This window comes from Danio aesculapii, chromosome 8 (genome assembly GCF_903798145.1).
Source record: "Danio aesculapii chromosome 8, fDanAes4.1, whole genome shotgun sequence".
NCBI classification, from domain to species: Eukaryota; Metazoa; Chordata; class Actinopteri; order Cypriniformes; family Danionidae; genus Danio; species Danio aesculapii.
This window is the reverse complement of record NC_079442.1, coordinates 45,180,006-45,324,184: the sequence shown is the minus strand read 5'-3', so window position 1 is coordinate 45,324,184 and position 144,179 is coordinate 45,180,006. Positions and strand designations below refer to the sequence as shown.

Below are 144,179 nucleotides of genomic sequence, written 5' to 3'. Positions count from 1 at the left end.
CGAAAGTATGAGATAAAAAGTCTAAATTATGACTTGGCAAGTCGAAAGTATGAGATAAAAAGTCTAAATTATGACTTGGCAAGTTGAAAGTATGAGATAAAAAGTCTAAATTATGACTTGGCAAGTTGAAAGTATGAGATAAAAAGTCTAAATTATGACTTGGCAAGTCGAAAGTATGAGATAAAAAGTCTAAATTATGACTTGGCAAGTCGAAAGTATGAGATAAAAAGTCTAAATTATGACTTAGTAAGTCGAAAGTATGAGATAAAAAGTCTAAATTATGACTTGGCAAGTCGAAAGTATGAGATAAAAAGTCTAAATTATGACTTGGCAAGTTGACATTTAAAGTGACTTAGCAAGTCAAAAGTATGAGATAAAAAGTCTAAATTATGACTTGGCAAGTTGAAAGTATGAGATAAAAAGTCTAAATTATGACTTGGCAAGTCGAAAGTATGAGATAAAAAGTCTAAATTATGACTTAGTAAGTCAAAAGTATGAGATAAAAAGTCTAAATTATGACTTAGCAAGTCGAAAGTATGAGATAAAAAGTCTAAATTATGACTTAGCAAGTCGAAAGTATGAGATAAAAAGTCTAAATTATGACTTGGCAAGTCGAAAGTATGAGATAAAAAGTCTAAATTATGACTTAGTAAGTCGAAAGTATGAGATAAAAAGTCTAAATTATGACTTGGCAAGTCGAAAGTATGAGATAAAAAGTCTAAATTATGACTTGGCAAGTTGACATTTAAAGTGACTTAGCAAGTCAAAAGTATGAGATAAAAAGTCTAAATTATGACTTAGCAAGTCGAAAGTATGAGATAAAAAGTCTAAATTATGACTTGGCAAGTCGAAAGTATGAAATAAAAAGTCTAAATTATGACTTAGTAAGTCGAAAGTATGAGATAAAAAGTCTAAATTATGACTTGGCAAGTCGAAAGTATGAGATAAAAAGTCTAAATTATGACTTGGCAAGTCGAAAGTATGAGATAAAAAGTTTAAATTATGACTTGGCAAGTCGAAAGTATGAGATAAAAAGTCTAAATTATGACTTAGTAAGTCGAAAGTATGAGATAAAAAGTCTAAATTATGACTTGGCAAGTCGAAAGTATGAGATAAAAAGTCTAAATTATGACTTGGCAAGTTGAAAGTATGAGATAAAAAGTCTAAATTATGACTTGGCTAGTTGAAAGTATGAGATAAAAAGTCTAAATTATGACTTAGCAAGTTGAAAGTATGAGATAAAAAGTCTAAATTATGACTTGGCAAGTTGAAAGTATGAGATAAAAAGTCTAAATTATGACTTGGCAAGTCGAAAGTATGAGATAAAAAGTCTAAATTATGACTTGGCAAGTTGAAAGTATGAGATAAAAAGTCTAAATTATGACTTGGCAAGTCGAAAGTATGAGATAAAAAGTCTAAATTATGACTTGGCAAGTCGAAAGTATGAGATAAAAAGTCTAAATTATGACTTAGTAAGTCGAAAGTATGAGATAAAAAGTCTAAATTATGACTTGGCAAGTCGAAAGTATGAGATAAAAAGTCTAAATTATGACTTGGCAAGTTGACATTTAAAGTGACTTAGCAAGTCAAAAGTATGAGATAAAAAGTCTAAATTATGACTTAGCAAGTCGAAAGTATGAGATAAAAAGTCTAAATTATGACTTGGCAAGTCGAAAGTATGAAATAAAAAGTCTAAATTATGACTTAGTAAGTCGAAAGTATGAGATAAAAAGTCTAAATTATGACTTGGCAAGTCGAAAGTATGAGATAAAAAGTCTAAATTATGACTTGGCAAGTCGAAAGTATGAGATAAAAAGTTTAAATTATGACTTGGCAAGTCGAAAGTATGAGATAAAAAGTCTAAATTATGACTTAGTAAGTCGAAAGTATGAGATAAAAAGTCTAAATTATGACTTGGCAAGTCGAAAGTATGAGATAAAAAGTCTAAATTATGACTTGGCAAGTTGAAAGTATGAGATAAAAAGTCTAAATTATGACTTGGCTAGTTGAAAGTATGAGATAAAAAGTCTAAATTATGACTTAGCAAGTTGAAAGTATGAGATAAAAAGTCTAAATTATGACTTGGCAAGTTGAAAGTATGAGATAAAAAGTCTAAATTATGACTTGGCAAGTCGAAAGTATGAGATAAAAAGTCTAAATTATGACTTGGCAAGTTGAAAGTATGAGATAAAAAGTCTAAATTATGACTTGGCAAGTTGAAAGTATGAGATAAAAAGTCTAAATTATGACTTGGCAAGTTGAAAGTATGAGATAAAAAGTCTAAATTATGACTTGGCAAGTCGAAAGTATGAGATAAAAAGTCTAAATTATGACTTGGCAAGTCGAAAGTATGAGATAAAAAGTCTAAATTATGACTTAGTAAGTCGAAAGTATGAGATAAAAAGTCTAAATTATGACTTGGCAAGTCGAAAGTATGAGATAAAAAGTCTAAATTATGACTTGGCAAGTCGAAAGTATGAGATAAAAAGTCTAAATTATGACTTAGTAAGTCAAAAGTATGAGATAAAAAGTCTAAATTATGACTTAGCAAGTCGAAAGTATGAGATAAAAAGTCTAAATTATGACTTGGCAAGTCGAAAGTATGAGATAAAAAGTCTAAATTATGACTTGGCAAGTCGAAAGTATGAGATAAAAAGTCTAAATTATGACTTGGCAAGTCGAAAGTATGAGATAAAAAGTCTAAATTATGACTTAGTAAGTCGAAAGTATGAGATAAAAAGTCTAAATTATGACTTGGCAAGTCGAAAGTATGAGATAAAAAGTCTAAATTATGACTTGGCAAGTTGACATTTAAAGTGACTTAGCAAGTCAAAAGTATGAGATAAAAAGTCTAAATTATGACTTAGCAAGTCGAAAGTATGAGATAAAAAGTCTAAATTATGACTTGGCAAGTCGAAAGTATGAGATAAAAAGTCTAAATTATGACTTGGCAAGTCGAAAGTATGAGATAAAAAGTCTAAATTATGACTTAGCAAGTCGAAAGTATGAGATAAAAAGTCTAAATTATGACTTGGCAAGTCGAAAGTATGAGATAAAAAGTCTAAATTATGACTTGGCAAGTCGAAAGTATGAGATAAAAAGTCTAAATTATGACTTGGCAAGTCGAAAGTATGAGATAAAAAGTCTAAATTATGACTTGGCAAGTCGAAAGTATGAGATAAAAAGTCTAAATTATGACTTGGCAAGTCGAAAGTATGAGATAAAAAGTCTAAATTATGACTTAGTAAGTCGAAAGTATGAGATAAAAAGTCTAAATTATGACTTGGCAAGTCGAAAGTATGAGATAAAAAGTCTAAATTATGACTTGGCAAGTTGACATTTAAAGTGACTTAGCAAGTCAAAAGTATGAGATAAAAAGTCTAAATTATGACTTAGCAAGTCGAAAGTATGAGATAAAAAGTCTAAATTATGACTTGGCAAGTCGAAAGTATGAAATAAAAAGTCTAAATTATGACTTGGCAAGTCGAAAGTATGAGATAAAAAGTCTAAATTATGACTTGGCAAGTCGAAAGTATGAGATAAAAAGTTTAAATTATGACTTGGCAAGTCGAAAGTATGAGATAAAAAGTCTAAATTATGACTTAGCAAGTCGAAAGTATGAGATAAAAAGTCTAAATTATGACTTGGCAAGTCGAAAGTATGAGATAAAAAGTCTAAATTATGACTTGGCAAGTCGAAAGTATGAGATAAAAAGTCTAAATTATGACTTGGCAAGTCGAAAGTATGAGATAAAAAGTCTAAATTATGACTTGGCAAGTCGAAAGTATGAGATAAAAAGTCTAAATTATGACTTGGCAAGTCGAAAGTATGAGATAAAAAGTCTAAATTATGACTTAGTAAGTCGAAAGTATGAGATAAAAAGTCTAAATTATGACTTGGCAAGTCGAAAGTATGAGATAAAAAGTCTAAATTATGACTTGGCAAGTTGACATTTAAAGTGACTTAGCAAGTCAAAAGTATGAGATAAAAAGTCTAAATTATGACTTAGCAAGTCGAAAGTATGAGATAAAAAGTCTAAATTATGACTTGGCAAGTCGAAAGTATGAAATAAAAAGTCTAAATTATGACTTGGCAAGTCGAAAGTATGAGATAAAAAGTCTAAATTATGACTTGGCAAGTCGAAAGTATGAGATAAAAAGTTTAAATTATGACTTGGCAAGTCGAAAGTATGAGATAAAAAGTCTAAATTATGACTTGGCAAGTCGAAAGTATGAGATAAAAAGTCTAAATTATGACTTGGCAAGTCGAAAGTATGAGATAAAAAGTTTAAATTATGACTTGGCAAGTCGAAAGTATGAGATAAAAAGTCTAAATTATGACTTGGCAAGTCGAAAGTATGAGATAAAAAGTCTAAATTATGACTTAGTAAGTCGAAAGTATGAGATAAAAAGTCTAAATTATGACTTGGCAAGTCGAAAGTATGAGATAAAAAGTCTAAATTATGACTTGGCAAGTCGAAAGTATGAGATAAAAAGTCTAAATTATGACTTGGCAAGTTGAAAGTATGAGATAAAAAGTCTAAATTATGACTTGGCAAGTCGAAAGTATGAGATAAAAAGTCTAAATTATGACTTGGCAAGTCGAAAGTATGAGATAAAAAGTCTAAATTATGACTTAGTAAGTCGAAAGTATGAGATAAAAAGTCTAAATTATGACTTGGCAAGTTGACATTTAAAGTGACTTAGCAAGTCAAAAGTATGAGATAAAAAGTCTAAATTATGACTTAGCAAGTCGAAAGTATGAGATAAAAAGTCTAAATTATGACTTGGCAAGTCGAAAGTATGAAATAAAAAGTCTAAATTATGACTTAGTAAGTCGAAAGTATGAGATAAAAAGTCTAAATTATGACTTGGCAAGTCGAAAGTATGAGATAAAAAGTCTAAATTATGACTTGGCAAGTCGAAAGTATGAGATAAAAAGTTTAAATTATGACTTGGCAAGTCGAAAGTATGAGATAAAAAGTCTAAATTATGACTTAGTAAGTCGAAAGTATGAGATAAAAAGTCTAAATTATGACTTGGCAAGTCGAAAGTATGAGATAAAAAGTCTAAATTATGACTTGGCAAGTTGAAAGTATGAGATAAAAAGTCTAAATTATGACTTGGCAAGTTGAAAGTATGAGATAAAAAGTCTAAATTATGACTTGGCAAGTCGAAAGTATGAGATAAAAAGTCTAAATTATGACTTGGCAAGTCGAAAGTATGAGATAAAAAGTCTAAATTATGACTTAGTAAGTCGAAAGTATGAGATAAAAAGTCTAAATTATGACTTGGCAAGTCGAAAGTATGAGATAAAAAGTCTAAATTATGACTTGGCAAGTTGACATTTAAAGTGACTTAGCAAGTCAAAAGTATGAGATAAAAAGTCTAAATTATGACTTGGCAAGTTGAAAGTATGAGATAAAAAGTCTAAATTATGACTTGGCAAGTCGAAAGTATGAGATAAAAAGTCTAAATTATGACTTAGTAAGTCAAAAGTATGAGATAAAAAGTCTAAATTATGACTTAGCAAGTCGAAAGTATGAGATAAAAAGTCTAAATTATGACTTGGCAAGTCGAAAGTATGAGATAAAAAGTCTAAATTATGACTTGGCAAGTCGAAAGTATGAGATAAAAAGTCTAAATTATGACTTAGTAAGTCGAAAGTATGAGATAAAAAGTCTAAATTATGACTTGGCAAGTCGAAAGTATGAGATAAAAAGTCTAAATTATGACTTGGCAAGTTGACATTTAAAGTGACTTAGCAAGTCAAAAGTATGAGATAAAAAGTCTAAATTATGACTTAGCAAGTCGAAAGTATGAGATAAAAAGTCTAAATTATGACTTGGCAAGTCGAAAGTATGAGATAAAAAGTCTAAATTATGACTTAGTAAGTCGAAAGTATGAGATAAAAAGTCTAAATTATGACTTGGCAAGTCGAAAGTATGAGATAAAAAGTCTAAATTATGACTTGGCAAGTCGAAAGTATGAGATAAAAAGTTTAAATTATGACTTGGCAAGTCGAAAGTATGAGATAAAAAGTCTAAATTATGACTTAGTAAGTCGAAAGTATGAGATAAAAAGTCTAAATTATGACTTGGCAAGTCGAAAGTATGAGATAAAAAGTCTAAATTATGACTTGGCAAGTTGAAAGTATGAGATAAAAAGTCTAAATTATGACTTGGCTAGTTGAAAGTATGAGATAAAAAGTCTAAATTATGACTTAGCAAGTTGAAAGTATGAGATAAAAAGTCTAAATTATGACTTGGCAAGTTGAAAGTATGAGATAAAAAGTCTAAATTATGACTTGGCAAGTCGAAAGTATGAGATAAAAAGTCTAAATTATGACTTGGCAAGTTGAAAGTATGAGATAAAAAGTCTAAATTATGACTTGGCAAGTCGAAAGTATGAGATAAAAAGTCTAAATTATGACTTGGCAAGTCGAAAGTATGAGATAAAAAGTCTAAATTATGACTTAGTAAGTCGAAAGTATGAGATAAAAAGTCTAAATTATGACTTGGCAAGTCGAAAGTATGAGATAAAAAGTCTAAATTATGACTTGGCAAGTTGACATTTAAAGTGACTTAGCAAGTCAAAAGTATGAGATAAAAAGTCTAAATTATGACTTAGCAAGTCGAAAGTATGAGATAAAAAGTCTAAATTATGACTTGGCAAGTCGAAAGTATGAAATAAAAAGTCTAAATTATGACTTAGTAAGTCGAAAGTATGAGATAAAAAGTCTAAATTATGACTTGGCAAGTCGAAAGTATGAGATAAAAAGTCTAAATTATGACTTGGCAAGTCGAAAGTATGAGATAAAAAGTTTAAATTATGACTTGGCAAGTCGAAAGTATGAGATAAAAAGTCTAAATTATGACTTAGTAAGTCGAAAGTATGAGATAAAAAGTCTAAATTATGACTTGGCAAGTCGAAAGTATGAGATAAAAAGTCTAAATTATGACTTGGCAAGTTGAAAGTATGAGATAAAAAGTCTAAATTATGACTTGGCTAGTTGAAAGTATGAGATAAAAAGTCTAAATTATGACTTAGCAAGTTGAAAGTATGAGATAAAAAGTCTAAATTATGACTTGGCAAGTTGAAAGTATGAGATAAAAAGTCTAAATTATGACTTGGCAAGTCGAAAGTATGAGATAAAAAGTCTAAATTATGACTTGGCAAGTTGAAAGTATGAGATAAAAAGTCTAAATTATGACTTGGCAAGTTGAAAGTATGAGATAAAAAGTCTAAATTATGACTTGGCAAGTTGAAAGTATGAGATAAAAAGTCTAAATTATGACTTGGCAAGTCGAAAGTATGAGATAAAAAGTCTAAATTATGACTTGGCAAGTCGAAAGTATGAGATAAAAAGTCTAAATTATGACTTAGTAAGTCGAAAGTATGAGATAAAAAGTCTAAATTATGACTTGGCAAGTCGAAAGTATGAGATAAAAAGTCTAAATTATGACTTGGCAAGTCGAAAGTATGAGATAAAAAGTCTAAATTATGACTTAGTAAGTCAAAAGTATGAGATAAAAAGTCTAAATTATGACTTAGCAAGTCGAAAGTATGAGATAAAAAGTCTAAATTATGACTTGGCAAGTCGAAAGTATGAGATAAAAAGTCTAAATTATGACTTGGCAAGTCGAAAGTATGAGATAAAAAGTCTAAATTATGACTTGGCAAGTCGAAAGTATGAGATAAAAAGTCTAAATTATGACTTAGTAAGTCGAAAGTATGAGATAAAAAGTCTAAATTATGACTTGGCAAGTCGAAAGTATGAGATAAAAAGTCTAAATTATGACTTGGCAAGTTGACATTTAAAGTGACTTAGCAAGTCAAAAGTATGAGATAAAAAGTCTAAATTATGACTTAGCAAGTCGAAAGTATGAGATAAAAAGTCTAAATTATGACTTGGCAAGTCGAAAGTATGAGATAAAAAGTCTAAATTATGACTTGGCAAGTCGAAAGTATGAGATAAAAAGTCTAAATTATGACTTAGCAAGTCGAAAGTATGAGATAAAAAGTCTAAATTATGACTTGGCAAGTCGAAAGTATGAGATAAAAAGTCTAAATTATGACTTGGCAAGTCGAAAGTATGAGATAAAAAGTCTAAATTATGACTTGGCAAGTCGAAAGTATGAGATAAAAAGTCTAAATTATGACTTGGCAAGTCGAAAGTATGAGATAAAAAGTCTAAATTATGACTTGGCAAGTCGAAAGTATGAGATAAAAAGTCTAAATTATGACTTAGTAAGTCGAAAGTATGAGATAAAAAGTCTAAATTATGACTTGGCAAGTCGAAAGTATGAGATAAAAAGTCTAAATTATGACTTGGCAAGTTGACATTTAAAGTGACTTAGCAAGTCAAAAGTATGAGATAAAAAGTCTAAATTATGACTTAGCAAGTCGAAAGTATGAGATAAAAAGTCTAAATTATGACTTGGCAAGTCGAAAGTATGAAATAAAAAGTCTAAATTATGACTTGGCAAGTCGAAAGTATGAGATAAAAAGTCTAAATTATGACTTGGCAAGTCGAAAGTATGAGATAAAAAGTTTAAATTATGACTTGGCAAGTCGAAAGTATGAGATAAAAAGTCTAAATTATGACTTAGCAAGTCGAAAGTATGAGATAAAAAGTCTAAATTATGACTTGGCAAGTCGAAAGTATGAGATAAAAAGTCTAAATTATGACTTGGCAAGTCGAAAGTATGAGATAAAAAGTCTAAATTATGACTTGGCAAGTCGAAAGTATGAGATAAAAAGTCTAAATTATGACTTGGCAAGTCGAAAGTATGAGATAAAAAGTCTAAATTATGACTTGGCAAGTCGAAAGTATGAGATAAAAAGTCTAAATTATGACTTAGTAAGTCGAAAGTATGAGATAAAAAGTCTAAATTATGACTTGGCAAGTCGAAAGTATGAGATAAAAAGTCTAAATTATGACTTGGCAAGTTGACATTTAAAGTGACTTAGCAAGTCAAAAGTATGAGATAAAAAGTCTAAATTATGACTTAGCAAGTCGAAAGTATGAGATAAAAAGTCTAAATTATGACTTGGCAAGTCGAAAGTATGAAATAAAAAGTCTAAATTATGACTTGGCAAGTCGAAAGTATGAGATAAAAAGTCTAAATTATGACTTGGCAAGTCGAAAGTATGAGATAAAAAGTTTAAATTATGACTTGGCAAGTCGAAAGTATGAGATAAAAAGTCTAAATTATGACTTGGCAAGTTGAAAGTATGAGATAAAAAGTCTAAATTATGACTTGGCAAGTCGAAAGTATGAGATAAAAAGTCTAAATTATGACTTGGCAAGTTGAAAGTATGAGATAAAAAGTCTAAATTATGACTTGCTAACATCTCATAATAATGAGAAACTTTCTCATAATAGTGACTTATTTTCTAGTAATAATGACTTTGTCAAAATAACAAGACACTTTCTCATTATTTCGACTTACTCTGCCGTTACTCTGTCACCCATATCACTTTGATTAAACGAAATAAAAAAATGGATATTAGTTGTTTGCATATATATGTCACTTTTTGAATACTTTGAGGTTTAACAGCTGCTTTGCTTTGACACTAATCGCCAGCAGTGTTTACAATATTGATAAAAATGTAGGGCACATGCAAAGTAAGGGCAATATATTTACTATGAACGTGATGTTTTCATCAAATGTAATAGTTGGTCATTATTTCAACATTTTAATTTTTATATTACGTCTTCATTTTAGACTTTGGTATCTCGTACTTTCGACATGCTTAAATTATAATTTTGACTTTTAAGGCATGATTTTTGTTTTCTTACCTGGCAGAAATGGGCTTCCATAGTAATGTAGTAGTAATGCTGTAGGATAAGCTATTTTGAATAAGTGACTTTTGGGTTTAGCTTTAAAGTTGCGTATGTTAGCTACCAATGAATCGCAGAACGTCCTCAAGCTCATTGTGAAGAGGTTTTTTCAGACGCTCAGGATATTATTAGCTCAGAACATCCTTCCTGAAGTTCAGCCTGTTAGCAGAGTTGACTTCTCTTGTCCACTGAACACACATACAAAACAGAGCCTGCAGTGTTTCTCAACCCAGCAGCAAAGCTTGATGGTAATATCATCATTCTTTGTCTCTTATATCTACAACAATAATGCCACTGGATTGATTGAGCTGTTTGTTCCACTAGACCAGGGGTTCTCACCCTTTTTACTTCAGCGCCCACTTCTTTTACCGATCAATTTTTGAAGCCCCACCTAAAATGTTTGTATGAAATGCTCATTTAAACATTTATTTATTGACATGCCAAAAGGTGGGCTAATAATTCTGACTTCAACTGTATGTATGCATGTATGTGTGTGTGTATATATATATATATATATATATATATATATATATATATATATATATATATATATATATATATATATATATATATATATATATATATATATGTATATATAGAATAAGAGAGAGAGACTTATTTGTTTTATTTTGGCCAGAATAAAAGCAGTTTTTTATTTATTTTTTAATATTATTAGCCCCTTTTAGCTATTTTTTTTTCGATACAGAATACAGATGCAGAACCATCGTTGTACAATAACTTGCCTAATTACCCTAACCTGCCTAGTTACCCTAATTAACCTAGTTAAGGCTTTAAATGTCACTTTAAAATATCTAGTCAAGTATTATTTACTGTCATCATGGCAAAGATAAAATAAATCAGTTATTAGAAATGAGTTATTAAAGTTATTGTGCTGAAAGAAAAAAAATCTCTCCGTTAAACAAAAATTAGGGGAAAAAATTTATAAAAAATAACCACTGAGCGACCGTGTCACCACCCAACTTATAAAATTACACTGAAATTGTGACTTGATGTAATTTAATAATGTTAATTTTTATGACCAAAACAAGACATTTTTATTTAGTTTTTATTTGGATGTCAGACCAATGTTAAAACAAAACGCGTTACAAGAACAGAGCATTTGGATCTGGAGCTGCTTCACCCTGGATTTGAACCCATTATATCAGCATGCTAGTCAGGAACTCTTACCGCTTCACTAAATAATTGAAACCTCAATTCTATGATGTGGAATTTGTGTTGATGTTTATTTGCTGAAGCTGTTCCAGAGCAATAAATAAAAAATGACCACTAGGAGTCACTGTAGAGACTGGTTTCGACCAAGCGGCAATCTCCCGCTCTCCCTCGGGAAGCCAATATGGATGTAACTGAAACTGCAATTCATCAAAATTCCGCTAGTCCTGGCTCCATAACAGAGCAAATTGCAATTGAGCCCACTGTTAGAATGGCCAACTTTACAGCAGAAAAAAAGGTGTTTACAGCCTGGTACAAAGAACGATTTTGGTTCATATAGCTATTATTACCCTCCATGACAACTGTGAGGGGGGTGAATTTTCCTTTATATAAGGTTATATTAAGTTTGCATAATTAAGGGCGTGGCCACTTGAGTGACAGCTAGGTCTCGCTGGTCGCCGTCACTTCACCTCAGCTGAATCCGGCAGATTAGCCACTGATCTCGGCATATTCATCGTATTTTTGTTTTGTTTTATTTGGCTTTACACAGTTAGCTGCCTTTTGGACTTATTTCTTACAATTATCAGATGATATGGGATGCTGTGTGCACTTAATTGTGCTCACAAACCGTTCACGTGGCCTCCGTTTCCCATGTGAGTAAAGTTATATACTTATATACCATCTCTATAAATGTATTTGTTTTATTTAAGATCATTTATCATTAATATTTTTCTTTAGAGCCGTAAAGCACTCCAGAATGTGACAGATTGATTAGCTGTAGGCTCTAGAACAGTCATCTGAAATGTTGTCATAAAGTGTTATGCCTGGATTTCATCAATAGTCTTGCATTTACTAACACACACTATATCTGAAGTGTTTGGAAGTAATTCGCGTTTTCCTCCTGTAGAAAAACGTCATGAGAACAATGCTTAGTGGCTCAATGTATTACTACAGTGTTTTTAAAAGTCTAAACGCTTTATTGATATAGTGTACAGCCAAGCACATGTGGTCAGAACACAAACGAGTCACAGGTAATAAAGTATCAAGCGTTTCTCTCAAAGTAAAGTCTGTCTGCCAGGTCTAAGCAAAGTGCCAGCAGGTGTCTGGAGCTCCGCTCACTCTCCGCCTCTTTGCCCTTGTTTGGTATCCCGTCGTGGGTGCGATGATGCGCGAACAAAATGGCGACGGTTGGCCGCGCCTACTTGTAGCTTCTTTTGCAGTGTTCAGAAACCTATGGGTGACGTCACGGATACTACGTCCATATATTTTACAGTCTATGGTTTCGACACATTTGCTTCAACTGTTTCAGTGTTGCATGAAGCCTTGCTCTGGTAAACCAAACAGAACTCATTTTCAGATATCAGGATTTTTTGTGCATTAAAGGGTACAATTGCACAAACATGATTTCTAGAAATGAGTAAAACTGGAGCTTTTTATTAATTTTCAGAAAAATTATGTTTTAAATTTAATATTGAAGAGCTCAACTGCAAATCTATGACATCAGACGAGTCAATCAACCCAGATTATTATTACAGTTGTGCACAGACAATGGTAATTGCTTTGGTTATTTAGCTCATGTTAATTATATTGCAGGTCAACTGCTTTTAATTACTTTTTGTTGATGTAATTTGTGCTGCTGCTTCACTACTTTACAGTGTATATTTGATCTGGATTCACAAATGTCCTCCAGAGAGAGCTGGACTATTAATCCACTTCCACTGAAAACAGGCCACCTTCACGTTTGCATGCTGTTGTGTCCTTGAGTTTGCATGAATATACTTTGACCGATAGCTTGTGTGTGTGTGTGTGTGTGGGGCTCTAGTCACTTTATTGTGGGCTGTAAATGTCCCAGTAATGTAATAAATCAGTCATTTTTGATCTTGTGGGGGCATTTCTTTTGGTCCCCATAAGGTAAACCACTCATTAATCATCCAGAATGAAGTGCTGAAAATATAAATGGGGATAATGTGTTGCATTTATGGGTAGAGCTGGGGGGAGAGGACTAAATATGGGTACAAATGAGCAGTAAAAATAAATCCTTACATTTATTTGTACATTTTTGAAGAAAATATATGTGTGTAGTTTGACGTCTGCTGTTTGAGAAAATATAAGGGCTCTCTAAATTGATCAATTCTTTAACTTATGTTTTTTTTTTTACTAAACTGTAACATAAAATGTCCAATGGTGTGATATATAGTTGCAAATATTAAGAAAAGCAACTCTTAATAACACAAATAGCCTGAAAGCAATTCATCTGCATCATTGGACTCATATCTTTATATAGTGCTACTTATTTTATATCAAATTATGAATAATATTTGTTTTCCCTCAATGCTTGTCTGACATTTGCGTGACAATTTTATGGTGGCTCAAAAAAGGTTTAATATGCAGGGCTTGACAATGAGGACTGCCTGATGGCCCGGGGCCAGTGTGCAAGACGCTTGGGACAGTAGACAGGATAGTTACTGCCTTGTTACTAAAGTTTCATTTGGCTGCGACTCTGTTTTTGCATGCAATTGACAGTCTTTCACACAACCTGTCTGATTTGCAGAAGTAGCGCAGTTCATTTGGCATATGTGAATTCCGCAATAGCGCTCGGATCTGTGCCAAATCAATCGGCCTTAGATTGCCTGAATGAGGTGGTCTCGGCTTGATTGAAATGAACTCTAGAGCAGATCGATTGTAGTGAAAAAGCAAAATGAACCAGACTATATATATCAGTGTTTTACGGTTGTGTAATAGCTATATATACGGCTGTATTTCAGCATGCGTTCACTTTCATATTCAACATAAAAGCACACATTTACCAGTAGGAATGACATCCCACCCGACTCATCTTCTCTCTTCATATAGCCGCCTATATGCTGAAATATTCCCGAGAGCTGTTTATCCATTAGGAAAATTGACCAAAATTACCATCTGATCATTTTTCCATATTTGAATCTTATAATATTTTGTGTTAGGCCTATTGTTCTGTTCATTTCTGCACTGACACCTCAAAAGAAAGATCAGCATTGATCTGCTTCATGATCAGACTGCAGTCTCACTTCATCTGTTATTTCTCTATAATTTAAGCCTATAATGCAGAGTTCTAGCCAAGGTTTTTTATTTTTAATAGATTGATTCAATATTGATTTTTACAAAACTTGACAACTGAAATGAGGCTGTATGAGAAAGTCTGACCTCTCTGATTTATATTTGGTGACTATCTGTGGGTGTCAAAATTAAAGTGTGTATATATATATATATATATATATATATATATATATATTTTTTTTTTTTTCAAATTTAGTTTCATCGTAATTTTACGGTTTTTTTAATTGCCTGTTGTGTTTACAGAAAAGTTGTGCTGAGATGCTGAAATAGCTATTAACTCGTTTTTTTTTGTGGGGCGAGTGAACGTTTTGGCAGGGCAAGTAAAAATGTGAACCACTGGCCTGATTGGGCTAGTAGACAAAAACCTTAGCGTTGAACCCTGTGTGTAAAAGATTCTGAGGCAAAAACTTTACATGTGCAGGTCATGGGCTTCAGTCACATGTCTAAGTTGTCTGTGGAATTGCCCATATAAAATGAGCACAGTGTCACACCAGAGGATGCGGATTTTAGTGACAAAATGGAAAGAGTTCCTGTTTTTATAGATATATAAAAAAAAAGATTGCCATTTACTAAAATAGCCACTTTTAAAATTAGGCCTGAGGTATTTATTAATGATTTTCTTTGTGTTTGTAGGTGAGCTGCGACACATCGCTAACCTGAAGCCGTGGGGTTTGTTCGAGGTGCTGCTGGAGAAATACGAGTGGCCTCTGGATCAGGCGGCTCAGTTCAGTGATTTCCTGCTCACCATGCTGGAGTTCATCCCGGAGAAGCGAGCCACGGCCGCCCAGTGTCTGCAACACCCCTGGATCAACTCCTAACAACCTACGGGACATTCAGTATCCTGAGCACACACTTAGCTAGAACCTCAAACCTGTGTCGTTCTTTGTTTTTATATATATATATATATATCTATCTATATATTTAAAGAAGCTCTGACCTCTGGAGATATGATTATGTCTGTAGTCTGTCGCGTTTTCATTGTATGGTCATTTAATGTGTAGAGGGTCACATATTTCTATGTTAAAATAGTGCCTTGACATACTGTCTGCAAAACATGAAGACAGGGAAGAAAAAGAAGGAAAAAAAAGTCCCTCACCTTTTTATATTTGTCTGCGAATTTGTGTGAGGAATGCTTGTTTGTGAACATACAGAAGACTGTATGAATACTTGACTGACTCAATAAAGACTTGAGAGCTTAAAAGAATAAAGGATCACTTTCAAACACAATGATGTGGTGTATTTTTTTTGTATATAATTATTACTTTTTTGTTTCCATATACAGTTCTAGAAAAGACCACTGTATTATCAGTTATGATATATATATATATATATATATATATATATTAGGGATGTAATGAGACCTCAGGCTATGAGTTCTTGCAACACTAAATTGCAACACGATTTCTTATCGAGGTGAAAAGTTGTCTTGTGATAATGAGTGAGAATGAATTTAGCACTGAAGACAGGATTGGATTTGAACCGCACATAAAGTGCAATGCACACCTGACAGGCTGGACTCGGAGTTGCACGTCACTCATTTGCTTTTATCCGAGTCCAAAAGCAGAGGCTGCTACAACTGCAGCCACATACACACGCACACTAACCACGGCTCATAACAAGCGATGGAATAGCACTTTAGATATGTTTAAAGCCATAATCATCATAATCACTAATAAAATTAAGACACAGTCAGTTTTCATATTTCAGTCGCATTATTGAAGTGTAGTCGACATGTAAACAATGTAATCAAACTATTACCGTTGTGTAGGTCTTTAAGCGACAATGACGATGAACGTGAAACTGCTACAAAATTTAAAACCAAAAATTACATTACATACCTTTTTTTTTAAGTTCAATTTGTGTGAAGGAGTCCAATTCTCGGATGCCCCTCCAGCTGCAACCCAGTACTGGGAAACACCCATACACTTTCACATACATACACTACGACCAATTTAGTTTATTCAATTCACCTATACAAGTCTTTGGACTTGTGGAGGAAACCAGAGCACCCGGATGAAACCCACGCCAACATGAGGAGAACATGCAAACTCCACACAGAAATGCCAACTGATCCAGTGGGGCTTGAACCAGCAACTTTCTTGCTGCGAGACGATCGTGCTGCCCAATTTTCCATTCATATATTAGCAAAATATTTAGCAGCGTTTGCATGTCCTTTACTGTATATAATTAAAATAGAAGTTAAATAACATTCATTACAAGTTGATTTTTAAAAAAAAAGCATCTGAAGAGTTTCGCAATTTGTGATTTTTTTCAGTTGAATAAATTGTCCATTCATATATTTCATCATTGAAGATTTCTTTAAAATACTGTAAAATTCTTGTCTCATTGAGTAAGACTACACCCTAATATATATACATATATATATAAATATATATATATTAGGGTGTAGTCTTACTCAATGAGACAAGAATTTTACAGTATTTTAAAGAAATCTTCAATGATGAAATATATGAATGGACAATTTATTCAACTGAAAAAAATCACAAATTGCGAAACTCTTCAGATGCTTTTTTTTTAAATGAACTTGTAATGAATGTTATTTAACTTCTATTTTAATATATATATATATAAATATATATATATATATAAATATATATATATATATATATATATATATATAAATATATATATATATATAAATATATATATATATATAAATATATAAATATATATATATATATATAAATATATATATATATATATAAATATATAAATATATATATAAATATATAAATATATATATATATATATAAATATATATATATATATATAAATATATATATATATATAAATATATATATATATATAAATATATATATATATATATATATAAATATATATATATATAAATATATAAATATATAAATATATATATATATATATATATATATATATATATATATATATATATATATAAATTATTTATTTTATTTATAAACTGAATGATGTCCATATACAGCTCTGGGGGGGAAAATAATAATGCGAGACCCTTATCAGTTCTGGTAGACAATATCTTCTATTGATCTATTATACTAATCTATTCCTACTAATCCTTCATAATTTAATACACAACAAATAAAAACTACTTTCAAAAACTCCAAAAATGTAAGTACTATAAAAACAATATAATATTTCACCATAACATGTGATGAAGTATTTTTATAAACTACTGATAACCTGCTAAAATCTTAAAATAACAATATTGAGTTATGGGGAAACGTTTGAGTGAAACTATTTCAGTTTTCTTCTATTACACTGATGCTATTTCTCCCGTATTTAAAGCATTTTGTTGCATAACGTAAATCAAATGGTGTAATTATTTTAGACAACACAATATCAGTGTTTTAACTTGAGAAAAAAAGCTATATTTCCTGAAATAACCCTGATCTTCAATTGCAACAAATGAAAACAGACAATATTTTTTATTTAAAATGTGAGAGTAACGTACATTTGATTTTTAAGTGGCGATGTTAATCATTTAACAAGCTCTGTAACTGCAGGTTTTTCTCTTAGTGTGCCTGTTAAACAGCATATTCACCACTGCTGCAGTTATGTTATTCTATTGTTCCACAAGGGGGCGACAGAGGAGCAGGCATTAACCTACTGCTTATAAATAAATGCATTCACTGTTCAGATGAAGTCAGAGAAACTGTGATAAATGACTGTATATGACTGTATATGCACCTGAATTTCCCTGGACAACATCCAATCTGTGCTCCAGAGGTAGGACATGGGGTTGACTGAGGAGATCCTACCATTTTATATCAGTGGCTGAAAAAGCAGAAAAGTCCTAAGTAGAAGCGACACAAGCCCTTAGAATGTCTTTAAATGTCATAAATCCTACTAGTGAAAGTTTGGTCACTTTTTTCTGCGCACGACTGTCCATCCGTCATCTTCCTCCTCCTCCTCAGGATGATGATGATCATTCACTGTTGTACTACTGACTGAAGCTCCCGCTGATCCTCCTTCACAATCCATAGCCTGAGGAAAACAAACATTGTGCTTAATCACAGCACAGTAGTGCAGTGTTTCCCAAACCTGTTCCTGAAGGCACACCAACAGTTCACATTTTAAACCTCTCCCTAATCAATCACACCTGAATCAACTCATCAGAACATTAGAAGAGATAAGGGAGACATGCAAAATGTGTACGGTTGGTGTGTCTCCAGGAACAGGGTTGGGAAACACTGCAATAGTGGACTACAGTGATGCCTGGCCAAAGATAAGACATACAGTTCCCTTCATTCAAAAGATATTGATGTAGATGTAGATTTTATATACAAGTGTAGATGTATAAGTGACATGCATATAAATTGAGATATATATATATGTAAACTTTATATTGTCTATAGAATATGTCTAAAAGACTGAAAAATGTATGATTATTTTTTTCTGAACACATATACACTGCACCTCTTCCTCCTCGTCATCATCATCTTCATCCTGAGATGTTTGTGCAGGAGTGGCTTTGGCTCTTCCACTGCTCGTCGTCTTCTGGTTCAGTTGAAGGATCTGCTCTCTGACCTCCGACAATCTGCCCTGTTCACACTGCTGGAACATCCCGCACACCTGCTGTGCCACCTGACACACACAAAGAAACACACACATTAATCATCCATCAGTTTCTATTCAGAGACACTTAAAAATGAGGACGCGATGTAATCAAAGCAACAAAACAAAAATGGATACATAATACGAACATGATCACCTGGGAAATAAAAAAAAACAACATTTCACAGGAGAATTTATAATTGTGTCTTTAACTAGATAGATAACACAATAGATAGAATGAGCTAAATAAAACAAGATAAATAGAGCAAGAGCGATAAAATGAAGACAAATAGAACAATAGATACAATTATATAGATAGAATAATATAGAATGCGATAGACAGAATGAGATAGATGGAATATTTATATATATATTTATATATATATATATATATATATATACACACAAATAGAATGATATTTAGATGGAACGATAGATTAATAGATTTATAGAACAATGGATATATAGATAGAACAATAGATAGATAGATCGATAAAACAATATATATCGAACAATGGATAGATATTTGGATAAAATTATAGATATAACGTTATAGATCTATCAAAAGACAGAATAAAACAAGAGCGATGGAGTGATAGAGCGATAGATAGAACGATAGCTAAAATGATAGATGGATAAATAGATAGATAGAATAATAGCTAGAATGATGGTATATAGATAGAACGACATAGCTACGCAGAGAAAACGATAAGATAGATAAAACAATAATAGAATGAACGACAGATAGAATGATAAATATATAGATAGAACAACAGATAAAAAAGATAGACAGAATGAAAGTGATAGATCAATAAAACGATAGATAGATAGAAAGATAGAAAGATAGATAGATAGATAGATAGATAGATAGATAGATAGATAGATAGATAGATAGATAGATAGATAAATAGATAGATAGATAATGTAGAGAGAATGACAGAACAATAGACAGAATGATAGATATATGGATAGAACAATAGAGAGAATGACATAGATATATAGACAGAATGATAGATAGCTCAATTAAAACAATAAATAAATAAAACAATAGACAGAATGAAAGATATATAGAACAATGGATAGATATATAGACAGAATAATAGATTGTACGATATAAATAGATAAAACAATAGATATAAAAATATGGATATATAGATTGAACGATAGATGTAATGATATAGATTGATCGATAAAGTGATGGACATAATGATGGAACAATACAGTGATGTATAGATAGAACGATAGATGACAGTAATCACACACACAACTCCAGCTAGCTTTCATTCAGATCTCTTATATGAAAACAAAAAGACAACAGACCTGAGGCAGACTGCCATCATCCACCACTGTGTCGAACTCATTGTTCATGAGCTCAGAGATGAAGTCCTCCACCTCGTCCTGCTGGAGATCATCTGTGGTCACAAACAGACCATCGGTCAGCTCTTAAAGAGACAGTTCACTAAAATATGACATTACACACCCTCACCGGCTCACACTCGAGTGGCTTATTTTGAAGAGTCCTGAAAACCATTAACACCCAGAGTACGAAAAAACACTGGGATAGTCAGTGGTTACTGGTTTCAAACATTCTTCAAAATATATTATTTTGTGTTTAGATTAGATTCAACTTTATTGTCATTACACATGTACAAGTACAAGGCAAAGAAATTCAGTTTAGGTCTGACAGGCAGTGCAATAGCAGCAAGTGCTTAATTGTTTGAAGCAATAAAGAAAATCAAACTGATTTTGAACAAGTGAAGGGTGAGAAAATCATGACAGAATGTTCAGTGGTGGGTTTCTGGGCAGTTGCTAAGGTGTTCTGAGTGCAGAGCTCTGACCGTTGTCGGTGAAGTATTGCTGCAGCGCGTCCACCATCCACTCTGCCTTCTGCTGACTGAACGCTCCACCGAAGCCGTTGTCCACCGCTATCTGATAACAAAACACACATTATCCCCTGTATGTATATATGTGTGTGTGTGTGTGTGTGTGTGTGTATATATATATATATATATATATATATATATATATATATATATATATATATATATATATATATATATATATATATACACACACACACACACAACAACAACAACAACAACAACAACAACAACAACAACAACAACAACAACAACAACAACAACAACAACAACATATAGAAGCCCAGTATAATAAATATCCACGACCAACTGAAAGAATTAACGCGACACAGACATGTTTACATTGTGAAGCGCATCCTGACATCAGTCTGCTAGCCGATTCATATCAGACTGAAGCTTACGCAATAGATTTTGCAGTCATGATATCATATGATATGCATTTCCGATCACAAATGCTATTAGTTTACTAACTTGTAGCACCGGCCAAGTTTCCAAAACAGCCCGAACTGCCTCACTGAACACCTCACGTGTGGAAGATGAGAGCGGCGCCATCTTGAAATCCAGCAGAGCAGAAGAGTCGATCGCAGATTTTAGGAGATTCCCTAGGCAAAAGAATCGATGACAGAAACCGCCCCAGCACCTTATTCATTATAAATGATACTTATTTTATCATAAAGTGGTTGTTATATAAGATTATAAACACAGCATTGTGACTCTAAATACATTATATGTCGGTAATGGTTTACTGCTATTGTTTTATGTTGTTCTATTATTTTGCTTATTTCATTGAGATGTTTTAGCCTATTTTTAATTTTTTCTATTGCCTAACCATCAAGAACAATCATACAACACAATATAAAAGATGAAACATAAAAAACCTAATATAGGAATGGTAAAAAAAACCAAAACAAATATAAATAAATAAAAATAAATTAAATACACAAAGCATAGTGTACAGCATTTCTACATCCAATGATTTTAAGAATTGACAGAGGAATCAAAAAAGTGTTATAATATTTGATACTTATCTCAGATTTTTTGCTTTTCAACAATTCCACAGTAGAAATAAAGTTTTAGTTTTTAATAAAATGTTATTTTTAGTTCAGTTTCAATTTCTATGGTCTATGCTAGTGATGTGACGTTGTGCACCGAGGCTTCGAAGCATGTACCAAAAAAATTACACGTCTCAAAGTGAAGCAGTGTACCGAAGCTTTTGTTTAGCCATAGTCACGTGATCAGTGACTATGTGAAGCTTCATTTTCGCCTACACCCACGTGACCGCTTCGAATTTTGATTCAAAGATTTAAACACCCTTGTGGGTTAGTAAAGTGTATAGCGAGACATAAGTCATCGATTGCATACATTTCTACTGTTTAAAAGCACTGCACCGGTCCCACGCACCAGTAATTCAACTAAAATACAATAGTATATTATAGTAAAAAAGGCTTCTGAAGCATAATAAAGTGTGTTAGAGTATTATTTACAACTACTTTTAAAGAAGGCCATTGCATAGAATAGTGTGTAACGGAGGGCAGCTGACGAATACAGTGTTGTACTTTGACGGTCATTGGCTGCTTATATGTTTTACCCATTTATAAATCGTAAATATTTTTTTTCTGAAATTATATTATTGAGCAGAAAGTCTGAATGTGTGAATATAAAACCAACTTTACCTCAATCCTCATCACTACAGCCCCAGAACATACATCAGCCGCCCAGAGGGAAACTGAACTGGACCCGGCTTACAGTCACCCACCAATCGAAGCTTCACCACTGAACTCCACTGAAGAGTGAGAGATATTTGGGCAGGTATTGACCATGGAAAAAGTGACTGAGCTGAGCGAGAGCGTCACCACACCTGACGCAGAGGGTTATTCCTATAGATATGGTGTGGGGGAACAACTCATCACTTTCCAGACAGAGACCAGATGGAAGATGTACAAACAGACAAGTCCATCACCTGCTGAGGGTGTTCTGAGAGTTTTATGTCCTTATAATATATCTATCTATCAATTATTGTTGTTGTTAATTGTTTTAGATTACTATACTACTACTATATTGGAGTAAAGTTGGTTTTATATTCGCACATTCAGACTTTTCCCTTAATGATAGTTTTGGAAAAGCAGTCTCTGCAAACTCTAAATATTGACGCAGCCAACAACTATCAAAGTACAACATTGTTCACAGTCAATTTAATAGCACTAATGATGTTTTTGAAGTCATACTTGCATGCGATTTCACAACCAATATTTAAAGTAGCATTTTAAACAATTAGAGAGCGTGTCACAAGTTGTCACTGAACAAAAGTGCAAATTTAAAACAAAACTTTACCTCAAATACTACTATTACTATATTTTGGCATAGTTTGTATTATTATTACTTACATTTATTAAGAGATAAAGGATTTGGCTGATGCCGTATTTTTTTTCCAATAAAGGCCCTACCACAACCTCTTTACAAACGCAATTACATTACCTCACTTTTTATGGATTTAATTGTACAATGAAAGGGAAACGTGATTTGTCCTTAATACGGTATCTCATAGTAGTTATTTTAGATCTTTATGCATTTATATTAAAGTATATTTTGTATAATTGTTTATTTAAGAATATTTTGGTAGAACAATTTATTTTGCCAGTCTACACCAACACAAACTGATAAAACATACAATTAGCTGGATTTGCCTACAGTGATTGATACTGACTGATCATTTATTTAATGAAAAGTGAGGGCAATTGGAAATGTTTGCAGGAATTTGTCAGAATCACTAACCCAGGATGACTGAGGTTTTATATTCACATATTCAGACTTTCTAATTAATAATGTAATTTCAAAAAAGTATTCTTTGCAAATTATAAATAGTAAAATAATTTTAGCAGCCAGTTAATATCAAAGTCACTGTGCACAGTCAAATAAATAGTGCTTATGTGGTTTTGAAGCCATACTCGCATGTGATTTCATACCGAACATTCAAAGTAGCATGGTAGACAACATAGAGAGCATGTCACTGAGTGAATGTGCGAATATAAAACCAGATTTACCTCAATCAGGATGAAGCTTTTGCATTATTCCCGCTCAGTCATTAATGTAGGCCTTAAAAAGCCAATTTTGAAAAAATATATATCGAACTAACTTTTAAGCGTCATAATGGTGTTTGTGTTAAAACAGCAGCATTACACGTTAGTTGAGCTTTAAAGATTTAAACCAATGACATTTAAAGCTTTCATTTTAAACACAAATCCAGACTCTAACATCAATATTAAACTCTAACAAACTTTCATCATTAATAACACGTATGCATCAATTTAAATCTATGAATTTGCTGTCTAGCGTGTTACAGCGTTAAAAGTCAACTCATTGTCAACGTTTTAATTTAGTTTTATACTGTAGATGGTTTATGTCATAGACAGACTAAACAAACTATACTCAACTCTTATCTGATACACTTCATGCTTTATCCAATTTTAATACTTTGTTTGAAACCCACACTTACTGTATTCGTCGCAGGCTGTTTCTTTAAACCTCGTTTGGGTTGAGATTCCAATGAACCACTGTGTCCAACATCTCTGTGATCACTGGCAAAAGTTTGTAAAAGGGAGCAGTAGGCATTTATGCCTCCCGCGTCGACAGGCCGAAACCAACTCAGAGCAATATCACGGGGGAGGACCGGTGTAGTAAAGCTTAATCGTTACTTGTTTTTATTTACCTCTATTATTGACAATTACTCTTTTATGTTTATTATAGTATCTAAATAAGAATATGTATTAACATTTTCATTTATTTAGTTGTAAATATTCGTTTGTATAAAATGCTCACTTGGATGTTTCTCACCTATGTTGCGTAAATTAATAGTCAGGCTCAGCCTGCTTCGATGTGTTTTTGTTTATGTCTGCAAGTCTACACAAATGTGTTTTAACGTATTTGTAATTGTTTATTATATATAGCGTGTATTATAATATAATACATCAATAAAGTAAATCGTTGTCATTGATCATATTTTTAAAAATAAGCTGTAGCAGGGTGGTGCTGACTTAACAGTGTCGTATAATGCTAGCGTTTCAGTTCTTGCGTTTGCATTTACGACCTATAAGTGATAAACATGTGAGATATCGAGTGAGGATTATCCGGTTGGACAAAACGTGTGTGTGTGTGCAATGAACTGTGTTTGTACACAGCTTATTTGCAATCTTTGAAAAGTCTATGGTAAAATCCCATGGGGAATAGCAGCCGATTGGCCTATGAGGTGACTTCATGGTTTCAGCGCTCCCCATGACAACGAAACTCACAGCAGTGACGTCGCGATGTAAACATTAGATCTGCATTCTTATAAAGCTGGTCAGTTCTCTCTCAGTGTTGTCAGTTGTCGAGGTGTTGCTGTTTGTACTTGACCAAGGTGAGTTCAATACCGACGGTAGGAGTGGAGTCACGCCAATCTCACGAAGTCCGCTTCTTGAAGCTTCACTCGGCCCGTCTGTGCTGTAGTTCTTCACGGTTTGCGTACATAAACGCAATTTCACAAATAATATTACGTGTTTGTTGCTCGAAATGTGCCACAGAGCAACATTCCGGTGAACACCGGCACGGACTGGCGCCCAGCTCGTGCTCTCCCTGGGGCTAGGAGGCTCGTGCACCCTAGGCAGGGAGCAATACGGGCCCCGAGGACCCTCAGGGAAACACGGGAGGCCGGTAGTGGGACCCCGCTGCGAGGGTTATGGTGGGTGGGAGCAGCGTGGCCCACTCATCGTCTATTTTAAATTATAGTTTCAAACTTTAGTTTAATATAGTTTAAAATAGAAACCATGGTTACTGTAATGTTTTAACTGTACGTCTGTCTGTTGTAATGTTTTGCTTTGTTTTTCAGTAAGGCTAGTATCTGCGGTTAAGCCAGCCACGCGTCAGAACACGGTGACGGTGAAGACAATCGCGGGTTAAATTCATGAGCGCGCGCATTATAATGTTTCACTGTTTCCGTGCTGTATTTTCTATAAGTTTGTCTTGTTTAGATAAGTTTGCAGGTCAAACAGAATAAAGTATACTCTTTCTAAACACATGACTCATGTTTTTATGTGTCCTGTACTGTAAAACAATGTCAAAGAAGTTTGTTGAATGCATTTGTATGCAACATGGTTAGACAATTGTTAATAAATAATTTGTTGTTATAAATACACCTTCATTACTCAAAATTTGGTGTAGATAATAAAAGTTACTCAAAGTGTCCTAAAACATAAGGATAATGTTATGGTTGTTATATAACTCTATTCCACTATTATTCTGTAAGTTTAAAATCAGTAGATTATACTATATATTTCACATGTCATGAACGTACTGTTATTCAAGAATCTGCTTAATAAAAAAGATGATATTGTTTACAGTCAATGAAATAATCCTAATGTTGTTCTGAAGTTATTCTTACATGCGATTTCACACTGAATATTCAAAGACACCATGATAAACAATATAGAGACTGCGTCACAAGTTGTCACTGAACGAATGAGCAAATATAAAACCAACTTTAGCTCAATAACTATAGGCTACCTATCCCTGATAGCAAAAGACTCCAGGGCGGATCCGCCCTCAAGCCGCCAGCTCCGCTATGCTGTCAGAATCAGTTTGGCTATTCGCAAACAATATGCCCCGCCTCCGAACGGCGGACTGTCAGTTCGTGGGCTCGCAACAGACCCTGGGCGGATGCGCTGATCTAACGCGCCCATTTCAACGGTCGCGGTCACAGAGTGTAGTCGCCAGAATGAAGTAGCAGGAGCCCGCAGATCGGAAAACGGTAAATATGTTTTATCTGTGCACTCATGTAATCATTATTGCTTTGTTTGATATTTTTTTTATCCTGAAATGATTGATATTTCAAAATTACGCCAAGATAAGCTAAAGTTAGCTGTTCATTTGTATTTAGCATATCGCTACATTTGAGTAACATTAAAAATAGCTTTGGTAAATAACTTTGAGTAACGTTAAAGCTATTAGGGCGGGATTTATTAGTGTGGGGGAGATTGAATTACCTATTTGGTTTTTAATGCAGTAGTGAGCGCCTATTTTATCGTAATTTATCATCCCTTTCCTGCAAAATAGCGAGACAAGGCCTAACGCAGGGCTATTCAATTGGCGGCGCGCGTGCCGAATTTATAACTTACACCAAGGCTAACACGCACACGCACTGGTTTAACTATAATATCTATTATAGTTGCCTCCCTAATTGTTACGCAGTTTAAGACACAACATAAGAATGTGTCTGAATGTAGAATAATCCCACTTATACACTGCTTTTGTTGTGCTTTAAAATAAAATATTTGAATATGTTTGTAAAAAAAGCATATTGTACAATGCACTGATATTATTTAGTTTTAAAATACAACATATTAACATTTTAATGTAGAAAAAGCCAATGTGAGTGTCTTAAGGAGCTGAAATACAGCATATGAGCTCTTATGCTGTTGTTTCATCATTCATATTGCAAGTCATATCTCTCCGGCCCCTAGTTGGGGTGCTTTTCATGAACTGGCCCCCTTGACAAACTATTTGAATAGCCCTGGCCTAACGTTTAGGCCTAAAGTTACTTTTTACACCCACCTCCATTTAGTTTGAGACTAGTTTTGTCTATATTTTGACAAATATATTCTATTAGATAATTATTTCAAATGATAATTTCGTGTTTCTCTCTCTCTCTCTGTATGTGTGCACTGTGCAGCTTACAGTTCATCCAAGTCCCTTGGAGGCCATTTCACCTTTTTCAACCATTTGGGTAATGTAAGATTAAAACAGTTTTGAAAGACAGCTATTTTGTTAAATAATGGCAATGGTATATATTACAACTTTTAACATGTAATAAATGTGCAATTGAAAAAGATTCATTCCAATATTTTGAGTTTAGAAAACCCACTTTTATCACAATACTTTGGATATTGTACAGGATACTAGTTTGAGTTTATTTTGGTTTATGCTTACATTTTTACATTTATGCTTCTCCCCATGTTATGTTTTACATAATTCTTTCTTATACTAAATCATAACAAGATGCTGTGTGTGTTCTGTTGCAGCTTATTTTAGTTTATGCCTATATTTTTACATGTATGCTGCTCCTCCCTATGTTGCGTTCCAGATCATTATTTTATATCATAATAAAGTCATATTAAGATACTCTGTGTGTGTGTGTGTCTGTGTCTGTGTGTGTTTGTGTGTTTTCTGTTGCAGCTTACAGTTCGTTCAAGTGCTGCCAATTTCTTGGAGGCCATTTCACCTTTATCAACCATTTGAGTAATGTAAGTTTTGAAAGACAGCTATTTTGTTAAATAATGGCAATGGTATATACTACAACTTTTAACATGTAATAAATGTGCAATTGAAAAAGATTCATTCCAATATTTTGAGTTTAGAAAACCCACTTTTAATCACAATTCTTTGGTTCTGGTATAGGATACTAGTTTGAGTTTATTTTGGTTTATGCTTACATTTTTACATGCTTCTTAGGCCTGTCACAATAATCAATACTTGACTTATCGCACAACACATGACCTCAATAATCTTTGATGATGCAATATATATCGCCCATACATAAAAACAATTCTAACAACATTTTAGCTGATTGTGCAACATCTCTATCTTTACTCGAGGTTTCAGTGTCAGTATGGTTAAAAACATTATAGTATTTACCATAAATTACTATAGTATATTTTTATGCGGGTGTCTGACAGCTGAAAATAGATCTGCTAGCAGATATCGCAGCCTCTGTTATTTTTTACCTTGCACTTCTTTAACATTTATTATTTATTTGTTTACGATATGTTTTCACATTCTGGTTCCAATGAATCATTATTAAACTGTTAAAATGACTAATTAAATCAAACATTCTAAAGAATAAAATATTCATTGTTTTTTGAAAGAGTGTACTTGCATTATGCATACAATATATGTATGTGTGTGTGTGTGTGTGTGTGTGTGTGTGTGTATTTATGTGTGTGTGTGTGTGTATGTAATTGTTTTGTTATTGTCATATAATAAGTGGCTTAAAATAATCTTCAATTGACAATAAAATAAGTATCGCAATATATTTTGGTGCAATACATCGTACAACAAAAAATAGATATCGTGACAGGCCTAATGCTTCTCCCCATGTTATGTTTTACATCATTATTTTTTATACTAAATCACTGCAAGATGCTGTGTGTGTTCTGTTGCAGCTTATTTCGGTTTAAGCCTAAATTTTTACATATATGCTGCTCCTCCCTATGTAATGTTTCAAATCATTATTTCATATCATACAAAATCATATTAAGATACTGTGTGCATGTATGTTTTCTGTTGCAGCTTACAGTTAATTCAGGTGTTGCCAGTCTGTTGGACCATTTCAGAATTGTTGTTGGAGTCATCTTACTATTTCAACTGCTAGAGTAAAGTAAGTTTTAATAGTTTTAAGTCTAAAGAGACAAGTTTTGGTTCTTTTCCATAACTTACTGGTTGTAATCTGTTTTGTGTTCCTGTAAAATTTCTTTTAGATGAAATGAATAGGAAAACTGCTCTTGTCTCTAGCTCTGCCTTAAGTAGGAGGACACATATAGATGTAGTTAAACGACTTTAACAAATTAGTGATGGCTGCACAAATTTGACTGACTTTCAGATGACAACAGAGAGGGACATTTTAGAATTTTTTACAGTGTTTTACTGTTAAAAGTTTTTTTTTTTGAATGTCAGTCTTAGGAGTGAAAAAACACATACTGTGTTAATAGGGTATATGCAGAGCTAGTGTTTAACTAGTGTTTAATAAACTTCCGGTGAACGGTTTATGTGACTTTTTTCCATTTTATACGGTTCCTTTTACAGCATCGATGTTGCAATGAATTAAAATACAATCAGTTAAATAGACTTTGTCATTCATTTAGTTGCTCAAGCGTAAAATGAGACCAAAAAAAGAAAACAGACGCTGATTAAACGTGCTGATTTTGTAATGGCATACAGTTCACTGGAAGCACTTAGCCCAGGTTACTGACAAATTAAAATCCTTTAGCATACTTCTGCATATACCCTATTGTTAAAATGGTCTTCTAGTCAATCAGAAAGTCACATTGCTATGTCTATAATGAATAACCTGTGCTGTAAATTGAGCAGTTTTAGGTTTACTGTCAAATAAACGCAAATAGCTGTAGCTACAGTATCAAATTAAGGCCCTTAAAAGGTATTTAAAAGTCTTAATCACATTTTTACGAGGTCTAAAATTTTGTTTAAACGTTGTCCAAAGTGTTTGACTCCAAAAAGGCATAAATATACAGTTGAAGTCAGAATTATTCGCCCCCTTAGAATTTTTTTTTCTTGTTTAAATATTTCCCAAATGATGTTTAGCAGAGCAAAGAAATTTTCACGGTATGTCTGATAATATTTGTTCTTCTGGACAAAGTCTTGTTTGTTTTATTTCAGCTAGAATAAAAGCAGTTTTTACTTTTTTAAGACCAATTTAGGGTTAAAATTATTAGCCCCTTTAAGCCATTTTTCCCCCGTCAGTCTACAGAACAAACCATCGTTATACAATAACTTGCCTAATTACCCTAACCTGTCTAGTTAACCTAATTAACCTAGTTAAGCTTTTAAATGTCACTTTAAGCTGTATACTAGTGTCTTGAAAAATATCTAGTCAAATATTATTTACTGTCATCATGGCAAAGATAAAATAAATCAGTTATTAGAAATGAGTTATTAAAACTATTATGTTTACAGATGTGTTAAAAAAATCTGCTTTCCGTTAAACAGAAATTGGGGGGAAAAATGTGTATTTTTGAGACTGTTCTGGCAGAAGCAGGCAACTCGTACCTTTCAGCCAATCAAGTGAGAGCTGTTTTCAATGTCACAGTCCCTTTGCATTGAACTTTGAGTGTCTTACATTCAGAGATGTTGTTTATGTTCACACAGCTACATTACACATCAACTAAAGTTTACAATATCATATCATAGTGGACCACCCCTTTAAAGAATATCTGCTTGTGTGTTACAGGTGCTGTGAGAAAGAACTATGTCTCCCATGCCGCACTGATGATTCATCTATTCATTCATTTTCTTTTCGGCTTAGTCTCTTTATTAATCTGGGGTCGCCACAGCGGAATGAACCACCAACTTATCCAGCATATGTTTTACACAGCGGATGCCCTTCCAGCTACAACCCATCTCTGGGAAACATCCATACACACTCATAAACTACGGACAATTTAGCCTACCCAATTCACCTGTAATGCATGTGTTTGGACTGTGGGGGAAACCAGAGCACCCGGAGCAAACCCACACAAACATGTGGAAAACATGTACCCTCCACACAGAAATGCCAACTGACCCAGCCGGGGCTCGAACCAGCGACTGGTGAGACGACAGCACTACCTACGTCTTGCTGTGAGACGACAGCACTACCTACTGCGTCGCCGCCACTAATGATGTCATTGTTTAACATGTGATACAATGGTTCAACCTGGCAGCAGACAGGGGAAGCTCGAGGAGTTGCCCTACTGTCAGTATCTTGACTCAACAGTGAACTCTTTGAAATGGTCATTTAAAATAGTACCATTCTGTTCAGCAAAGTCTATAATTAATTCTGCTTTTAATCTCCTTTTACTCTTTTTCATGTAGTAAAATGCTTTTATGAAGTAAAACAGTTAACGGTACAATTTTTTCATTGTGTTTTATTTGTTCCGTTCAGTGTATACGTAGTACAACTTTGATAATAGGTCATTACTGACATATTTACCCTATTATCTATTTTTATAGTTTTTTTGTGATTGGCTAAAAGGATTTTAGATTTAGACGTTTTGAGTGATTAGGACAGACATTTTAAATATCAAGTTTTTATTGTCTAATGTTCTATAGATTTTAGATATTTCTTTAGGTAGTTTTGCCCAGATTAGTTTTGAATTAGGAAACTCAAGGTATCAGCACCAAATTATCTACTAATGAACGGGTTTGGATCGGATCCGGATAAGCTACTTCATCAATGAGTCCGGGTCCAGATCGGATCCGGGCCGGATGAGCTAGTCTATCAGCGGGTCTGGATCGGATCCGAGCCGGATGAGCTAGTGTATCAACGGGTCCGGATCGGATCTGAGCCGGATGAGCTACTCTATCAGCGGGTCCGGATCGGATCCGGGCCGGATGAACAGCTTTATTAGCGGATACGGGTAAGGTCTGAAACGGGTCCGGATCGGATCCGGAATTCTTATCCTTTCCGGATCCGTTGCGGTGTGCAAGTGGACTCCATTACGGACCCGTTTTGCGTATCCGTCGCGGATCATGTCACACCTTCGCCGCGGATCCGTTCCGGAGTCATTTTGCTATCTGGGATATCATTATTTGTGTGGTCAGAGTTTTTGAATGGCCTAAATCAAGTAAAATCAGAGAATCAGAATCAGAAAGAGCTTTATTGCCAGGTATGTTCACACATCCGAGGAATTTGTTTTTCGTGACAGAGCTTCTACAGTGCAACAGGATTACAGAGACAGGACAAAAAAACAGATAATAAATATATTTTAACAAAAGAAGTAAGTAGTGAATGTAAATATACACATTGACAAGTGTATGTACATGTTTACTACTATATACAACGTTATATGTGCAGCTGTTATGTGCAAATTGGCATGTAAAGTGTGTTGTTAAATAAGTGTATATGTGTATAAAAGTGTGTAGCAAGTAGTGACGTTTTTTCATAATTATTATCAAGTGTTCATAAGATGGATTGCCTGAGGGAATCGGGCTGTGTCGGGCTGTTTTGGTGCCCAGTGCTCTGTAGCGTCGACCAGAAGGTAACAGTTCAACGAGGCAGTGTGCTGGGTGTGAGGGGTCCAGAGTGATTTTGGCTGCCCTTCTGTTCGCTCTGGATTAGTACAGCTCTTGGAGAGTAGGTAGAGTTGTTCCAGTGTTTCGCTCAGCAGTCCGAACTATTCGACGTTGTCTTCAGAGGTCAGATTTGGTAGCTGAGCTAAACCAGACAGTTATTGATGTGCAGATGACTGATTCAATGATGGAGGTGTAGAACTGTTTCAGCAGCTCCTTTGGGAGGTTGAACGTCCTCAGCTGATAAAGGAAGTACAGCATGTCTCTTACTCAAAAATGTCTCTAACTCAAGTATTTTCAGCAATCAAAAGTCAAATTTAAATATATAAAATATATTTTAACAACAAACTAAAATTTTATCTAGTTCAAATGCCAAATTTAGGTTTAGGGTTTCACAACTTTATTAATCCCACCCGGTGCAATTAAATTAGGGCAGTAGCCTCACGATACAACAATCACTTACAAACACAATCCAGCATGCTTCATAATAACATTATAAACAGTATTAAAACAAACAGCAATAATAAAGGACCCATAAATTAAAAATGTAAGACTTGCTAAAATGTACAATAGTATCTGAATGCAGCCTTTATGATGCAAGCTGAGACTGCATCACTCAGCGATGCAAAGTCAGACACAATGTACTCAAATGGAGCGAGTGACGTCACTGTGAGGGGTAGGGTTAGGGGTGGGGCTAGGTGAGCCCATTAAAAAGCATTGGATGCAGCTCAGATTGCACTGCACCAGATCTGCATCCAGACCCCTCTCCAAATGTAAGGTTGTAGCAAGTCTTAAAGTGTCTAATAACCTCTGAAAATGACTAGCCACAGTGCTTGGTGAGGGAAAAAACCTTCATTTATTAATTTTCAACCGCTTTTCCAGGGCTGGGTCACGGGGGTAGCAGTCTTAGGAGAGAACCCCAGACTTCCCTTTCCCCAGACACTTCCTCCAGGCATTTCCAGGCCAGCCGAGAGACATAATCCCTCCAGGTCTTCCCCGAGGCCTCCTCCCGGTGGGACATGCCTGGAACACCTCCAGGAGGCATCCGAAACAGATGCCCGAGCCACCTTTGCTGACTTCTCTCGATGTGGAGCAGCAGCTGCTCTACTCCGAGCTCCTCCCGGGTGTCAGAGCTCCTCACCCTATCTATAAGCATGTGCACTGCCACCCTGTGAAGGAAACTCATTTCGGCCGCTTGTATCTGAGATCTTGTCCTTTCGATCATGAACTAAAGCTCATGACCATAGGTGAGAGTAGGACCGTAGATTGACCGGTAAATCGAGAGCTTTGCATTTTGGCTCAGCTCCTTCTTTACCACAACGGACATAATTCGGACCTTACGTCGACCGCATTACTGCACAGATCCTCCTGTCAATCTCACGTTCCATCCTTCCCTCACTCATGAACAAAACCCAGAGATACTTGAACTCCTCCACCTGTGGTAAGGTCTTTCCTCCAACCTGGAGATGGCAAACCACGGTGGAGCACTATGGCCTCGGACTCGGAGCTGCTGCTTCTCATCCCAGCAACTTAATTTCAAGCCCATTTAACCACTAGTAAAACTACAATTTTTACAGATTTATTTATTTTTTAAGTAGTATTTAGTATATATCAGCTTATTAATCATTCACTCATTTTCTTTTCAGCTCAGTCCCTTTATTAATCTGGGGTCACCACAGCGGAGTGAACCGCCAACTTTTCCAGCGCGTTTTAGCAGCAGATGTCCTTCCAGCTGCAACCCAGTACTGGGAAAGCTTATCAATCACATGAGCTAAATTATAATTCATCAAAGTACATCCATTTATTGAATTAATGTACATAATTAGAAGTGCCTTAATGTAAAGGTACGAGAATGTAAAGTTATAACGATATAAGTTAACATTTTTAGGGTTTGTTAACATAAGTTAACATTTTTATTTTGTTTAAAATAAATACTTATTAATTCTGAATATGTCAGTCAGGATTGTTTTAGTACATAAACTGGTCAATCTAATGGTAAAAATTTATGATAATCATCATTTTTAAAGAATAAATAAATAATTATCACATTCTAAAGCTGTATTACAGATTTATTGTTGTGATACCTAAAACCACCTTCATAGTCTCTGATCAATCTGCTCATAAGATAGAAAAAGAACAAGACCTAGCACAAATCATTACTCAGAAACGTACATACTTTAATTGAATTATTTATCGTTGATACAATAAATGAACAGAATTCTTGAACATTTTTAAAGATGTGTCTGGGAATACTGGGGTTATAGGATAAGTGTTTTTCTTTCCTAATCATAACAGTAAAACTGGCTCAGTAAGAAACACAAAGCAGGGTATCAGCATTATAACATTCCTTGGAAAAATTAAACACCAACCCATGCGAGGCTTCAGAAATAACTTTGGCATTGACCAATAGCGAAAGCTGAAAGCAGTCAACAAACCAAGCTGCTGTGTTATACATGTGGAGGCGCATTATTTACTTCTCAGAGATCCTGAAATGAGGAAAAAAACTGCAGCGATTTATAGCAAGAAACACCGATCAAGTTTAAAATCCCCTTTCAGATGCAAATGTCACGAAAATATCGTTGATGAATTATGGAGTGATTTATATGATATGAAATGAAATTTGTTTGGTGTTCATCTGTGAGTCTTGTGTTTGTATATATAATTATAAATAGATGACTTCGGTCACGGATAACACTGTTAAAAATATAAATCATTCATCCAACTAAAGCTTTAGGTTTTGTAAAAAAAAGGGGGTCATATTTAATAGTCGAGCCGGTTTGGTGCCGTTTCTCTTGGTTAATTGACTTCATCAAATGAGTTCACAATACAAACCACATTATTTCATTTCTGAAAGGCACATTTTAAAGTTGATCCGAAACCAATTCTTCATGGATTTGCTCATTCAATGCCTGAATACAAAAAACGCAAGCATAAATCTAGTCAATATGAACTCTTTCCCTACCAGCATTTTTGATTATTTTCACACAATTTTAATGGTACGGTGGCTGAGAGAGATTAATGTGCTGCAATTTAAGAAACCACACGCAATTATAAAAACCGCCAGCCAATTAAGAGAAGATCTTCATCCATTTGACAGCACACTTGCTGCAAATCCTAACAAAGCAAACAAATTAATAAAGCGTGCTGCATTTTCTCCCAACGCAAACAATTTAAGAAAACGCGCTGCATTTTCTCACAACACAAACAAATTACATTTCCGTCATGCTATTTGAAAGTGTTGTGAGAAAACGCAGCGCATTTTCGTAAATTGTGTGCGTTGTGAGAAAATACAGCGAGTTGTATTAAGTAGTTTGCGTTGTGGGAAAATGCACCGCGTTTTATTAATTTGTGTGTGTTGTGAGAAAATACAGCGAGTTGTATTAATAAGTTTGCGTAGTGGGAAAATGCAGCGCGTTTTATTAATTAGTTTACGGTGTGAGAAAATGCAGTGCATTTTCGTAAATTGCTTGTGTTGTTAGAAAATGCAGCAAGTTTCATTAATTTGTTTACGTTGTGAGAAAAAGCAGCGTGTTTTTGTAAATTGTTTGCATTGTGGGAAAATGCATCGCGTTTTATTAATTTGTTTACGTTGTGAGAAAATACAGCGTGTTTTTGTAAATTGTTTGCGTTGTGGGAAAATGCAGCGAGTTTTATTTATTTGTTTGCTTTGTTAGAAAATGCAGTAAGCTTTTAAAAATTTGTTTGCGTTGTGAGAAAATGCAGCATGTTTTTGTAAATTGTTTGCGTTGTGACAAAATGCAGCATGTTTTGGTAAATTGTTTGCGTTGTGAGAAACTGTAGCGTGTTTTTGTAAATTGTTTGCGTTGTGAGAAAATGCACCGTATTTTCGTAATTTTTTTGCGTTGTGAGAAACTGCAGCGTGTTTTCATAAATTGTTTGCGTTGTGAGAAACTGCAGCGTGTTTTCGTAAATTGTTTGCGTTGTGAGAAAATGCACCGTATTTTCGTAATTTGTTTGTGTTGTGAGAAACTGCAGCGTGTTTTCATAAATTGTTTGCGTTGTGAGAAAATGCAGCGTATTTTCTTAATTTTTTTGCGTTGTGAAAAACTGCAGCGTGTTTTCGTAAATTGTTTGCATTGTGAGAAAATGCAGCGAGTTTTACTTTTTTGTTTGCGTTGTGAGAAAATGCAGCGCGTTTTTAAAATTTGTTTGCGTCGTGAGAAAATGCAGCATGTTTTTGTAAATTGTTTGCGTTGTGAGAAAATGCAGCGTGTTTTCGAAAACTCTTTGCGTTGTGAGAATGCAACGTTTTATCAATTTGTTTGCGTTGTGACAAAATGCAGCAAGTTTTATTTATGCGTTTGTGTTGTGTGAAAATGCAGCACATTCTTTAAAAATGTGTTTGCGTTGTGAGGGTTTGCAGCACGTTAAGCTCTCTCAGCCAGCGTATAATAGCCTCAAGAACCAAAAATACTGTTTTACTCTAGTTCCATGCATTCATTTCAATGTGTGTGCACCAAAAATAAATGTGAAAATAAGCTGAGAAATTTTAGTTTTTTATCAGATTAATAACAATAATTAAAAAATGCATTGAGGAGGTCTATTTAAACTCTCAAAGCTTGAAGTCATACCTCTTTGGGGAAACGGGATCCACATATGATCCAGTATCTTTCAGTTTTACAAGCGTTTATATGCTGTTGAATGTCTGATGGTCAGTTGTTTGGTTTTTACACCTGGCATATTTGTGACATGATCATACTTTATATATTATATGGCTGTGTGTTTATTTGTAGACATATCACGAAAAAGAGAAAATGCACATCAGTTAATAGAAATGCCATCATATTTGATCAACATTTTGAAAATATTGCAAATGGTTTGAGCAATATTGTAATGAAAGCCAGGATAGTAAAAAAAAAAACATGAAAATCCCACTAATAGCAGGGGAAGCGGTAAGCCATTTTAAGTAGTGGAATATAAGTGCAATTAAAGGGACAGTTCACCTAAAAATGATTTACTCACATCCTCCACTTGTTCAAAACCTGTTTGAGTTTCTGAGAACACAAAGGAACATATACTGAAGAATGTTGGATGGAAAAACAGTTAGTAGCTATGTTTCCATCCAAAGAAGCAAATTAAACTTATGTGCAAAACTGGAATATCTCATAAAACATTTGTGCATAAAGCAGCGTTTCCATCCAATGAGTCAAAGAAAACAAAATCGTCAGTTCTTGATCAACTAGAGCCAAATATCATAAAGGAAAATTGAGTTTGCTGCAGTAGGAGGAGCCACTGTGGGCCTTTTTCTTGTCCTATAAATACTAGTGCCTCAGAAGATGAAGATGAAATGCAATGATCACTCTTCGGGAGTGCAGACGCTCAAGACAGTTCTGGAGGCAATAAAATTGAATCGCTTTGATGGGATTTTAAGATGACCAAAACAACATTTCAGATGCTTTATAATGTGCTCGCGTCGCTGGTTTCTTCATTAAAGTCGTCCTATCGCACATTTTTATCATCACATGATCTGTTAAAATCACATAATTTTTGATGCAAACGCTGGAAAAGATTTATATTGAATAAAATGTTTGTTAATGTGCTTTTGAAAAGTACTTTAATCTCAGTTATTACATTTATGCAAAAAAAAAAAAAAAGTATTTTTAAAATTTATTTTCTGCTTCTATCTGCTTAAGTCATGACCTATGAAATAATGTTTCCAGGTCCAAGCCACTACTCAGTTGGATTGAGAAAATATTCGTTTATGACCACTTTTTAGTCGTATCACACAGTAAAGTGAATTTTATATAAAATTATGCTGTACACTACCTGACAAAAGTCTTGTGGCCTATCCAGGTTTTAGGAACAACAAATAATAACTTGACTTCTAGTTGATCATTTGGTATCAGAAGTGGCTTATATGAAAGGCAAAGGCCTCTAGATTACGCTTATTTTACCAGAATATAATATGATCATGTCTTGATTTTAATGAATTAATTAGGACAGTAAGTTCCGACTTTGCTTAGACAAAAGTCTTGTCACTTAACAGAAATAATGTACAGTATAGAATATAAAGTCATGCTGCAGTGGAAAAAGAGTTAATATTGTGTATGACTCCCATGAGCTTGGAGGACTGCATCCATACATCTCTGCAATGACTCAAATCACTTATTAATAAAGTCATCTGAATGGCAACGAAAGCGTTCTTGCAGGACTCCCAGAGTTCTTTGGATTAGTCTTCAATGCCTCCTCTATCTTACCCCAGACATGCTCAATAATGTTCATGTCTGGTGACTGGGCTGGCCAATCCTGGAGCACCTTGACCTTCTTTGCTTTCAGGAACTTTGATGTGGAGGCTGAAGTATGAGAAGGAGCGCTATCCTGCTGAAGAATTTGCCCTCTCCTGTGGTTTTTCATGTAATGGGCAGCACAAATGTCTTGATAACTCAGGCTGTTGATGTTGCTATCCACTCTGCAGATCTCTCGCACGCTCCCATACTGACTGTAACCCCAAACCATGATTTTTCCTCACCAAACTTGACTGATTTCTCTGAGAATCTTGGGTTCATGTGGGTTCCAATAGGTCTTTATCAGTATTTGTGATGATTGGGATGCAGTTCAACAGATGATTCATCAGAAAAATCAACCTTCTGCCACTTTTTCAAATGTTCAACTATAAGTCAAGCTATTATTTGTTGCTCTTACAACTGAGATCAGCAACAAGACTTTGGTCAGGTAGTGAACAGGACAGTCTCTGGAATGCTGCAACACAGACAATAATATTTGAACAATTTATTAAAAAATAATCACGTTCTGGTCATCGAATATTACGCATGGACATATATTTTGCGATTGAAAGTGTTACAGCATTTTGTAAACGTTTATTATAACCATCTGTTGAGTCTCCCCATACAGCTAGAGCACTTGGACATGGAAGCCGCTTCGCATGAAGTCACACTTAAGCGGATTATGGGTGTCAATGTCTGCTTTTTTCCAACATTCATCAGTATATATTCCCTAAAACTCACTTCAATTTTACTAAACAATGAAGAAATGTTCATTTTTGGATGAACTATTCCTCTTGAACGGTTATATAAGTTGACATTTTCCAATTAAAAACCACAAGCTGACAATGACTTGATTACAGTGACTGACTTAAGTTATGTCAGCATTATGTGTGCATTAAGTTTTAGGTACATATTGGGAATTATTTATAGTATAATGAACACGCAAACTTAACTTACATGAGTATTATTACGTGGAAATATCAGTTACCAGATTGTTTATAAAAATGAGGAGATAAATGAAGCAAAAATTACAACAAAACGAAATGCGAGTTTGGGACATTGATTATATTGCCAGCAAATAATATTCACATTTGTTCTGCTCCCCCTGAATGTTTTACAGCGCTATGTATTTCTTCCTGCTTCATCATTTACAGAGACGCTTGGAAATGAGTTCATTTAAGCAACATGAAATAACAGTCAGTCATATTTGTGTAATTATTTTCCATTTCTGAACCACAGATCCTTGAGTGACTACTGCAATTGCAGGAACTCAACAAAGAAAGGGGATTTTCAACATCGCAACAAAAGTTGAACAATAATTATCGATGGTTAATATCCCTAGATTTAAACAGAAGAAGTGAGCACTCATATACAGTATGCATAATTATTTACTTACTGTCAATCAGAAAATATACTCTGGCCATCTGAGAGGATTTCCTGCATTAGATATCTATGAGATGTGAAATGTACATTAACAGTGAGTATTGCTTAATGTTTTTCTCTAAACCGCTTTATAGAACAGCAGACTCATCTCGCTCCTTTCATATGGACAAAAGCCAACGGGAGAAGAGCAGAAAATGGCTGAAAATCCTGAAACTTTGGGTGTTTACAATTGCTAATTTAAAAAAAGCTAAAGAAATTAATACTGTACTGATCAATGATCAAGTTTCATGTAGCAAAATAATAAAATGCCCGTTCAAAAAGGTTGAATTGTACAAAAGAAACATACTGAAGTCTATATCGGCTCAAATTGTTTCCATGTATAAAAGCATTTCACCTTCAATCATATCAAAACCTCACAAAATCCACATAAAATGGCTAATTTAACAACTTTTTTGCATGACATTCGCTTTTTAGGATAATACATTATAAGCCAAAATTATTATTGAACCATTTGTCAAATCCAAGGGAAGGGTTTAGAAAAAAATTATTGCGTGAAAGCTCAATTATTGCGCAGTAATGAAACAGTTGCCATTTATCCATTGAAGCCCTTTCACCGTAATCCATCCGCAATCCAGATGAAAGCTTTAAATTAAATGAGCCGTTTTCATCCTTATGAACTAACAAACATCAAAACCAAATATCTACACCACATGAGTCTCCTATGGTAGTAACATCTGGTCACTAAATCTTATTAAAAAAACAAAGCAAACACAATGAACAATGTCATCAATGATAAGTATAACAAAACTGATATTCTTCTTTGCTTTAAAAATTGTACATTGTTAGGAGGATCTTCTCATTGCACTCTCCACACTTCTGATCAGCAAAAAACATTCTAAGGCTATTTACAAAGTACCACAGTCTTCAACTATACAGCACTGCCATGCAAGTCTGCGTTCCCTCATCGAGAGCGTTTATATATATATATATAATGTTATATATATAATGCGCAGCACAGGTATTCACAGGTCATCTCCAACAGGGAGGAAGGGAAGTCACAATCTATCACCAGACCAAACGTTTTGGGATTGCTTGAATTATTATATTTTTAAAACTATTCATTTAATAAAATATTTAGTAACAGCCTTGGAAACGGAAAACAAGTCTTAATCGTCTCTTCGTTCAGATCTAATGCAGAGAATCTTGCAAAAAAAAAAAAAAAAATCTAGTAATATTTCACCCTGGAAAACAAAGAGGAAATTACATTTTAAATAAAAACAATTGTTGTTTGCAGGTTTTTTTTTCTCCATAATTTTGAATTTGCAGTTTTAAAGAGATTTTTAGCATAATTTTTCGACAATGTGTTTGGATGTTTTACTTCCAGTATGTTCCAGGAAGTTTCTGTGTTTCTCAATACACAGTAGTCAACGTTCGAAGTGAATCTGTTTTACAAAACTGTCCTAAGATAAGAATGGATGTTGTTCAATAATTTAAGGACAACTTTGATGATAGGTGATGATCCACTTCAAATGTTGATGATATACAACTATATCGCACTGCTACGAGTGTGATATTGCGTTTATACAACAGTTTGACGGCATAATCGTGTATATAAAAAAGAAAATCAAACAGTCTCAAAAACCCGCTGCCAATTCACCAATGTCACTTTAGAGCTAATTTGAATGATTCTCTAGCATAATGTCTAAAGTGATGATAACACGGGTGATTTTGCTGACATTTTAAGATTATATAGCTGAACAGCATGAAATGCTATCAGTCTACAGAGATATCTTGCAGCATTTCTCTGTTGCAATCAGGATTTCACAATAATCAACCCTGAAAAAGCCAAAGCAAAGCAAACACTACCAGTTTACTATGGTATAATTACAGCACTACAACATACAAAAGAGAGAGATCTATCTAGAATGACACTTACCAGTTTAATAATGATTTGATTAGCTGTAGTTTGAAACGTTCGCTGATAAAATGCTGGTTTTCTCCCCTAAGGACTAATCGTTGCTCTGCTCAATATGACAAACTAATGGCTGGCAATGCGCTGAATCTACGAAATTATGAATATTTAAAATAGGCACTATCCTTATAAATAAATGGCATAGTTGCAATCTAAACAACTACATTCTCGCCTAAAAAGCCTTAAAAGTACTTTATGTTGTCCAACAGCTGCAATATTTGTCAAACTGTAGTCAGTTTATCAATCTGCTTGCCTTCGTGTGAGCAGAGTAAAACACAAGGGTGAAGAGGCTGTATGAGTCTGATAATACTTTAATATCTTACAGCTATCAGCCAATCAGAATCGAGAACCAGACAGAACTGTTGTATATACGTGTGTATATATATGTCTGTGTGTATATATGTTTGTGTGTGTGTGTGTGTGTGTATATATATATATATATATATATATATATATATATATATATATATATATATATATATATAGACAGATAGATAGACAGACAGACAGACAGACAGACAGACAGACAGACAGACAGATAGACAGATAGATAGATAGATAGATAGATAGATAGATAGATAGATAGATAGATAGATAGATAGATAGATAGATAGATAGAAAGAAACGCACTGTATATATGCACAATTTTCACATGGCAGGAGAAAGAAATTATGCATTAATTTTTAATTAAAAATAATGTTACTATGCAAAAAAAAAAAAAAAAACATTTCACTCTTATAGTTTCAGGGTAAAATATCACCTCAACACCCCCCCCCAAAAAAATTCCCCCAATAATCACATTTGTGGGATGGTGTAATTGTGCAGCAATGCCCTGATTTGTACATGGCCGGGAAAAGTGGCGTTTTGAAACTGCGGTGTGTTACGCGACACCAATGCGCTTCAAAACTTGTGAAGTATGAACAACCAGGCTGAGATGCAGAACATTATCCACCGCACTCAAATGTTTTGCAGAGTGACAGAAACCTGAACCCTTTACAAGTCTCTCCGCAATCGCCCGGGCATCCCATTATGAGTCCTCGTCGACCTGACTGAACCAACATAAAATCCAGCTCCGTTTTCAACCAGACAGCAATACGGAGCTGGAATAATGGAAGAATTATCAACAAGGCTTCAACTAGGAAAGGCTTTTCTCTCAATGCATTGCACAAACGAATCATCCTTAACACAGTGTAAGCTGATTGAGGGAAACACAATGATGGAAGCTCAATACCAATCCAACAAATAGGGGAAAAAAAGACGGCATGGGGGTCTTTGGTGAAACTGTTTTCTAGATTATCAAACTGTATTGCATGACAAAAAAACATGTGAACCACAACTTAAAAGTGAAATGATTACATGACATACAAGCATGCCGTCAATGTTTTGATGAAAACACAGATTATGATTGATGGATCCATTGTGCTAGCATAGTACTAAATGTTCATCTTTGGATGGGAGGGCGGATGACACTAAAAACAAGGGATTCTTTTCTGGAAGACTAGAGCGACTTGGCTTCTCGTTGAATATGAACAGCATTCAAGGCTCGTTCCTTCATAAACTGGCCTTCTTATGACATAACAATTGAGAAATATTGCAAATAAAACCAATTTGTTGCGGCCAAAAGATGACGTAGATGCCATCCGATAACATTCGGCGTCTGATTGGTTGATTTACAGCGGCTGGATTGACGCAAGCACGTCACGGCAAGCGGGAAGAACGTGTTTGTAATGTGCACAGGGAAGGGCGAGTGCATTATCATTTGAAACGAAGAAAACAAATACACAAAAATGGACGTCCTCTCCGTGTAAACAACTACAGTGACCCCCTTCTAAACACATAATGCCACAGGACTAGCGAATGACTCAGATGGAGAAATAAAAACTGATATCCCTTCATCTTCACGACAGCGTCCTCCCCCGTTTATTTCTCTTCCGTCTTCCCCCATCCTGAGTCGCCCCACGTGCCCTCAGAAGAGCAGACTCTGCCGCTGAGATATGCTGTTGACTGGAGAAAAGAAAAAAAAGAGGATGATTAGGTGATGCAAACAGACAGCGCTCAGTTGGCTCTAACTGTGCATGCAACATTGCACACGGTTAAGGGCATAGTTCACCCAAAAATGTAAAATTTACTATTTCCTCTCCCTTAAGTGATTTCAAACCTTTATGAGTTTCATTGTTCTGTTGAACGCAAAAGATGATACAGACAGGAAAACATTGAGAATAGAGAGAGAGAAAGAATCGTCATAGGACCTAAAGCCAGCAATTGAACTCTGGTCACCGTGAGCATCTCAACTTTATTATAACTTATATTATAATATCTTCATTTGGGTCCAACAGAAGAAACAAAGTCAAACCGGTTTGAAACAAGTGAAATGTGAGTAAATAATGACAGAATTTTCATTTTTGGGTAAACTATCCCTTCAAAACAAAATTCACAATCACTCGTAAGGGCCATCAGAGGGTATAAAGGGTCACAATAGGGACAGAAAGAGAGAGAGAAAAGCAGCGCTCACTTCATTTAAAGAACTGGGCATGAGAGTAGGTGATGCTTACCAAACCCAAACACACATCAACAAGCACCCAAACACACAGCCACCCAAACATGCTCAGTTAAAGCTCTAGAGAAGCCTGGGCTGTTTTCTTATTTAGTGAGGGAAGACGGGTGTTCGCTCAGCAAGCTAGAGTTTATTCTAGACTTTATTTACACTTGGGCTTTATGTAATAGTCTGGAATTTGATTTGACGCCAACTCATCGCTAATTCAATGTTAAAACTCGCTGCAGAAAAGTGCACTTTATGTCTCAGATTTATGTCTCCTTACACTTTTACTGTTAGCAAACACAGCAGACAGACTGAAGTCTATTTCATGATTTACTAAAGAATGAATAAACTAATAATCTTATAATGAACTGTAAATGCTATGATCAAGTGAGCCTGTATTCTAATATTTGATTATTATGAGTAATTACAATTTAAAACAGCAGTTTTATACTTTAAAATGTAAGTTTTAGATGTTTATATTATTGATATAAAGTTGAATTTTCAAAAGCCATTCACTACATCGCCTGTACATGGACTGTACACTACCTGACCAAAGTCTTGTCATTGATCCTAGATGTAAGAGCAACAAATAATAGCTTGACTTTTAGTTGATCATTTGGAAAAGTGGCAGAAGGTCGATTTTTCAGATGAATCATCTGTTGAACTGCATCCCAATCATCACAAATACTGATAAAGACCAATTGGAACCCACATGGGCCCAAGATTCTCTCAGAAATCAGTCAAGTTTGGTGAAGGAAAAATCATGGGTTACATTCTGTAGGGTCTGCATTGTTAGATCTGCAGAGTGGATGGCAACATCAACAGCCTGAGGACATTTGTGCTGCCCATTACATTACAAACAACAGGAGAGGGCAAATTCTTCAGCAGGAGAGCGCTCCTCCTCATACTTGAGCCTCCACATCAAAGTTCCTCAAACCAAAGAAGGTCAAGGTGCTCCAGGATTGACCAACCCAGTCACCAGACATGAACTTTATTGAGCATGTCTGGGGTAAGATGAAGGAGGAGGCATTAAAGATGAATCCAAAGAATCTTGATGAGCTCTGGGAGTCCTGCAAGAACGCTTTCTTTGCCATTCCAGATGACTTTATTAATAAGTGATTTGAGTCATGGCAGAGATGTATGATTGCAGTTCTCCAAGCTCATGGCAGTCATGAACAATATTCATTCTTTTTCCACTGCAGCATGACTTTATATTCTATACTGGACATTATTTCTGTTAAGTGACAAGACTTTTGTCTAAGCAAAGTCAGACCTTACTGTCTTAATTAAATAATTAAAAATCGAGGCATGATTATATTTTATTTAGCTAAAATAAGCGTAATCTATTCATATAAGCCACTTCTGATACCAAACGATCAACTAGAAGTCAAGTTATTATTTACTGTTCCTAAAACTTGAATAGGCAACAAGACTTTTGTCAGGTAGTGTATATGCATGTTAAATTTAATTTTAAAAGAATTGTTTAACACCAGAATTTGTGCAGAAAAACTACATCATCCATGATGCTAGACAAAAAAATCCATCATTTAGAGAGTTGCAGTGAGCAAAGCGTGCCAAATGGAGTTTTATGTAATCCAGGTTCCCTATGCTCTGTTTTTTAAAGACACTTGAAATCCATAGCTTCCATGAAGGCATGGGCCGGTATAAGATTCTGATTGTATGAAAATCTTGGATAAAAACATTTTTGGATAAAAAAAAAAAACACAATTTCACAGTATTGTGATTACTGCTCTAAAACAACAACAAGAACTCAATTTCAATTTAATTTTCCAAAATGAACGCAATATATTTGATTTTAAGAAACATTTATTTTGATGTGGAGGGTTTTTTCTGCTGGAGATGAAAACGAAATAAAAATAGAAAAAAAAAAGCTTAAATATATCGTAGGAACGGTATAACAGAATTTTAGCTGTTTTAAACCCTTGACTTTTCCAAACCACGGTAAACCTTGAAACTGGTTATCATCCCATGCCTACTTCCATGTAAACACTTTTGGTTTCTGTCATTTGCAGTGCTTCATGGGAATATAGTCCTTTTCCTAATTAAAGTATTGTTCCTATCTTTGTGCACTGCGTTTAAACTTTTAATTGCAGCAAAAAAAATAAAATGTTGTCACATTGTTTACATGGTTTGTTTGGTTCATTAACCGGCTTTCTAAAAATATCTATGAGGAAAATACTTCCAGATCCAGAGCTGTGAAAATGTAGACAAGCACTAATGCACTCTATTATTAGAAATGGCTGCAAACAGAAGTTATTTTTTATAAACGGTAATACATTGTTCTTCTCCAGGAGTAACAGTATTTATTTGAATGTATTTTTACATTACATTATAAATGCTGCATGTTGCATTTCGACTCATTCAGTCTAAATGTGCCAGCCTTTGGAGTTTCATTTCATCAGTGATTTAACTGAACCAAGAGCTCATGGATTAACATTCATATTTAGCAGCGACTTTAAAGCTCCGAATAAGCGTTGAATAATTATAAGCTCTGGCTGGACGGCTTCATCAATTCGTGAACTGAATATATTATAGGGTCTGAGTGAAAGATGAGTTTTTTTTTCATATTAAATAAATCACAGGAGAACCTGTCTGTGAACGCTTAATGAGGATGAATGTCTCAAAGGTTTCTCAGCTGAATAATCTCCACACATAAATTGCCAATTTTCTTGGGTGTAAAAGACGTTTTTAAGTTTATTCTACATGCAACAATGAATGGGGAAAAATCCATCATTTTGCAAATGTTTCAATCATTTGCTGAAAACCAACATGGCAACCCTGGATTTAACATGCACATCATGCGGACTGCCAAATTGGATAGTCTGTGTACATTTGAATTATGATGAGCTTATCATATTATACACAGCAAAGGAAAAGGGTGACAAATGAGAGGGGCTGATTATAGCAAATTGATGCATAACCTTTCAAACAACTTAGAGAATGATACTGATCAGTGTTTCCCCAACCCTGTTCCTGAAGGCACATCAACAGTACATATTTTGGATGTCTCCCTTATCTGACCGATTCATTTCAGGTTTTGGAGTCTCTTCTAATGTTCTGATGAGTTGTTTCAGGTGTGTTTGATTAGGAAGAGGTTGACTGTTGGTGTGCCTTTAGGAACAAGGTTGGGAAACACTGCTCTAAATTAAGGCAAAAACAGTAACGTTAATGTTTATGTGATAGTCAGTGTATTAATGTGACCTGCTTAGTACCTATAATTCAGTTTATTAAAGTCCACATGAAGCAGAAGTTACTGAGACGTATTTCAGTATGTTGATGTACTTCCAAGTGAAATGGAATATTGAGTAGGGGGCGAGGCTTTCTTTTGTATATCATTCCCTTATAGCAAACTAACGTTAAGAGGGGCGTGGCTAAGAATATTGAAGCTTGCCAAAACATTTTTTTCTTTCCAATGGATTAATTATTCACCTAAAGAATAACAGTGTACACTAGCAAAATAAACTTTGTAAATTTTGATTTCACACAGACTTAACCCTTGTGTGCTGTTGAGGTTGTTTTCATCCACTCTGGGGTGATTTTGAGTGTTAATTTGGCCATAACTTTCTCTGTGTTTCAGCAAATGGAACAATATTTGGTGAAAAATCTCATTTTGACACATATTTTAGGATAATGCTTTGAAAATGTAAAAAAAGGCTCAATATACTCTGGGGAAATTTACTACCCTTTCATTATGTTAGGGGCTGTTTTGACTTCCATTTTAATGACATGTTTTTGATTGCAAAGCTGCGGCACCATATAAACATTACTGTTTTTGTATGTGTGATGATGTGTTTTTAGATTTTAGCTTGCCTTTTAAAATCTGGCAGGGGGCAAAAGATGAAAATTAGCTCTTGTAGCTAACTCTGGCTTATTTACAGTTTCACTGTTTATTAACAAGCATTGTACTTGTTAAATAAAAAAAAAATCTGGCATTCTTGCTTGTTGCTGGTTTTCCCTGTTGGAAAGAGGTAAAATGTGAAATTTGTACTGTTGATCATCAATTGCAGCGCAAAGATGCTTAGTTTCTAGCTTTTATATAGAGTTAAATGGAGTAGAAAGTGTGAGTGTGTGTAAAATAAGCAAAATAAGCACTACAGCTCTCAAAACATAGTAAGTGTATTTAAGCGCACACACGCACTATAAGTTGCTGTTATACTCCATAAAACTCCATATAAAAGCCTAAAACATTTTTTGCACAAGCCTTTCTAAAGGGTTATTGAGTTAAAAAATGACAAATTTCACCTCTTCCCAACAGGGAAACTCATCAACAATTAAGAATGCATGACTTTGAAGGATATTCTGAGATCAGACATACCATGTTGTCATAAGCTTTTTCTTTAAAATGATGACTCCTCCTTTGGCTTGTCTTTACTTCAGAAAAAAAAATATTCTCTGCTTCCACAACCTCCACACTGCCTGGACTGGAAACACTGGATGTATATCTTCTTAGACATTGTAAATATGGAATTGTCTGTGGCAAGGATGCATAATGCTTCTTTAAAAACTTTTACCTTATGTGCAATAACCAAGATAAAAGAAATGTTACTATGATTTTAAAAATTTTTTATTTAACCCATGTGGTAAAGTCCAATGTATCTAATTTTGTTAAAAGTGGTTCTGTAAGATGTTTATCGCAGAGGCAAATTTAATTTAATTTATTCTTTATTTACTTTAGGTTTTTCTTGGCTCTAATTTATTTCCTTTTATTTGTTTAATTAATTAATTAATTAATTAATTACCATTTTTCGCCAGGGATGAGTGGGGTGGGATATTAATATAAATTGCAGTTGGTTGCTATTTTTGTCTATAACAATGTATGTAATATTATTTCCACCTGTTTAATAAAAATCTGATCACAAAAATAATGCATGATTATATTGTGTCATGGCTTTGCAATTAAAAAATGTCAAATAATGAAGCAAAAACAGTCACCGACATAACGAAAGCATAGTCGATTTGAACAATACACAAGGGCTAAATGCATGCATCAGAAGAAAAAGCTATATTTCTAATTTTTAAGCTGTGCATGTCCATGACATCTAAAAGTCTACCTACATACTCAGAGATTGAGTCTTTTTGAGATATCTGAGAAGTGATTCAGACATGGTTATGCAATTCCTGTGGGGCACAACTGGACAGTAAGTACAGATGAACAGGAGACTCGAGGGAAGAAAAGCGGTTTTGTTGTTTTGTGGCCTCCTGCATTAAGCGGAGGGCGACAAATATGTACCTAAGGTGTGCCGGAACCTTAGACATCTTTGCAAAAGCTCTGGAGCACAGTGAAGTGGTGGTGTTAAAATATATATATAATAAAAAAAGAAAAACACACATCAACGCACATACAAAAAGGCAGGGAAGAGAAAGAGACAGAAAAAGAGAGCGTGGAGAAAAACAAAGTTAGCACTTAACGAACTGCATAATAAGTTAGCACTTAATGAACTGCATAATACATGGAGCTTAACAAAAACTTCCTCTTGTGAACATCTAATGTGACAGCATCATTGTAACTGCGCATTATTGAGCTAGGACAAAGAAATAATAATGCAGATGGAGAAATATTAGAAAAGAATTGATGTTGAGGGGAAAACATCAAATCAGTGCTTAAGTGTGGTATCAAAATGAATTGAGGCGTTACAAGAGAGATGTGTCTTATTAAAACTGTAAACCAAAACAAACAGAGACAGGAAAAACACATGGAGTAGGCTTTAACTGAAAAAAGCTTGGAAACAGTTTTCCCTCAGAGAAGGCGAGTTCCATTTTCAAAACTTGGCCAAGTAAAAGCCTAACAATAATTATTAGTACCTTTAATTAGAAATGTTTGTTTAGACCTTTTTATTGACATTTTACTCAAAACAGCAATAAAAAAAACACCAACACATCCCTCCGCCCCACTACACCATTCATTAGAAATGTTTAGTTTACTTGAGAAAGTCCATTTTATTTTTTGTTATAAAAATGTAATAAAAATCTACTTAAGTAGTACATATGAATATTCTACAATTCATCAATTGTTTTTTAAATATAAGAGTCTTGGTAACTTGGTTAATATTATAGTTATCCTGAGTAAATTTTACTTTAAATGTTAAATAAAAAATATTTCATATAGTTTGTGATGCACACAAAAATACAGAATGTCTTTTAATGAGATGAAAACAAGATCCAGCAAACTGTACATACAGTTGAAATCAGAATTATTAAACACTTTAAGGTCAAAATGATTAGTCCCTTTAAATTATTATTTTTTTAGATAGACCATAGAACAAACCATCATTATACAATAACTTTCCTAGTTAACCTAATTAACCTAGTTAAGCATTTAAATGTCACTTTAAGCTGTATAGAAGTGTCTTGAAAAATAAATAGTAACATTATTTACTGTCATCATGGCAAAGATAAAATAATTCAGTTATTAGAGATGAGTTCTTAAAGCTATTAAAACTAATATATATATTTATTTATTTATTGTTATTTGTTTTTCTTCTTAAAAGTCACTTCAATTGCTTTATTTACCACTTTTTTTTGTTTGTCCCATGATATAATTCTCTGTGATCTTTATTTTACTTATTACTAGTATTATCGGCAACACTTTAGTTTAAGTTAGTTTAGTTTAACTGTTTTTTGGTAGTTACAAAATATGACTTTATTCTCGATCCCTAATCCTACCAAAAACCTAAGCCTAACTTCCACCTTACTAATAACCTTACTAATTACACCTTATTAATAACCAGCTAATTAGCAGCTAATAGTCTTACTTAATGGTTTGGTAATAGCTGGAATTGTGACCTAATATAAATAAAACAATCCACTTTTGTGTCTTATATGCATGAGATTATTATACCTGACAATACCTGGCTTGTGGTTTTACCTCTGAATTTACTCATGTTGAAATGTGTTCTTTGAATTGTATGCTTTATCAGAAAACAAAATAAATGTATATATTAAAAAAGAAATAGAGAATGACTGAGGGATAATATAAAACAAGGAGGAAAACACAACAATTATAAGAGAAGTATTAGAAAATGAGCATGATGATGAGTTTATCTCTTACATGATAAATAATAATATTGAGAATAATTATAAAAATGGTATAGGATCAGCTCAGCAGAGTCATATAAATGATGGGCTCAGCTGCAGACAAACAGTCTGATGTAAAATGCACACAAAACCTAATAGCTAAAAACATTAGTTTGATCTGATTAGCTTGCTTTATGCAATTTGTGGATGTCAGGAGACACAGGTCTACACTGCTAGTCAAAGGTTTGGACACTGGACTGAACCTATGCTTCTTTTGACTATTTAAAAACCCTTTAAATCTATGGGCTTCTGTTAAATGCTTGTAAGCACTTTTGTTATTTAAAATGTACCGTTTCTGATCATAAAATAACAGAAAAGTGTATCTGGCTTACAACAAACATGAAAAAATAAGGTTGGTAAGATTTAAAAATGTACAATAAGACAGTAAAATGTAACTGTGATTATATAAAACATTATAACTGATCATTTAAATAATTTAGAACTTTCTAGTTTAACAAAGTATATGTAATAAATATGTTGTGCTAAAAACGTATTACCAATAGTTAAAATATAACAAGTTTTTTTATTCAAGTTACAATAACAACAACAACATAGTAAAAAAAGTTACTGTAATTATATAAGCAATTATTACAGATAACTTAATTTAGAAATTTCTATTTGAACAGAGTATATATATATATATATATAACTAATCAGTTTTGTGCTAAAAATGTACTTTCAATATTAAAAACGAATTATCAATGCTTATCAATATCTAAAATTAGTTGCTTAAAATATACTGTATTTTTTTTAAACATTTGGTAACAAGATTCTAAAAATGTTTACTATTACTAACATAAATAAATGCACTCTCAAAGAATAAATCCTAATTTATAGTTTCTAATTTCTTAAAGGAAAAAACTTTATGATTACACAAATTTGAATATTAGATTACACGTGAACTCTCTCATTGCCAAATTTCACTTTGTGACCACAATTTCACCATTTAAAAAACTAAATTTAAAACAAGTAGGCATATCCAAACATTTAACCAGTCAAGTTTCAAGATTAAAGTCCGTTAGAAGTTATGCTAGAAGAAGTAGTTCAGGGGTATGGCAAAATTACTAGCATTAGTTCTAATTAAATACTACGAAGTCAAAATACTTTAAATATGCACTGTAATTCAATTCAATTCACCTTTATTTGTATAGCGCTTATACAATGTAGATTGTGTCAAAGCAGCTTCACATAAAAGGTCATAGTAAATAGGAACAGTGTAGTTCAGTTTGTAGTGTTTAAGTTCAGTTCCGTTTAGCTCAGTTCAGTGTGGTTTAATAATCACTACTGAGAGTCCAAATATTGAAGAGCAAATCCAACGATGCGCAGCTCTATAGATCTATAGCTCTATAGTAATAAAAAATTCCTGCTGCCTAAAATATTCTATTCAGGTCATCTCAACTTACATCAATCAAACTGACTTAAAATATATAAAGTTAAACCTTATATAACTATAAAAAACCTGATTAACGTTTTAAAAATATTTGACATATATTTGTTGCCTTTACAGTGTATCAAATACTTTAGAAGCTTATACTTAAGCTTGAATACTAAAAGAAACTCAAGGATTTTATTTTAAATATCAAAAGGAATTCAAGGAATGGGAATTTAAGTAAAATTAACATTTCATATTCAGATTTGATTTAATAATGGGGTATATGCACACAGACTTTTAATTTCAGCCAGCCAGTCTCAGAGCTGTGAGCATCTTTCTATTATAAAATTGCCACGTTTAGACACAATGGAGTACTTTTTAACATTTTTTTAAACAGAATTGTGTGTGTCGAGCATCAGTTAAAACAACTTTAGCACCTGTTAGCTTCCATTGTGGGGAAAACTGGATAATTTGGAGCCTTTGTCAGCTAATTTCATCTTCTGGGTTTAAAATAATTTTTGGGAAGATCTAAATCGGTGACGTAGCACGCAGCTGCTTATGGAGTGATGATACGTCAGGTTCTCGGTTTTATTCATTGTGGAGTTTTCCTATCCTATGAGAAGACCCTGCTTCTTAATTATTCACAAGAGCATGGCGAGGCAGACCTGCCAAGCTGTGAGACCCAATGACTGGGTGAGACCGCGTCTGCCCATGATATGGTTATATGTATTTGTTTTCATGATCCACAGGGTTTGTTGCATGTTTTTCCCCATGACTTTGTCAAGAGAGCTGTATGAGAATAGGAGAATGGCGGACTTTGTCTTTTATCAGTTGAGTTTGTTGCCATTCAAACATATTGCCTATATCCGTGCTGCTAGGATTTCTTTAATAATCAGTGATTTTCACTTCCTGATAGATATACAATATAAAGTGGGTCTCAGACGGGACAAGAAGCACTGCATTAAATGACATTTTCCCCTGCCATGTCTTTAAAATATGACTATTTATTTTACTCCAGTATTTTCAATGGAGTTTCTGCGCTTGCCTGCTGATCCTGACGGCGGGATGAGAACAACAAAATTAATACATAAGTCTATTTAACTGAATGTATTGTAATTATACTACAACATGTATGCTGTAAAAGAAACCTAATAAAATTGAAAATAGTCACATTAAGCTTTCACCTGAAGTTTATCGTTGGCTGAAAAACACTAGCTGTGCATATAGCCCATTCCTTAAAAACTCCACTATAAATTCTTGGATTAGTGGTGGAGGAAAAAAGATTTAGATCCTCCAGAACTGTATTCAAATGTGCTCAGTCACTTTACAGTCGCTCCCTGTCAAAATAGAGGCTTCTATTATGACTAAATAAATTCTGTCTGTTAGAGATTAATGCCAGTTGACGTGCTGCCGTTCACAGAAGATTCACAAACGCACTGTACGCTGACAGATGAATCTCAAAACCATCATCATAAATCATCATTCTTCTGCAATGAGCTTTTACCTGATTCTGACAGAGAGTTCGTCCTCATTCCTGGCTCCTTCTCCAGCTGAATTTCTTGAAGTGCAAATATTGATATAGCTAGCAGGGAGAAATACAGCAGTTACATTACCACAGAACTCAAACAAGCTCTATAATAAATATAAATAAATAATAAATATTACTTGTATATGAAAAATATAATTTTTATATGAAATGTATGTTGTTGATTATGTTTTTGTTATTATTAATTATTAGCACTTTTTTTATCAGATAAAAAAAAAAAAAAAATTCCAAATGATGGTTAACAGAGCAAGGAATTTTCACAGTATTTCCTATAATGTTTTTTCTTCTGGATAAAGTCTTATTTGTTTTATTTTAGCTAGAATAAAAGCAGTTTTTAATTTTTTTTAAAACAATTAAGGTCAAAATTATAAGCCATCTTGAGCAATATTTTTTCTACAGAACAAACCATCATTTTACAATGATTTGCCTAATTACCATAACCTGCCTAAATAGCCTAGTTAAGCCTTTAAATTGGACTTTAAGCTGAATACTAGTATTTTGAAAAATATCTAGTAAAATATTATGTACTGTCATCATGGCAAAGATAAAAGAATTCAGTAAATAGAAATGAGTTATTAAAACTATTATGTTGAGAAATGTATTGAAATGTCTCCGTTAAATAGAAATTGGGAAACAAATATACAGGTGGGCTAAAAATTCTGACTTCAACTGCACATATATATATACACACATACATACATACATACATACATATATATATACATATACATACACATACACATATATACACATCTTTTTTAACTGAATTAAATAAATAAATAAATAAATATTGATAATATATTGAAAATAAATGATTTGATGCACATTTATTTTATTTTGTTAGTTATATATTTAAATTGGAATCAAAAGGAATGCAAAATTGCTGGTTAAAATTGATTGAATGACTGCCTTAACAGCTCTACAATAGATTTGTGATGCAAAAAAAGTGGTTGAATTTCAGATTTGTTCACTCCAGAATTGTATTCAAATCTCACATATTAAGTTTTATACAACAGTTCTGTCTGATTCTCGAATCTGATAGGCTGACAGCTGTGCAAAATATTCGGCAACATCATAACTCCTACAGCCTCCTCACCCTTCTGTATTACTCCGCCCACATAGAGTGAGAGCAGATCAATAAACTCACTACAGTTTGACAAATATTGCAGCTGTTGGACAACATAATGTACTTTTGTTTTTTTCAGGCGAGAATGTAGATGTTTAGATTGTAACTATGCAGTTTATTTATAAGGATAGTGCCTATTTTTAATATTTATAATTTCAGAGAGACAGCGCCATCCACAAGATGGGCGACAGAGACCACATAGTAAGCATTTAGAGGAGAAAAACTCAGCGTAATTTATAACTACATCTGATCAAATCATTGCAAAACTGGTAAGTGACTTTCCCAGTCGATCTCTCTCTCTTGTATGTTGTAGTGCTGTATTTTTACCATAGTAATTGTAGTGTGTTGAGTGTGAAATGGGACTCGCATATTAGGAATGTGTGTATTTTGTGTTGGCTACTCTTTGTATAACCCAGAGTTACATTTTGGTTGACCATCTGTTTCTAAGAAGTCTCCTGTTTTCGTTACTGCAGACTAGTTCAGTAAACAGAAAGAAAGAAGAAATGCCCGCATGTGTTTTGCGTTTTTCCTTATCGCAAACACAACAGTAATCTAGTAGTGTTGGTGCTGTTTTGGCTTTTTCGAGGTTAATTATTGTGATCTCCCAATTGCAACAGAGAAATACTGGGAAATCCGTGTATACTAATGGCATTTCATGCCGTTCAGCCTTATAATCTTAAAATGTCAGCAAAATCCTCTGTTTTGTCATCACTTTAGACATTAGAGCTGGTATTTGAATGATTCTCTAGCGTAAAGTGACATTGGTGAGTGAGCAACGGTTTCTACTGGTCTGACGTCAGCTGCAGATGTGAATGAATGGCGGAACAAAGTAGTTCCTCTTACAAAAGGGTTTTTAGACTGTGTTTGATTTTTTTTTTATATACACGATTATGCTGTTGAACTGTTGTATAAACGCAATATCACACGAGTAGCAGTGCGATATGGCTGAATATCGTCACTGGTGGGACACTAAGCCACACACGCCTCCCACCAGAGTCGATATACAGCCATATCGCACTGCTACTCGTGTGATTTTGCTCATGTACTAAATATTGATATAGCTGGCAGGGAGAAATTGAACAGAAAAATAGCAAGCTGAACTGAAACGTGAGCTAAGATATAACATTAAGGGTCACATTTTCTGTGCAAACTTACTTCACCTGACTTGATTCGAGTGCAAACCCAAAACAGCTCTGGCTCAGTGGAATTGAATGTCTTTAAAAAGTAAAGTGTGTGCATGTGTGAGACTTTCTGTCTGGCACTTCAATACTTCTATCTGTTGGTGTGAGGTTTGCGCGAGTGCGCATACATCTGTTATCTGGCACCATTATAAATCTCACTGTTAGGAGGTGTGCGTGTTTGTGAACTCACTGTCTGGCAGTGTGAGAAGTCTCTCTCCCAGGCAGTGGAAGTATGGGTGTCTCATGGCTTCCTCTGCTGCGATTCGTTTCTTCCCCTCAAACTGAAACACAATGTCCAGTGTTAGTTAGGCACATGTGCAAAACACTCAAATAACCCAAAGTAACCATAGTAACTAAAAAGCGCACACACTGATAATACAGTGTGGATACAAGTATTGAACACATCACCATTTTTCTCAGGAAACATATTTCTAAAGGGTCTGTTGACTTTTCACCAGATGTTGGTAACAACCAAAGAAATCCATATATGCACAGAAAACAAAACTAATTAGTTTACAAATTGAAGTTCTGCTTAATAAAATGAAATGACCACAGGGAAAAAGTTTTGAACACATAAAGAAAGAGAGGTGTAGAAACGCAGTGAAAGCCCAGACAGCAGCTGAAATTTCTCACTAGGTCTTCAGCAACCCTTTGCCCTTCATCAGTGTAAATGAATATTAGCTGCTTCAGTCCAACATCTACATTAGCAGGAGGATGAAGATGAAACCAGGATGGACATTTCAGCAAGACAATGATCCAAAACACAGGCAAGGAAACTGTCAAAAGGTTTCAGAGAAAGTAAATCAAGCTGTGGAATGGCCAAGCCAATCACCTGACTCGAATCCAATAGAAACTATAAAATAAATAGCAGATTTGATAGACGAGACCCACAGAACATCAAGATTTTTACACTGTTGAAGTCTGTGATAAACTCACACCTGAGCAATGCATGTGACTTCTTTCTCCATATGAGAGGTGCCTTGAAGCTGCCATCACCAAAAAAGCCTTTTAATATAAAGTATTAAAACATTTCAGAAGTTCAGTACTTTCTCCTTGTGTCATCCCATTGTTATTATATATATATATTTTTTTTTTGTTTGGTTTTATTTTTATGTTTGCATTGTATAAACTTTTTACCAAAATCTGGTTCAATTCCATATCAACAGCTTCTTTAGGAATATTTTTTCCCAGGAAAAAACATGATGTGTTCAATACTTATTTTCCCCACTGTATATACTGATGTTTAAAGGTTTGAGGTCAATAAGATTTTTATTTTCTTTTTCTTTTTTGCAAATTAACTGTATTGATCAATAATCTATTGTATATACAAGGCAAGTGTTTTACAGCCACTGATAAACTTCCGGTGAGGGGTTGACTATGTTCAATGTCATATGGTTCCTTTAACTGCATCAATAATCTCATTTAATTAAATTATATTCAGTTAATTACACTTAGCATTCATTTAGTTGTTTAAGAGTAAAATGAGATGAAAGGACATTTAAACACAAACGCTGTCAGGAAAAGCAGGTGAATGCAAAAACTCCATTAAAAGTACTGGGGTAAATTAAGTTTCCATATTTTAAAGACATGGCGGGGAACAATGGAATTTAACACAGTGCTTCTTGTACAGTCTTCTTATATAGCATATCAATCAGGCAGTGAAGATCATTGATTTTTAAAGAAACCATCTACATTTTTCATGCATAATTACTACAAAAATTCCAGAACTTTTCCAAAACTTTTAGGTAAATATTCATGACCTAATGTTTCATGTAACGTCTATGTACACATGATAAAGGAAGAAAGAAATGCACGTCCAATTTAGTACAGCAAATCAAAAAAATATGTGACAATGTAGTTTATTTTTATATCTGTATAATTTAATTAGATAATGCTTACACACAGCACTAATAATGTGAGGGTACGTATGAGGACAGAAAAAAGTAAAGAAACAGCTGAAACTGCGAGTTGCTTTTTTTTTTTTTTTACCTCTCACAGAGAATGTCACATAAAGAGAGGGCTCGCGCTAATTACATTAAAAATGTACTCAATATTAAGATCTCAAAAATATTCAAGCATACAGATATTTGTAAAAAAAATTCAAAATTATTTTGGGTTTATTTGCTTTTCCAAAACTTTTCCAGACCTGGAAAACGCCTTGTCAAAATTTTCCAGGACTGTACGAACTCTGCATAGATTAAAAGTGGCGATTTTATAATAGCATAATCGTTCACTGGAAGCACTTGTCTGGAAAATGAAAAATCCCTGAAAATTAAAAATCCCTCAATGATCATGAAGTTTACACTTACCAAAGAAGCATGGAATTTATTTATTTCCATAATATTAAATTAAATAATTTGTAATGGCAGAACGATAATAACTGAATAAATAACTGATGAAAAAAATGTTGTGTGTGTATGTATTAGAATTAGCATATAAGTGAGTTTTCCAGCCCAGGCTCATGGGAAATGTGCTCAGTGCTCAGCCTACATTTTTTAATATGTTGCTCTTAATACAATTTGTAGAACGTTTAAGATTATAAATCCACTACAGGGTGTTGTATACAATTTTTGCAAATCTAAAAAATGTGTTTGTATAATAGACCCTTCTTGTACACGTAATTGATCATGGTGTTCATTTTACAAAGGTGCAAGTTTTGTATGCTTATAATGTTCGAAATGCAAAATCTGTCTTGTTTTGGAGCACACCAATCCTTAAAACCAACTAAGCACTATCATTTCTTGATGCTAACACACACAAAAACTGTTTTACAATAGAGAGACTTTAAATAAACATTATTCATTATTCAGGTCGCATTAGCTGTTCTTATGTTAGATAAATCAGGCAGAGAACCCATGCATATGTTAAAAGTGTAAAATACTCCCATCCCAGCTTAATGAGGAAACACTATAGTTAGCAAGTCATCCGCAGACATGATTTCCAGAAAAGTGGCTTTGGCTCAAACACAGACATCCTGACCAGCCTGATTTAGAAACATTGGCTCAGACAGTGGGTTGTGTTTGAGATCTTCACCTTTAACATTTCTATTTATATAACACCTAAATAATCACCTGCAGCAGTTTTGACAGAAGTTCAACTCCATCATTGTCCAGCCTGAAACGGAGAAATCACAATAAATTACCTCCAGCATTGGGTTAGATATAACAGAAAAGAGTTGCCAAATATGCTTACAATACACAACTAGGGGTTTCTGTTTATGTAAAGCTGCGTTAAAAAAATCCTGTGGTTTTACGTTTTTCATGGGCTTATTTTTAAAATATGTTAGAAAATATGACAAGCAGCTCGATTTCTTTATGTTTATGTTTGCTGTTTTTCTTCGGTGCATTGATTAACTTCAGCTAAAATCCGTGCAGTTAGGTAATACAAGCGCTTAAAATCGAAACGATGGTCATTGATAGAAATAAATATATAAATACAGCTGAAGTCAGAATTATATATTTCTTTCCCCAATTTCTGTTAGTTTTAAAAACTAATTTCTAATAACTGATTTCTTTTATCTTTGCCACGATAACAGTACATTATATTTAACTAGATATTTTTCAAGTGAATAGTATTGAGCTTAAAGTGACATTTGAAGGCTTAAATAGGTTAATTAGGCAAGTTAGGGTAGTTTGGCAAAAAAAAAAATTTATAATAGTGGTTTGTTCTGTAGACAATTGAAAAAAATAATATTGCTTAAGAGGGCTAATAATTTTGACCATAACCTCCTAGGGCTTGAGTGTCCACATATGTGGACAGCACATTTTAGCTCTTAAGTGGCTATTTAAAATACATTGAATGTTTTATATTTTGTCACAGACATACAGTCTGTGCAGCATATGAAATGTCCCAAACACTATTTTTAACTGTCCAAAATGGGGGAAATAATAGTTTTTACTCTCTGATAGTCATAGCAAGTTAAAAACAAAAGTTCTATGTTAAATATGCATAAAAAAAAAAAATCAGGAAAAGGTGTTTTGTGTAAATTCAGACCACGAGTGCACATATATGGACATCATTTTTCCCTAGAAGTACATCGTATCAAAAGATGATACTTAGGTTTTTATTGTAATTAAGTTCCAATATGCCCAAACAGCAAAGAGAAATAAACAATGCATGTAAAAATAAAAAATAAAAAAAAACCTTGGGCCTAAGAGGTTAAAATGTTTTTAAAAAAATTAAAAACTGCTTTTATTCTAGCTGAAATAAAACAAATAAGACTTTCTCCAGAAGAAAAAATATTATCGGAAATACTGTGAAAAATTCCTTGCTCTGTTACAATTTGATGATTTTTTATGTTTTATTTAGTACACAAAAACCTTCTCTCTGACTTCAATTTTTGGTTTTCCAGACAAATTAATTAGAGGTATGAAACTGGAAATCACAATGAAATTGATTTAAGAGACTTTTCCACATGCTAACAGCTTCTGAATGTCCCAAAAATATCAATAACTCATCTACGGATAAAACAAAGTCACTGGATTTTGCACAGCCATTTTGTTTTTGCTTTTTTTAACCTCAAAGTTAATATGCAAAGCTAATATCTAATACAGTTGAAGGTAAAATTCTTAGTTCACCAGTAAATATGTAATGTCCAAGTGAGGTTTAAAAGGCAAGGACATTTTCACAGCATTTCCTATTATATTTAGCAGGGTTTTTTTTTTCAATTAAAGGTCAATATTATATCTTATTCGATTGCTTCAGAAAAAACTACTGTTGTCCAATGACTTGCCTAATTAACCCATTTAAGACTTTAAATTGCCATTTAAGGGGCTGATCACATCGAACACGATTTTTCCGTTGAGAGACACATCTTTTGAATGGTTTACCAACAGCCACAATCGTTTTGCACACTGATGCACCTTGAGTTTTTCCATTGTACTCACAGTTGCAGAAAAAACTTTGTGCAGAAAAAGCGTTACGTCTGTCAATCTCCAATTAAATATAAGCAGAGGCGGGGTTTCCATTAAAGACTGTTGAATACACAAGACATGTCACTCGTACGGTTTTGAATGGGTAAAAGTGTAATGATCAATATGGCAAATGAAGCCCCGCCTACAAGTACAGGAGCCAATCATTGATCATTATTAGCTGACATTTCTCCAGGGGACAAGTTCGGACCAGACGTGTGTTTTAAGACAGTTTTTGGTGGTCAACAAAAACACTGGAATCTCAGCGAATACTTGCTCTATGGACATAAGACATACGTTCACATAAAGCCTGAAATTCAATTCAATTCATCTTTATTTGTATAGCGCTTTTACAATGTAGATTGTGTCAAAGCAGCTTCACATAGAAGATTATAGTGAATTGAAACGGTGTCAGTTCAGTTTTCAGAGTTTAAGTTCAGTTCAGTGAGTTTTAATATTCACTGCTGAATAGTCCAAACACTGAACAGTAATCCATCGATCCGCAGCTCTACAAATCCCGAACTATGCCAATTAGAAATCTGTTCTTCTAAATGAATCCACTACACTTGAAAACAAAAGGTTTTTGGTTTTGTAATCAGTATGAAATAAATGCGAGGTACAGTCCGTCCTGTCAAATGCACATAACATGACAGCAACTACTCAAACACACACACTTGTAACCAAAGATTTGCTGTCATTTCTGGAAGAGATTCACCATCAAGAACAAATGGATTACTTCAGAAGAGCAGTGCGATCCGATGATCATTATTCAGAGGATGATAATGTGTAGAACGGCCATAAATGAGGTTGGTGTCCTGATCTCGTTCCTTTCGAGGGCACATGCGGATTAGCTTGGGCAACCTTAAAAAATGCTGATTTGGTTTGATTCAAACGTTTAGAAATGAAACTAAAGAGACAATTGTTGTTTAATTTTATTAGTGATTCCAAAAATGTTATGCAATCATAAGAATTTGATGTTTCCCCATTGAGACAGAATGCCCGAGCATACTGCCCGAGAGGAGTTTCAAAGAGGGCTGCCGAGTGAAATGATTTGCCTTAAAGGGACTTGTTTCCGTTGAGGTGACAGTAGTGTTTGTGTTGTCAAGACGACTACAGAGACTTTTAAAGATGGAGGAGAGACTAGTGGCCGCTGTTTCAAGTTATCCAGAGCTGTATTACCTTACAAATCTTGAATATCACAATATTATTAAATATTAAAATTGTAACAATATCAACAGCAACACTCTTGCACAATACAGGACAGCTGATTCAGGGCTCACTCACACTATGCTATCTGAACCGTTTCCCAATTCGTTTGACAAGAGTAAGTGCTTTGAATTGGGCTCAGGCGCAGTTTAGTTGGCCAGCCCTGGTCCGATTGGAAGAGGTATACCAGAGCACAGTTCACTTGGGCTTTGGCGCAGTATGCTCGTAGTGTGAGTGCAAGGTGCGCCTGAGCCCAAAACTGAAGCAATGTCACTTTTAGGAAACTGTTTCATATGGATTTATTAATCATTCTTACTTTTCAATGAACACGAACTGTAATAGTTTATTAAAGATGCAAACATCTCGCTGCACGTCAGCTACACCTTCAGGAAACCTCCAAATACCTGCTCCACAAGAACGTTTATGATAATTTACGAGCGTCAAAAGTGGTGGATCTGTTCGGCAAAGTGTTTGACTGCGTGTCACTGCATCCCAAACGACTAAAAATAATACAAAACAATATAACTTAAGCAATCTCCACTGTGATGAGTGACGGCGCTTCTCTTCCTGTTAAACTGAACAAGCGCATCATTGATGATGTAAGCGTGCTCGGGTCCAGTAGGTAAAACTGGAATGTTAGTGCAGGCCGTGGGCGGTTCAAGGCAACTGTACCTAATGTGAGTGCGCCCTAAGTCGTTTCCTAGTGACATAAAAAGTGCGCCTCACTTATTTTTTTTTATTGTTAACAAAAAAAGGCAGTGTTGTGCGCCTAGCGTTGTGTGATCAGCCACTATGCTGAATACTAGTATCTTGTATAATAACTAGTAAAATATTATGTACTGTCATAACTGCAAAGACAAAATAAATTAGCTATTAAAACTATTATGTTTAAAAATGTGTTGAAAAAAATGTTAAACAGCACATTGTGATATTTTTAAAGAATTAAAATGTATACTTTTGCTTTCAACTGTGTGTTGCAAGCTCATTTATCAATTATACAATCAGTTTGATCTATTATCAATTATGTACAGAATTTAGTCTCATTCTTGAAGCTCCGCTTGCGTATTTGCTCTGGGAGGATTTGACAACACTGTGACAGAGGCTGCAATCATATCACCAGCAGTGGTTTTACCGTGGAGTGTGGTTGTGGAGACAGTCTGCACGGTATCGTGGGTAGTTATAGGAGATGAATTCCTCATTGGAGGTTATTCCGGGCCAGGTCTCCTCTGTGGGCGTACCTATGAAAAAGACGCAGGAGGGTTTATAAATATCCCAGTGACACACACAGCGAGATGAACTGTCAGATCTGGAGCCAGAAAGAGGAGAGTGGGTGCGAGATTGGTACCGAGCAGTTTGAAGATAAAGTGCAGCTCCTCCTCCACTGTAGAGCCGGGGAACAAGGGTCGACCTGTAGACATCTCGTAGAAGATACAGCCAACACCCCTGCAGTCAGAAACGTTACAGATCAGATCACTTCACCCACACTGAGGAGCTGTGACCTAAGAGTGTGCGTTGATGCTGCTATAGACTAATTATCTGCCCAGCATATCAATCTACAGCACCATGGGAGAATGCATTTTTTCATCCATAGTTTGACTGTTATTTGAAATCAATTCATATAGAATGGCTGTGTATGCAGGAACAAAAGTGGTAATGTGTTATTTGACTATACATATATAGACACAGTAGCACCTGAAATTATTCATACCGCTGGACAATTCTGATTTAAAGTTACTTCTATTCAACCAGCAAGTTTTTATCCCCAGAAATGACAGAGGCTTCTCCCAAAAGATAATAAGACAATATACAAGAGACAAGATTAGTTAAAATACTTCTTTAAGTAAGTTTAAGTCAGGATTTGCCAGGTGTTTGCCAGGATTTAGGCTTGACATATATATATATATATATATATATATATATATATATATATATATATATATATCCACCCTGTTTTAAAAAACATCCAATAGCATTTAGTTTTTCTTCCAGCTCTGCCAGTGAGTAGTTGAGCTCAAGTGCATCAAAAGAAAAGCATGTTGAAGTGGGCGGGGCAGATACTAGAGAGCATTTGATTGGTCAGAAGATTTGATGAGAAGTATGAAATTATTGAAAATGAAATTGATGACAAACAAAATGAACTGAATATGAAAAATAGTTGATCGATTTTAGGCAGCAGTGACAAGCTGCGAGGTTTGGACGTTTGCATCTTTTAAATATATTGTCAAATATTGTCACTGTTTTGGAGCACACTAGAATATAAATATATTTAAGTCTAATATACTGATACTAACACCTATAACATCTGTAACACCTGTTTCAATAATTTTACCAATTTAGGTATTTCTATTCAGCTATTTATATATTTTTTTCTTCTTTTTAAAATATTTTTGTTTAAAATGATTTGGATTTAATAGTTTAATTGTATTTAAAAATATTTAATTTAATAAATTTTTGTTATTACAAATATTTGGATTAATTTTCTTTTCTTTTTTTTTATTTAGTCATACATGTAATAATTTTGTGATTATTTTAAACATTAGATTTAATAAAATCTTTTATTATATTTCTTTGTTACCTTAAAGTAATGTGTATTTTTACACTAATGTGTATCTTAATTTGAAATGTTGGATTATTCCTTTTATTATCCAAATAATTTATTAATTTATTTAAATTATTTGTTTAAATAATACACACACACATTTATATATATATATATATATATATATATATATATATATATATATATATATATATATATATATATATATCTTTCTCCCAACACTTAAAATAAATCATTAGCGGACGGGATGGGACGCTCACCACATGTCAATCTGTGTGGAATAGTCTGTGCTGCCAAGCAAGATGTCAGGTGGACGATACCAGAGGGTCACAACCTCATTGGAGTAGGTCTTCGTAGGAATTGACTTTGCTCGTGCCAGACCTAAAGACCAATCAAAAACCACATTTAAAAAAATTATTTGCCGAATTTAGGCAAGCTTTGTGAAGACTATACATCAAGAAGTTATACATGGATCTGCCATTTTTTGTGCCAAAAGCAAACTATTAACCTTCAAACTAGTCTGATTTTATTATATTTTTAATATTTACCAAAAATTATGCATAAGAGGTTTGTGTTTTGCTGGTAATCATTTCTAGAAGGTTTCAAGATGTGTTTAAAAATTTGCAGTATGTATATACTCTATATTAAGTCAAAAGTATTAGCCCTCCTATGATACAGCAAAAATAAAAGAAATCAGTTATTAGAAATTAGTTATTAAAACTGTTATGTTTAGAAATGTGTTGAAAAAATCCTTTCTCTGTTTGAAATTGGGAAAAAAATATAAAAGAATGAAAATTTAATAGGAGGAATAATAATGGGGTATAGTATATGCACAGCTAGAGTTTTAAAGCCAACGATAAACTTCCAGTGAAAGCTTAATGTGACTATTTTCAATTTCACTAGGTTGTTTTTACAGCATCGATGTTGGTATGTAATTACAGTAAATTCAGTTAAATAGATTTAAGCATTCATTTAGTTGTTCAAGCGTAAAACGAGATGAAAGATCGTTGCAACCACTAGCGCCGTCAGTAGCAACAGGCTAGCACAGAAATTCCATTGAAAATACTGGGGTAAAATAAACTGTCATATTTTAAAGACATGGCGGGGGAAATGGATATTAATGCAGTGCTTCTTGTCCGATCTGAGACCCACTTCATATCGTATATCTAACAGGCAGTGAAGATCGCTGATTTTTGTTCAGTTATTTTACTTTAAAGGCAATGAAAAGAACCTACAGTATTCGTCAAAATACAAATTACATTTCAGAATTTATTCACAGAAGCCTGAACATTGCAGATGGCGCTTTTGTGCATAATTATTTTCTATGTTAATTCCATCTTAGAAAAGCTCCATGAAACCTGTCTAGATACAAAAAACAACAAAAATAAACCATTAAGAAAACTGAATCGCTAACATCAAGATAATAAAACAACTTTACACATCCTGTCCTTCCGGATGTAAAGTACACTAAATGCCTTTAGCCAAAGTACATTAACAGTACAATGATTACAGAGAGGATGCAGCTGAAGAAAGCTGAGGTTAAGTGCGTTTAGTTGGTAAGTGGGCAGCCGGTTTTCATTAACCACCCACAGAGAAAACAGTAAAAGAGTAAGCATCAGTTAGTTAAACCACGTTTGTGTGTTACAGACCAAAGTCGGCTAGCTTCAGCTCCCCGCGGTCGTTGATCAGGAGATTTTGGGGCTTGAGGTCTCGGTGAAGGACTTTACGTCTGTGACAGTAGTTTAGACCTCGCAGCAGCTGAAACAGGAAGAGCTGAGACAGAAAAAGCAAATGTTAGGACATAATCTCTGACTGATATGTGCTACACGTTAGGTTAAAGTCAGAATTATATAGATTTTTTTCTTTTCAAATATTTCCCAAATGATGTTTAACAGAGGAAGGAACTTTTCCACAGTAATTCCTATACTCTTTTTCTTCTGGAGAAAGACTTATTTGTTTTATTTCAGCAAGAATAAAAGTATTTAAAAAAAGATTTTAAAACCATTTTAAAGGTGCAGTAGGTGATTGTCTTCAGAAACATTTTTGTTGTGCTGGCTGAAAGTCTCTTCACATTTGAATAGTAATGATTAAAGTAAATGATCTAAATTTTTTTATATTCTGGATAAGGCATGACACTAAATATGTTCGTCCAATTAAAAATTGTCGGACTGACAACTAACTCAATTACGACAGGTATCTCAAACTGTCAGTCAACAAATTTAAATGTGAATTTCTGCGCAGCCTGTCACGCAGACAGATACGTCATTTCCACATGCACGTGAAGCATGGCCACCTACAGCTGACAGAGAGAGACGCCAGGCAAACTCTGCAGCAACCTGAAAGACTTCTTTCTGAAAGACTAACCTGGCCTTGTACACATGAAAAGAAAGAGGGTTTTTAAAAGGGCTTCTGCCAAAATATGCACGTTCATGACTTAAGGAGGTATGGCTTTGGATGGCAGGGGAGGGGTATAGCTATTATACTACAGTTAGCATTCTGGCAGATCACCTACTGCACCCTTAAGGTCAATATTATTAGCAATGTTTTTTTACATTGTCTACAGAACAAACCTTAACTTGTCTAATTAACCTAGTTATGCCTTTTAAATGTCACTTTAAGATGAATACTAGTATCTTGAAAAATATCTAGCAGAATTTTATGCTTTTATGTTTAGAAAAGTGTTAGTTTTCCAATTAATAGAAATGGGGGGGGGGGGGATTATATAGGGGGCTACTAATTCAGGAGGGCTAATAACTCTGACTTCAACTGTTTTGAGAAACAGATTGAACTAGATATTAAAGTTTGAGGACAAACTTTATGGTGGCTTGAAAAGCCGAGTCTGAATTGGCATGTTACTAGCATGAATTAGCAAGTAACTAGCATGATTCTAACATAAATTAGCATGTAACTAGCATGATTCTAGCATGAATTAGCATGTTACTAGCATGTTTCTAGCATGAATTAACATGATTCTAGCATGAATTAGCATGTTACTAGCATGTTTCTAGCATGAGTTAGCATGTTACTAGCATGTTTCTAGCATGAATTAGCATGTTACTAGCATGATTCTAGCATGAATTAGCATGTTACTAGCATGTTTCTAGCATGAATTAGCATGTTACTAGCATGTTATTAGCATGAATTAGCATGTTTCTAGCATGAATTAGCATGTTATTAGCATGATTCTAGCATGAATTAGCATGTTATTAGCATGATTCTAGCATGAATTAGCATGTTACTAGCATGATTCTAGCATGAATTAGCATGTTACTAGCATGTTTCTAGCACAAATTAGCATGTTACTAGCATGTTTCTAGCATGATTTAGCATGTTATTAGCATGATTCTAGCATGAATTAGCATGTTTCTAGCATGAATTAACATGTTATTAGCATGATTCTAGCATGAATTAGCATGTTACTAGCATGATTCTAGCATGAATTAGCATGTTTCTAGCATGAATTAACATGTTACTAGCATGATTCTAGCATGAATTAGCATGTTACTAGCATGATTCTAGCATGAATTAGCATGTTATTAGCATGATTCTAGCATGAATTAGCATGTTACTAGCATGTTTCTAGCATGAATTAGCATGTTATTAGCATGATTCTAGCATGAATTAGCATGTTACTAGCATGATTCTAGCATGAATTAGCATGTTACTAGCATGTTTCTAGCATGAATTAGCATGTTACTAGCATGATTCTAGCATGAATTAGCATGTTACTAGCATGTTTCTAGCATTAATTAGCATGTTATTAGCATGATTCTAGCATGAATTAGCATGTTTCTAGCATGAATTAGCATGTTATTAGCATGATCCTAGCATGAATTAGCATGTTACTAGCATGATTCTAGCGTGAATTAGCATGTTACTAGCATGTTTCTAGCATGAATTAGCATGTTACTAGCATGATTCTAGCATGAATTAGCATGTTACTAGCATGATTCTAGCATGAATTAGCATTTTACTAGCATGATTCTAGCATGAATTAGCATGTTACTAGTATGATTCTAGCATGGATTAGCATGTTACTAGCATGTTTCTAGCATGAATTAGCATGTTACTAGCATGATTCTAGCATGAATTAGCATGTTACTAGCATGTTTCTAGCATGAATTAGCATGTTACTAGCATGTTTCTAGCATGAATTAGCATGTTACTAGCATGATTCTAGCATGAATTAGCATGTTATTAGCATGATTCTAGCATGAATTAGCATGTTACTAGCATGTTTCTAGCATGAATTAGCATGTTACTAGCATGATTCTAGCATGAATTAGCATGTTACTAGCATGATTCTAGCATGAATTAGCATGTTACTAGCATGATTCTAGCATGGATTAGCATGTTACTAGCATGATTCTAGCATGAATTAGCATGTTACTAGCATGTTTCTAGCATGAATTAGCATGTTACTAACATGTTTCTAGCATGAATTAGCATGTTATTAGCATGTTTCTAGCATGAATTAGCATGTTGTTAGCATGATTCTAGCATGAATTAGCATGTTTCTAGCATGAATTAGCATGTAACTAGCATGATTCTAGCATTAATTAGCATGTAACTAGCATGTTACTAGCATGATTCTAGCATGAGTCAGCTTGTTTCTAGCATGAATTAGCATGTTGTTAGCATGATTCTAGCATGAATTAGCATGTTACTAGCATGACTAGCATGTCACTATCGTGTTGCTAGCACCTTTCTAGCAAGATTAGCATGTCAGTAGGATGTTAAAACTGTTAGCGTGTGTTAGAATAGCTAGTCACAGTCTCTTGGACAGTTGCTAGGGTGCTGAAATTGGTTGCTAGGGAGTGGCTAGTAAGTTTAAAGGTAATCAGTGATTGGCTGCTGGCTAGACTGAGTTGAATGAGGCCAGACTCTAGTCTGTAGGACAGTCTGATGCAGAGTTATGAGCTCACAAAGGTTGATCCAATGTTAAGTAAATGGGAGTCTTTTACAATGGAAGTCTATGGGACAGTTGCTAGGGTGCTGTAAGTGGTTGCTAGGGAGTGGCTAGTAAGTTAAAAAGTCATCAGTTATTGGCTGCTGGCTAGACTGAGTTAAATGAGTCCAGTTAGAAGTCTGTAGGACAGTCTGATGCAGAGTTATGAGCTCACAAAGTTTGACCCAATGTTAAGTCAATGGGACTTTTGGGATTTTTCTGGGTCGTTTTTCGGAAAACCCAAGGTCGGATCAGTTAGAAAAGATATAGCAACCCGAGTCAGACCAGTTTGAAGGTTTGACGAAAGTTTGAAGTATGTAGCTTGAAAGGCCTAGGAGGAGATACACTTAGAAATTAGTCTCAGAAGAATAAGAAGAAGAAGAAGAAGAAGAAGAAGAAGAAGAAGAAGAAGAATAATAAGTTTAAGATAGATAACAGTATGCTGGCTTTTCAAGCCACCATAATGAACATACCTTAACATTGTGCATATGAATGCTGTTTCCACAGTCATCAAGATACTGCTTCAGATCTTTATCCTAGGAGATAAACAAAGACATTAAGAAGTTAGTGTAAAATCCAAATTTACAATGTTGATTTTGCTAGCTCACATTGTAATTCTTTATGTGAACAATTAATCTGTGCAGGTTAATCCATTGAAAATAAAAATGTTTTTGATAATCTTTAATCAAAGTCTGAGCATTTGCTTCTGCGTTTGGAGTGGCGGTTCTACCCTGATGATGTAACACGTAACATATCCTGTAACATTTACCAGGCAAAAACAGTGCAAAGATAAACGAGCGCGCTGATTGTGTGTGTGTGTGTGTGTGTGTGTGTGTGTGTGTGTGTGTGTGTGTGTGTGTGTGCGTGTGTGTAAACTTTATAAGGACATTGTGTGTGACTCATCGAAGTAACTCCACATCAATTAATCATTGGTAAAGTTCTTACTGTAGTATTTCTCACTAACGTTACGTGAGATCTGCTTCCTTCACGTCTGTCTATTTGAACGCTGCCGAGGGTGGAGATTGAGGCAAACTGACAGGCACTTAGGAGGACTAGCATTAAAGGCACAGGCCAAAAAACAGCTACAAGAGGCTCAGAGCTAAACAATACAAACTTCTGAAAGGTATAATAAATAATCTGATGGGTGTTTTGAGCGGAAACTTTACAGACACATTCTGGAGACACCAAAGTTATTAATATTAAACACAAATATTCAAACATTCAAGAAGTTTCTTTATAGACCAGTAGACTATTTGAACTATTTTTAGACAAAAAAAAGCTAAAAAGTGTGAAAATGAAAACAAATCCCTTTCATTGCAGCTTTTAATAACATTTGTAGCTTTTTATTTCAATTCCATCAGTTTCAGATCCTTCTCTTTTGTGCCAGATTAAAATGGCATCACTAAATTTTACACTCATGATTATTTCAAATTGAACAAGCCATTAATTAATTTAATCACACCTAGACTTTTGTTTCGGAACCTGGTGCGTTTCCCCAGTTAGCGCAGTTCGTATGGCATATGTGAATCAATCAATCAAAACAATCGGTCCGAGATCGCCTGAATGAGGTGGTCTAGGCTTGATTGAAACAAACTTTGGAGCGGATCGATTGTAGTGAGAAAGCAATACGATCCGAGCCCGGCTATATCAAAGTGTATTATGGATATGTATTAGGCATATATGGCTACATGAAGAGAGAGTTATGAGTAGAGTGGGATGTCATTCCTACCGGTAAATGTGCGTTTCATGTTAAATACAAAAGTGAAAGCATGCTGAACTATTAACGAGAGCTGTTTATCCGTTAGCATCTTGGTTTATCTGTTATTTCTCTCTATAATGCATAATTCTAGCCAAGGGCTCTGTATAAGAAAGTCTTACTTCTGATTTATACTTGGTGACGATGTCTGTGGGTGTCCCCATTCAAAATTAAAGCACAGCTTTCCGCTTATATGTCCTTATTGCTCATTGCCATAAATTAAAATAAAGATACATGACAGCTGAGCGGGACTCTGCAAAATAAACCATGAAACTCTGACCAATGTGAGGAGAGCTTACTCGCACGTGACTTGTTTTAGCTCTTTTGGTCCGTTTAGAAACTTAGCCGTGTGAAAGCGAACCACACCAAGAACAAAGTGCAACATTGTAACAATTTTAATCCCTGTTTTGGAACAAAACAGGTGTGAATGAACCTTAAACATTATAAAAATGGTTAACATATTTGATAAACTTTTTAAAAATGTGTTTTAATTTGAAATTATTCCTTTTCATTGCACCTTTAATAACATTTGTAACTTTTTATTTCAATTCCATCAGTTTAAGATCCTTCTTTTTTGAGTTTTATATTAAAATGGCATCACTTAATTTTACGCTTATGATTACTTCAAATCAAACAAGCCATTAAGTAATTTAAACATAATAAAAAATGGTTAACATATTTAATAAACTTTTTAAAAATGTGTTTTAATTTGAAATCATTCCTTTTCATTGCACCTTTAATAACATTTGTAGCTTTTTATTTCAATTCTGTCAGTTTAAGATCGTTTTTGTCTCAGATTAAAATGCCATCACTTAACTTTATGCAGATGATTATCTCAAATCAAACGAGCCATTAAGTCATTTAAACAGTTACCATTTTTGATACATTTTTAAAAGTGTTTTAATTCAAAATTATTCCTTTTCATAGTAGCTTTTAATAACATTTGTAGCTTTTTATTAAAATTCTCTCTGTTTAATATCCTCCTTTTTATGCCAGATTATAATGACACCACTTAAATTTACACTTATGATTACTTCAAATCAAACAAACCATTTAGTAATTTAAACTATTTAAAAATGGTTAACATTTTTGATAATTTTAAAAAATGTGTTTAAATTTGAACTAATATTCAATATACAATAATAATATACAATAACATTTGTGGCTTTTTACTTAAACTCCATCAGTTTTGATATCCCTTAATTTTATACTTATGATTATTTCAAATCAAACAAGCCAAAATGTAATTTTAACATAGCATTTTTGATCATTTTTTAATGTGTGTTTTAATTTAAAATTATTCCTTTTCATTGCACTTTTTAATGACATTTGTCACTTTTTATTTCAATTCCATCAGTTTAAGATCCTTCTTTTTTGTGCCAGATTAAAATGGCATCACTTAAATTTACGCAGATGATTATTTCAAATCAAACAAGCCATTAAGTAATTTAAACAATCAGCAAATGTTTGCTTGCACTTAACTGTACTGTAACCACTTCAAATTCTGAACAGCATTCAGTTTGGAGAGCTCCAGTTTCCAAATAGCTTCTGTAGCACTAGATGACTGTATGTGTGAGATCATGAGTACAGTAAAAATAAAAGTGTGTGGAGAGAGCAGTGAAATGTGCACATGTGACTGACTCACCAAGTACTCGAACACAAGCGTAAGAGACTTCTGAGTGTGGATGATGTCATGAAGAGTCACAATATTGGCGTGTTTCAGGTCCTTCAGTAGAGACACTACAAACACACGGAGAGAAACTGGTCATTCCTCAAACACACAAGCTCTGGTTCTTCACACGCTTTTATGAATATTCACTGATAAACGTCAAGGGCGAGACAGACTGAAGCAAATATTACGGCTGCATAACACTTGGTTTTCCCAAAGTAAATCAACCCAGGGTTCTACGCTAGATTTTGAAGAAGCATCTGTGCTCCTAATAAAATAATAAATAAATATGACAACAAAATTAAAGAGTCAAACAATTAACCCTGACTTTAAAAACAAGATTTAATGGGATAATTTACCCAAAAATGAAAATTTACTAACTATTTATTCAGCCACAAACATTTATGAGTTTCTTTCTTCTGTTGGATATTAAAGAAGAATTTTTTGAGGTAAGCTGGAAACCTGTAACCATTGACTTCCATAGTAGGAAAAACAAACATTATGGAAGTCAATGGTTACAAGTTTTCAGCATACTTCAAATTAACTTCTGTAGTCTTCAACAGAATAAAGAAATTCATAAAGATTTAATTAATATTAAATGATGACAGAACTTTATTTTTTGAGTGAACTACCTTTTTAAGGTTAATCCTAGACTAAATTGCATGTTTAAGAAGGCTTGACTAAAAATAATAATACATCAACATATTTATTAAAATAAAATACATCAGATGCTGCTTAAATACCCTAAAGCAGTGTTTCTCAACCTCGTTCCCGGAGGAGGACCACCAGAACTGCATGTTTTGGATGTCTCCTTTGTCTGTCACAAACATTACAGGTCTTTCAGTCTCTGCTAATGAGCTGATGATCTGAATCAGGTGTGTTTGGTTAAGGAGACATGGTAAATGTGCAGAGCTGGTGGTCCTCCAGGAACATGGTTGAGAAACACTGAACTAAAGAACTTTGCACACTGATGTCCAAAATTTTTGTATGTATTTTTTTCGCTCATTTTCATATCCTAAAAATTAGTCATGTGCACAAACCTTGTACACCATGTCTGATGCGTAATAATTTATACGTTGTGCAAAAAAACCCAAAACATTTTGTAGTCAACTCAATGAGCGATTCTATGTTCTCCTCTGCTTTCTTCAAAATAGATAAAGAAAGAGGAATAATTCTTCCATGGAGAGGAAGGAGAGTTTATCTCCTTATCAAAGAGCTGCACAGGATTATCTATTAACTTTGTTTGCCAAAGTGCTGTGAGCTGCAAGTGAGAGCATTCTGGATTTTGGCTTTTGCTTGTACGGTGGCTCTGAATTATCAAAACACCTCTCAAAATGCTTTTTCAGATATGAAAAACGAGAAAAATATAAATAAATCAAACCCGATCAAATGTTTTTTATGACTGACAAAAGTTTTGGAGGGAGTGGGCCAATACAATTAAGTCGATACGATTATTTATTTATTTATTTATTTTGTTTAACATGTAAAAATTTCAGACAAATTTTGGATTCAGTATACAATAACCTTAACTTAACTTAGACCTAGACCTGGCTTAAGCAAGTACTGCTTGTGAAAGCATAACTTTATGCTTTGTAAGTTCTTATGTTGTTGTTTTTTCCTTGAATAATTGTGTCCTTAAAGGGATAGTTCACCCAAAACTCATATTACCATCATCTGGGGTAGGGCTGCCTGATACTGGAAAAAACTGACATGATATATATTGCGATATGAGCATAATTTCACAAGATTCCTATTAATTCACACTTAAACATTGATTGCATGATTTTAATCAACATTAAATGAATGGTTTTCGCTGGTGCCCAACAGTATTGAGGTTCAGAAATCTAAAAATCAAATGTAAAATAATATAGAAATATATAATTTCTTTCGTCCAAGTGGTTTGCAATTTCTTCAAGTTGTACAGTCAGGTGCCGTAAAGACACATCTAAATAAAAACCTTTCCCACTATTAGATTATAGTTGAAACATGACTCCACAAGTCTGAACTGTGTTACCTGATTAATTACAACCCAAATTTGACATTGCAGATCGTGCGCTTGCAGATGCGCATATTGCAATATCGATGCTTAAACGATATTGTGCAGCCCTAATCTGGGGAAAGTCATTTTTGGGTGAAATATCCCTTTAACTGTACATACATGTGTGCACATAACTCTGGTTACAAGGAAAATCTCAGATTCGGTAACTAATTCTGACAAGTAGACATTTTCTTCTACCATCAAAATGTTTTAAATATTTTTGTTTTATATTTTTTTCTACTGTGCACATTTCAGTTTCTAATGCGACTAAAAGCACTGTATAAACCAGCAACCCTAAAAACACCTAGGCTACTGGACTTTTAAGATTTTGATCTGTAAATCAGGGCTGCGCAATACAGGAAAAACTTAACACTGTGATATTTTGTTATTCTGTGATATAGATTGCGATATGAATACAATTTCACCAGATGACTTGAATATCTCTATTTGTAAAGAGTTGATCATTTTAGATTGGAATGATTCTGTAGTAGGTGTGCATCAGCATAAAATCTAATCTACTGAATAGCAAAAATTAAAACTCATCGTTATTTAAATTATATAGACACTCATTATTAAAGTTTACAAACAGTACAGCTTCTTATTCCTAAATGCTTTTAAAATCAGTATACAGTGACAGTCACAGGCCTCAAAAACGCATGCAAATGATAAATTATAATACAAACTCAACACTGCATATCCTGCGATGTGATTATTGCGAATGGTCACATTGCGATATCAATGCTGAAGTCATATATTGTGCAAATCTAGGATGAATTCTCTCTGTTTCAGAAATTAAACCCAGATTTCTTGACATTTATTTCCATAAACAGTGTCTGGGTGGGCTGGAAAATAAGCTTTATGCATGCACGCACACAAAAAAAAATCTGTTTTCAATCTTGAAAAAACACTTTCAACAGGCTGATTGAACATGTTACAACAGTGTTAATAGTGAATTAAGTGATTCACATGCTAATTTAGAACATCCTAGATTTAAGAGATGCAAACGTCTGTCACTGCACAAGCATGCTGGAAATTTGGGGCAGTAGTTTAGAGATCTAATTTTAGTGCTGATCCACTATGGCAGGCTTGTAACTCACCTTCTCTAATGGCAGTGCATGGAGCTCCTTCCTCGTGCTCCAAACGGATCTCCTTCAGAGCCACCAGGTTATCCGTCAACTTACTGCGGCCCTTGTATACTGTAGCGTAGGTGCCCTGGGAGAGAAATAGAAGAGACAACGCACAGCGATATGAATATTGCTTTAAACGGGAGACTTGTAAGGACTAAATTAATGTCAATTGTTGTATTAGAAGGGCTGCATGATGCATCACAAAATTATTGTTATAATATTATATGCAATATACATTTTGCAGGCAGGTGTGATGAAGGTAACACTTTATTTTGATGGTCCATTTGAGTATATTAGTAGACTGTCTGCTTAATATCTGTTGATATGCTCCTTCAACAGACATTTAGCTGACAAAGAAACTACATGTCAACCATTTCGCAGTACTTTGCAAGTCATGTTACACTAACCCTAACCTCAACCTAACAGTCTACTTATAATCCAATGAGAATTAGTTGGCATGTAGATGCAATGTAACTTAAATTCAACAAAATAAAGTGTGACCGTGATCAATTACGTTTATTTTAAGCATTGGTTGCTTATCTAAATTTGTCTAATCAGATGGGGCCTTGCTATCACATCTCCAGTAGTTACTGTTCTGATATTGGATGGAGCAGCCAAAACGTGAACCCAGGGGTGAAAATAAATATTTACGGAGAGATGAAAACACCCAATAAGAGTCAGAATATCTGCTGAGGTTTCACTCATTCATAGTGTTTTAGGGTGCTTTCACAACTGTAGATCCATTGTTTTGTTCAGAAACAGGGGATTCAAATAGTTACAATGGTGCTTTTTGTTCTTCGTGCAGTAACTCTCCTCACACATTGGTCAGGAGTTCCACGGTTTATTTTTCAGAGTCCCGCTTAGGTGTCACATATCTTTATTTTAATTTATGATGATGAGCGATTTTGAAAGGTGACACCCACAGAAATCATCACCAAATATAAATCAGAGGTAAGACTTTCTCATGCATAGCCGTTGGCTAGAATTATGCATTATAGGCAGGGTGCGAATTATACATTGACGATCGGGTGCGTTTCCAAAAATCATCATTAGCAAACTAAGGTCACAAAATGCGTCATTACAAACACAGTTCGTTGAATTGGCGTTATCCAAATCCATCGTTCCAATGAACATTCGCAAACTGCTTTGCAAACTTGTATGTTTGCAACTACACCTCTGGAGCTGTAGTTAGAAGCATAGTTGCTGGCTGTGTTCCCAGTTATCACCCCTATGCCCTATTCATTTAGAACATTCTAACATTTAAACAGAATTATAAAAAAAAAAAAAAAAAGTCATCTCTCTTAAGTGTAATTTGCTTTCAAAGTATTTTTACAGTTCAGTTTTAGCGATCTTCATGTTTACAATTGCATTCCCTTCGCAGTGCACTTTGAATACACTGATGTCATTTTGAACACAGCCGTGGCTCATGACAAAAGCTATAGGTGACCTATCATTTAAAAGCAGAACTTGTGTTACGTCTCCAAAGCTTGTGAAAACAAAAAACATAGCAAACGTTGATGCTTTTAATTTATAGTGGGTTATTTATTAAATATCTGTACTGTATATGACATGGGCCTGCTGGTTAGAACATTTCTGCAGTGGTTTGAATGTGTCAAATTGTAAAAGTAGACTTAAAAATAAATAAATTAATTAAAAAAATCCTACTTAAAAATAAATAAATAATCATAATAACCATGATAATAATAATAATAATAATAATAATAATAATAATCATCATTATTATTAATATTAAAGTATGTTTTTTTCATTTTCTAATAAATAATAAATATTACACTTAATTTCTTAATAAACAGCCTCATTATTTATTTATTTATTTAATTTATATATGAGATTAGAATATGTGTTAGCTTTTGTAAGTGATTTTATGTTTTAAAACAGAATGTGGAATATTCTCATTAATATTTATAAAGGAAACACAGGCCCTACATGTTCCATTTACATATTTCAATTAATATGGAAAGAGAGTGCATGTTTTAATGGGGTCTAAAGAAGTAGTTACTCCACCCCGTTTAGAGCATCATTATAAGCATTTTATGTTATAACTAACGTGGTTCAAACGATAGATCTGCGACAGAGAAACTACAGTTCTGGGAAACACTCGTCACTACATCGTTCTTTTCCCAAACGGTGCATCGTACTATGATAGTTCAGCCGCGAGTTACGTCGTTGTTTGGGAAACGCACCCCAGGGGGTCAACTTTTCTGTCATGTTAGTTTGTGTAATACAAGCTTCAATGAATCAAATGTATGTATTTATTTCAATTACATCTAATTTATTAATAAAACATATTTAAGTTTTCAGTGTTTTGAGGGATATTCAGTGTATCCTGACCTACAGTATCCTCTGATTTGCTTTTTCAGAGGTTACTGTAGTTCAAACTAAACAAACAAATTTTACTTTACTTTTAGGCTGTATGTTGAAACAGACAGCTATTTTACAAGAAAAGTGTCTTTTAAACACTAACGGTGTCTATCAGTGATCTAAATCTGCCAGTTTCTGACTTTTCAATGATTATTTTTTCTTTTGCATAGACTGATTGGCAACTATTATAGGGATGGTATATTTTTATTGTCTGTTATTTTAATTACAAATATTATTTAAGGTACAGATCAGAGCAAACTATTTCTCGCTATTTAAAGTACTGACCCGCCAATACATACCCGCCCATACCTCAAACCCCCCTTTAATTCGCACCCTGATTATAGGCTATGCATTATAGAGAGAATTAACAAGCCAATAAATCAACTGCAGTTTGGTCAGTTTTCCTAACGGATCAACAGCTCTCGTTAATAGTTCAGCATGCTTTCAATTTCGTATTTGGCATGAAATGCACATTTACCCATAGGAATGACATTCCGCCATACTCATAATTCTGTCTTTATATAGCCGTATATACACAACCATAATACACTGTGACATAGCCTGGTTCGTTAGTTCATTGGATCGTATTGCTTTCTAACTACAATTGATCAGCTCCAGAGTTCATTTTAACCGAGTCAAGACCACTTCATTCAGGTGCTCTCGGATCGATTGTTTTGGTGCGGTTCACAGTGCGATTGCAGTGTTCACATATATTTAAACGAACCGAGCTGACGGGCACACGCGCCAGGTTCCAAAACAAAGGTCTAGTTGTGAAAGCACCCTTAAGACTAAATGTTTGCACCTTGAATTAAAAATACTTAAATCTGCAAATTTATTTTATCTGTTTTTATCAGCTATTTTAATACCATTACATAAATAAATGATTTTAAAAAAGAGCTAATAAAAATAGCATTTAGCTAGGAAACTCTTATATCATAAGAAATATAATTATCGCAATACTCAACAAAATCACATATTTTTCCAGTATAGTGCAACCCTAGGTACTGGACCAGAGTAGAAAAGCCCCAATAATGAGTTGTACCGAAACAAACTGCACTATACAATGCAGTGAAAAAGCACCTTAAAGAGATAGTTCACCTAAAAATGAGCTCACCCGAAAATTTACTCACTATTTATCAACGCTCAAATGGTTGTAATCGCTTATAAGTTTATTTGTTCTGTTTAACACAAAAGAAGATATTTTGAAGAGAGCTGAAAACCTGTAACCATTGACTTCCATAGTAGAAAAAACGAATACAATGGAAGTCTGTGGTTACAGGTTTCAGCTTTCTTCAAAGTATCTTCTTTTGTGTTCAATAGAAGAAAGAAAGTCAAACAGGTTTGAAACATGCAGAGCGAGTGAATGATGGCAGACTTTTAGGTTTTGTGTGAACTATCCCTTTAATGGAGCTACAGTGTATAACAGATGCTAAAGTTACCTCTCCTAGTTTATCCAGTTTCACGTACGTCTCCAGCTTACCAAATCCGATCTCAGACTGCAAAGACAAAAAACTGTGTCAATAACATGCTCCTAAAAAGCAGCACTCAAACAACACTGGGATACAGGGCAGAAAATTCCAAAGGCATTCATGTGAACTCATTAGAAAGCACCCAAATTGCTCTGCTCCCGTTTCAGATGGATGTAATGTGCTGGGCTGGTTTATATAGAGGTTTATATAATGCTTGCTGAACACATGAGCTAAAACAGCCCTCCCTAAAAATAAATCGGGAACAACTGAAGTGCAACAAATAAAGTGTTTTTAAACGCATCACAGATCAAGCGTGCATCAACAGCACTGAATAAACATCACGCTCTGGGTTTATATGTCATATCAAGGGCAAACTGAAGTTGTGCTACTTTATGATAATGAATTAAGAACAATCTTGACCTTCTTTTAAGAGTTTTATTTCACTGTGTTATTATATTATTATAAGAATTGTATTTTATTTTAGTATTATATTTTTCATAACCCCTTCCAACATCAAAAATCTTGATATAACCTCTTAACAATCCCTCATTTTGTCTTGTAAACTAGTGAAAGGCACACTTTAAATACAATGAGAGTTCCTTAAGATCAGTGTTAGGGGTAACACATTACAAGTAATGGGAGATAATTACGTAACAATATTACTTTTACTTAACGCATTACTCCAAAAAATAAGCAATAATACTTGAGCTACTTTTTTGAAAATGTAATGCAAGATAATTTTTAGTTTAATTAGCTTTAATTCATTTTTAAAAAGTAAATTGCTGAATTAAAATTATAGTAGTCACGCAGTCAATGGTAGAACGTGTTAATTAATTTGAAAGCTAATTTACTTAGCTTTAATTAATTTAATTAATTTACTTAAGACAAATGGTACAAAAAGTGCACGCATTGATTTAAACTTTCAATAATCTGTATATATGGCATGTAGAATTTCTCTGATAACATTATCCTAAAAAATTACTTATTGATGTGTTTTTTAAAGGTAAATGAAGGGCATACAGTGTGTTGTTAATTGCAGAACTCCTCCATTTAAAGAAATGTAAAAAAAACTACTGAAAGAGATTAAGGCTTAGCCAGGTCAGAAAAAGTAATGCAAAAATAACTCAAAAGTAATTTAATGCATTTGTAACTAAGTAACGCATCTATTTATTTTTTTGGGGGGGGTGGGGGGCGTAACTCAATATTGTAATGCATTACTCTCAAAGATACTTTCCCCAACACTGCTTAAGATATAGCTTAAGATATATATTTTTTATATTTTAGTCATGTCATTATATACATTTATGATGTCAAAGCAGTAACTAATTCAGCATTCTATCATGTCAAAAACATTGCAAGAATTAGATGCTTTGTTTCCAGTGAGGCCTTAGAGAAACATGTTCATGCTTTTATCACCAGTATGGTGGATTACTGTAATGGACTCCTTACTGGCCTTCCCAAAAAGACAGTCAGACAGTTGTAGCTTATCCAAAATGCTGCTGCCAGGATTCTGACCAGAACCATAAAATCAGAGTATAATAATATAATGAGAAAATATCAGTTTGCGGCGGTATAGTGTCTCACTATCACCTAGCACTGTCACCTCATAGCAAGAAGGTCGAGTCGGGCTGGGCCAGTTGTTAATTCTGTATGTTTGCATGTTCTTCCGGTGTTGGCATTGGGTTCCTCCGGGTGCTCCGGTTTCGCTTACAGTCCAAAGACATGCACTATTTGAATAGGTGAATTGAATAGACTAAATTGGACATAGTAGGTATAGTAGGTGTGTGAATGAGTGTGTATAGATGTTTCCCAGTAATGGGATGCAGCTGGAATGGCAGCCGCTGTGTAAAACATATGATGGAATAGTTGGTGGTTCATTTCACTGTGATGACCCCTGATAAATAAGGGACTAAGCCGAAGGAAAATGAATGAATATCAGTTTGCAACATCAAGCAACATAGCAAGCTGTTTTAATGTCCTACGAAGTAGGACCAGAACATTTTGCTCGTTTTACCATTGATATTGTGCTACAAATATTTTGAGAATTTTGTTTTAAGCAGCTAGACATGCCATGAAAGTTTATTTTGTCTATGTGTCCGCAATCATTTCAAAGCAATGATAGTGTGACCATGAACAAACAAGTCAAGGAGAAAAGAAAAGAGAGAGCGAGAGAGATATGCAGAAAAATGAAGGCATATCCTGGGACAGAACTAAAGTCTGATATCAACAGCAGCAACGCATGCATTAGCCTGTCATACTGGAAACACAGAGAGTCAGCCAGTGGACAAAACTAGTCAGAAACATTATTATAAGCCATCTGAAGGATTGTACAGATGTGTTTTGGTTTTCTTTTTATATACCATTTGTTTTTCAATATCTTTTTAATAACTCATATAAGTATTTTGTTTGTTTTTCTGGATTTGTGCATGTATTTATCAAAATTATAATTGTGTGTGTGCATACTCCCTTTAAGACAAGTCATTTCACTCAGCTGCTATCTTTGAAACTCCTCTCGGGCAGTATGCTCGGTCATTCTGACTGAACGGGAAAACATCAAATTCTCAAAAACCAAGCTTATGATTATATCACATATTTGGAACTGTCTTATAGGTTTCATTTCTAAAACATTAGAATCAAACAAAAATCTGAATTTTTTCAAGTTTTCCAAGCTACTGTAATGCGCAGTCAAAAAGAACGAGATCACGACACCAACCTCGTTTATGGCCGTGTTACACATTATCATCCTCTGGATAATGCTTTGTCAGATCACGCTGCTCTTCGAGTAATTCACAACTTAGTCTTGATGTCAAATCTCCTTTAGAAATGACAGCAACTCTTTGTTTACAAGTTCGTGGGCGTTCGAGAAGTTGCTGTCATGTGACGTGCGTTTGACAGGACAGACTGTACCTTGCGTTAATTTCATACAAATAAAAAAAACAAAATTTTTTTATTTCAAGTGTAGTTGGTTCTTTTAAAAGTAGAGATTTTAAAATTTATGTGGATATATTTCTTGTCTCTGTGAAACAGGTATTCGCTGAGATTCCAGTGTGTTTGTTAACCACTAAACTGTCGTAAAAGCACACATATGATCCGAGCTTCTCCCTGGAAAAACATCAGTCTATATCAGTTGGCTCCTGTACTAGTAGGTGGGGCTTCATTCGCCATTTTGACCATTACACTTTTCTTGACACGTCTTGTGTATTCTATAATCTTTGGTGTGTGTGTGTGTGTGTGTGTGTGTGTGTGTGCGTGTGTGTGCGTGCGTGTGCGTGTGTGTGTATGTGTGTATGTATGCGCGCATTTACATATTATATAATAACTTTATGATTTTATTTATTGTTTATGTAATCTGCAATGCTTTGGCAATACTTGACAATTCATGCCAATAAAGCCCTTTTGGATTGAATTGAATTGTATCGAGAACAAACATCTGAATGAATGTCTGGTTGTGTATTGCATCTTATTTTATTATATAATATTTCAATAATAACCTTTTTAAATTTCATTATCTTTTTAATAATCCTATTATGATTTTTTTCTTATTAAAGTATGCATTTATCAACATTCTGTGTGTGTGTGTGTGTGTGTGTGTGTGTGTCTCTATGTGTTATATAATCTCTTGCTGATTTTATTTATTGTTTATGTAATCTACAATGCTTTCCCAAATACTGTTAAAAGTCCTGCCAATAAGACTCTTTTGCACTGAATTGAATTGAGAAAGAGATGTACAGAAATGTACAGTTGTGTGCAATACTTGACAAGTCATGTCAATAAGGCTCTTTTGCATCGAATTGAATTAATAGAGAGTAGTTTATTCTAATTTATTTTATTTATATTTGTAAATATACTGATTATTATTATTATTTATTATTACTGTTTTATCCAGAAATGTTGACTGTTAAATGTACAGTTTATTCGGATTTATTTTATTTGTATTTTTATTAGTATTTTTACTTAATTATAATTATTATTATTATTATAGTTATTATTATTATTATTATTATTATATTATATATTAAAATACTATACTACTATTTACTGTGCTTATGTTTTTAGTTTTTTTATTATATATGTATGTTCTTTTTAATGCAAACTTTATAAATGGTTTGGCAATATACTTGTCATGCCAATAAAGCAATTATTGAATTAAACAGAGAGAGTGAGAAAAAGAGGGCCGTATCATACACCCGGCGCAATAAGGCACAAGACGTATTTCTATGACGTGTTGCTATTTTCAAACCAGCGCAACACCAAATTTCCCATTTTCCACCACGTTGTTTAAATAGCAAATCCATTTGAGCCACTATGTAGACTCATGGGTGTTTCGGTCTAGAAAAGAGGTGTTAAAGCACATTGTTGGTGAGTTGCTATTTTGAGGAACTAGACTGCACAATAGACCAGCTGAGAGCAGGTCTAAAGTCCAGCGCAGAGCGCGATAGTCCTGCGCCTAGCTGACACATTGCTTAATACTCACAGGATGTACAACAACACACAAAAACCTTTACAAATGAAAAAGAATTAAAGCAATACAATACTACAAAAATTATTATTTTCTACATAAATATAAAAACCACTGCCTCCATGCCTTCTTCATCTCGGGGGGCTTTTTCAGTTAATTCATGACAATTTACTTTCTTATAATGTTAGTATTAGTAATAGTATTATTTATTATATGCATATTTATATTTGTTTTAATAAAAACAAGCTTAGATTTGCCCACCTGTCAGGTTTTAGACCATATGGGGCACAGCATGTCTATTTGGATATAACAGAGTTTTCTGACCACACTTCATTATTATTGCTCATTTACTTGTTTGCTGGAAATTAGAACTGAATTTAGAAATAGTTTTGAAACAAATCTTTGCGCTTAACAAATAAAATGAATTACGTAGGCTAATGGATGTCTGTGCGTACAACACGTTTCCTTATCCACGAAAGAGAGTGAAAGTGAAAGTAAAGAATCATTCTCGTGCTGCAGATGCTCTGTTTAACCGTTTTTTTTCGCTAGTGAAGCGTTCAGTTTTTCCACTTACAAAGTCTTCCATGTAAATAGCAAATGCACCATGGCGTGACAACTGACTATTAAAGGCAATGGGAGATGAGACTCTGATTGGTTTATTCTCAAAACACACCCATAACTCATTGAGAGAATAAGCTCAACCTTGTTAGACCATGCGCCGCAACGCAGAGCGGATTTTTCTGTCCTTAAAATAGCAAAAGTGGATTCTGACAAGCCCTTAATGCTTTTACACCCGTCGCTTTGGACTTTGCGCCTGGATCGTTAAAATAGAGCCCAGAGAGAGCAAGAGATGGCAAATGATGGATGGAGCAAAAGAAAACAACTGTGGATAGAGGGCATGAGGCTAAAAGTAAAGTCAAAAGTTGATATTTCAAATAAAATATAAGATGATATCAACTGATGTTAGAAACAGGTCACACTCATTAACCGCACAACCTCACAACAAATAGAACTGGAGCAAAAAACAATAATGAAAAAAAAATAATAAATCGAAACTATACAGGAAGTTTACAGAGAGTAAGAATGATGTGGGAAATAAAAGGGAAAACCAACAGAGAGACATTACCAGTGATACTCTGCGTAATCTCCGGCTGAGCGGTTTGTCAAACAGAGGGCTGTTGAGGCTGAATTTCTCCAGGTAGCCATCAGGAAGCCTGATATCGGCAGGCAGAGAAAGACGCTTGTTTATGTCCTGAGAGGAAAGCAGGAGAGTGGGGGGGGGGGCCATTATTAGTTAAGGCCTAAAGCTTTTGTACACTCCATAGGAGTAATAACCCATCTGGCCCGCAGGCTAGTCATCTAACTGATGGGTACCATGCCGTGGAGCATTTTCAGTACCCACAATGCACCATTAGTCACGCACAACTGATGTAACTTCAATAGCAAGAAAAAAAGCTAATGGTTATTATGTGGTACACGCTTTTAATCTAAGCAAGCAAAACGAAAACAAAGGTAAGCTACGGAAAATGGCATGTTTTTATAACCCGAACACATCATGTATTATTCACAGCTCTAAAAAAAGTGTCACATCAGAAACATCAACGTACCTCTGTGGAAATTTTGCGACCGGGGTTGTTTCTCAGACGAACTCGGACAGGACTGTGCACCTCATCGGAGGACGTGGCCGAAGCCTGATCGCTCTCTCCGTCTGAACCCATTTTTACATCCTCATGAACGATTTCTGCATTTACAGACACAACCACACACACACACAAACATTGGCACGCTATGCTGACATTACGGTTCTAATGATACTGCTAATACTGACTAAATTAAATATAACAATTGTAATCTAAATCATCAAAGTAATGCTGATGTATTATCTTGAGAGACTGCGACACTTTTAAGAAGCGTTTATATGGCTCGGAGATTCATACAACACTACTGCTCTGCTGAGGAACTACTTAGCTGCTCTGAAAGGAGATCCGTCTCATACCCACACAAAAGGAAAAAAAATAGAAGTCATTATCTTGCACTCTCATTTATTCACTCCCTATCCCATCCCCCCCATTAAACCATAACACAACCTCCCACCCCCTCGCTCCTTTCCACACACATACTCTCTCTCAGCCTGGCTATCTGTGTGTAACAGCATAGTGGTTCTCAACTGGTTTTGCTTCAGGACTCAGATTTTACATTAGGCCCCGTTTACACATTTCGTTTTTATTTTAAAACGCAAACGTTTTCCTGTGATTACACCTTCCGTCCACACTACCCCAGAGTTTTTGAGCCCCAAAAACAGAGCATTTTGTAAACGCTAAAGAGACTGTTTTGGTTTTACAACACTGCTGCTCTGATTGTGATTGTGGATTTCTCAATATTAAGTTCATTCTTGCGTCCTCTCCTTGTAAGTTCAGACTTCGCAAGTCTGATATTGAAAACAAATTACCGAGGACACATCGGGTAAATCTTCAAAGGGAACAGTGCACTTTATAACCTCACTCACATCACCCAGGCTACATTGTTTCCCTATCTTAACAATAACAAACATGATATAAGCAACTGCCTATTTTCTAGTTATTTTGATTAAACTGGTTTTGCTTCAGATTTTACATTAGCCATCAAGAGGCAATGCAACACCAAATATGAAATATTATTAGCGCAAAATTGTGCTTGCATAATTTTAATTGTCGGTAATGCCATGTAAACCCACTTTTTAAGTCTAGCAATTATGTAGTGTCTTATAACAAATTGTCTTATAATCATACGACCCTAATTGTGTGATTTATGCTTAATGACATTACAAGTCTATTCATTTGCTTGTTCACATTTTATTACAACATTGAGTGCATTGTGTTAACTGTTTGTTTGCCTAGTAGTAAATATGTATATGTCGATATATCGTGATATCTCCGCCCGCGATACATTATAGTTACTCAATCACTATTTATCTAATTGTACTAAAGATGTGAATTAATTCATCATTCTTGCACTGTAGCAGTATTTGACAATTTTTTTGTTAAATGCAACTTGTGCAAAATTGGTATGCTGCTGGATTGACTAATCTAGAGATGTCAAAAACTGCTCTCAGCACATCCACATTTTCAAGCTTTTTTGACAGAAGTGCGCTTGCATCTTGTTGCGATTCTATAAAATGTGCTGTGAATAAAAGAAATAAATCTAAATCTTTTATGCATTTTCCCCCCTTCATTTACACAAATATCTTGGATGGTTTTCCTATGATATATCGCGGAATTTCTGATATTGTATCGGGGGTAAAATATCATAATATTGTATTGTGAGTTTACCTGTGATTCCCACCTCTATTACCTTTTAAAGTGCTTGAAAAGTCATCGAATTTGTTTGAATTAGGTGCTATATATATATTTGACTGATCAACAGACATAAAACAACTCTTATGTTGGAATCTTTCTAATTTGGGTTAGAGTGAACTCAGTTATGAGTATCATAATAGTTGAAATATCTTAGCATCTTAGTTCAATTACTTTGGACCAAATTTATACATTTACTCCTGGTTTGTTTAACAAGTACACTGCCATTTTAAATAGTAGTTGCTAACAAAAAGTAGTTGCTGACAAAAAAATATATATTTTTCATACAAAAAAAAAAAAAATCATGTGCTGGGCTAAACATTCCTCTAGCATGTGCAAGTATGCGCATATTTTTATAATTTGAGAACCCATTACAATGATGAGATAAACCAGGTATGCTTAAGCATTGTGTTCTTTTAAAGATAGTCTCTTGTTATAGAACAGCAGAACTTTAACAATGTGTTTGTTGCACCCTAACAGAGCAATCACACCAGGATTCATCTTAAACCAAACTTTCCATTTAGCACCCTTTCCCTAGGGTTGCAACCTACCAATTGAGAACCACTATAAAGGTGTTTGCATCCACATTGCATTATATGAAGAGTCTAAGCTGTGCAGTAGATCTGGGAATCAATAACTAGAATATTTGGATATATTCATTTCTGTTAAAGGGACAGTTCACCCAAAAATAAAAATCCTACCATCATATAACTCACCCTTCACTTGTTCCAAACCAGTTTGAGGTTTTTTTTTTTTTGTACTGTTGAGCACAAAAGAAGATATACTGTCGAACCAGTGACTTCCATAGTAGGAAAAAAATACTATGCACTCAAAAAATAAACTCATTGGATGAACTCAATTTAATTGAGGGCAGGATTTTCATCTAATAAATTTGTTTAGCACCAACTTAAAAAACTATTTGCACTATTAAATGCAGTTGAGTTGATCCAACATGATTTGATCAAATAAAAATTTAAACACATTTGTATTTTTATTTAACTCTATTAAACTTAAAGGTCTGATAATATCATGTCTGTGTCGTACATTTCAAAGTGTCTTAGTTTTCTTTAAAGTTATCCTAAATAAACTAAAAGAGACATTTTTAAGCATGTTTCATGAGTTACAAATTCAGTTGATTAAGACTGATCTCAGAACTCATTTTAGGACAGTTATTGCTCACTGAGCAAAGTTTTTGCTAATTAAGCTGCCAACATCCTTGGGTGCTTCTGCAAGGTGGTGATCTCGAAACACAAAGCATTACATGAAACTCTTCTACATATTCAAACTAAAGTGAATATTAAACTGAATATTAACTTTCAACACAAGATATTGTCAACATTTCCCTCTCTCAATTCAATCCCACACAAAGCATGCTGGGAACTACAAATCCCCTGACCAGGTAGTTGGACCAAAACAATTTCTTCATGTTGTCCCAACACAAAACACTCAAGTTAACTTAGTAGTTTACAAATTTAAGTGGGCTGAAAATTTAACAAATAACTTGGCCAAAGAAATACAAGAATTGTGGGGATTAAGCTCATTTTAAACAGGTAGTTTGAACAAGCAGCAGTAATCGTTTTTTTTAAGTGTGGAAGTCAGTGGTTACAGATTTCCAACATTCCTCAGAATATCTCCTTTTGTACTCAACAGAACAAAACAAAAAAAAAGTCACGATTAACAGAATTTTCAGTTTTGGGTGAACAATCCCTTTAATCACATTTCAACTTCTTCCAAATATATAACCATTACATTGCTTAACTAATTTTAATTGGGGTTTCATTGAAGCAAGTTGTCCAGTGTTTCTTGTAATTAACATGTCTGTGCAAAACATTTTCAGCGTACTGCTTTGCTAAAGAAAAAAATGTATTGCATCTTGTCTCTCTATCTGTTATCCACTCTGTATCAAGCAGATTATTGGTTTAGAAGTACACAGAGAAGCTCCTTTGCCATTGCTGTCTAGCTAAAATTATATTGTTTAACAACAGGCCTTTAAAAAGAACAAACCACTTTTCTTTTTGAAAATAGGTTCATATTACAGCTCCTCTAGAGTTAAATGGTTGAGTTTTTTTTTTTTTATTAGAATTTACTGGACGACCGTTAGAAAAGTACACTCTACATAGTATGATGTGAGTAGTATGAAAGGAGTAGAATGATTCAGAATCTCCAGCCTGATCTCACGAGAAAAAGTAAGTATTTTGCTATTTTGTCAGTTTAGTGGCTAATTCGTACGAGTTTAGTCGCACGAAATTGTACGATTTTAAAAAGGAGGCGTGGCACCTAAACCCACCCATCATTGGGGGATGAGCAAATCGTACTAAATTGTACGAATTAGCCACTAAATCAAAAAGTTACGAATTGCCATGAGATTGTGTTGGAATCTCACCAGTAGTAGTAGGTCAGATACTTCTTGCCTACTGTTTTTCTAATTACTATGAATTCGGACAAACTACTCGGCTCGCATACTCTTTTTAATGCACTATTTAGGATGGAAGTAAGCCATTTCGGAGTAGAGCACTTTTAGCTTAGCTTAGCATAGATCATTGAATCCGATTGGACCATTAGCATCTTGCTCAAAAATGACTCTTCTGAGGTTACTAAGACTGTAGAAAGTCAGCCCACTAAGACTGACAAAAAAAAGATAAGGCAATATGCCTAGGAACTATACTCTCAAGAAACCTTGCTGTCATCCCATTGCTAGGCATGGGCCAATATAAGATATTAACGGTGTGATAAACTTGAATAAAAATATCCATTGGCGCCAGTAGCCTAGTGGTACTGCACGCTGACATATAGCACCAACATGGTCACAGCAACCAGAGTTCAATTCCTGGCTCAAGGTCCTTTGCTGATTCTTTCCCTGTCTCTGCTCCCAATGTTTTCCTGTCTGAACTGTCCTGTCATAATAAAGGTGAAAAACCCCTAAAAAATAATTATAAAAAATAAAAATAAAATATCACGGTTTCACAATATTGTGACTACTGCTCTAAAATATATTCTTTTTAAATGTCTGGGTAAAAAACTAAAACTTTTTCCCCCTTTGAACACAATATATTTTATTTTGAGAAACATTTAAAATATTTTGGAGTAGTAAACATGTTAGGCTACATAATTTAAATTAATTATTGACTCCTGCTGTCTTCATTTGTTTCAAAAACACAGATTTCTTTACATGTTAAAATTGCATCTTTGGAGATACTGTTGTCCTATAAATAAATAATAATAATAATAAATTTTTAAAAATCATCTTACACATACCCTAGGAACGGTATAGCAGAACAATTTGGCAGTTTTAAACCTTAACTTTTCCAAACCGCAGTATACCTTAAAAACGGTTATCGTCTCATGCCTAACCATGGCTGCAGCAGGCACAATTATATTATGCAGAGCTAATGGTCTAATACAGGGATGCTCAAACTAGGACCCGTGGGCCAAAGTTGGCCCATAGTAACCTTTGATTTCCTATCTAAGAAGAGATAGAAGAATGATGGGTATGGTTTAGAGACTGTCATTTCAAATTTAATATAACCCTTTACTTGTTTATTTTATTCTTAAGCTACAAAAAAGCGAACTGAAATGAAATGCTTTAATTTAAATGGTTAATTTAGTTTACAATTTATTTACTGTCACCTGACAGATAATGTACTTTATAAAATACAAGATAAAGACTTTTTGGTGAATCAAGAAAAGGCAGATTCTGCTTGACTAGTGTATTCAGCATTGAACTCCACTGTTATAAATATGATAATGTTTTTATTGCACTAAGTTGTCATTTTAAAAAAGTTATTCTGCATTAGTTAATACGATTCAAAGTAATGCTTTCTAATTATTTGGGATGAGAGACCACATGGGAAAGCTAGGTTGCTGCCGGAAGTGGCATTAGTGAGACCAGCAGGGGGCACTCAACCTGCGGTCTGTGTGCATCCTAACACCCCAGTATATTGATGGGGACTCTCTTTTGTTTAGTGAGCACTGTCTTTCACATGAAACTGAAGTCCCAACTCTCGGTGGTCATCAAAAATCCCAGGATGTCCTTCGAAAAAGCGTAGGGGTTTAACCCTGGCATCCTGGCTAAATTTGCCCACTGGCCTCTGTCCATCATGGCCTCCTAACCATCCCCATATCATAATTGGCTTCATCACTCGGTCTCCTCAACACCAATCAGGTGGTGTGCGGTCTGGCGCAATATGGCTGCCGTCAGCCATCCAGGTGGATGCTACACACTGGTGGTGGATGAGGAGATTCCCCCCCAATGTGTAAAGCACCTTGAGTGTGCTATATAAATGTAAGGAAATATTATTATTATTATTTATAAATATTATGAAATGAATTAGGAAATTAGCCATGGCCAACTTTAATGTAAAACAGTTTGATATATTTATGCTCAGCCCACAGCTCTCAATGATTTTTAGCCCTTCATACGAAAAAGTTTGGACACCCCTTGTCTAATCCAATATTTTGATCTATGCCAGTGTTTCTCAACCACGTTCCTGAAGAACGACCAACACTGTATGTCTCCTTTGTCTGTCACACACATTACAGGTCTTTCAGTTACTGTCAATGAGCTGGTGATCTGAATCAGGTGTGTTTGGTTAAGGAGAACTGGAAAATGTGCAGAGCTGGTCCTCCAGGAACGTGGTTGAGAAACACTGATCTATGCTAATTCATTAAAAGTGCTCCTATCAGATACAAAGATTGACTGATATTATTTAAAGATGGTACAACTCAACCGTTTGACTCTATAGGAGTCATAAATTGAGCCTATTTTTATTAAAAAAAAAGAGTGTTCCTTTAAGAGAAGTTAATGCATTATGAATTGTTTTATTAACAGATCCAATAACTGTTCAAATTCCTTACGATTCCCATCCCTACTGTGCAGCCTCACAAACACATACATCACACTGTCGTCCTGTGTCTGCATGCGCATGTGTGAGTGTGAATGTACCGAGGCGTGTGGTGTGGTTGAGATAGGAGCTGAGACTGCGGCCCAGGCTGCGTGGTCTGCGCAGGGCGCTGCTGTAGGACTGCAGGAGGGAGTGCATGCTGAAGGAACCCCCCGAACCTCTCACTGAACCCCGCAGACCACCACTGCCGCCAACTGGCATGGCCTCTGGGAGGAGGAGAGGGGAGGAGGACGACACACAGAGGAAATGAAGACGGAGGAGAAGGGGGGAGGAGGAGAAGGAGGACATAAATGTGGCAGGACACATAATGGAATGGTGCATTATGGGTAGGGAAAGAAAAAGAAGATTAAGGAACGAGTGATATGGGTGAAATGGTAAGTGTGTGATTAACAGGAAAGAAGGACGGAATCACAGGATGAGAAGAGGGGGAGGAAAAAAAAAGAGGAAATATCAAATTAAGAACAGAAAAGTCAAATTTTTAGAGCATGCTTTCATTTTTCCAAAACGGTTTCATTTCCAAAAAAATGAAATGTTATTGACTGATTTGCAAGGAACATCTTCAGTGTTAGTAAACGAGGGCCACAATTGTTAAGCAACGACACTGATAAATTCATTTTCCCGCTGCTGGTAATTGTTTCTAATGATGCTCTGCACGTTTAGAACGACACACAAGGGCATCGATTCATCAGCATATGAAAGCCGAATGCATTTCACATTTGTGCAGGCTTTGGAGAAATGCCAAAACACACTTCGACAGAAAGAGATGGATTTGCAGAGTCAACAGGATGATGGATTTGCATATGGTAATCAGAATATATATAACATGTAGATATATATAGTTGAAGTCAAAATTATTAGCCCTCTTATTATTTCCCAAATGATGTTTATCAGAGCAAGGAATTTTTCACAGTATTTCCTATAATATTTTTTCTTCTGGGGAAAGTCTTATTTGTTTTATTTCGGCTAAATTAAAAGCAGTTTTTAATTTTTTTAAAAGGCCAATATTATTATCCCCCTTAAGCAATATATTTTTGGATTGTCTACAGAACAAACCAACATTATACAATGACTTGCCGAATTACCCTAATTAACCTAGTTAACCCTTAAAAGGCTGATTTATACTTCTGCGTCGAGAGATCGGCGTGACCCATGATGCCTGCCTTACGCATAGTCGTGCATTTATACTTCTAGCATGCCAAGGGTTTCTACAGGTTTCAACAAGTTAAATTTAAGAATTTTTAAAGACCTTTTTAAGACCATTATGAATTAAATTTTAGACTTATACAAGGCTAAATGCTAAGGATTTTTTATAGAATATTCGAGTTGAATTTCGACAATTGAATTCGAAGTGAATTTTTCACTTGCCCTACCACAAAATGATTATAATTTAATACATATAATAACACAACAACAACAATAATAATAATAATAATAATAATAATAAATAATAATAATACAGTAATAAAAAATATAGGTCAGTATCCTCAGCAGTAAATAAATTGATAACTTTTAAACAAATGTTACTATAAGTAATAATAATATTATGGTTAAAAAATCTATTTTTAAAACAAACATTTTTTTGAGATTGGAATTGTTCGTGATTGTATGGGTGTAAAAGGCCAGATTAGGTAGCTACACATAAACAATCAAAATTAAGGCCTATTAAAAAAGATTTAAGACTTACAACACGATATTTCAGTAGATTTGAGACTTTTTAAGGCCTAAAATTTGGTTTTGGGATTTAAGACATTTTAAGACTTTTTAAGACCCTGCAGATACCCTGATGCTGTTCGTGTTGCTCTGCAATACACTTTACGAAATGCTAGCTAGCAGTAGGTTATGTTTCTGTGTGTGAGGTTTCTTCGTGGGTGTTTTGTTTTTTCTGAAGGCTACCTTAATGTACAAGTGGCTCAAACGCGCTCATTCAGAGTCGTGAACCGGAGGACGTGCAACTTTAATCATAAGGTAAACACAAAACAACATTTTCTATCTGGAGCTCCTTCACAGGACTCCACACTTGTAAACAATCACTTCGACGGGATCATGCATCTCTCGGTCCCGCCCACACTGGTCACAGCCAGCAAGCTGACCAATCACAGACTTTGTGCTACGCGTCATTGTAATGTCTAGTCAAGGCTGATTTATACTTCTGCGTCAAGCGCACGCAAATGCTCCGGTGCAGCTTTCGCATGGTTGCATAGCCCTCGCCGTGGCTGATGCTGACGCTGATGCGCACCTCTCAAAAAATTTAACTACACGTCACAACAACGCATGGTGTAAGCTCTGTGATTGGTCGGCTTGGTAGCGGTGAAGAGCGTGGGCAGTGCTGAGAGCCGCGAGCCTAATAGAGCAATTGTTTACAAGTATGGAGTCCCGTGATGGAGCTCCAGAAGGAAACTTTTGCTTGGTGTTTACCTTATAATTAAAGTTGTTGCACGTCCACCGGTTCCCGCCTATGAATAAGCGAGTTTTAGCTATTTGTACATTAAGGTAGCATTCAGAAAAAACAAAACACCTGCAAAGAAACTCGACACAGAAGAAAATAAAAACCTACTGCCAGCTGGCATTTCGGAAGTGTTATTGCAGAGCAACATAAACAGCATGCAGAAGTATAAATGAACGACAAAGGCGCAAGGTAGGTGCCATGGGTCACGCCGTACACTCGACGCTGAAGTATAACACCTGATTTACACGGGGCTTCAGTGTTAACGCTTGATAGCAGGCGTGTCTGAAGTTGGGGCTGATGCGATCATCATAGTAGCGTCAGCCAATTAAATTAGTCCGCAATCGGCTACTGTCTGAGCTGGTGTATTTGCACAAAGTGATCTGATTGGCTGACGCATCCCAACTTCCCAACTTCAGCAGCAAGCAACACCACTGACGCAGCACCAACGGATCCACAATGCAGTTCAGCAACATCTGACATTACCCATTCAAAGTGAATAGGGAAGCGTTGACGTTGACGCCCCGTATGAATGGGGTGTAAATCAGCCTTCAGCGCCAGCCAAGGCGAGGGCTATGCAACCGTGCAAAGGCTGCACCAGAACATACGCGTGCGATTGACGCAGAAGTATAAATCAGCCTTAAATGTCGCTTTAAGCTGAATACTAATATCTTGAAAAATATCTAGTCTCATCATGTCAAAGATAAAAGAAATCAGCTAGTAGAAATTAGCTATTAAAATGATTATGCTTAGAAATGTGTTGAAGAAAATCTTTCAGGTAAACAGAAATTGTACATGGGGGGGCTAATAATTCTGACTTCAACTGTATTATCGGCTTGGGTGAGACTGAAGCCGTTTCATTGAAACTATAGAGATGAGCAGGACTGTCAGTGCGCAGTTAGTTTGAGATGGCAAGCCATGCTGGAAGACGCATGCTGATTGGTCAGAGGGGGGTAACAGCAGGCAGGAGACAGTAGCTTAGCTCAACACACGCAGAGCCATAGCCAGCCGTACGACGGACAGATTGGCTTTAAAACTCAGTTCGATGTTTTAATGCAATGCTTTAATGTATGCATACACGGATCTCTCTCACAGGCAACACGAAGGGAGGCAGAGGTGAATGTATTTAAGCATTCAATGACGAATGGCTGAAGACACGTCCTGTGTTTGATGAAAACATTGCGTTGAATCTTGAAGCCAAATAACCTTGATCTTTCTAGTTGATTTTAATATTAATTGCATTGGAAGATCAGAAGTTTTAAAGTCAACATCACATCAAAATAGGCCCCGCTGAAAGGATATATTTCACCCAAAAATGAACATTCTGTTATCATTTACTCACATATTTTACTCACATAAGTTTATCTTCTGTTGAACATAGAAGATATTTGAAAAATGCTGGTTGCTTGAACATACTGACTTATTTTTTCCACTATGGATGTTAACCCTTTAACTACCCCACTAAGAAAAAAAATGTTTGGATTGCATTTCTTAACTCCTAATGTCACCAGTTAGCACACTCAAAGCATTTCTTTTCAACACTTCCCATAATTTCTAAAATATCAACCTCTACCAAATGGTTGATGTCAGTTTATGGTAAAAGTATCGGACTTAATACATTTACTATGAAAAACCTAAAAATATGAAGTGTAAGACCAATTTATTTTAAAAAAATATTCAGAATAAAACATTTTGGAACACTACATCACCTTTATTTTTGGAAGTATGCCTTAAAATATTTCTGATTCTCATTTAAACATGTTTTATTTTCACAATAAAGCTGCGGTCACACTAGGCTTTTCCTCCCATAGACTTCCATTCATCCGCACGCGAATGCCTCAGACCGGAAACGCAGGGTCATGCATTAAGTTTCGCAGTTCGCTGCAGTGCAAAGTTCAAGGTTGGTGAACTCTGACCTGCGAAATCGCATCACTTGACTACGTGAGACCAATCGAAGATCAAAACAGGACATCTCTGGGCAGAAATTTAAAACATGGAGCAATCGTTGGCTTTTTTTAATGTCTAAACATCTTGTTTAATCCCTTTTCGCAGCACCGCACGACAGAATTTCGCACACACAAACTCTGGTGTGACCGCAGCTTAAAACCAAAACCAAGTGTAGTAGTGCAACAGGATGTTTGTTAGATTTTTTTTTGTAAACTAACAATGCTGTGTGTGAAAGCCATTATTTTAAACAGCCACTTTAAATGACTATTTAAAACAGTAAAAACATGGTCAACCGTTTGGTAGAGGGGCAGTCAAAGGGTTAATGCAATCAGCATTCTACAGAATATCTTCTTTTGTGTTGAGCAGAAGAAACTCATAATGGTTTAAAACCACATGAGAGAGAGTAAATAAGGAGGTCATTTTCATTTTTTGGGTGAACTAACCCTTTAAATTTCGAAAGAGTTTATTCTTTAATTAAATTCATTTGCAGCTTTCTAATAAGTTAATTTTCTCCATGTTTATTGATAACCTTCACAAATTAAACTCAGATTGACTAAAAAAAACCTGCTGAATATTGTCACCTAAAAATACAATCACATTATGAACACACTTCAAAACTTTTGTTAATATCACTACTAGGCATGGTTCGGTATAAGATTCTGACAGTATGACAACCTTGGATAAAATAAATCACAGTTTCACGGTATCATGATTACTGCTCTAATAAGCTCTTTTTAAATGTCTGAGTAAAAAAACTTTTCCCCCATTGAACACAGTATATTTTATATTAAGAAACATTTAAACATTTGGATCAGTAGCTTTTTGTGGAGGTTATTTTCTGCTGGATGTATTGTTGCCCTAAAAAACAACAACAACAAAAAAAACCTTAGGAACGGTATAAGAGAAAACAGACTTTTCCAAACCGTGGTAAACCTAGAAACCGGTTATCCCATGCCTAATCACTACTACTACTACTAATAATAATAATAATAGTCTCTATTTTTACATATTTTTATTATTACTATTATTATTCTCTCTCTTCTTGTTTTTGGCTCTGATTTGTTTCCTTTTTTGGTTGATTTATTATTTCTTATTTTCGCCAGGGGTGGGTGTGATGGGTTAATAATAGAAAATGCAGTTGGTTGGTATCCTTGTCTATAACTATATATGCTAGATTATTTCCAACTGCTCAATAAAAAAATTGATCACAAAATAATAATAATAATAGTAATAATACTAAAAATGTAGTTTGAATTTGGTTGGTTGGTGTTTTAAATAGGGCTGTCACGATTCATCAATAATCATGTTCGTTAATGTGCAGGCGTGACGTAATCTGCTGCAATTAAATCATTTATTTCAGACCATTTTAAAGATGTTTCATAGCATTTCAAATGGTCTAAACGACCTAACGAACATATGGATTTACAGATATTGCCATTCATATTAAGAACGTTTACTCTGTTTTATTAGGTTGATTTACAATTTTTTTAATTTGTAACCCTTTTTTTCTTTATCATTTTGTCAAGGCCTTGTTTACATTTTTACATTTTCATGACACACTACTGAATGCCAATGTTGAAAAAGATCTTAGGTAAAAATGATAGATTTTTGCCATTACAAATAATTGATAAATTAGTCGATAGAATAACCAATAAAAATATATGTATTAGCGGCAGCGCTAGTTTTAACACTATGCATGCTTTGTTGTCTATTTCCATGGCCAGAAACAAATCAAACGCTAATTTTGTGTTAGGATTAGGGCTTTATCATATAATCTAATGTCTTCAATAACTACAAAAAATAAGAAATAAATAAATAAATAAATAAATAAATAAATAAATAAATAAATAAATAAATCGATTAAATTTGTAGTAATCTTCCTTAACACAATTAACACATCACTTCCATTTATCTGATTTGCTTAAATGTATTTTAATTAAGCAATATGCAGGTTGTTTTTATTTTATCCTGTATTTATATTATTAGCTAATGTGATTTCTGGTGAATTAAAATAAAAATCAACTGTTTAAATTTAGAATTGAATGCAGTAGCAGTAAATTAAGTTGCATTACAGTGCTAGAGTAATTGATTATTAAAATAATCCATAGCTGCGGCCCAACAAGCTCTTCTGTACACAGTTTTTAAACATGAAAGAGATAGTGTTAATAGTGCTGCCATAGGGAATTCTTCAAAAATGCATAAAGGTTATGGCAACAACGCTTTTCTGACAAGACAACTACTTAAAAACACAACACATTTGTGTATTGTTGGTTTACCCTCATGTTTCAGTAATTTCAATACAGTAATTTTTATGACCACAATGAGAATTTAGGAGTCAGTTTTAGGAGTCAACTGGAAAATCTGAAATTTCTGAAATTTAGGGTTTAAACATTTTAAATATAAATATGATCTTTAACACCATAACTATATTTAATGAAAGGTCATATAAACATTTGTTGATGATTCAGATGACACTGTATGTTCTCTGTAACACGCTGTCAGCAAAGAAAACACTGTTATTAAGATGTAAGCTCACAGCTCAGTTCAAATATAATTTGTTGTTGCTGTGGAATCAGCAGCTCCACTGAACAGCGGCACAGGAAACACTGCTGTAAAATAAATGTGTTGTATTAAAATTCATAGCTACTCTGTTCCAGATTTACAGCCCAGCTGAAGTAAAATTCACAGATCTGACAATAAACCGTGAGAGGAAATTAGCCATTTGACTAAAACTACATCTTTTAAACTCAACGTGCTGAGAATTGCATCTCTTAAGAGAGTCTGTTGACAGAAATTATGCTTTTTTTTTAAGTCTGGCCATTAGCAACAATTCTGGCAACTTTCTGCCTGCCATTATATAAAAACCTTGGAACAGATTGTACAGATGGCGCTGAATTTGAGCTGTTTTCATCCCCTCTGGTAAGAATGCGCTCACACACACACGCACAAACACACAAACACATTGGTTATGAGAGTCTGAAATATTACATGCCACAGAGTTTTCATGCACATCCCAATACTGAAAAGGAATGAGTGGCTTGGCCTTGAGATGAAACATAACTATGTTAAACTGTCTGGTTAGCTATTAATATTGTTATTATTAAGCAGAACGAAGTTTAGAATGGTAAAATGTGTTAAAGCAATGTAAAATTGAGAATGATTCTGTGAAAAGAAGGGAACTTTTGTGGAATTCTGCAAAAATAGATTCCACATAGGCTTACTGATAAGCTAATAATACAATACACTGGGGCTCTGGGATTAATCTAAATAAAACTGAAATTATGGTATGGCTTAGTGCGATTATCAAATCTCAAAGGTCATCATTTCATTTAATTAAATAAACACAGGCAGTGTGTTTTCCAGGGTTCTTACACTTCCACATCCGTTCTATTTTTCTTATATAATATTTTTTAATGAAATATAAAAATGTACGAAATGCTTTTCTTTATTATTAATTTGTAGAATTTTTAATTTAATTTTTTTTTTTAAGTAATTATTGCTTTTATTATTAATATTGTGTGCTTTTTAACAAAGAATATTTGCTAAGAAAAAAAAAACATTCATTATTTAACATTTAAAAATGAATAATTAAAAAAACAGACTGTAATAAATTTGTTACTACCCTTACTCTGTATATATTAAACTATATATGCATAAATAATATACAATAAACTACTGACCCGCTCTCCTACGGTTATTTTGCTTTTTTTTTTTTTTTTTTAAATAAGGGGTCGCCACAGCAGAATTAATCGCATATATCAAACTAATACAAACAAAAAAATTTAAACAATAAATCCAATATATTTTATTTAAATATTCATATTACAATATTATACTTTCTAATTCTGATTTATGTCTCCCTGTGTTTAACTAAAAACTAAAGTTTGATGATTAAACATCAGTTCATTAACACCAGCCCAGTTCACTAACACCAGCCCATAACATTAGTTTTGTCATTTCAAGTGTAATGTTCAATGTTTATTTTTATTATTATTTTTATCTTAAATACACTTGTAACTTTAAATTTGCATAATACAAATGTAACATTTCTTATAGTGACTTTAATAATAATAATAATAATAATCTCTTATCAACAAAAGAAAGCATAATGTTCTCTCTGTGGATTTGTGTCAAAATAAAAGTCTGATGCTTTAAGTTTTGAAATTAAAGACATTAAGACAAGCAGAAACATTACTATTGTGATTTTAAAGATGTAAAATGAAATTATCATGATTCAGATTGTTTTCAATTTTACTCTAACTTGAAACATTAACATTTCACATTTTGTTTTGAGTCAATTTATTTAGTCAAATTTTTATGTATTATTAAAAAAATTTTCCCCCAAATCATGCAGCCTTAAACAGGTAGTTCACCCAAAAATGACCTTAATGAGTTTCTTTCTTCTTTTACACACAAAAGAAGATATTCTGAAAAATGTTGAAAATCTGTAACCATTGACTTCCATAGTAGGATAAACAAATACTATGGAAGTCAGTGGTTCCAGGTTTACAGCTTTCTTCAAAACATCTTCTTTTGTGTTCAACAGAAAAAAACTCACAAAGGTTTGGAACCACTTGAGGGCGAGTAAAATAACGAGTAGATTTTCATTTTTGGGTGAACTATCCCTTTAATGGGCCATTTTCTGTGCATCACTGATCAAATGCAATTGCATCCATGTTCTGTGAAGCACTACATGTTGAATTCAGCTTTAGAAATCCAGCATCTTCTATGTGAAGCTGCAGGAGAGTGAACGCTGGCGTACCGGAATCGCTGTGGGCTCCTGTGTCCTGAGAGCTGATGGTCTCGCTCAGGCTCTTGTCCCCGCTGTTACCCCCCCGCAGCGTCAGGGACAGCTGCCGTTTGATCTTCCTCATGCGGTCCATCAGTGGGGGTAAAGGGGGCCGAGATGAGGCCGGTGGAGGGGCTGCCACTGTTCAACCCGCCCTGTCAAACACACAAGCATAATGTTTCACATTATAAAGCTGCATGATACCAGACAAAAATGACATAGCAATATTTTGTTTTTCTGCTATATACTGTATATACAAAGAGCGCAGCATAAATGAGTACGTCCCATTTTAAAAATGAATATATAGGTCATTTATTCTGGTGCATTTGAAGAAAACATGTTAAATAAACGGTTAAATGATAATAGTTTGGTCAACGAACATCTTTAGAAACAGCAAAATAATACATTAACATTCAAACTAAATATTGGAAGAAGAAAAAAGTATTTTCAAAACAGGCATTAACTTTCAATTAATCAAGCACGCCACATGCTCCAAAAGTCACATTACATGACTTCCACGTGAAACTGAGATTTGCCAATGACTGCTTGAAAGGGGGCAGGTTATGATGCAATAATCGCTTTATCTCCATTAACTTTTTTTATAAACATTGCAAGCCAAAAATCAAAATCAAAGCGCTTCCTGTGGTATCAATTTAGCATCAATACTGAGGTATTACATTCTGGTATCGTAGTGGTCCTCAACCACCAGGCCACAAACCGGTCGCATAAGAAATCATGAATTATTTCTGCTTTATTTATTATCGGAGTCTGAACGATCTTTTATTTTGAAAAAATCTTTTATTTTGAAAAATGATTGTATTCTCTCGCTTACATCTCGGTTACTTGAGCACCCAAATTTAACCCACAAGCTGCAAAATGATTAAGAAACAGACGTCTTTGGAAAGTTTCTTTGCGAAGAGGAAAAGGTGCAGTGAAGGACCCGCAAACTGCCAAGGAATGGATCCACTATCAATTTGTCAACAAATCAGGTGAATCAACCGTGTCTGTGAAAGAAGATCAACTGCTGGAGATCGCAAATGACAGGGGCCTTTTAAGGGCAGTTCATATATCACGTCTTTTCGCAAGTTCGTTTTTTCCAATGGAGGTACGTGGCTTGCAAGCGCAAGCTGTGTGACGTGCTCGCGCCTTCCAGACGCACACAGTTGAATGAATACCGAGAGCACCCATGACAAGAATTGACTGATCAGCTTCAGCTTGTATAGAATATACACATTTCGATAGACTAAGGTCCAAACCCAATTCTACCACTTAGTCCTTCCCCTTACCCCTCTTTTTGCACATTCATGTGAAGGGGTAGAGGTGTCCCAATTCTCTTAAGCTTGAAGGCGTAGGTCTAAGGGGAAGGGATAGCTAGCCATTTTAGTATTCATAACAGCTTTCGTGTTTTACAGTCATTCTTTAAAACAAAATAATACAAACCGCTAAATTTTGCTATCTATAATCCATAATAATAACTCCTGTAAGTAATATAATGTATCTATTTGTATAGTGCTTTTATTGTGTATGGCCATACACCCAAAGCACTTCACAGTCATGAGGGGGGTCTCTCCACACCATCATAGCGGTCCCACAAAAATAGAATTGGGATTGGGCCTTATTTTCTCAGACAAACACACAACACCCAAACAATGAGTTTGTAATTTTCCCCAAAAATAAAACTAAGCAATGTTTTGTCAGCTTGTCATCCTCTGTGAAAACTGTTGATGGTCACCAAGGAACCTACGAAACACAAAGGTTGGGGACCACTGAGGTATCATACCGAAACCAATATTACGGTATCGAGCCATTCCTATGTCATGCAATAGACTTACATTTTAAATGTGCCAATTAAACAGAAGCATGTCTCAATGTCTCCGAAGCATGTCCTAGTAATAATTTTAATTAACAATTTCATGAATTATTCATGTTGAGTGTCATTTGCTTCGTTTAAATCAGCTGTTTTAAACAAATCAATTGAATTAATATGTCAATGCACACACCCATAAAAATGAGCTAGAGTCTTTTTTTGGAAGAAATTACCTTTCCTGTGGTTTTGTAAATTATATTGTGGTTAGTATGCTTTACAATAATGCAACTGCAAGCAAACACAAAGGGGTATTTTCTCTGATTGAAACCCCTGATTTAATATATTCTTTTTCTGAGATAAGTATTAGCTTATAACATGGTGAAGAGATGAGATTCGGAGGACAAATTAAGCAGAAAACCTTATTAGAGTGGACGGCGCTCTACAGAGTGGACATCAAAGTGAGAGACAGAAACTGAAAATGGTTCACGGTGAGGGATCACACCTAAAATAAACAAATCATGTAGCCAACTGTAATTGCACGCATAAGAAAAAATAGAAACAACGTTTTCACACTCATCGATCTAAGCGTGACTGCTTTAATTTATAAATCAAATGCTTAAAGGATCGCAGACGTTGCAGATTCATGTCTATTTAAGTTGGAAATGAGAGGAATCCAACTGGGAGACTGGCGCAAACTGACTAATAATTGAACTCTTAGAGAGTCTTTGCAGACTCGAGCAGGAACATTCATTCACCTCAGTTCAGTGGACGTCAGTGAGAGACTGGGTATTCTCAGAATAGCACATATTACTCATGCTTATTTGTAGTATGCACAATACAGCCAGGTGACCCAGTACTACATGTGCTGAACACAACCACAAAAACCAAAACTGCAATGCACTCCACTTGACCTTTCATGTGCAGTATATTTTAAGTGGGTGAAAACAATTGACATGGGCGAAACTTAAACCAACAAATTAAATTAAGTCATGTTCAACTTTATTTGTTTGTTTAAATTTAGCTTATATAAATAGTTTCCAACCACTTACCTTAAATAAAATGAGAAAATCCAATGAGTAATTAGCAACACAGTAAATAGTATAAGACATGATCTCCAATAATAAGATGTCTGTATTGACTGTGAATTTACGAGACTTTCTGGTTAGCTTCAGGAGTGGAAGCTTTATATAATAAATAGCACAAGTAAAAAATTCAGGTGGCTCAGTGGTTAGCACTGTCGCCTCACAGCAAGAATGTTGCTGGTTCAAGTCCAGGCTGGGCCAGTTGGCTTTTCTGCATGGAGTTTGCATGTTCTCCCCGTGTTGGCGTAGGTTTCCTCCGGGTGCACCCGTTTCCCCCTACAGTCCAAAGACATGCGCTATAGGTGAATTGGATGAACTAAACTGGCCTTAGTGTATGATTGTGTGTGTGAATGGGAGTTTCCCCATTACTGTGTAAAACAAATGCCGGAATAGTTGGTGGTTCATTCCATTGTGGCGATCCCTGATGAATAAGGGACTAAGCCAAAGGAAAATGAATGAATGAATGAATGAATGAATGAATGGATGGATGGATGGAAACATTCTGGTAGTTTAGTAACTGCAAATACTATGCAAATATGTTACGATTGTAGGCTAATTAGTAATTAGTGGAATGTTAAGCTACCAGGTGAATAGCTTAAGCTACCAGCAGCTAGCAGGAGCTGAATACAAGGCAAAAGTGCCAAAAAACACTTCACGGACAAACAAATGAATCAGCTTGATCTACCAGACAACTCTGTCACCTCTAACAATGCCATAGAATATACAGTGATTTAGCATAATTTTCAAATAACACAGAGGATAATTAAACAAAAATGTTACCACTGGAAGTGAAAATGCACATCTTCTGAATTTCGTTTTAAAAATAGCTCATAAAACTGTCTATCCAATGGTCCATTTTCCACCAAAATAATAAATAAATAAAAGTGAAGTATTATTGTTGTCATCATTATTAGTGTATAGGCATATACAGTGTTGGGCGTAACGCATTACAAGTAAAGGCTGGTTTATACTTCAGCGTTGAGTGATCGGCACATGCCTTGCGCATAGTCGTGCATTTAATACTTCTGCGCTCTGTTTGTGTTGCTCTGCAATAACACTTCCGAAACGCTAGCTGGCAGTAGGTGTATATGTTCCTTTGTGTAGAGTTATTTCAGGGGGATTTCGTTTTTTCTAAATGCTACCATAATGTACAATTAGCTCAAACTCGCTCATTCAGCGGCGGGAAGCGGCGGACGTGCAACAACTTTAATCATAAGGTAAATACAAAACTAAAGTTTCCATCTGGAGCTCCTTCACGGGACTCCACAATTGCAAACAATCGCTCTATTAGGCTCGCAGCTCTCAGCACCATCCACACTTGTCACAGCTACCAAGCGGACCAATGACAGAGCTTGCGCTACGCGTCGTTGTCACATGTAGCTACATTTTTTGAAAGGTGCGTGTCAGTGTCGGCGTCAGCCATGGTGAGGGCTATGCGACTGCGCAAAGGCTACGCCGGACCATATGTATGCGCTTGACGCAGAAGTAAAAATCAGCCTTGGCGCGAATTACGTAACAATATTACTTTTCTTAGTAAAGAGTAAAGGAATGCATTATTTTTAAAAAAGCAAGCAATAACATGCTGAATTCATGCACTTAACTCAATCTGTACATGCGGCTCAAAAGTAACATAACACCTTATCATAAAAAGTCATGGAATTGGCTAATTTTTTGGGGGAGTAACTTGATATTGTAATGCAGTAATTTCCAAAGTGTTTCCGCAACACTGGTTATATTGATTATCATTTAATTTAATAATATCCTTTTTTTTTCATTCATTTTCTGCCGCTTTTCCGGGGCTGGGTCGCGGGGGCAGCAGTCTTAGGAGAGAACCCCAGACTTCCCTTTCCCCAGACACTTCCTCCAGCTCCTCCGGGGGGATCCCGAGGCGTTCCCAGGCCAGCCGAGAGATATAGTCCCTCCAGCGTGTGCTAAGTCTTCCCCGAGGCCTCCTCCCGGTGGGACATGCCTGGAACACCTCCCTAGGTAGGCGTCCAGGAGGCATCCGAAACAGATGCCCGAGCCACCTCAACTGACTTCTCTCGATGAGGAGGAGCATCGGATCTACCCCGAGCTCCTACCGGGTGTCAGAGCTCCTCTCCCTATCCATAAGAGTGCTACCCTTCGAAGGAAACTCATTTCGGCCACTTGACCCAAAGCTCATGACCATAGGTGAGAGTAGTTTCCATCAACCTATAATTTAATAATAATAAAATAATAATAATGTGAGACAAAATATTAGCTTTAGTACCTGGTTTGCTAGTACACTAATAGGCCAAACAGTAGGGCCAAACAGAATCTGTGGACATTTTTTGCTATTTCTGAGCAGAATATTGTAAACAATCTGCGGATTTATGCGGAATGGGAGTATCGTAACTAAAAACGTAACATATGAAATAAAAAATAATCCCTTTTTAACTTTTATTTAAATGTTTACAATGCAAATTCAATTAGATCCACTTAATTGGTAAACAAAGCAAGTCTCTCATTTAATATATCCACTAAAAGACAGAAAATAATACTTTACAAACTGTTCTATAAATCATATGCACATTTTCATATCAGTCAATATTATTACTGAAATTTATTTTTTAAAAAATTATAAATATGAATGTACACACAAGTAAATAAGAAGATTTAATGAGTACGTTTACATGGACACCAATAATCCGATTTTAATATGATTAAGACAATACTCTGATGAAGAGTCTACCATTTAAAAATCGGATTAATCAAAAATCACTGAAGATCATAATCAAACTAAACAGAAATAGAATTAAGACTTGGAGTATGCCGATTTAGTCGCATTATTGAAGTGCAGTACAGACATGCAAACGCCGCATTCAAACTATTACTGTCGAACAGGACTTTCACCGCATTTTGCGACAAGATAATCTATACAAACATGGCTGTTTGACACTATTCTCTGCACCTACCAAGTCAGTGAAGGACCACAGACACCTCCATCACAAAATGCAGAGTTTTTTTACCCATTCAGCAAGCAGAATCAAATTCCATCAAAACAACCATCTTCCATCAGTTTATACGCGCATCCAATATCTTGTTTGTCACAGGGGCATGCATGAAATGTTCCTGAATGCAAGTTAAACTGCCGAACTTCCTCTCTGGAGGAAACGTGGATAGCGCTGTGACGTAATGACATTGAATTATGTGCTATAACATGTAAAACAAGTTCATGAAAAGAACATTCAAAAAGCAGCTCATTTAAACACCTTAATCATATTATTGTCTTATTTAAATTAAGGCAAATAATTTGATTACTAATGTCCATGTAAGCGTAGTCAATGATGGGTTAAAAATCTGCAGAATTCTGCACGTGCAGATTCACTGTGAGCCTACAAATCAGCTACTAGGGTACAATAGTACTGTATGCTAACCAGTCAGCCGCCAGTAGAAAATGAATGAATAAAGAAACATTACAGTGCATTTATAACAGCATGTGTATAATTACCTAAACAGCAGTATATACAAAGGTAGTCTTCTACTCTAAACATTAACTAAAAGAGAAAAGTAAACTCATCCTCAGTGTTTCTGGGAAACACATGGGCTACTCTTCAGGAAGAGCCAAAATGCCAGAAGGTTTTGCTTTTCTCTTAGACTAATCGCATGCTTTGGCACAAAGATGAGCAACAATCTGAAGCGCAAATCCAAGCTTTGGGTCCTCGGACTTAATGTGACCCACTAAACAAGTTGCCTGAGGACGGGATTCTGCTCAAGCAAAGGATTTCAAACACTTGTTTCCTGTGCAGATAGATATCGCGGTCTCTGCACCAAAGCAGATTTAACATGTTAAACAAGTAACAAGCCGCGGGTTCTTCAGAAATATTTCTTAAAGATTCAACGCAGGAGTTGCAACAAAAAAACTCTTAAGAATAAAAATCCAATGAGTCCTAATTTATTTAAAAGTTATTGGAGAAAATATGTCATGCAGCAGTAAAATACAAGGGGGTTTTAAAGCACATTATGTATAAAGCACAACATTTGGAAGGGTTCCTGAAAGTGATGCTGAAGGATCACATCACTTCATCTCAATCTGAAGCATGCAGTTGCACATAGTGAAAAGACCAAAGGGTTTTAAAGCTCTTCAATGCAAACCACTGGAAGGTTAGCACCAAAAATACTATGAATAGTTGAAATACTTGAAATAGTGAGAGTGGTGTTTCCTTTCCCCCCCTCAAGGGAGAAGCACGGAAACACACGACTGAAATCCAAGATGACTAAAAAAATATTCATGTTCAAAGGAGATATGAAAAGAAGTGCATATAAATGGGCAATAGCAATCAAGGCATCTGAAGGCATACGGTAATATTCAATTACTCAATATATCACGATAATGAACATGCACAACACTGAATAATTACTCTATAATTTTTTTAAATAGAATTACTTTTAGTAATATATATATAACAATTTATTTATATGTTATTATTATTATTATTTATTTATTGTAATATATAACTGTTTTAAATATTTGAACTTTGAAAGTGCTTTTTAAGAATATTCACATTGTATTTGCAGTGGTGTTCATAACAGACTGAATTGGTTATCTTAATAGTTGAAACATTTTCACTTGTTAATCTGGCCTACTGCATGCTAAAATATTCTTTGAAACTGACTAATTTTAGAGCTATTGTACGTTAATTAGATCACTGATGTTTTGTTTAAAGGTGCAGTAGCTGATCTGCCAAAATGCTCACCGCTTAGCATAATATCTTTGAAACACAGACCCACCCCTGCCGTTCAAAGCCATGCCTCCTGAAATCGTAAAGATGACAGCAGACAACCCACTAGTTCATGTCATTCGCCAGTTAGAAAACATTACAGTACATTATAATACTGCAATTCTGAACGAAAAACTGTGTTATATCTAGCACGTTTTTTCACTGAAAAAAAAGTGTTGCATGCAAAACTGTTGCAAACTATTTATTTGTGTTGAATTTAAACAAACAAATTTAATTTAATAAAGTTCAACTTAATTTGTTTGTTTAAATTCAGCCCAAATAAATTGTTTACAACCACCTAACGTAAAAAACAATTGAGTAAATCCAAGGAATCATCTTTGAATAATTTTTTTCAGTGTAGTTAGCAAGCAAAACTTGTCATAATGTGCAATATTTCATGCATGCAAGGATTGTTGGTTTCACTCTCTCACACTTTGTCCTAAAGAGACTACTGTATGCTTAGTGCTGAACCGGCGGCATGCAGGAATTACACTTACAGTATTATTAAGCTTTTATTACTAAATTTGTGCTTTGATTTCAGTTTAAAGTATTCATCAAATGACCATAATTTGATTCCTTCAATTAAATTATTATAATAAAAAATAGAAAGATGCTCTTTCATTAAAAACACCTTTAATAGTAGAGTGTATTTACAGAACAAATAATGACATAATGAACTATGAGAGAAAAGAAATTATAAATAAATAATCACGATGAAAATAAAATTATCATTCAATAATCAAAATCAAGATAAAATTGAAGGTAAAATCTAGGTTAAAAAGCCTCTGAAAATCTGCCTTTTTCTCACTGTTGATTTTAATCGATGAATTAACATTTATTAATGAGACGTTAGCTATGTTTCCATTCAAAAATGTGAATTAAATTTATGCACAAAACTGGATTATCGCATAAAATATGTGCGAATAAAGCAACGTTTCCACCAAACATGTCAAAGTGAACAAAATCGTCACTTCCTGAATATCTGGCACCAAATATTAACAGTAAAAACAGAATTTGCTGCGATAAGAGAAGCTGCGTGAATCTTTTCTTTATTTAATAAATGACTTGCGCCTGATAAGGCACTCCTAACACGCAGTGAACGTGCGGTGACGTTTGAAGGCATGAGACGCGGAGCACAGACGCTCTTGATTCTGGAGGCACACACTGGAAATTGTTCGGTAAAAGTGTTTACAGCATAGTTTATACGCATCTTTTCTTATCGAATAAAAAGTTTATCCTACTCAGATATGTGCATGTGTTTTTTATGCGCATTTTCAAAATATTGGCGTTTCCATCTACCGTTCTTTATGCGTATATCCAAAATTCGCATAAAAATAGGTGGATGGAAACATAGCTAGTGTAAAGTGTCACCTATTGTACTATTGTATCATGATTTAGCTAGGTATTTTGTTTAAAACATTTGTTTACTGCACTGCATAATCTATAAAACAATACATCAAGTATTTTTGTTCTAAAAGCGACGTAATGTAAAGCTATTATGTTATTAATGTTGTTAAAGTAACTTTTTCTTGTTGTGTCAATATTCTGATAATACCATATACCTTGACGAAAGCTTCAGCAATTAACCACAACAAGAAAAATACCGTCATAAGCCTACAGCTATACCCTTAAACCACTAAACTCAACATGTACCAACAAGGCTTTAAATCTAATCTTCCAAATCAGTTAATCAACAGGAAATACAGGCCGATCCACAAACCTCGCTCTTGTTTAAAGCCAAACAATATGCCTATAACAGCTTAGAGAATAACTGTTAAGGTAAACTTTGCATAATATTCATCGTGTTTTGCATTCCGAATAACAATCAGTCACATCTAACAGCAAAAGGAAGCCATGGTTGCGTGCCATGTGGTTGAATGGCTGACAAAGCAGTGTGTTATATCAGCTGCTCCGTTGCCAAGATGAATTTAGCCATTCTCCAATCATTTCAGTAATCTAAGACAAACAAGACACAGTTATTGTAAATGTTTCACCTGTTCACAATAAACCCATTTTTCACTCCACACCGGCTTCATTCAGGGCCTGGTGAGTGATTGTGAGCCTGGAGGAGAGCAGCAGTGGTCTACGTCGGGTTAAGAGCCGTTTTCAGCTCTCGGCAATGTCTTAGTGGTGCTTAATCAGGGTTGATGACTTCTTAAGACTCTTTCTATCGCTTTTCATTACTGCCCGCAGCAGTGAACCTTCAAAACCACATGCAGGACAGCAAACGAAAACTAAAACTAAGGGTGTACTCAACACTAGGCACGGTTGTTTATTCAGGGCCTGGTGAGGGATTGTGGGCCTGGAGAAGAGCAGCAGTGGTCTATGCCTGGTTAAGAGCCGTTTTCAGCTCTCGGCAATGTCTTACTGTGCGTTCACACCAAAGGCAGCGAGAGCGTCAAAGGTCGCACTGGCCGCCCTGGCGACAACGCTGTCTGCCTTCAGCTCAGGCGGCGAGAGCATCAAAATTCGCTACATTGATCTCATATTGATCTCGATTCTGCATAAAACATGCTTTTTAGCTTGAAAATGTTGCACACTTCTTATCAAATTCATTTAACAATGGAAGATTAAGTTCCATGCGGTGTGGCTTTGCTAATCATCCAATATGTCCATATGTCTGAAATAGCCTGAAGCAATTTTTTGTACTGTCACATGAGATTCCCGCTCTTTAAAGAGCAATATACATAACATCAATGCACATCAGTAACTCGCCAGTAACTTTAATATATGTTCCTGTAAGAAAACATTGCAAATAATTGAAAATCCGGCGACTGCAAAAATCAAACCCTTGGAAACAACTGTGGTAGAAACCATAGTTCATGGTGACTGTGTTCTCTAAACTCCTCTCAAGTGGTGGACTTCTTCATTCAGATTGCTTGCCGCCAAACCGCATCATAGTTCATTACCATAAAGTTAACTTGATTTCAACTCTTTTTGACGCCCACACCGGCGAAGACGTGCCGCTCCTCGCCGCCGGCTCTCGTTGAAAATGAATGACTTCCAGCTACTTTGACGCTCTCGCCGCTTTTAGTGTGAATGTACGGTTAGTGGCACTTAGTGGCACTCGGCAATGTCTCTGTTCAAACTACACTGCAAAAAATATTAGTAAATTTGCAGTTTTCTGTATTTTGTGATTAATTTTTCCCCATTTATTTATGCTTATGAATTTCATTACATTTACATTTAGTCATTTAGCAGACGCTTTTATCCAAAGCGACTTACAAATGAGGACAAGGAAGCAATTTACACAACTATAAGAGCAGCAGTGAATAAGTGCTATAGACAAGTTTCAGGTGTGTAAAGTCTAAGAAGCAAAGCATTAGTAATGTAAGTTTGTTTTGTTTTGTTTTGTTTTTTGAGAGAGAGAAAGAGTACAGTTAGTGGTATAGCCAGAGAGGCAGTTAAGATTAGAAAGGAAAGTGGAGACTAAACAGTTGAGTTTTTAGTCGTTTCTTGAAGACAGCAAGTGACTCTGCTGTTCTGATGTAGTTAGGGAGTTCATTCCACCAACTGGGCAGATTGAATGCGAGAGTTCGGGAAAGTGATTTCTTCCCTCTTAGGGATGGAACAACGAGGCGACGTTCATTCACAGAACGCAAGTTTCTGGAGGGCACATAAATCTGCAGAAGTGAGAGCAGATAAGATGGAGCAAAGCCAGAGGTCGCTTTGTAAGCAAACATCAGAGCTTTGAATTTGATGCGAGCAGCAACTGGCAGCTAGTGCAAACGGGTGAGTAGCGGAGTGACATGTGCTCTTTTGGGTTCATCAAAGACCACTCGTGCTGCTGCATTTTGATTACGGGACCTTTTTCCTTGTTTGCTTAAAAAAGTCACATTTTTAATAGCTTTACGTGATGTATTATCTAGATTGGTGATGTATATTACAGAACAAATACTTTGTAATAAACTGCTAGTACATTTTCTGCTATTTTACAGACTTATTTCTCATTATTTCTTATATTATTTCAAACTATTAAAATGTCAACAAAAGTCACTTTGCTAAACTGTAGAGTTGAATTTTCAACATCAAAAATCAACAGAGCAGAGATCAAAGTGCCATGATACAATTTACAACAGCAAATAAAAGGAAAACACTTGTGAACCACAAAATACGGAAACTGTTCATTAACAGATATATTTTACAGTGAGTGTTATTTTACTTTTATTACTAAGTGGTTTGCACAAGAGTTAATGTAAACGGCACAAACACTAAACTTTGCTCTAGACAACACTGGACATGTTGTAAACTCTGTTAAACTAAAACTACTGAAACTAAAACTGAATTGAAATGTATTCATAAAATTGCAAAACCATTAATAAAACAAACTAAAACTAAACAGAAATTTATAGCCAATTGAAAAATAGGATCGAAAAATAAAAGCTAATTTAAAAAATGCTAAACCTTGTAGTCAGCTAACATTGGACCACCCCATCTCAACTGTCCAGCAAACAGACTGGCAGGGTTTGGTTTCAGAGCCACAATGTTTCTTTAACTGATCTGCATCGATATGGTGCAGACTGGGGCTGATTTATCTACTCTATAGGTCAATAAAAGCTGTATGGGGCTTGAACGGATGACAGTGACGGCTTGGTCTTCGCCTATGTGGATTAGTTTACAAACCTGCCAAGCCAAGCAGCAAAAAGAGCAGCCTGTTTTCTGTAGAACATCTTTAATTCAGCGTCCAAATTTTGGTCATATTAACCATGGTTAAAGCCAGATGAACCAGAAGTTGCTGAGGCTTTTATTTCAGTATATTGATCTACTTCCAATGGTCAATATCTACCGCAAGTGTTTGAAAGGTTGACTATTTTCAATTTTACATGGTTCCTTTTACAGCATCGACAATTTAATTATTTGTGGAGTCATTACAAAAAGTTTAACCATAACATTACCAAAAAGCTTATTATTTGCATGTGTTTTTAAGCGTCTGGGAATAAGTGAATTGAGGTTGGGTCAATAGACATGCTAGATAGACACCCATATGCTGAGCCGGCATCGCGATCCTCCGCCCGTCCCCAATTGCAGCAGCAACCCGCTTGCGAAAAATACACATTTAGGCCCCGTTTACACTAATATGTCTTAATAAAATGGCACTTTAGAACTAAAACGATCCATGTCCACACTGGCGTTTCATCTAGCATATCTGAAAAGCCCTCCTTCCACACTATACTGCTGAAAAGGCATATCACGTGACCACACACACACACACGCAGTCATGCGCTGCAGCATATGCGCACATTTGCTTTGAGCACAAAACCCCAGAGAGCAGTGCACGTCAAACAGTTTATCAAGGATTTACTGCTGGATCCCTTCTCACTATAGTTGTTTAACGTGATATTTAATTAATCTTGTCTCTATCTAACGACTCTTCGGTCTTTTGAATCTATCAGGTAACGTGTCACAGCGTCAGTACACTGCTTCAATCTTTCGCTTTCACGCTTGTACTTAGTAATTTTAGCAAAAACCTCAGATACTGTTGGTTGGTTCCTGGTTTTTTTTACCAACCAAGTTTGTCGACGCCATTATAACAACACAGATCACTCTGCCTATTCATGCCAGAGTCCCGCAGAAAAAGTGATTGACAGGTGGTATTCTAGGTGTAGCTTATCTTTACTTGTTTATGATTTGGTTATGGGTAAAAAAAAGAGCATGCGGGTTAGGTAATTGAAACGGTAGGCTACAAACAAATAATTTGTTGTCAATTAATTAATTATTCATAAATAATTTATTCACCGCAGCCTATGATGCAGTCTTCCATCGCGATGTTTCACATTAGACATCATACAATGCCAAATTGGTCGACATCGCCCAACTCTAGTGTGAATATTTTAAGCCAGTTTAAAGCATTCAGCCACAAGAAATTATAACGTTGAATGATTCATTAAATTCATGTACATATACGTTGAAGACTATACAGTATTATTTTACATTTGATTATTCAATTTGTGCACGAGTAATAATAGACTCCCAAAAAAACAGTAAGACACTGCTTATTTCATTTGCATATTTTTTCAACTGTATTTATTAATACTTGTCCACTATCACTGCCCTGTCAAATGAATCAATAAAAAATTATGAATTATTTTCAAATAAAAGCTATTCATTTAATCTGTTGAAAGCTTACTCAATATAGCAAATTGGATCGCAGGAAAATAAAATATTGCAATGTCAGTTTATTTTCAAATGTCATGTAAGCTACAGTTGTCACGATACTAGAATTTGGTACCAATCGATAATGAAATTTTAAAAACGTCCATATCTCGATAACATTTGCTCAACAGAAATGGCTGCGAAGGTCATCAGTTCATCAAACTCACAACTGTTAACTGAGTGTAACTACAGGCACAGTGACACTGGAGCATTTTAAAGCAGTGAAGATCAGTCGATGCATCAGCGAATCGCTCGTATGCGAGCTTATAAACAGACCGGCTGATCTTTGCAGCTTCAAAACACTCCAGTGTCCCTGTATCTGTAGTTACACTCTGTAAACAGTGGTGAGTTTGGTGAACTGATGGCCTTCACGGCCAATCACAGTCATTTCTGTTGAGCATGTGAACACAATGGCAAATCAGAATTGTGTAAGAAAGAATGTTAGTGGGGGGAAATTTTAGCGGTTTTAAAAATGTAGTAATTTCAAATTTATTTTTCGAATTCCAGTATCAAGACAACACTACTTATAGTAATGATTTGTGGTCAAACTTTGGGAAGTGGAAGTATTATGGTTAACAATATTCAATCTTTCTTTTCAGAGAAGTGTTCAGTAAAGCAACGAAACGGTTGCATATAACGTCAAAATAAAGGTTAATCCATTTAAAACACTGCTAACAAAAATTAAGTATTATATAGCCTATAACCGACCTTTATGCATGAAATATATTGTTGTAATGAGGAGAAAATATTTTTTCTTTTGAAATCCCGTTATCACAAGAAAATACCTTTTTATAACATAATTGAAAAAAATACAGTGGCCGTGTGTGGCAGTATTGCTTTAGCCACATCTCCGGTCTTAAAGCTCATTTTAACCATAAAAAAATTTTGCTTATGTTTGTGAAACATGCTGACCGCCTTTCAGATTAAATTAACTGTTTTTTTTTGTTTTTTTTTTTTATCTAAAATGATATCACTCCCTCAGTATTAAAAATTTGTGGTCAAACTGCGGGAAATGCAAGTAATATGGTTTGAACAATAAACGTTCTTCTCAGAAACGTGTTCAGTAAAGCAACGCAAATAATGCATATATCGTCAAAACAGGTTGTTCCATTTAAAATGCTGCTATGTAAACAAAATTTTTTAAGTATAATTGGCTTTTATACGAGAAATAGGTTGTTTTAATGAGGAAAAAATGTCTTAACGAAATTGTTTTCACAAGAAAATACCTTTTTATATTGAGTGAATCAATATAAAAACCTTTTTATATCAGCGTGAATGACTAGGCCTATATGGTCTCGGAATATAAAAAAACTAGCCTTTTTTCGTTTTTGTTTTCTGGTGATTTTATTTTTGTTATTGAAAATAAACAATGAAAATCCATCCATTTTTAAATTTTGATTATGTGTTTTTCACCATGAACAAGAAAAACGCCTCTTATTTAAATTTGCGTTTTTAAATTTTAAAGCGACAATAAATAAATAAAAAACAGTTTTTCAATATCCGTTCCTAAAATGAAAATCCAACGACCAATACATACAAGGACGCCACAGGCCTCCAACATCTCTCTCCAACCAGACTGACACGCATCCAAACACAAGGTGACACCTCAACGGGGGTGACCTTCATAGAGACTGATTCTGGAACACCAGGTCCAGACAGCACAACATCAACCAGCCTCTGAGCGCAGATGTGTTACTGTGTTGCTGTCATTTCTCTGTGGTGGCGGAAGAGTGGAAGAAGGTGTCTGCACAGCACTTCATCAATATTATTATGTTGGTGACACATGCCAGGACTGGAAAAATCAGCCTGCTCATGTGGGTTACTTTCTAATTGGAGAGCATTAAATCACTGAGGCATTGTAGGCATTCTCAAATAAAGCTATAATGTACTCCTCTTGTTATGGGGAACACTAACTACAGGTATTAAAGTGGGGCTGAAAATTTTTAAGTCATTTATTCATTCATTTTCTTTTCGGCTTAGTCCCTTTATTAATCTGGGGTCACCACATCGGAATAAACCGCCAACTTATCCAGCATGTGTTTTACGCAGCAGATGCCCTTCTAGCTGCAGCCCATCACTGGGAAATACCCATAGACTCCCATTCACACACATACACTACTGACAATTTTTAGCTTACCAAATTCACCTATAGCGCATGTCTGTGGACTTGTGTTGGAAACCGGAGCACCCGGAGGAAACCCACGTGGATGCGGGGAGAACATGCAAACTCCACACAGAAAATGCCAATGGACCCAGCCGGGGCTTCTTGCTGTGAGGCAGTCTTGCTACCCACTGCGCCACCGTGATGCCCTGAATTTTGAAGCATTAACCATATTTATTGGCAATGTGTAAATGGCTTGCAACGAAATGCAAAAAACAAATCCTTTGAGAGAAGCAAAAAATTGTTTGACAAATCAATTCTGCATCGATTCTGATATTTTCAAAATGAAACTCTATTGAATCGACTGAGCTTAGTTTTCAACAGCAGATGACGATGTATGCTTTACAAACAGCCGTACTTTACTTGCATTCAATTCCTTACAAATACCCCTCGAATCTAAAATAATTAAGTTCAAATAATGAATTTAATATAATACTATACTGGATACGATACTGGAATTCGATACCAATTGGTACTGAAATTTTAAAAATGTCCATTTCCCGCTAACATTTAAGCACTATGGAGAACGTTTTTAAACAGTGCTAATTTGTCATTGTGTTCACATGCTCAACAGAAATGACTGTGATTGGCCGTGAAGGTCATCAGTTCACCAAACTTACAGCTGTTTACTGCGTGTAACAACAGATAAAGGGACACTGAAGCGTTTTAAAGCCGCGATTCATCAGCAGATCGCTTGTACGTTAGCTTATAGACAAACCAGCTGATCGATGTGTCTTTGAAACATCCCTGTATCTGCGGTTACACGTAGTAAACAGCAATGAGTTTGGTAACGAATTCCAGTATCGTGACAACCCTAAGCTGTACTTCCTCACATGTCTATTAAAGAATGTTGACAGATTTTTTTTTTGTTGATTTGTGACATTTTGATAGGCAAAACAAATGGATGTGATGTTTAAAGATGCCGAAATGCTCAATATAATATTGAACCGTTGGGTATGACCTCCACGGTTTAATGTGCGTTTGAAAATTCGGTTTTGCATATACATTGAATTCTACATTTTCCCCATTCCTTTTATTACTCTCTAAACTAGAGATGTTCCAATCAATCTGCCGAAGATCGCTATTGGCCGATATTCACATTTCATGAATCGATCAGTACTCGCCAATCTGGCCGATCTCATGAACCGATTTCAGCTGTTTGTTTATGAGTTTACAAGCAAAGGAAGACACACGTTCGCTGCTGTTTATCATGCATAGCCTATAGCAGCCACAAAACGTGAGGAGGTAAATCATGCATGGGGGTGCGAGCGATCGATGCTCTGGCTTCACAACAATAAAATATAAACAGATGCAGTGCGACCTGTTTATACAGTCTATTGGCGCGACTCGCAAAAGTGATGGTCGCTTTGTTACAGGTGCAGCCATTGTATTTCCAATGTTTTGAGCTGCTGTGACGCGAGCAGAGTGATTGCCCCTATCTAGTGTCTTATTTAACCTCATGATCTCTCCTGGAAGCTCTGCGAGTCTTGCATATTCATAGTGGCTCCGTAATCCCCAAAAATTTGTTAAAATACCCAGAAATCACTGTGACGTGAGTGAATGAGCAAGAGAACAGATCGCGAGAGGCAAAGTGATGTTTTAAGCATTAAATTTTTTTAGGTTTAATGAATAGAGCAGTAAAGATGTCGCAAGTGCGAAGATCCGCTGTTAATACTTGGAGACAAGCTAAATATTTGAATAGTCCTGCATGAATTCAAGTCTTTTTACATATAACAGAAGCATGTAAAGCTGCTTCTGGCCATGACATGTTCACACCTAAATGGCTGTAAAAGATGTGTTTAAGATATTATATGCAGAATCCTTAGTCTAGTTCTTAAGGCTCATACTTAAGGGAAAATCTACTCATCTAGGCCGATCACTATGACAAGGAATCGGTATTCTGTATCGGCTGCAAAAATCCTGATTGTAGCATCCCTACTCTAAACTGGCTCTCTACATGTTAGAATCTATGTCCAGGCGCTGACAAGTAAATATCCCATCAGTGAATGCTTTTACATTAAAATGAAAGTGAGAACATGAGACCAGATGCCCACATATGTCGCTATTCATGTTTAAACTAAATTCATAGGCTTTTGTTATCAAACACTGAACGTCAGAACATGTACGACAAATCTGAGAAGCGCCTCATCTGAACAGGTAATGCGCAAATTAATGAAATGCAAATCAAAGCCGAGGTCACACTGCATTTTTCGCCCCATAGACTTCCATTTGTAAGCATGCTGCATACTGAAAATGCACGCTTGCGCAACAAGTTTCGCATGTCGCTGTGTTCGAAAGTTCAAGCCTGGTGAACTCTGACCTGCAAAAATGCATCATGTGATTGCGTGAGACCAATAGAAGATCAATTGCTTTTTTTTTTATCAACATCTAATCATCTTGTTTGCAGCACCATATACGACAGAATTTCGCATGCACTAAACTGCAGCTTTAGTCTTGCTTCTCAACGGTAAACCTCAATTAGAACCATATAATCATATGTTCACCTATCCGACTTGACAAGTATTCTACTGGTTATGCCATACAACGTGAACATCATGTTGGTGTGTTGCATCTTCAAGTAAAAACATCTTATTCCTGCTGTGCTTTTTCAAACAAAAATCAAACAACAAAAGATAATGAAATTACTTACTGCTCTGCACTTGACTGAATAGGTATAGAGCTCAATAATGTTTAACCTTTATATAATTTATACAGTGAAGATTATATGCAGTATGCTGTGTTATATTTGATTATATTATTCTGTTTCTGTACCTGAAACTGTTAGAGACCTGAAAAACCTATTGCAAAAGGCACCGTTTATTTTAGTGGTATCTTTGCTATATTGTATATATTTTGTAGTGTTTTTTTACTGAACATATCATATACCGAAAACCCGAAAACCAACCCAAACTCTGAGAAGTCCATACTGTTGCCTTTCTAATGCTTACACACACTCACAAGAGCCTCTCTTTCATTCTATGACATATCAAACAAATGCTCATACATGGTCATGATAATGATGCCATTCTGCACTGTAACATCAATGAAATAAGGGATTAATTCAAACCATAGTCTCACAGCCAGAATTATAACCAAACCATCATGACAGTATAATTACCTCATCTCTTAACATTTGCCAGCTTGTGCAAACTAACATATAATTGCTGTAATCAAATCATTTATTTACTGGTGGTTTAAAAGCTTTAGATTAAACTTTAACCTTAGCTTAAATGGTTTTCTCTAGAGTATTGTATGTATTTTTTTATTAAACCTATTTGTTTGTGAACTGAATGTTTTAAGTTAATTAAATTCATCTTTTTTCTATCATTATAAAATGTTTGTATTAATTAGGATTTATAATAACAGATTTTTTTCCTGCTTGCTTTTATGAGAATTGTTTAATGATTACTGTAAGAAAAGCATTCCTTATATGACTTTTTTTATAATACCCAGAGCAATAATATCATCAACAATGTGCCATGTTCAAATCCAACACAATCAAAGCAAAGTTTAGTTGAGGTGACACCTCAGATCCTGTGGAAAACTGTCAAAGCTAAACAACCTACAACAACAAAACAGGATCATGTAAGCCAATGCTTGACAAATAGGATTTTTTTACTTCAAATGACAGATTCTAGATGTGCAGACACTAGAATTACAGAGGAGGTAATACAGACTACATAGTGCAATTATGTTAAAAAGTAACAAACGTTTCCATTACTAAATATCCCCTTCTTATTCACTGACAAACCTCAAACAAACATCAAAAATATACACTAGATGAAAATGTCTTATTACCTATCCAGGTTTTAGGAACAACAAATAATAACTTGACTTCTAGTTGATCATTTAGTATCAGAAGTGGCTTATATGAAAGGCAAAGGCCTCTAGATTACGCTTATTTTACCAAAATAAAATGTGATCATGCCTTCATTTTTAATTATTTAATTAGGACAGTAAGGTCTGACTTTGCTTAGACAAAAGTCTTGTCACTTAACAGAAATAATGTTAAGTGATAAGACTTATTACTATAACTGTACAGAATAAAGTCATAGTGTAGTGGAAAAAGAATTAATATTGTGCATGACTCCCATGAGCTTGGAAGACTGCATTCATACATCTCTACAATGACTCAAATCACTTGTTATTAATAAAGTCATCTGGATTCTGGAATGGCAAAGAAAGCGTTCCTGCAGGACTCCCAGAGTTCATCAAGATTCTTTGGATTCATCTTCAATGCCTCCTCCATCTTACCCCAGACATGCTTAATAATGTTCATGTCTGGTGACTGGGCTGACCAATCCTGGAGTACCTTGACCTTCTTTGCTTTCAGGAACTTTGATGTGGAGGCTGAAGTATGAGAAGGAGCGCTATCCTGCTGAAGAATTTGCCCTCTCCTGTGGTTTGTAATCTAATGGGCAGCACAAATGTCTTGATACCTCAGGCTGTTGATGTTGCCATCCACTCTGCAGATCTCTCGCAGGCCCCCATACTGAATGAAAAGATTTTTCCTTCACCAAACTTGACTGATTTCAGTAAGAATCTTGGGTCTATGCGGGTTCCAATAGGTCTTCTGCAGTATTTGTGATGATTGAGATGCAGTTCAACAGATGATTCATTGGAAAAATCTACATTCTACCACTTTTCCAAATTATCAACCAAAAGTTATTATTTGTTGCTCATACAACGGCAAGACTTTTATCAGGTAGTGTATAGAATTACCACTTTTGTTTATTGGACAAGCAAAAAATTTCATTTTTGACATCATTTACTCTCCCTTCACTTGCTCTTGTTCATGTTTTTTTCTTCTCTTGAACACAAAATAAGATCTTTTGAAGAAAGCAGAAAGCCTGTAACCAACCATTGACTTCCATAGTATGTTTTTCCTACTATTAAATGGCTACGGGTTTTCAGCATTCTTCAAAATACATAAAAAAGAAAGGTTTATATGAACTAAAACATGAGTAAATAGTAAGTTTATTTTCCTTTTTTTCCTGAACTATCCCTTTAAAAATAACTACAGACTAATTCTGCAAGCATTGCACGTTCCTCTGGAATTATTATAGTCCTCGAAGCCAATTACTCCCAACACATGAAGTCAAAGGTCAAGTGCTTTCCTTAAATCTCTTAAGCAATCGATAGAAACCATTACTTAAATTTGGGCTGACGAAAGCAAGTTAACTATATCACCAAAATGAAGCGTTGACACAGGCTTTTCAGGAGAGAAAAGACAAGTTAAAGATTCTTAAACCATCTGCCACAACCTTATGATGATAATATTCCACAAAACCAACCCACTCAACATGCACCCACGCCTCCAAAATGGCATTCTGAATCAGACCAGCAACTGCCAAACATGTTCCTTCATCTGACCAGCTTCATTCTTTAATGGTGATTTCTCATAAGTGTGTCTTACACAATCTTTTCATCAAGTCGAACTGGATTACTCTTCCAATTTCCCCATTCCATCAGTTTAACCTGCTAAAGTGGTTTCACTTGCTGGAAAATCAAAGTGAACTGAAAAAAACGATGCATTGGATTGATTTAAGGTAAGTGGTTGCAAACTATTTATTTTGGCTGAATTTAAAGAAATTAAAGTTGAACATTACTAAATTTATTTTGTTTAAATTATGGCTGGGCGATATGGCAAAAAATACAATCTCGATAATTATTTTCCATACTGAATGATAACGATATACATTTCAATATACATTGTTAATGTTTCCAGATTTAAAAGAGTATCCCAACAATGACTGAAGCCACAAAAATTAGAGGGTTCATTAAATGGCATAACATATTTTCTTTCGATAAATCTTCAATGGCGGAAAATTCTGTGCATCTCTAATATCAACACACTTTTAGATTTCCATTGTTGCATATTTTTGCTGTGTGACTGGCTCTTGGATCATTCATTCATTCATTTTCTTTTTTATTAATCAGTGGTCGCCACAGTGGAATGAACCACCACTTTATACAGCATTTGTTTTACACAGCGGATTCAATTCCAGCAGCAGCCCATCACTGGGAAGCTCTTAGATCAATATAGTGTAAAAAAGTCCAAAGCTTATTGTCATTGACAAATTTTTTATCACGATTTGATATAATATCGTTTATCAGCCTAGCCATAGTTTAAATTCAGCCCATGTAAATAGTTTGCAACCACTTACCTTAAAAAAAATGTAAATTAAATTAATATTTTTTTTCAGTGTGAGCTGGAAGAAGCATTATGGGCTTTTAATATTTAAAAATGATTGCTTGAATATCATGAATTCCCTACTACATGCTCACAATTATGACGTAGAATTATATAACATCACATCATGTTTTGAATGAGTGACGTTAGGCTGTCAGCGTAAAATACGTCATCGATAATGACAGGCGTTTACTGTAATATTACGTTGGAGAAAATTAACAGGTTCAACAAAACTACCACACAAATAACTATACACCTTTAATAAACACTGCGTGCGCCTCTGAGGTAATTCAGATGACATTGTTCGGCAGCACATCACGGCTGAAATAAACTCATGACTCCCTCAGGATAAGACGACAAGCCATAAATAAGTCAAAATAACGAAATTAAACATTGATCGCAGGCAGACTGCTGACTAATCCACAGTAAACCACACATAAACATGCTAGCCAGGTTAGCTAGTTAGCTGGCTTTAAAGAGCAGCATTAAACGGCCGTAGTACAGGAATGCAACAATGATTTCTCTTTAATTTCAGTACTAGATTTAGTTTCCTCGTTGTCCGTTCGCATAAATCATCAAACAATCTGTCGGGTTTCATTCAGACAGCCCAACCGACCGACCGGAGCAGGATATCAAACACACACATAGTGTCCGGCTCGAATAAACTCACACAAAAACGGCCTAAATCTACTTTATCTGTCACACTATGATGCTTTCTCCACTTTAAGGTGAAATATGAGCGTGGGACAGGACGATATGCTGGGTGGTTCTCTTACCCGTGGAGTTGAGATCCGTGTGTGCTTGTGTATAGTGAGTGTGTGTTGCTCGTGTAATCTTAACAGCAGTAATAATATCCCAAAGCCGCCGCGCGCTCCCAATAGTCCTCGGCCATGATCCTCTACGGCTGCTGCTGCCCGTCCGGTCTCCAAAGCTGCTGGAGCGACTCCTCTGGACCCCGCATGTCTCACTATACAGCTCCTTCTATCTCCAGAAATTGCTAAAACGTTACAGCAGCTGTTCCTTTCCTATGCCAAATCCGGACTGGAGTGGATCATGGAAGCGACAGAGCAGCTGCGAATAGATTCAAGAGTCACTCACTCGCTCCACCAGGACTCATCGGATAGGCTGGGGAACGTGTAATGCTGCCATTAAGCCAATTTTTTGAGAAAAAAAGCGAGTTATATCTCTATATAATTAAAGTATGAACTTAAATGAGCCAATTCTGTGTAATATACGTTCACGCAGTCTTAAAGTTCGATTATGAAGTAAGATAGTTCACCCCTAATAAATTAAACTAGCTAATAGTAAGCTGATCCAAATTTCGTTGAAGCCATTTGGACCGTACCACTCGGGAGGAATGCGCAGGGGAGAAACTGGGAGTGCAGAGTGTAATGCAGAATGCAGTGAGCTGCTTCATGTCATGCTGAGCTGTTACATTTTTGACATATTGTTTGTTTATGAAATTGCAGTATCTATCTATCTATCTATCTATCTATCTATCTATCTATCTATCTATCTATCTATCTATCTATCTATCTATCTATCTATCTATCTATCTATCTATCTATCTATCTATCTATCTATCTATCTATCTATCTATCTATCTATCTACCTAAAGAATAAAATATAAAAAAGTTATATAAACCATATAGGCCCACCGTAATATAACTTCTTAGTTTAAATAAATGTATTAAAATAAGTACATTTGTATCATTTATTTTAAAGTAATAATTTAGCATTAATTTGAATTGTTTTAATTATTGAATTGAATTTGATTGAATTAATTCTTTTATAACGTTATGTACGTAATAATGCTAAAGTATTTATGTATATAATGACCGTTTATACATAAGATTTAAATTGTAAGTCATCTATTGTAAATTAAACAAACAAACACTGCATTCTGGAATTCACACATTTCATAAGAGATGTATTATTATGCTATTTTAAAAGATTTTAAAGTCTGTCATATTTATAAAAATATCTCAAATAAATAATCCAATAAATATTCCAAAGCCAACATATTAAAAAAGTAATACATTTACTGGTATACTTATGTTTCCAATATATTTATCTCCATACATTTTTTTTAATAATGATATTCTTGGTTATATGACTTTTTTCAAAATTACTACAGGCCCATAGCCAGGGGTGGTTCGGAAGGCCCATCCCTCATTGACAAAGGTCCAGAATTTGTCCCACATGAGCTCATTTGTCCTATTTTGACTGCTGTGCCATCATAAATGGTGAAAATAACTCATCGAAAAAGGCTTTTAAGACCAAGCGGAATCCTCTGTTGGCTGCCGCTTTGGTGTGACTTCAGCTAATCAGTTTTATAATGCAAACAATAATTTTTCATGAGTCCAACATACATGCGGCTGTGCAAGAAAACTTAATCTGACATGAAGTCATCTTTCACTACTGACCTACTGTGTTGTTTTTAAATAGAGAAAATATTTTACAAGTTACTTTTATTCAACATTTTGGACCTTGGACATTGAAGCAAAAAATGACCAATAAAAAGGTGTGAGGCACCAAAAGCAGCCCATGTTAAAATTAATTTAAATGCTAATTTGGCTGGAGTTGTCATCCATGAATTTTCAAATTGTTAACAAGAGAGGCTAGAAAATCGTAAAGCTCTACACTATTATTATTATGCTTTTTTTATTATTCAAATGGCAAAGGAAAGTTGATTGTGTTGGCCAGTTTGTTATTTTTCCTAGTAAAATACAATTGGCTAGTTTTTAATTCAAAACCTTAACATATTGCTGTTTTTTCTAATGACATACTATGATGTAATGTAATTTGTATTTTAAAAATAAGCATTTTTCATATTTCTTTATTCAAAATCTTTAGGAAGAATTTTTGGTACATCAAAACGTGTTGTTATGATGACCATCCGACAAGCTAATCTAGCTAAAAACAGTGCTTGTCAGAATGTCACTAAAATGTAGTATTAATCTCATAATTAAATAAAAGTTAAGGCGTATAACTGCAAAAAGGTCCACTTTTTTAGAAAAAAGAACCATCTTTTTCAGTAGGCTGGTTACGGGCTGTACTATGCTACCTAATTCCCTATTTTCAGTGTATTTTTCTGTCAAAAATGTCTAGAGTGAGCACATTTAACAATATTAGATCATTGTGTTTTGAATATGCAGCCTGATAATGACAGCATAATTGCATTGGCAACGCAGATTTATATGTAATTAAACAGAATGAGCTAGAGAGCATGTGGGGAAACCTAACCTAACCTGAACTGTGTGTGTATGTGTGTGTGTGTTCACAGAAAAGTGAATCCCCTCAGTGACTCACCACTCCGGCATGCATCAGAGCCCCCAGCGCTCACTTTAGTCCTAGAAACCCACTGTATGGGGGGTTGCATCAATGTGCCTTGGGTGCAAATGAACATTTCTTTTGTTCTTGTGTTAGTTCTCAACATTTCAGGGAAGAAACTGAATGCCAAGAATTCTCCAGAGGTTAGTATTTTGTGCACGCCAAAAGCTGATCTCGGAATTAAAAGCGTGGGTAGCTGATTCACTAACGCAATCATGTCACTAGGCCTGCAACTATTATTATTATTAAAAGAATGTAGTATTGCATGTGACATGATAAGAGTGTAAATGGGCTTTATTTACACTTCATTCATCTATGCATTGAAACTAAATAAGCACAAAGGTTGTTGTTTTTCACAAGCCATGCTCAGATGCCTTAATTATGTGTAACTCTAGCCATCAGCAAGGGCAGACATGTATGTTCGACCTTGTCTTGATTAAGAGCACTTGTGGGGAAATTGCCTCTGTTGGCCACCAGTAGCCACTGTTCAGCTAAGTCAATTGGCTTTCCTCAGGAATATGAGATGTCAATGAGGATTACAGTTTTTTCCAACTGCTTACACACAAAATCTTTTCATGTCACACAATTTATGAAGCTTATAATTCAAAATGCAAAACTACACAGCAAACCTCCAAAACCAGAAGCTATTTAGCACCTTGACTAGCAAAGTCGAGCAAAGGAGGTCGAGCCTTCTCATTTATGGCTCCTAAACTCTAAAAAATAGCTTTCCTGATAACGTCCGAGGCTCAGACACACTCTCGCAGTTCAAAACTAGATTAAAGACCTATCTGTTCAATAAAGCATACACTTAGTGCACCACTTAGCGGTGATACATGAATGTGCTCATCACAGTTTTCTTCATCTCGTTTATATGAACAGCAGCTACGCTAATTATTCTCTTTATTCTCTGTTTCCACCTGGGGATACTCATCCCGAGACCCTCAGACCACGCAGTGCCACTGATTCGATCCAAGACCAGAGACGAGATGATCCAAAGGTTTCCATATCCTGGACCAGGCCGTATCCAGAGCAGCTACTGTGGTGGTCATGGAGGAGTGGAGAGCATGAGACTGATTCCTGTGACGCTCCAGGGATAGTCGAGTCTTTGGCTTCCAGCCTCTGGCACTTGGACTGCAGCTCTGCACAAAACGTGGAGAAATGGTTGTGCCCATCTGAGCCTGGTTCTCTCGAGGTTTTTTTCTTCACCTTCGCCAATTGGTGAAGTTTTTTCCTCTCCGCTGTCGCCACTAGCTTGTATGGTTTGGGATCTGTGGAGCTGCGCATCGATGGATTTGCTCTTCAGTATTTGGACTCTCAGTAGTGATTATTAAACCAAACTGAACTGAGCTAAACTGATCTGAACTTAAACTTTGAAAACTGAACTACACTATTTCAATGTACTATAATCTTCTATGTGAAGCTGCTTTGACACAATCTACATTGTAAAAGCGCTGTACAAATAAAGGTGAATTGAATTGAATTGAATTGAATTGAATTGAATTGAATTTCTCAGCCTTGAACTTAGTTTTCAATTGCATAAAACACTTTTTTCAAAACACTACACAATTCTCTACCTAAAATGCAAAAATCTAATAGGAAGCTACTTGCTTTCCTTTTCCAAACACAACCAATCAAAATGCAACACTTATTCACAAGGTCACACACACACACTCCTCAAATGTGGAAACACATATTTCTATACTGATGACTAGGGCCAGACAGAATCTGCAGACATTTTTTGTTATTTCTGCTGAGAATTTTGTAAAAAATATGCTGATTTTTTAAACACATTTCTTAACATAATAGTTTTAATAACTCATTTCTAATAACTGATTTCTTTTATCTTTGCCATGATGACAGTAAATAATATTTGACTAGATATTTTTCAAGACACTTCTATATGGCTTAAAGTGACATTTAAAGGGTTAACTAGGTTAATTAGGTTAACTAGGCTGGTTAGGATAATTAGGCAAGTTATTGTATAACGATGGTTTGTTCTGTAGACAGTCTAAAAAAATTAGCTTAAAGGGGCTAATAGTTTTGACCTTAAAATGGTTCATAAAAAATAAAAACTGCTTTTATTCTAGCCGAAATGAAACAAACAAGATATTCTCCAGAAGAAAAAATATTATCAGACATACTGTAAAAATTTCCTTGCTCTGTTAAACATCATTTGGGAAATATTTAAAAAAGAAAAAAAAATCAAAGGGGGGCAAATAATTCTGACTTCAACTGTATATAAATAAATATAAATCAAATATTAAAATAAAATAAATATCAATAAAAAATGTTACAACAGCATGTATGCGTCTATTTGCAAATATTTCTGTGCATGTGAACAATCTGATACATATTTAGTATTATGGCAAAGCATTCTAAAGTTAGGGGTGCTTTTCATTATGCCCAACAGTGTGTAGTTGGTTAGGCAAAAATCTGGTAATATGAATGAAGTGTGTGCCATTTCATGCAAATTTTGATTTTGATAATGCTATGTGTAGTTTCAGATGGAGTGCTTCATTTTGCAGGATATATGAGGTATTTCGCAGTTTGGGTGTGTGGTTTTGTGAATTGTGTTAAATATTTTGATGAAACCAGACTAGTTTGAAAAATTGTGTGTTAGCAATTGGAAAAAAACTGTAATAAAGGGACTAAGCCAAAAACAGAACGAATGAATGAATGAATGAATGAATGAATGAATGAATGAATGAATGAATGAATGAATGAATGAATGTTTATCGTTTTTTTGTATGCTTTTGTATACAACAGTAATGTCTGGCCTAATGAATATTTTCTGTTTCTTCATGGCGTTGGTGTTTACAGTGTACCTGTTACTGGTCTCAGCAGATAACTGTCACTGTAGAACATTGTGTTGAATGTAGATAAAAGCCTATGAAAGAGAAAAGAGCTTTAGATTTAGAACAAAAGTGTTTACATGCTATATACAAAAGTGTTATAATATGAAAGACGTGTTTGCTATTTGCTGTGAATGCTTCATTCTGACGTGAATTTTTGGCATTTTGAATGCAGTGCTACATTTTGAAGGAAATGTGAGGCATTCTGCATTTCATGTGTGCAGTTTTGAGAATTGTGTGTAGAGTTTTAAAAAAAGGAGACCCTGTTTTGAAAAGGTGTAAGCAGTTGAAAAAAAAACTAAGTAAAGTAACAACAGTTTTTTCTTTACCAACGCTAGGACACATTTTTCAATACTTAGGTCACCTTTGCAGAATCTTCACACAGTGAGCACAACAGAAGTCTATGTGGGCTAAACTGAGGATCAATTATCATTGTTTTGGCACAAAATGCATTCAGTGACTACATCTCTCAAATTTGATGAATTCTTTTTTCACTCAGACACAACGACTGCCAAAAATCTTTGTGCGTACAGGACATTTTGCACGTGCTTACATACTACTTTCAAAACTCATGTTCAAAACAACAACATCATGCAAAACTGAATAAGAAAGCAAAATTCAACAGCAATATTTTAATGAAATATATTTCAAATCTAAAAATGCAGTTTAAGCAGCCACAGCTGATTCTCATTGTAGATGAACATCTGCACAGGTGTTACTCTTTCAATTTCAGTACAAAAGGAGACAACTGCTGAATAGGTTTGTATTGTGATGTAAACATGGACCCAGCCAGAAATAGACAAGTGGCTGAAAGAGGAAGAAGATTGCCAGGGATGGATCAGGCATGCCAGAAGATTCTTTCCTAGGTGTAATGCCCTAGATATTTTATTTTATTTTTTACCATTTTTATTATTTGTTTTTATTTCTCGTATACTTGTTTCTTTTATTCCTGTTTATGTAAAGCACTTTGAATTGCCACTGTGTATGAAATGTGCTATATAAATAAACTTGCCTTGCCTTGATCAGCGGTTCTCAACTGGTTTGGCCATGGGACCCACATTTTTACATGGTCATCAAGCCGCGACCCCAATTTTTAGGAACTATAGTATAATTTTAGGAATTGAAATTAGTTTGTATTTATTTGTTAACGTACACAAGTAGTGACAGATCCATCATAAGAAAATCACCAAGACTTCCAAATAAAGAATATTTTATTGCTGTCATTTAACAAAATGTATGCACTTGTGATGCCCTTAGCTCCTAAAGTGGTCTTTGAAAATAGTTCACAGGTTTGTCCTTGCAACTGTGATGTTTGGTTTCTAACCCTGATAGCAAAAGACTCCAGGGCGGATCCGCCCTCAAGCCGCCAGCTCCGCTATGCTGTCAGAATCAGTTTGGCTATTCGCAAACAATATGCCCCGCCTCCGAACGGCGGACTGTCAGTTCGTGGGCTCGCAACAGACCCTGGGCGGATGCGCTGATCTAACGCGCCCATTTCAACGGTCGCGGTCACAGAGTGTAGTCGCCAGAATGAAGTAGCAGGAGCCCGCAGATCGGAAAAACGGTAAATATGTTTTATCTGTGCACTCATGTAATCATTATTGCTTTGTTTGATATTTATTTTTATCCTGAAATGATTGATATTTCAAAATTACGCCAAGATAAGCTAAAGTTAGCTGTTCATTTGTATTTAGCATATCGCTACATTTGAGTAACATTAAAAATAGCTTTGGTAAATAACTTTGAGTAACGTTAAAGCTATTAGGACGGGATTTATTAGTGTGGGGGAGATTGAATTACCTATTTGGTTTTTAATGCAGTAGTGAGCGCCTATTTTATCGTAATTTATCACCCCTTTCCTGCAAAATAGCGAGACAAGGCCTAACGCAGGGCTATTCAATTGGCGGCGCGCGGGCCGAATTTATAACTTACACCAAGGCTAACACGCACACGCACTGGTTTAACTATAATATCTATTATAGTTGCCTCCCTAATTGTTACGCAGTTTAAAACACAACATAAGAATGTGTCTGAATGTAGAATAATCCCACTTATACACTGCTTTTGTTGTGCTTTAAAATAAAATATTTGAATATGTTTGTAAAAAAAGCATATTGTACAATAAACTGATATTATTTAGTTTTAAAATACAACATATTAACATTTTAATGTAGAAAAAGCCAACGTGAGTGTCTTAAGGAGCTGAAATACAGCATATGAGCTCTTATGCTGTTGTTTCATCATTCATATTGCAAGTCATATCTCTCCGGCCCCTAGTTGGGGTGCTTTTCATGAACTGGCCCCCTTGACAAACTATTTGAATAGCCCTGGCCTAACGTTTAGGCCTAAAGTTACCTTTTACACCCACCTCCATTTAGTTTGAGACTAATTTTGTCTATATTTTGACAAATATATTCTATTAGATAATTATTTCAAATGATAATTTTGTGTTTCTCTCTCTCTCTCTGTATGTGTGCACTGTGCAGCTTACAGTTCATCCAAGTCCCTTGGAGGCCATTTCACCTTTTTCAACCATTTGGGTAATGTAAGATTAAAACAGTTTTGAAAGACAGCTATTTTGTTAAATAATGGCAATGGTATATATTACAACTTTTAACATGTAATAAATGTGCAATTGAAAAAGATTCATTCCAATATTTTGAGTTTAGAAAACCCACTTTTATCACAATACTTTGGATATTGTACAGGATACTAGTTTGAGTTTATTTTGGTTTATGCTTACATTTTTACATTTATGCTTCTCCCCATGTTATGTTTTACATAATTCTTTCTTATACTAAATCATAACAAGATGCTGTGTGTGTTCTGTTGCAGCTTATTTTAGTTTATGCCTGTATTTTTACATGTATGCTGCTCCTCCCTATGTTGCGTTCCAGATCATTATTTTATATCATAATAAAGTCATATTAAGATACTCTGTGTGTGTGTGTGTGTCTCTGTGTGTGTGTGTGTGTCTGTGTGTGTTTGTGTGTTTTCTGTTGCAGCTTACAGTTCGTTCAAGTGCTGCCAATTTCTTGGAGGCCATTTCACCTTTATCAACCATTTGAGTAATGTAAGTTTTGAAAGACAGCTATTTTGTTAAATAATGGCAATGGTATATACTACAACTTTTAACATGTAATAAATGTGCAATTGAAAAAGATTCATTCCAATATTTTGAGTTTAGAAAACCCACTTTTAATCACAATTCTTTGGTTCTGGTATAGGATACTAGTTTGAGTTTATTTTGGTTTATGCTTACATTTTTACATGCTTCTTAGGCCTGTCACAATAATCAATACTTGACCTATCGCACAACACATGACCTCAATAATCTTTGATGATGCAATATATATCGCCCATACATAAAAACAATTCTAACAACATTTTAGCTGATTGTGCAACATCTCTATCTTTACTCGAGGTTTCAGTGTCAGTATGGTTAAAAAAAACACTATAGTATTTACCATAAATTACTATAGTATATTTTTATGCGGGTGTCTGACAGCTGAAAATAGATCTGCTAGCAGATATCGCAGCCTCTGTCATTTTTTACCTTGCACTTCTTTAACATTTATTATTTATTTGTTTACGATATGTTTTCACATTCTGGTTCCAATGAATCATTATTAAACTGTTAAAATGACTAATTAAATCAAACATTCTAAAGAATAAAATATTCATTGTTTTTTGAAAGAGTGTACTTGCATTATGCATACAATATATGTATGTGCGTGTGTGTGTGTGTGTGTGTAATTGTTTTGTTATTGTCATATAATAAGTGGCTTAAAATAATCTTCAATTGACAATAAAATAAGTATCGCAATATATTTTGGTGCAATACATCGTACAACAAAAAATAAATATCGTGACAGGCCTAATGCTTCTCCCCATGTTATGTTTTACATCATTATTTTTTATACTAAATCATTGCAAGATGCTGTGTGTGTTCTGTTGCAGCTTATTTCGGTTTAAGCCTAAATTTTTACATATATGCTGCTCCTCCCTATGTAATGTTTCAAATCATTATTTCATATCATACAAAATCATATTAAGATACTGTGTGCATGTATGTTTTCTGTTGCAGCTTACAGTTAATTCAGGTGTTGCCAGTCTGTTGGACCATTTCAGAATTGTTGTTGGAGTCATCTTACTATTTCAACTGCTAGAGTAAAGTAAGTTTTAATAGTTTTAAGTCTAAAGTGACAAGTTTTGGTTCTTTTCCATAACTTACTGGTTGTAATCTGTTTTGTGCTCCTGTAAAATTTCTTTTAGATAAAATGAATAGGAAAACTGCTCTTGTCTCTAGCTCTGCCTTAAGTAGGAGGACACATAGATGTAGTTAAACGACTTTAACAAATTAGTGATGGCTGCACAAATTTGACTGACTTTCAGATGACAACAGAGAGGGACATTTTAGAATTTTTTACAGTGTTTTACTGTTAAAAGTTTTTTTTTTTAATGTCAGTCTTAGGAGTGAAAAAACATACTGTGTTAATAGGGTATATGCAGAGCTAGTGTTTAACTAGTGTTTAATAAACTTCCGGTGAACGGTTTATGTGACTTTTTTCCATTTTATACGGTTCCTTTTACAGCATCGATGTTGCAATGAATTAAAATACAATCAGTTAAATAGACTTTGTCATTCATTTAGTTGCTCAAGCGTAAAATGAGACCAAAAAAAGAAAACAGACGCTGATTAAACGTGCTGATTTTGTAATGGCATACAGTTCACTGGAAGCACTTAGCCCAGGTTACTGACAAATTAAAATCCTTTAGCATACTTCTGCATATACCCTATTGTTAAAATGGTCTTCTAGTCAATCAGAAAGTCACATTGCTATGTCTTTAATGAATAACCTGTGCTGTAAATTGAGCAGTTTTAGGTTTACTGTCAAATAAACGCAAATAGCTGTAGCTACAGTATCAAATTAAGGCCCTTAAAAGGTATTTAAAAGTCTTAATCACATTTTTACGAGGTCTAAAATTTTGTTTAAACGTTGTCCAAATTGTTTGACTCCAAAAAGGCATAAATATACAGTTGAAGTCAGAATTATTCGCCCCCTTAGAATTTTTTTTTCTTGTTTAAATATTTCCCAAATGATGTTTAGCAGAGCAAAGAAATTTTCACAGTATGTCTGATAATATTTGTTCTTCTGGACAAAGTCTTGTTTGTTTTATTTCAGCTAGAATAAAATCAGTTTTTACTTTTTTAAGACCAATTCAGGGTTAAAATTATTAGCCCCTTTAAGCCATTTTTCCCCGTCAGTCTACAGAACAAACCATCGTTATACAATAACTTGCCTAATTACCCTAACCTGCCTACCCAATTAACCTAGTTAAGCTTTTAAATGTCACTTTAAGCTGTATAGAAGTTTCTTGAAAAATATCTAGTCAAATATTATTTACTGTCATCATGGCAAAGATAAAATAAATCAGTTATTAGAAATGAGTTATTAAAACTATTATGTTTACAGATGTGTTAAAAAAAATCTGCTTTCCGTTAAACAGAAATTGGGGGAAAAATGTGTATTTTTGAGACTGTTCTGGCAGAAGCAGGCAACTCGTACCTTTCAGCCAATCAAGTGAGAGCTGTTTTCAATGTCACAGTCCCTTTGCATTGAACTTTGAGTGTCTTACATTCAGAGATGTTGTTTATGTTCACACAGCTACATTACACATCAACTAAAGTTTACAATATCATATCATAGTGGACCACCCCTTTAAAGAATATCTGCTTGTGTGTTACAGGTGCTGTGAGAAAGAACCATGTCTCCCATGCCGCCACTGATGATTCATCTATTCATTCATTTTCTTTTCGGCTTAGTCTCTTTATTAATCTGGGGTCGCCACAGCGGAATGAACCACCAACTTATCCAGCATATGTTTTACACAGCGGATGCCCTTCCAGCTACAACCCATCTCTGGGAAACATCCATACACACTCATAAACTACGGACAATTTAGCCTACCCCATTCACCTGTAATGCATGTGTTTGGACTGTGGGGGAAACCAGAGCACCCGGAGCAAACCCACACAAACATGTGGAAAACATGTACCCTCCACACAGAAATGCCAACTGACCCAGCCGGGGCTCGAACCAGCGACTGGTGAGACGACAGCACTACCTACGTCTTGCTGTGAGACGACAGCACTACCTACTGCGTCGCCGCCACTAATGATGTCATTGTTTAACATGTGATACAATGGTTCAACCTGGCAGCAGACAGGGGAAGCTCAAGGAGTTGCCCTACTGTCAGTATCTTGACTCAACAGTGAACTCTTTGAAATGGTCATTTAAAATAGTACCATTCTGTTCAGCAAAGTCTATAATTAATTCTGCTTTTAATCTCCTTTTACTCTTTTTCATGTAGTAAAATGCTTTTATGAAGTAAACCAGTTAACGGTACAATTTTTTCATTGTGTTTTATTTGTTCTGTTCAGTGTATACGTAGTACAACTTTGATAATAGGTCATTACTGACATATTTACCCTATTTAAATATCTATTTTTATAGTTTTTTTGTGATTGGCTAAAAGGATTTATTTAGATTTAGACGTTTTGAATGATTAAGACAGACATTTTAAATATCAAGTTTTTATTGTCTAATGTTCTATAGATTTTAGATATTTCTTTAGGTAGTTTTGCCCAGATTAGTTTTGAATTAGGAAACTCAGGGTATCAGCACCAAATTATCTACTAATGAACGGGTCTGGATCGGATCCGGATAAGCTACTTCATCAATGAGTCCGGGTCCAGATCAGATCTGGGCCGGATGAGCTAGTCTATCAGCGGGTCTGGATCGGATCCGAGCCGGATGAGCTAGTGTATCAACGGGTCCGGATCGGATCCGAGCCGGATGAGCTACTCTATCAGCGGGTCCGGATCGGATCCGGGCCGGATGAACAGCTTTATTAGCGGATACGGGTAAGGTCTGAAACGGGTCCGGATCGGATCCGGAATTCTTATCCGTTCCGGATCCGTTGCGGTGTGCAAGTGGACTCCATTACGGACCCGTTTTGCGTATCCGTCGCGGATCATGTCACACCTTCGCCGCGGATCCGTTCCGGAGTCATTTTGCTATCTGGGAAATGTCGTTTTAATTTAGAAGGTTACATGTTCTCTTGTGAGAGCACCTCACTACTCATGACACACTGAGGTTTTAAGCCTTTTTTGTCGTCAATATACGTAAATCCATACTTCACATATTTGGGGTCGTACTTGCGTTCCGACATATTTGTTGCTATAATTAAATGAAATTTCACATGTCAATCGGTACGGTTGTTGCGCGCGCATTTCAAAATTAAAGTCCGTATAAGCAAAATAAGTAAAAAATTAAACATTTGTTGTTGTTTTTTGACCACACACTCCGCGACCCACTTTTGTGTTGCGACCCACCAGTTGAGAAACACTGCCCTTGATGACATAAGATGTGATGTGGATGAGAACCTGTGGCCAAATGGAGAAGAGCGAGTATATTAGCATTACTATTGTACCTGTATCAGTGGACGGTGTGTATACAAATTTTTGTATTTTGGAATTACTTAGTGCAAAAAATAAAACTAAATAAACAACATAAAACATTAAGGAATTCTCCATCATGTTTGATTCATTCCACTAACATATATTGCAGATCGCAACCCTGCTGAAAAATCCAGCTTAAACCAGCCTAGGCTGGTTGGCTGGTTTTAGCTGGTTGACCAGCCTGGTTTTAGAGGGGTTTTGGCCATTTCCAGGCTGGTTTCCAGCCATTTCCAGCTAGTCAGGCTGGAAAATGACCAGCTAAAACCAGCTTGACTAGCCTGGTTTAAGCTGGACATAGCTGGTTTTGGCTGGGCTCCCAGCCTGGCTAGGCTGGTCAAGCTGGATTTAGCTGGTCATCTCCCAGCTTGACCCGCTTAAGACCAGGCTGGAAATGGCCAAAACCCCTCTAAAACCAGGCTGGTCGACCAGCTAAAACCAGCCAACCAGCCTAGGCTGGTTTAAGCTGTTTTTTTCAGTAGGGAAATATATGATAGATCGCAAATAAACAATATATATTGCAATTATAAACAGATGTGTCCTTGTTTTACACAAGAAAACACTGTAATGCTCCATGTTAGTGTTTTTTAGCTCATTGTTTTGTGGGTGACAAAGTGTGTTTGTGGCCTGTCAACCTTTGCTAGTGTTCTGGAAGAATGGGTTTATTTATAAAGTGTTTTGGTAGTGCATTTTGAATGTGAAATGAAGTGCTTTGCCAAGCTGAAAGTCGGTTAGGAGACATTGTGCGAAGAGTTTTGCAAAAGTGTGAGAAATGTGTCCTAGCGTCGGTAAAATACTGTAATAGCTTTTTAAAGTGTATGTAATAAACCAGCTTATGAAATACAGTGATAGTTATTAGTTTTAGCTAGTATTACTATTAGCAATATTTAAATGTAATTAGAAATTGGGATGTTATTAAATCTCCTTTATGCTGGTGAACAATAACGCAGGTAAGAGGTGTTAAATGGCTGATGCAAACCTAAAAGGCAAAGCCATTGACGCGTGTGGTAATGCAGCATTCATTAGTACAGTCACATTTCAAGAGCTTCACATGCTGACAGCAACACTATTATGCAGCATTAGAGCAACACAGGTGCACAGCACAGAACAAAAGACCACCAGAGCTGTGTTTCACCTGTGAGTGTGTGTGTGTGTGTGTTTGTTTGTTTATGTGTCCTTCTGTGTCTGTCTGTTTGACTAAGAGTATGTCTTTGTGTGTATCTGTGTTTTGTGCATTTGTGTGTCTTTGTGTCTCTGTGTGCATATGTTTGTGTGTTTGTCTATCTGTGTTTGTGTGAGTCTGTGTTTTGGTGTGTGTCTCTCTGTCTGTTTGTGTGTCTGTATGTGTATCTGTGTGTCTTTTTGTTTCTCTATGTGTGTGTGTGTGTGTGTGTGTGTGTGTGTTTGTTTGTGTCTTTCTGTGTCTGTTTGTTTGACTAAGAGTATGTCTTTGTGTGTACCTGTGTTTTGTGCATTTGTGTAGCTCTCTGTGTGTGCGTCTGTCTGTGGGTGTATATTTCTTTGTGCATACGTGTGTCTTTGTGTCTCTGTGTGCATGTGTTTGTTTGTGTGTTTGTCTATCTGTGTGTGTGTGTGTGCGTCTGTGTTTTCATGTATGTCTCTCTGTCTGTTTGTGTGTCTGTATGTGTATCTGTGTGTCTTTTTGTTTCTCTATGTGTGTGTGTGTGTGTGTGTGTGTTTGTGTGTGTGTCTTTCTGTGTCTGTCTGTTTGACTAAGAGTATGTCTGTGTGTGTATCTGTGTTTTGTGCATTTGTGTGGCTCTCTGTGTGCGTTTGTGTGTGCGTCTGTCTGTGGGTGTGTATTTCTTTGTGCATACGTGTGTCTTTGTGTCTCTGTGTGCGTGTGTTTGTTTGTGTGTTTGTCTATCTGTGTGTGCGTCTGTGTTTTCGTGTATGTCTCTCTGTCTGTTTGTGTGTCTGTATGTGTGTCTGTGTGTCTTTTTGTTTCTCTATGGGTGTGTGTGTGTGTTTGTTTGTGCATGTGTGTCTTTGTGTTTCTGTGTGTGTGTGTGCGTGCATGTGTGTCTGTGTATTTGTCTGTTTGTGAGTGTGTGTGTGTGTGTGTGTGTGTGTGTGTGTGTCTATCTGTATGTCTTTTTGTTTCTCTGTGCGTGTGTGTGTATTTGTTTGTGCATGTGTGCCTCTGTGTATTTGTCTGTCTGTGTTTGCGTGTGTGTGTATCTGTGTGTCTTTTTATATCTCTATGTGTGTGTGTCTGTGTTTTGTGCGTTTGTGTGTCTCTGCGTGTGTGTCTATGTCTCTGTGTGCGTGTTTGTTTGTGTGTATGTATGTGTGTGATTTAGATAGGGAATGACATGAGCTAAGGGGACATATTTGGGATCCTGTAACCTTTTTCTCGTTCTCTCTGCTTTCTCATAAGCCTCATGAAGAGTTCAGGTCAGTGGGTTTGTCTGAATATCTGATTTTAACATCCACAAAGGAAATCAACATGAATTTCTTATGTGTTTATGTGTATAGGAGTGATTTTTGTATAGTATTCGAATGTTGTCATTCCAGTGTTACTGAAATAAAATCTTACATGCTAGTTATTAAATGTATGTATATACATATAAGACTTCATCTTGGTATGGGACTTATACTATAGTTACAGTTGAAGTCAGAATTATAAGCCCCCCCTGTTTATTTTTTTCCCCCAATTTCTGTTTACCGGAGAGAAGATTTTTTTTCAACACATTTCTAAACACAATAGTTTTATTAACTTATTTCTAATAACAGATTTATTTTATCTTTGCCATGATGACGGTAATATTTGACTAGATATTTTTCAAGACACTTCTATACAGCTTACAGTGACATTTAAAGAATTAACTAGGTTAATTAGGTTAACACTTTTTTAGGTTTTTAATTAGGTTAACTAGGTTAATTAGGTTAGGGTAATTAGACAAGTTGTTGTATAACGGTGGTTTGTTCAGTAGACTAGAGATAAAATTACAGCTTAAGCGGACTAATAATTTTGACCTTAAAATGTTCCATAAAAAATTAAAAACTGCTTTTATTCTAGCCGAAATAAAACAAATAAGACTTTCTCCAGAAGAAAAAATATTATCAGACATACTGTGAAGATTTCTTTGCTCTGTTAATCATCATTTGGGAAATATTTGAAAAAGGGAGCTAATAATTCTGACTTCAACTGGGTTTGATTAAAAACAAAATTTAGTTTTATTCGTAAAATACCCACATTCCAAAGACATGCGGTTCCGGTGAATTGGGTAGGCTAAATTGTCTGTAGTGTATGAGTGTGAGTGAGTGTGTATGAATGTTTCCCAGAGATGGAAGGGCATGGAAAGATGGAAGGGCATCCGCTGCGTAAAACATGTGCTGGATAAGTTGGTGGTTCATTCCACTGTGGCGACCCCAGATTAATAAAGTGACTAAGCTGAAAAGAAAATGAAAGAATGAATATTATGTAAATATTTGTAGAAAAGATTACATTTATAAGTGTTAATAAATAGCCAAAAAAACTGGACAAAAATAATGAACATATATAATTGAGTTTTCAATCATAAATATCAATAAATGTGGGAAAAATAGACATACTTCTCAAAATCAACTAAATTTTACATTTAACATGTACAAAAATGTATAATATGTTGAAAATTATCCATGCTAAAGAATTATGCATCTACTTAGCATATGTGCATGTCAAAAATTTAACGTAATAATACCCATAAATGCAATCTTCAACAATTCACTATCTATTTTTCTCTACATGTTGTGTTTCATTCAGAGTGTTACTCTTTGTGTGTTTTTGCAGTAAACACAGCAGGTCGTCATGCTCAGCATATGCCTGAAAATGGTGCTGTGAGGCCCTTCTTTTATCAACATTATCCATGTGTCGGTTGGTGTGTGAAAGGGGGAGGAGAAATGGAGGAGAGAGCGTGGCAGGCGGAAAGCGCCAGCATATTACAACCTGATTGGCTAAAAACTGGATTAAAAACTCAGCCCAGTTGGCAGAGGCTCAGGTTTCCTCATGTAAGAAACATGCTGGAGTTTTTATGACTGCTGCATGTGTATGACTCTATCTCAATTTCAACCCTCTCTCAATCTCTCTCAATTCAGTTCAAAAATTGCTTTATTGGCATGACAAACGTATTGCCAAAGCATTTATAGAGTTTACATTAAAGATAAAAGAACATACATGTATATTTTAAAAAAACACAGTAAACACAGTAAACACAGTAAATTGTAGTAGTAGTAGTATTAAAAATGTCTCTTAATTTAATTTAATTTAATTTAATTTAATTTAATTTAATTTAATTTAATTTAATTTAATTTAATTTAATTTAATTTAATTTAATTTAATTTAATTCTTGCTTTATTGGCATGATAAATGTAACAAATGTATTGCCAAAGCATTTATAAAGTTTGCATTAACGAACATGCATACATTATATATACATATATATATATATATATATATGTATATATGTATATTATATAAAAAACTAACACACATATGCGCATGCACGCACGCACACACACACACATTTAGATGATTATGAATGAATTACTGTAAATATACGGATTATTATGATTTATTGTTATAGTTTTATCCATAAATGTTGATTGTTCAATGTACAGTTTATTCTGATTTATTATTATTGTTCCCATATTTGTATTTCTATTTTTTTTATTTATTATTATTATTGTTGTTGCTGTTTTTACTACTATTATTTAGTGTGTTTTCTATGTTTTTTTTGCTATTATTTTTGTTATATATATATATATATATATATATATATATATATATATATATATATATATATATATATATATATATATATTCAATTCAATATGTACAGTTGAAGTCAGAATTATTAGCCCCCCTTTGATTTTTTTTTTTCTTTTTTAAATATATTTCCCCAGTGATGTTCAATAGAGCAAGGACATTTTCACAGTATATCTGATAATATTTTTTCTTCTGGTGAAAGTCTTATTAGTTTTATTTTGGCTAGAATAAAAGCAGTTTTTAATTAAAAAAAATATTTTAAGATCAATATTATTAGCCCTTTTAAGCTAGATTTTATTTCAATAGTCTACAGAACAAACCACTGTTATACAATAACTTGCCTAATTACCCTAACCTGCCTAGTTAACCTAATTAACATAGTTAAACCTTTAAATGTCACTTTAAGCTGTATAGAAGTGTCTTAAAAAATAAATAGTAAAAAACATTTATAATCATCTAGATGTGCGTCTCTCTCTCTCTCTCTCTCTCTCTCTCTCTTTCTCTAAATGAGCTTTACTGGCATGACTTGCACAGTATTGCCAAAGCATTGTACATTCAGTACATGAATAATGAACAAATACAAAATCAAAAAAAGAGAGAAAAAACATGAATAGATCTGTTAAATAATTAAGCAAAAACATGTATACTTATGTATATCATGCATATTTACAAAACATTAACTAAATAAATTAATAATAATAATCAAGTAAAACATTAATAAATACATACAGTTGAAGAAATAAATTATCATCTCTGTGAATTTTTTTTTCTTCAAATATTTTCCAAATGATGT

General features: G+C 34.9%; 3 protein-coding genes and 2 long non-coding RNA genes across 6 annotated transcripts in view; 3 read left to right on the top strand and 2 right to left on the bottom strand.

The window, feature by feature from the left end:
• Positions 1-15,339, top strand: part of srpk3 (SRSF protein kinase 3) — a 55,491-nt gene extending 40,152 nt beyond the window's left edge. Inside the window, exon 16 of the mRNA XM_056464054.1 lies at positions 14,746-15,339. Within this exon, the coding sequence (XP_056320029.1) occupies positions 14,746-14,930 (185 nt within the window). The 3' untranslated portion in view covers positions 14,931-15,339. The remainder of the gene's footprint in view (positions 1-14,745) is intronic.
• Positions 15,340-17,536: 2,197 nt separating this feature from the next.
• tsr2 (TSR2 ribosome maturation factor) lies at positions 17,537-21,166 on the bottom strand. The gene is made up of 5 exons (XM_056464056.1): positions 21,036-21,166; positions 20,523-20,613; positions 20,005-20,096; positions 18,547-18,714; positions 17,537-18,114 (listed from the first exon to the last, which is right to left on the bottom strand). Exons 1-5 carry the CDS (start codon positions 21,114-21,116, stop codon positions 17,992-17,994), a joined length of 555 nt encoding a protein of 184 aa, XP_056320031.1. The 5' UTR covers positions 21,117-21,166; the 3' UTR covers positions 17,537-17,991.
• A 4,979-nt stretch (positions 21,167-26,145) lies between these two features.
• Positions 26,146-31,036, top strand: LOC130234167 (uncharacterized). Its single transcript, XR_008838268.1, has 5 exons — positions 26,146-26,343; positions 27,265-27,318; positions 27,768-27,835; positions 28,881-28,968; positions 30,556-31,036. It is a non-coding gene; the product is annotated as an uncharacterized LOC130234167 (long non-coding RNA).
• A 12,221-nt stretch (positions 31,037-43,257) lies between these two features.
• On the bottom strand, positions 43,258-126,134 carry cdk16 (cyclin dependent kinase 16). Of its 2 annotated transcripts, XM_056464052.1 has the most exons (17): positions 125,685-126,134; positions 102,744-102,925; positions 93,633-93,797; positions 86,966-87,099; positions 86,485-86,610; positions 80,870-80,926; positions 77,019-77,133; positions 73,860-73,954; positions 70,932-70,994; positions 67,160-67,283; positions 65,771-65,891; positions 64,296-64,393; positions 64,083-64,188; positions 59,906-59,948; positions 57,025-57,115; positions 54,486-54,563; positions 43,258-43,979 (listed from the first exon to the last, which is right to left on the bottom strand). In XM_056464052.1, the coding sequence occupies exons 2-17, from the start codon at positions 102,862-102,864 to the stop codon at positions 43,942-43,944; spliced, it is 1,575 nt and encodes a 524-aa protein (XP_056320027.1). In that variant the 5' UTR covers positions 102,865-102,925; positions 125,685-126,134; the 3' UTR covers positions 43,258-43,941. The 2 variants fall into 2 exon arrangements, with proteins under 2 accessions (XP_056320027.1, XP_056320028.1); XM_056464053.1 differs by lacking the exon at positions 93,633-93,797 and having other exon boundaries at positions 125,685-126,132.
• Positions 126,135-132,466: 6,332 nt separating this feature from the next.
• On the top strand, positions 132,467-137,451 carry LOC130234166 (uncharacterized). Its single transcript, XR_008838267.1, has 5 exons — positions 132,467-132,657; positions 133,580-133,633; positions 134,099-134,166; positions 135,181-135,268; positions 136,845-137,451. It is a non-coding gene; the product is annotated as an uncharacterized LOC130234166 (long non-coding RNA).
• Positions 137,452-144,179: the final 6,728 nt, after the last annotated feature.

What these genes read in the sequence shown, in the direction of transcription:
- tsr2 (XM_056464056.1), bottom strand. Translation starts at nt 21,116, where the DNA reads ATGGCGCCGCTCTCATCTTCCACACGTGAGGTGTTCAGTGAGGCAGTT. An exon ending in ATGATGGCAGTCTGCCTCAG is followed by an intron (nt 18,715 to 20,004) that starts GTCTGTTGTCTT and finishes TGTGTGTGTCAG; the next exon opens with GTGGCACAGCAGGTGTGCGG. An exon ending in ATGATGACGAGGAGGAAGAG is followed by an intron (nt 18,115 to 18,546) that starts GTGCAGTGTATA and finishes TGTTTTCCTCAG; the next exon opens with GCTATGGATTGTGAAGGAGG.
- cdk16 (XM_056464052.1), bottom strand. Translation starts at nt 102,864, where the DNA reads ATGGACCGCATGAGGAAGATCAAACGGCAGCTGTCCCTGACGCTGCGG. An exon ending in GATTACGCAGAGTATCACTG is followed by an intron (nt 80,927 to 86,484) that starts GTAATGTCTCTC and finishes TTGTCTTTGCAG; the next exon opens with TCTGAGATCGGATTTGGTAA. An exon ending in CGCTTGTGTTCGAGTACTTG is followed by an intron (nt 70,995 to 73,859) that starts GTGAGTCAGTCA and finishes TTTATCTCCTAG; the next exon opens with GATAAAGATCTGAAGCAGTA.